Source organism: Chionomys nivalis, chromosome 6 (assembly GCF_950005125.1).
Source record: "Chionomys nivalis chromosome 6, mChiNiv1.1, whole genome shotgun sequence".
NCBI classification, from domain to species: domain Eukaryota; kingdom Metazoa; phylum Chordata; class Mammalia; order Rodentia; family Cricetidae; genus Chionomys; species Chionomys nivalis.
In genome coordinates this window covers 80322033-80466211 of record NC_080091.1, presented here as the reverse complement: position 1 = coordinate 80466211, position 144179 = coordinate 80322033, and positions in this window count along the sequence as shown.

Genomic DNA, 144179 nt, shown 5'->3' with positions numbered 1-144179 from the left:
GAAAAAAAAAGAGACTAGGAAGAAGAAATTGAAGAGGAATAAAAACAATATCACACATGTTTTATATAATAAAATTATTATGATTAATTCTCTGTTTCATAGAAAGTATGGCTAGTATATATACTTCAGAATGCCCCCTTTTTATAATGAATTAATATTTTTCTGTTTATTGAAATATATACATTTTATTTTAAATTATTTAATTATGTATGATTATATAGTTAAATAAAATTTTAGTGAATTTACCTATGTTTTATATTTTAGTTATTTCAGATAATTAGTAATTATTAAGAAGTTTGATTCTAAATCTGATGGTGGTGGCACAGACCTTTTATCCCAGAACTTGTGAGTCAGAGGCAGATATAACTGTGAGATTGAGGCCAGTCAGGTCTACTGAGCAAGTTCAGGACAGCCAGAGCTACACAGGAAAAACTTGTCTTGAAAAGCAAAAAAAAAAAAAAGAAAGGAAAAGAAAAGAAAAAAGATTCTAGTATAGTCTTTTCATTTTTTATCTATAGAATTTGTTCTAAATCATAAGAATGAGTATTCACTGATCATATAGAAGGAGAGTAAAAGGTGAATATATAATTTTACTTACATGAAAGTTTCAATATAGACCGATAATCTGAGTCAGTTTATATAATGTTTGTTTAACCATCAGGTTTACAATATAAAAGACTACAGAATTTAAATCAACTACTTAAACTGAAACATTTATAACTGAGAATAGAAAAAATAGTTTTTGAAGCTTTCTTTCTTCTTTTAAAAGATGGAAATATCTCTTTTTTCTTTTTCCTCTTTTTTATTACTTTATAAATAATACCAATCAAAATTCCCACTTCTTCCCCTCCTCCCACTTCCCTCTCACTCCCTCCCATACCATTCTCTCCACCCCCTCCAGTCCTAAGAGAGGAAAAGAAGCATACCTGTAGTAGGGTTGTGTGTATGTGCACATGTGTATGCATGTGTGTCTGTGTATGAAGAAACATATGAGAGATATATTTGCATGTAAGAATGATAGTGAAAAGATCATATATGGAGATCACAGAGACATAGTTAGAAGGAGAAGGAGAAGAAGTAGGAAGGAGAGGATGACAGGTATTGATTTGTGGTGTGTGTGGAAGCTGACAAGCCAAAAACATAAAAGATAGAGACCCAGGGAAAATAACAATCCAAATCCAATAACAGTCTGTTGGCAGAATTCCATTTCTATAGGACCCTATTCTTCTTCTTTTTTTCTAAATTCTTCAACTAATTGTGTGAGGCTCACCCATATTTTGAAGGGCACTATATTAGAGTTTTACAGTTTACTTAAATGTGTACCTTGTGCAAAAACTTTACTGAGAGAATACCCAAGGCATAATGTCTTTTTCCCATGGCCTAATCAAGTTGGCACATTAAAGTCACCACCACACAGACTAATTACGATTATAAACAGCCATCAGTTATGAAGATGGCTGTTTGAGGTTTGTATGTGTCCTGGTATATAAGAAGAAATTTTCTTTTTAAGAGACATGTTCACACAAGAGGAAAAAATGATATTGTCACCACATAGCCAGCAATGAAGAACAGGACTCATGGCAGACCTGAAAGAAAAAAAAAATCCAACTATTAACTTTCGAATAGAAATATAAAGCATTATTTCAAGTTTAGATGGAAGTTTTTCTCATGAGGTACCATTATATTGAAGACTATAATTAATTTGCTAATTAATAATTTGAAAATTAAGTTTTAGATAGTATTTTAAGGAAATGGTGTGTTTATTTTAAATACACACAATTATTCAAATGCTACTAATTAAATAATTGCTTGATGGGTATAAATTACTAGAGCTTTCTTTGCTAGCTCTATAAAGAAGCATTATATGCTTATATATTATAAGCATTTTATATATTTGTATATAAACCTGCATCAATATCTGTACACCATGTGCATGATTATGCCTTATTAGAGGCCAGAAGAGGTCATGGGATCCTCTGGATCTGGAGTCACAGAGGGTTGTGAGCAGTCATGTTGGTGCTAGGAATCAATTCCGGTCCTCTGGAGATTAGCCAGTGCTCTTCATTGCTGAGCAATCTATCTTGCCCATTGACTAAATGTTTGACTTGCTTTTTGAGAATGAATTTTTTAAAAATTTTCTTAATACCATACAATTACAGAATCTCCAAGATAAACAAGGGCAAACTTCCACTTTTATCTCTTTTAAATCCTTGCAAATGTCAAGGAATTTGAATTAATAAAATTTATCCTGCTTATCTCTGGAATGTTTTTCTCATGGTGGCATTCTGTCATTAGTTTTTGCCAGTTGTTTATATTTAAAACTAGTGGCAGGAATACCGCAAGTATTACTGTATATAGGAAATAGTAAGTGCAAGCAATATATGAATATTTGCTTAAAATTTTAGTCGTGTACATGAAAATGTTTAAATTTAGAGAGAAATATACTCACTAAGAGGTCAAACCTTTTAAACTATTGTCATTTAATCATCAGAAATATTGATTTTAATAGATCCTCAATAAATTTTCCCCAAGTGAAATGAGATGCAGACTTTAACTCTTATAGAAGATAACACACTAATCCCATCAGGGACACATTTCATCAGCAATGGGCTTCTTGGTCTCCAGATCATGTTGATCTCTTGATCTAACCAAGACTGACTAGGTCATCAAAGATGGCAGGACTTTGAGACTATTATCTGAATATGGTCTTAAATGTCAACATGCACATTATAAATTGTTCTGTGCAATGACTACAAATATTGACGAAGGAAAATCATTGGTAAAAGTAAAGATTATAGACTACCATTGTGAGTTAGTATGGGCCTGCCTTGTCAAATCTGAGCTTATTCAAACTACAAAGGAAATATGGGGTATGCACTAATCCTGAATATTGTTATTTCCTCCTAATAGTTTTAGAATTACAATGCAGATCAGCTTTAAGACAAGAGGAAATGAGCATTTATGTATTATTCTTTATTTCCAAATTATAAATGTTTTTCTGACCTTTAAATACTAATGAGGGGAAATCAGATGAGCATAAAATATTTGCTTTAATTGTTTTGTGTTTTGTTGCTTCATTATGAATCTTCTCTTAACAGCTTAATTATTCCCAGTGACATTGTAGGGGAAAAATATCAAGTGGGCCACTGAAGAGATGTTGAGAGTTTTAAGACAATTTCGGAAATCCAAGGAAGAACACACAGGTGGCAGCCTTCATTACTGCATTAAGACTTCAGACTGTGTTATTCTCTACAGTCACTTCTTATATCACTCCATGGGGCAAGAGAGTGTCTTCCTTATTGTGGGTAAGTTTAGTCGTTCTGAAGCACTGGTTCATCTGGAAAAACATGATTTGGTAAAGCATATTTAAAATTATTTTACTTACTTTGAAGAATCAATAACATCCTTAATAGAGGAAAATCAGAGAAGTGGGTTCTTTATTTGGGGAGTTTTTCTAAAGAAAAACTTATCTCTAATAAAATCCCTGAAGATGTCCACTCCTAATGAAAACTGTTTTTTAGGTAGTAGAAAGATAGGTAAGCTATAGTACAGCTTGTTTCTTTTCTCCTTACTAACAGAGGACTACAGAACATTCTATTTTTAAATACTTTATGGTAGAAAGTGCATGCATCTAATAGAACACAGAAGTGGTTATCCACTCACTACCCACTGCTTTCTTTTTCATTTGACTGAGGACTCAAGAATCAACAAAAGGAAAGAGCCATAATACAGCAGAATTGATGAATCATTTTAGTCTGAATTTCAGCTTTGCTCTTTAGTTGTGTTGGGTGATAGGTGTGGTGACACTTTCTAAGCAGAAGGATTCTGTCTAAAGCTCAATGAAGTTATATTTCTTTATTTTTTAATTTTAATTAAATGTAGTTATATTATTTACCTGCTGTCTTTTCTTCATGTAATCCCCCATGTCCCTTCCTCCAACCTCTCCCATGTCACCTGCCTTTATGCCCTCTCAAACTGATGACCTCTTCTTCTTTATTATTTTTACACATGAATGCATACATATGTAAATACAACTCGCTCAGTAATTTTAGTGTTACTTGTGTGTCACTGATGAGGGAATGTAGGATCTACATGTTTCAATATTTGTGTTTATGTGTATATGGCCTATGTGGTCGAGTGTGCATGTACATGTGAGTGCGTATGCATGATGTTCACGTGAGTGTGGAAGCCAGAGGCCAACATCAAATGCCTTCCTCAAAGGTTCTCTACCTTATTCTTTGAGAAAGGGTCTCTCACATAACCTGGGGCCACATTGTTCCGGCTAATGAACACTAGAGATCCACCTGTCCCTGCACCCACCTCCTACAGCACTATAAACTCACCCCGGTGCACTTGACTTTTGTGTGGGTGCTAAGTATCTAGATTCCAGTCTGCAGGCTTGAAAGGCAATCACTTTACTGATGGAACCATCTCCCCATTCGTACATATTGCAATTCAGTAACAGTAATGATAGTAATAATGTGAAATGGATACAAATTGAAATACATCTTACTAATGCTAATGGTGAAATTAAATTTTAATAATCCAGAAAATGTTTTAAGGTTTTACATATATATGTATACATGTGTGAATATATATATATATATATATATATATATATATATATATAGGAACATAGTCCTAAGAATATATATAGACACATATATGCCTATATGTACACATATATGAATACACACATGTATCAATGTATTGTAAAAATAGGGGCTAGATACTATAGTTAATTTTATGCTGGCTAGCTTTCTGACAACAGGACACAAGCTGTAGTTATCTGCGAAGAGGAAATCATAATTAAGGAAATATGTCCATTTGATTGGATTGTAGGGTGAGTTTTCTTGATTAATTATTGATACAGATAGGTCCAGCACACTGTGAGTGGTGCCAATGAGAACAAGCTTGCAAGCAGCATTCCTCAATTGCCTCTGCATAAGTTCTTGCCAGGTTCCTGTGTTTGGTTCTTGCCTTGACATCCCTGCATAATGGACTATAACTGTGAGCTGAAAGAAACACTTTCCTCCCTAAAATTCTTTGGTCATGGTCTTTATCACAACACACTAGAGCAAATGAAGAAATCCTCACACATAAGAAATAGACACTGACAGTTTAAATAACTTGTTCAGAGAAACTTCATTTAATAATGATTAGAAATATTGGACTTTTCAAATTGTGAATTTAATTTAATGTTCCCTGATTATTATTCAGATTCTATCTCAAGGAGAGACAGCATTTAAAAAGTTCTCCTTCAACAGTGCCACTTCCAATCTTTACAACCTTCTCCTCTACCATAGCTGCCTCCTCATCTCAAACCCCAAGGAAGTACACATTATTTTCAAAGAATATGCATTATGTTCAAACAAAGTTGGAATCTTTATTATGATGGTTAATATTATTTATCAAATTGATGAGGCTGTGGTACCCTGAATGCCTAGATATTCTTATGAAAGTAGTTTATAGACTGCATTGCCATTAAAGACAATATATTAGAGAAAACAGATTGCCCTCCACAATGCCACAATGTGTGTGAAACTCATCCAGTCAGCCAAAGTTCTGAAAAAAAAAAAAAAAAAACAGAGGGAGACAAATTGGAAAGAAAAAGAGGGGACTTAAGGGGAGGTGATTTTGTCAAATGCATGTTATGAAATCCAATGCTATGTAAACCAACAAACTAAAAAAGAAAGAAAAACTCTGAAATTCAATAAAAAAAAATATGATGAATTCTATCAGTAGTTTGCCTGTGAACTTGAACTATACTTTTCCTGGATCTGCATCCTAAAGCTTTTGAGTTCACAGTCTCTCTCTCTCTCTCTCTCTCTCTCTCTCTCTCTCTCTCTCTCTCTCTCTCTGTCTCTCTTCTCTCTCTCTGTCTATCTCTGTCACTCTCTCTCTCACACACACACACATACACACACATGCACACAGAATCTTTGTTCTGTTGTTTTATTCATCTGAAGAACATTATTATGTGTGTATAAACCACAAAGCTTATTATATAAGAAAATGATACCAAAGATACCCCCTTCCATTGTCTTCCCATTTGTTTCCTCTGGCAAGTGATCAATATTTTGATTTCTGTATTTTGTATTCTATTTCTGTCAGTTATAACTTTTATACCATACATATTTATGTGGAAACAATATATTGTTTAATTTTATAATTTTGACTTTATAAGAAAGAATCATGCCGGGCAGTGGTGGTGCACGCCTTTAATCCCAGCACTCAGGAGGCAGAGTCAGGCGGATCTCTGGGAGTTCGAGGCCAGCCTGATCTACAAGAGCTAGTTCCAGGACAGGCTCCAAAGCTACGGAGAAACCCTGTCTTGAAAAACCAAAAAAAAAAAAAAAAAAAAAAAAAAAAAAAAAAAAAGAAAGAATCATAATTGTATTTAGGTTTAGTTTTTTCAGAATTGATTTTTTCTTTTTAAAATTGTTTTTAATTTTACTGTTTTTTATTATTAAAATATTGTAAATAAATAAAAACTTCACACACCAAAATTAACCAGACTCAATTCCTATTCGACTCAATTTAACTCCTGTAATATTAGGGTTGGAATTCCTTTTATTCTGGTTTCAGCATATTCTTTTTTAGATTATAATTGCATTTTTCCTTTGTCTTTTTTCCTCCAATCCCTTCTTTATGCCCCTCTACACTGCTCTTAAAATTTATGGCCTCTTTTTTCATTGTTATTGCCTGAATATGTATATATACTTAGTATAACTTAAATATATTTAGTTATTATCTATTCCTAAATACAACCTGCTCTGCTCATACAATGTTACTTGTATGTCTCTTTTCAGAACTGATCTTTTACGAAAGGTGGAAAGTAATCCTCTACTGGTGAATATGGCAAGCACTTCGGGCACAGAGCCCAGAGGTTCCTGGACCTGGAACTGATCAGAAGAATGCCCCATCCCTAAGGACTAATTTCATGATTCTAGAAGACACCATGTAAGCTTCAAAAGTATGAAGCAACCAACAGTTCTACCCATCCATGAAGTCTATAACCATATCAATGATCAGCATGCCAGGATAACCCCAAGAATGAAGTAGTGGCATGCATACCCTAGCAGTATCCAATATCTCTCTAATTTGACATAAGACTTGATCAATAACAGGGAAATCCTAGCATGGGGAAAACTAGCTAACTATTCACTGTTAGCAAAGTCATGGCTATTTGAGAAGAATCTAGTCTTTTTTGTTGGGGACCAGCCTTGACAAAAATACCTCTTTCCAGGGTAGAGGAGTGGGGATTTAGAAATATAGTAAAGAATATGAAGATGCAAATGAAAATAACAGAACAAAGAAACAGACTAGTATTGGGAGGAAATTCCAGTGAGTACTGAAATTCACCTGCATTTAAATTTCCAACTGCTTAAAATACTCCTGACCCTCAAAGGTAGGAGTAAGATTTAAAAAACTACATTATTATGCTACAAGGAGGTGAACAAACGAATTGAAAGTCGAGGGCTACATCCATAATTAAACATTCTGTTGCTAGAACAAAGCAAGTCAGGCTCACACCCTAGACCAAAACATTCTATAGGTAAACCACTCCCTGGACTTGGAATCCACCAAGTCATCTCCATAAAAGAACTGGACCCTTAGTTGGATCCTTAGACTTTTGTTTGAGGTAGGAACAGATCTACTTCTCTATTCCTGGAGTACAAGGTCTGGCTATTAGCCACACCTTTTGACAATAACCTTGAGAGCAAAACTCTTTGCTTAACAACTAGGTGGGACCTTTGTTTGAGGTAGAAACACAATAACCTTGAAGGAACTAGAGGAAAGTTACAACTCTTTGACCTTTGGTCAATGTGGAAATAGGCTCACATTTTCAGGCCCCCACATTTTTTAAATTACGAGTTGCTACTATTATTTTGCTAAGTGGAAGCCCTATCCAATGGCTCTTTAACTAGCTGTCACTGATACCCAAAGCTTTGTGCAGATCCTGGTTCTCATAAGAAACAATTCTTTGTGCAATGGACAGTTGATAACCATCTAGTTGTAATAACTTCTAAGTAACTGGTCAAAGTGCAAAGAATATGTCTGTTGAGTGCTCATCCACAAATGGTTCACACCAATAAGTATATGGGCAGCAAACTGAATGAAGAGGTTATTAAAAACAGTAGATTGTGAGGTTAAGAGGAAGGTGGGAGGGTACAGGATGGTTCTGAAGGGAGCTGATGGAAGAACTGCAGATGAATATGATCAAAATACCTTGTATATATGTATGCAAATCTCAAAGAATAGAAGCATTACATTAAAGTTACATTTGCTGATGAGTTCATGCTATTGAATGTTGCTACCATTTAATATTATTCACTATAATATACCATATATAACTGTAGTATAATTTAAAATAATTCTACGGTTCATGGACATTTATGTGAACTTTGTAGTTAGAAACTTATATGAATTTATTGTACATTTCTCTTATAATGTCAATGTGTTTCTTATAATATCTTCTGCACCTGAATAATAAGTAGTAGAGTCTAAGAATGCTTGAATTTTTTTTATGGAAATTGCTGCATTTGTTTTATGAAAAGTGTTACAAATGTTTCCATTGATCCAAATACTTCCTTACCGTGGGTTTCTAACCATTTGTCAAGCACACAAAGCTAAAGTTACCTGTCTTTTTCTTAGGATAAGTTAGCATTGTGTATTTATACCGAATAGTAAATCATTACTATACATTTTAGAAATGTATTCTCCTTTTGTGTTAGTTTCTTTGGTCTTTAATATTTTAAAATAATTTTAAGTAGTCTAATGTATGTATTATTTGTGAAATTGAAAAGAGAGATTTTAAAAGAGTACTACAAATGGCTAAAATATTTATTAGTTTAATCTATGGTTTTCTAACAGATTCTGATATCTAAAAACAAAATGTTCTTAATTTTTCTTCTAAATTTGCCATAATTATTCTTACTCTTGTATCCCTATATTGCAATCTGAAGTGTCAACAGTTCAAATCTTTGCTGAACCTTTGGTCAGATTCAAATTTACTTTTTAAATTAAATTGGCATAATCTTTGCTAAATGTATGCCATTGTCTATGAACTCCAAATGTCTCCTCATTCATTTATGTCTTTGATAAACTTTATGGTGGCTTTACAACATGGTAAACATATCATACATATCTTTTATTGAATCTCTTTCTCAGCATTATTCTTGGGTACTGGCTCTTGGATATTTCCCTACCAATTACTTGCTAATATATGGGTATATTTTAAAATATGTATTCATTCAAAATATATTTGATCTCTACAATACAAGCTATTTTAGCAAAATTAATTCCAGCTTTCAATGTTGTCAAATGCCAGCATTGGCATCTAATAATTTGACTGCTAAGAATCTGGAGTACTTCAATATACACAATTAGGTTATCAACAGTAGATAATGACTTTGTTTAACTGCTAGTCCTTATTTTAGCTGGCTAGTCAACTTGATACACAAACTAGAGTTATCTAAAAGGAAGGAGCCTGGTTTGAGTCAATGCCTCCATAAGATCCAGCTGTAAGGCATTTTCTTAATTGGTGATTGATGGGGAGGGCCCAGTCCATTGTGGGTGGTTCCATCACTGGCATGGTGGTCCTGGGTTCTATAGAAAGACAGGTTGAACAAGACAGGAAACAGCACCCTTTCATGGCCATGGTATCAGCTACTGCATCCTGGTTTCTGCTCTGTTTGGATTTTTGTTCTGATTTCCTTTCACAGTAAACAAAGATTTTAATGTGTAAGTCAAATGGACACTTTCCTTCCCAACTTGCTTTTGGGTCATGATATTTTCATACAATAAGAGAAACCCTCAGACATTATTTGTTAGGGTTTTCCTCTAAGACAGAAAAATTGAAAGGAGGTCGACCTTAAGTAAAATGTCTAGTGTCCAATCATTCACCACTAATTGTTTACCACTGTTCTGATCTAAGCTATGTTTTTTTTCTCTTCTGAATTACTTTAATAGTTTCCTAGCAGTTCTTCCTGTCTCTGCTGTTGCTCTTACTCCATCACCTACAGTCTATTCTCAATACCACGGCCAGATGGTTCCATAGGCCTCTAATGGTTTGTCATTTAGGTTAGACTAAAATCTTTCCAAGGTATAAAATGCTCTGTAAGATCATATTCCCCCAAGCCTTCCCTTCCCTTTCTTTGTCTCTCTTTTCACTGCACACAGAGACACACTTGGTGATTCATCCCATCTTACATTGCCTTGCCTCGGAGTTCATATTCAGCTATTGTAGAGGATGTTTCCTGTGCCTATTGGCACTGAACTCTTAATTACTTTAGCCTTGTAGCCTTGCCCATAGGTGACAGAAGCTTGTCAAACTCACTACAGCTCTAAATGGCCAGGATAACTGTCAATCTGTGTGAAATGGTAGCTGAAGGATAAATACTGTTCCACACTCTGTCTCTTTCTCTCTTGCTGGGGAATTCTCAGATGCTCTGTTCATTCAACTTCTTCAAGCCTTTTATAGGCTTGTTCCATAGTTTAAATATATAATTCAGGTTTAGAGGGACTAACTTGTTGTGTCCTTGCGTAAGTCCAGGGACCTGGACCTGACGAGGGTTGTGAGGGAATGAAACAAGGATATAGACATACATAATACCTGGAATGGAGTAAACTAGGCTATCTGATAGAGAATTTACAGCCTAGTCACTATATGTAGTTGAACTGAGATAGGGCTATTGCATTCAGCTGAACAAGCAGATGGAGTTATTACATACAGCTAAACAAGGAAGCAGAGTGCATGGTATATAGTGTAGGAGGAGGGCCCTCTTGTTCATCCCGGCTGCCCAGAACCAAAATAACCACACAGAAACTGTATTAATTAAAACACTGTTTTCCCATTAGCTCTAACTTCTTATTGGCTAACTCTTACATCTTACTTTAACCCTTTTCTTTTAATCTGTATATGACCATGAGGTCGTGGCCTACCAGCAAAGTTTTAGCACTTCTATCTCTGGTGGAGACTCCATGGCATCTCTGACTCCACCCTTCTTTCTCCCAGCATTCAGTCCAGTCCTCCCCACCTACCTAAGTTCTGCCCTATCAACAGGCCAAGGCAGTTTCTTTATTCATTAATGGCAATCACAGCACACAGAGAACGATCAAGATTACATATTGAGCTAACATCAGTAGGGAAAGTCACTGTAGGGTCATGATTCTTTGGCCAAAAATATTCCAGGGCAAGGGGCGAGTCCTATAGTGAGCATTTTCTTTCTTTTTTTCTTTTTTTTTTTTTTTACAGGTTTCTGTAAATATTTTTATTTATTTATTTATTTTTTTATTAATTAATTAATTTAATTATTAAAGATTTCTGCCTCTTCCCCGCCATCACCTCCCATTCCCTCCCCCTCCCCCAATCAAGTCTTCCTTCCTCCTCAGCCCAAAGAGTAAGCAGGTTTCTCTCAACCTTTGCAGTCAGGATTCCTAGGATGGCTTTGATGTCTCTCTGAGTTTCAGGAGGACTCTGCTGTTTTCCCACAGCTATGGCCCAACACAGAGCAGGGCCCATGTCAGAAGCACACACTCACTTAGAACTTCATTCTTCAAGGCTTTTTCAATTCCCTACTCCAACTATTGAATACTGCCACTTGTATACCTTCTCTGAACCACTACCTTCCTGTATCCTGATTACACACACACTCACACACACACACACACACTTTGATTTCACCTTTCTATTCTCTTTAACAGAAGAGCCTTGAAAGCCAAGAGCTTGTTTCCTTCATTCACTAATGTGTCACCCATGACTAGAAGTCTGCCAAGGTTGAATTTGTTCAATATGTACTCAGGGAATGGAGAGCAATCAAATGAATCCTGATCTTTAAGATCTCAGAGTAAAGAACTCCGATGTTTCTCCACTAAAATAATGTTTGCTGTAAGATTTTGGAAACAAATGCTTTCAAGTATTTTTTTTGTTTTATTTTTAAATTTATTCTCCGAGCTTATTATTTCCTACATGAATATATAAATTGTACCCCTCCTGTTCCTCTTCCAAATTCTTCCCATGTCCACACCACCTTCCTCTCCAATTTGTGACCTACTTGAAAATTATTCTTGCTATGTACACATTCCCCTAGCCTAGCCACACACATACGACAGCCTGCCGAGTCCAGTTTGTTGCTCATGTGCATGTGCTTATGGCTGACCACTTGGGATTGGATAACCTGTCAGAAGCTCATCCTGGAGAAGATTTGTTTTCCTTCTCTTAGCTATCTCACGAAGCTCCACCCCTTGGTACAGGCAATGAGTATTTACTAGTTTAAAGCTCAGTCTTATTCAGCTATGCTATAAGTTAGCATAGTCTGCAGTTTTTCTTTTGCTGTCCATGTGTAACTTTGCTTTCAAAATATAAGCTACTTGAATGGTTGAATTTTATATTCTATACTGCTTTTTTTTTAAATAAGGATAAATGTCTTCAAAACTTCATCAAATATTTTTAAAGTCATGTGATTCTAGGGAGTGAGTGAGTGTGTGTGTTTGTGCATGAATATATTTCATTATAGAGTCAGTTCCCTTAATTGGCAGGTACCATTCAACATTAATCTATATTTGATAAATTATAATTTTCCAGGATTCTGTTAATTTTATTAACTTTTCCTGTGAATTGGCATCCAGACATTCCTATTGTGTCGTATGATCTTAGTATTCTCTGCTTCATTATCTGTGTCCTGCCTTTTATTTCCTTAACATTATCAATTATTTATTTCTCTCCCATTTTCTTCAATAGAGTTTTTCTGGCTTCAAATGTCCAACTTTTATTATCATCCCTTTAATTCCTATGTTCTGTCTCCTATCTTTGACTTCATTCAATTGTTCTGTTATCAGCACCTGGAATTGGATATGTATTGAATTAATTTGTGATCATTTTCTTTTGAAAACTAACCTTTCAAGCATGTCAAATGGTACTGATTTCATTATCTCTCATGTAGTGAAAATTTTTAATTGATGTATTGTGTTTAGAATTTCAAAAGTTATACACAATTTAATGAGGTTTTAAAAGATCCTACCATGTCTTATGATAATGAAGTTGAATAATCTGTAACCCTAATTCTCAAATCCTTCTAACTTCTATTCTAATGAGAAGTCAAAACATAAAGTAGACTGTGTGCACTATGTTGTCACAGGTGTAGCAACAAAGTGTGTAGGAAGGTAGTGTGAAAGTATTTAATGACCATTCCAATGACAAATTGTAACAATTAGAAGCAATCATTTAGTAGCTGCATTGAGTGTTTAAAAGGTTGTCATTAAAGTTGAAACCAACATTGCTCTTGTAGCATGATTTTGTTGGCCAGGGAGGGGGACAAATTTTCATCTTACCTTTTAAACCTTTGATGTAGATTATTATCAGTGTCATTCAGTCCTATTTGAGCTCCTTTCAAATGTATTGAATTTGTTTGCATATGTATCATACTATTATATCAAGATATTATAGAGATCAAAAGGGTCCATGATCTGCAGATGTATGAGTGAACAGGAAATCAGAAGCAAGTACTATTTCCATTTAGTCATGTGGCCAGCAAGCCTGACAACCAGGAAGTCCAAGTATAAAGCAGTGCAAAAGCTACCAGGCAGGGAGAATTAATTCTTACTTTTGGGCACATGGACCTTCCACTCTCAAGTCTTATACTGATTGTGAGAGTGTATCTATCCCAGGGAAATTGACTGACTTTCCTTGGTCTACAAACTCAAAGTAATCTTATCAAAAAACAATCCTTTTTTAACTTTTTGAGAAAGAGTTTCTCTGTAGCGTGGGAGCCTTTCCTGAGAATAGCTCTTGTAGACCAGGCTGGCCTTGAACTCACAGAGATTTGCCTGCTTCTGCCTCCCGAATCGTGCTACAAGAGCAATGTTGGTTTCAACATTAATGACAACCTTTTAAACACTCAATGCAGCTACTAAATGATTGCTTCTAATTGTTACAATTTGTCATTGGAATGGTCATTAAATACTTTCACACTACCTTCCTACACACTTTGTTGCTTCACCTGTGACAACATAGTAGATACAATCTACTTTATGTTTTGGGATTAAAGGCATGTGCTACTGTCAGGATCAAGAAACATTTCTACATGCTGCAAATGCAGCTCAGTTTATACAGTGCTTGCCTGAGAAGCCCAGAGTTCTGCCCAAATCACAGGATAAACAGGGTGTATTGAGTGGTCACTTAAATGTAATTTTAGTTCTGGAAGGCTGTGAGCAGGAACAGCAGAAGTTCAAGGTTATCTTCCACTACATTGGGAATTCAAGGCTAGCCAGGATATATGAGACTCTCTGACACTAACTAACTAACTAACTAACTAACTAACTAACTAACTAACTAACAATACTATTTAAATAATATAAATTATACAAAATAAAACAACAAAATAATACAAAGTAAATCAAGAGACACTCTTAGACACATAAGAAGGTCATTTGACTAAATATGTGGGGTCCCTATGGTCCATTCAGTGGGACCTGTAAAATTGCTTCATGACATCTGGGAAGCGAAGGGAATATACAGGGATAGGGGAAAGAACCAGTTTTAGATAACATATCCCTAATGACTGTTTTCTTTTAAGTAGTCTCCAGATGCTAATAGTCCATTTGGCTTGCAATTTACCTCTGGGTCACTCAATCGATGATAGTGCTGCCCTTATGATCCACTGACCTCTTAACAGCTATAAAGTGATCCTTCTGAAAAAAAGAAAACTTTGGGGGGACAGTCCACATCCAATTATAATAGTCCAGAATGTGATATTTTTTGATGAGTATTTGGAAATTGATTTAAAATATCTATATGGCTTATTTTTGATTCTTTCCCCATGTGCCTGAGAAATGTATGCTCCTTAATTCTTGTGTACAAAGTTAAACTATGCACGTGCATTTGTGGTCTGTGTGTGTGTGTGTGTGTGTGTGGCTTTCAAAATGGTAGTTCACTTTTAGGATTAAAAAGTTCAAGAACTCAGACAAGTCAAAAATGGTAATGCATTTGAGGGCTTCTTTTCAACCAGATTCCTTATTTCATTAACTAAATTTGTAGATAAAAACAATCAGTATATGCCTTCAGCACATTTTTTTCAGTATTTTATCCATGTTTTTTTCCTACATGACCATTTTTCTTTTCTTCAGACAAGTGCCATTTTATGTTTCTTGATGTGTAACTTCAGGAACTTAAAAGAGGGAAAAATACTTCCTCTCTGATATATGAAATTATACCTGTTCTCTGAAGCAAAGAGTACAGAAAGGGCTGTAAGCCTAGGTGAACAGTTTGTATAAGTGACAATGAAGATGCAGTAGGAAGGGGAAAATACACTCCTAAATATTACTATGGTAGATAGAATGAGTTCTTCAAATAAAGTAAAAGAGTTGTTCTTAGATACTATGTATACCTTCCGACAACAGAGCAGACCCTCCAAATGCATATTTTTTTTTCATAATTTCTCTGGGTGATAAATGGACAGGAGTTTACCTGCATTCCTACTGTCTGTATGGGCTGAGAGTACAACACAATTTATTAGGAAGCCATTGGGATCCATTGCTGTGAACCTTCTGCTGTTCCCAACTATGTGCTCCACACTAATAGTGAAATGTAAACACGAGCAGTCTTCTTCTTCTTTCATATGATTCTCTCAGGCTATCCTAGTTTGTAAATGTGGAAATGGAAGCTTCAAGCTGAAAATTATCAGTGAAATACCTTAATCCTAGTGAAAAATTCTGTCATTAGGGATTCCTGTTTCTCAGACTGCTCTGTGTTACTCCATCATGCCTTTACTTTTGGAGCCCTTGATAAAATTTGAGAGGAGAGGAGAGGATCAGAGGGGGTAAGGGAGAGGAGGGAAAAGGAGCAGAGATGAGTGGACAGGACATAAGAGGAGGGGAGGGGAGGGGAAGGGTTAGGAGAAGAGGGGAGAAGAGGGAAAAGGAGGGGAGTAGAGAGAGAGTATGTTGGAGTTTGTATGTACAAAGATATTTCAAACAGCAAGAGCTATGGGGAAACTATTTGTTCTTTATCAAGATTTTCGCATTTTATTAACCTAAATTTAATTATATAGAATTTGTTCATTTGGCTTAGTTTACAGTTCATTAGAGGTAAGTATAGTATGTTGATTCTTCATCTAGGTCTTCTCGCATTCATTTTACCCATGCTTGCATTTGTGTGTTTGTGTGTGTGTGTGTGTGTGTGTGTGTGTGTGTACTTGTGCAGAACACTTTGTTTGGTTTTGCTTTCAAAAGCCTGAGGCTGCTTTGCCATAGCCTTCACAAACTAGCTGATGTTTGACTAATGAAGTTAGTTCCCTCATTATGCAATAATAATCCTCTTTCTGTAGTCAGCTCATCTCCCAAGTATAGTTTGCATTCCACAGTCTTTTCTATGGCCTCCAGTCGCAGTTGCAGCTCTGGCCAGTGGCCCCAGATGGTGTTCCTATTTGCTCTCCAGGTCTTCCTTCTTCTCCACCTCTTTCCTGTTTTCCCCAAAGACACTTCCTTATCAATCACTTACACATAGTTCGTCAAACCAAGGTATGCTTCAGATTACTAAGCAAAATGGCATTTTACCTAAAGATTATAAATGAAAATTTTGAGCATTCTCATTGGTATTTCCTAGTGTTTAGTCTTTAGACTTTGTGATGTACAGTTTGCATGTTTCAGTTTTCCAGTATGAAGACTGGCAAAATTTTATGGTTTACATTTCACCTCTATCCATTACTAAAAAATAATTCTGATCTGCGGATAATTCAGAGTCTGACCACAACAAGGATCTGTTCTTATCTACACAGATATAATAATCTGGGCCTGAAACCATAAAAATCTGACATTCTTTAATGCATGCAACAGAGACCCCAGTTACTGCTTTCCATTGCATTCTGTATTATAGAATTAAATAAGTTTAAACCTCCTGCATTTTCAGTAATCTTCAACTATCGATATAAATAGTTCTGATAGCATTCATACCATTGAAAATGTCATTGATGAGCTGCAAAATTATTCTTCTTTCCTTTAATGAATTTTAAATTAGTATATATCTGGGTAGACTGCTCTTTTGTAACAAGTAATCAATTTATCTTTGGATATTTACTAAGAATAGATATTTGTAACTGGTCAACGTTAGTAGTTATTACTTAGGAGTAGACTGTATTCATAAAAAAGAATCAAAAAGAATAAAAGGTTTTAAGTTTTGTTTTATGCAAATGATCAAATAATAAAGATATATAATTATAAAGCATGTTTTACATTTTATATCAATAAAAATTCAAAACGTTATTGGTTAGTTTTAATTCCATTTCTTCTACATGCAAAACTTTAATATTTATGAAAGTTATTTCTAGCAAGGCCCAAAATATATTTCAGTAAATTTTAAACATTTTGGATTTGTTCAGATATTTTATATAATGTATATTTAAATTTTCCCATAATAAAAATACTTTAATTTAAAATATTTTAAAAATCTAGTGTGTAAAAATTGAAATATAACTTACAGCATTCATTCCAGACCATTGGTTTTATATATTTAAATGTGTTCTTTATTTTCAAAGACTGATATGATCTCAAATCAAAAAGCTAGTGAATATGTGTGATTTTTTTAAGATAAAATATGAAATATATTTGAATAAATGAGCTACTCTAATTTGTGTTGGCCAAACTCTCAGGCCTATCTTAGGTAACCTTGTCCTGTATTTTCTCTCTTCTTCATGAATGTGTATGAAGCCTGTGAATACCAAGATACATCACTCTGCTGGTTATGTCATATTGAACAGAAAACCAAAGAGCTCTCTGATTAGGCAACGCATACTCCATGCCTGGCAGGTAGCAAATACAGAAGCCAGAAATACAATTTCTCTCAGCCAGGAAGTCAAAGACAGGAGCCACCAGGCTCTGAGATACATATAGGGAATAAATGTATAGGAACAATGAATAGCTTGTGGGATAACAGACCAACACTCTTCTGAGAGCTACCAAGGGAGCATGGATGTGGGTCCTGTAGCTATGAGGAGCAATTTTTTTTTCTTTTTTTTTCTTTTTTTTTAATTCTTTTTTAATTAAAATTTCCAACTGCTCCCCGTTTCCCATTTTCCTCCCCCTCCTCCCACATATTGCCCCCTCCCCCCGCTCCCCTCCCCCTATCCCCACTCCTCTTCTCCTCCCCCAAGTCCATTCCTATGAGGAGCAATTTTACCTGAACCCTAGTGAGGCTGAAAGTAGTTTCTGTTTCAGTCAGGTTTCTCGGAGAGAAGCAGTTTTGGGGAGGTGTAGATTCTAAACTTGTAATTCTTCCAACAGTTTGAATCAGGAGGGCTCTCCCTCATCAATAAACTGTTGCAGGATTCATAGCTGAAGGGACTAAAGGGAGAAAAAGGAGCTGTCAAGAGGTGGAAGAACCTAGTTGGAGGCAGCAGGCTACTGGACATGTGCCTCTGAAGAATGTGTCTGGTTTCAGTTCTGTCTTCCTGCTTCCCAGTCACTGTGAAGTGAATAGCTCCCTCTAGCCCATGCTCCTGCCTCAGTGCTGTTCCTTACTCCCCCATCAAAGCACGAAGATACAGGGTCAAGTGGCCATGGACAGAAACCTCGAGACCTTGAAGTTTACATTGATTTCTCCCACATATTTTGTTACCCTGATGGACAACAGACTAAACACAGGAGGTCTCATACAGAGTAAGTAGGTCCTGCATTTGTTTTCCACACAAATCAAACTTTAATTATTCCTCAAATGATGTGAAATATGGCAAATACGTTGTTAAGTCATAATTGCATTTAGTCTATTGTTTGATTGGTGCACGTTAATTTTATTATGAGCATAGTGCACACACATACTACGTATAGAGGATACTTTGTAAGGTGAGCATCCAGATGTTAAGGGAACTGTTAGGTGGTCAGGCGGGGCTCAGATAGTTATGTTTTCTATAGTGCATAATTTATCGTGTATGATTCTGCACAGGGGAAAAAAGCCAACTGGGTCCTGCCAGAATTTTTATTACCTTTAATGTGAAATCCTGGACATTTACATGTATTTTTCACCAGATTTTTATTATTGTTATTATTCTCTTCATTGAGCCACTACCACTGTTTATAAGACGGCATGAATATCAGCATAATACAAGCAACATTTACCCTGAAACCACACATTGAATGGAAAGGCCACAACATGAGCCCCATGGTAGATCTGTCATAGACAAATCAATAGCAAGAATGTATTAGCACATCAACAGCATGGTTACCACTGGGGACAAGAATGAGGCAATGTGTCCTTGTCTAGTTGACATTAGAGTACTGTTTATGCACTGTACACATTTCTTGGGCTGTATTTACATAGCTTAATGGGGTTTTGAAAAAGGTCAGAATCAGCACTGTAGACATTTGGAACTGTGAATTACATACAGAGGCATTGCTGAATTTTTAATTATATTATTAAAGAGTTTACACAAGCCAAGTTTCTACCAAAAAATATGTGCACATTAATTTAAAGCCTATATAGTCACTTTTACTTCAGACCTCTAAAACAGAGAAGGCATTTCTTTGTTTCAGGCTCCTATCAAATAAAAGCTTGAGCCTCCTGAGTAATTTTGAGTTTTCCTGCCATGCATGTGATTCATTCCTTCTCTAATCAGTGATTAACAAGAGTTATCCAGGTACGAGATGAATGTGATCCTTGAAAAGATCCCAGGCAAAGTTCAGAAACAGATTGATGACCGAATAAAAGCATTGGATAAAAACTTTAGGTTGTTTCAAGACTACTGAATTTTGTGTCTCATTAACATCTAAAAATAAAAAAAAAAATCTCAGAAGAGAGCCAAAGAAACAACAGCTGCAATCAATACAATAAGAATTTAACAATGTATTTGTTATATTTCACACCATTCGATGAATAATTAATATTTGATCTCGTATGTAATTCCACTGAAGATCAAACAAGTGACTTGAGAAAACTGACTTTCGGAGTGAGAAGCAGCTCGTCAGTCTACAAACAGCAAAAGTCAAACTGCTCTGTTGTGGCTGCTCCATTCTTTTACACCTTGGTTTCTACTAGGTTACATGTAAGTTTTGCATTTTTAGGTCATACTATTTTATTTCCCGGAAAAAAAAAAAAGCTTTCTGTCCTTGGTCTAAACATATCTAATACTTGGAAGTGAAGAGGCACACAAGTCAGAAGAATGCAGCGTCTTAACAAGTGAGCAATTCCCTTCAAACATTAATGGGAATTAAACGTTGAACACCAAATATATTTTCAAAACTGCTTTAAATTTTATAAGGTTTTGCTAGACCACTTTTTTAAAGATAAAATATAAATGTTAGGTTAACCTTAGGATGACCATTGAACTTTTATGAATAAAATATTAACAAATAGGAATTATTTGGTAATGATAAAAGGTAAAGGTACAAAAGAACAAAGATACAGGTGTTTAACAGGCCACACTGTATAGAATAAGATTTACTGAACTAAATATATAGAATTGTGTACAATTTCACCCAAATCATTGTAATGAGAACTTTGGTTAAGCAGCCTACACAGTGTTGCCTGGAGGCTGGGGGTCATTGTTCTCAGAGAGCAAATTTTGATTATCGGGTTATTTTCCCATGGTTTGAGAAATCACATTTCTGATTATAAGAATCTTTGTATTAACTATTTTCTGTTCATACATACGAGAGAGAGAGAGAGAGAGAGAGAGAGAGAGAGAGAAAGTTTTACAGACCGATTTCATATCTAGATACTTTCTGACAGTTCTTATTAGTGGTAAAATGATCTACTCTTATGCTTAACTCACTAACTTTCTTGATAGAGTAATCCATGATAAAGATATTGAAATGGATATATATGTAAATAAAATTTATCATAGGTTAGAATGGAGGGAAGAGCAATCTTGTATAATAAGGTGGTTTTCAGATTTCAACTGTTAATAGGAGAATAAAATAATAAGTGTATGCTATATATAGCCTATAATTTGTATGCAGTCACTAGGATCTGTGCATCCGTACACAGTATTGCCCACATGTAGCTGCAGAGTCTCACTGAATATTAGTAAACTCTAATCTATAGTGTTTTACATATTAACACATATGTAATAAACTAACCTAGGATTGATATTTTGGTACCATCATAATAACTACAAGTATAATTATGAAAATGAACCTATTTTAACACATAGGCCATCTAAAGTATAATGCCAGCCAAACTCAACTTCCCATATTGCATACACTTTGAACTAATGCATTTTTGCTTCAGTGTTCAAGTAAGTATTTACCATTTATGGTAAATGTTGTCAGATATATAAAAAAGTTTCAAATATTAATTTCACATTCAATTCACTTTGTATTGCTTTTGTCCTCACATGCCTGGACCATTTCATTAGGGTGTATTGTATAAGAGAAGATGTTTAGTATGTGATTATTTCCAGATTTTATTTTTTAAAGCTCATTATTAACATTTTCTTCATTTCATAAAATATACTAGCAGAAATGAAAATGTGATTTGTGTAAAAAGAAAGACCTGCAAATAATATTTAGTTTAAAATAAAAAGAAAAATGATTGTTAAATATATGAAATCTTGCTAAAGGTTAGATTTTTAAATGTTAAGAGTTCTAACATTTGGTATCAATTAATCTTATTTGTGCATATAGGCAGCTTAAAAATTCCCCACAAAATTTTAAGTCGAAGTTTAATTGCAGGAAACAAATCAAAAAACTCAGTTATTAAAAAAATTGAAAAAGTATATTTAGCAAAAATTAATTATTTTAATAATTTATGAAATAAAAACTAGAAACTAGAGTGTAAGCAAAAATATGAGAAAACAGATATTTATGTAGTTGAACAATTTTTTGTGTCTGAACAAAATGACCAAAGAAGGACATCTGTGACATGCCACCCCCTCCTTATGATGCAACTGGTGCAAGAGAACAGTTGGATTCCTTCTGTTCTTGCTGTGGATTTATTCACTGGTTATAGATTATTCACTTATCCGTTAAATTAAAGAAGTCTTTGTGAGTGGTTAACATATATAGTCAACCTTAGCATTTCATATACATACTTTACACACCCCATGCAATGTGAAATTCCAGCTTTCTCTAGTCATGTAAATGAGTCTAATTTTCTTCCTCTTTGCAGGTGACATGACATCACAACTTGCTTTGGACAAGATAGTGTGGAGGAAGCAATGTTGTGAAGTTCACCCAATAAGCCTTGAAAGCTCCTTGTTGAACTACTTGAAGGAAAAGTACCTAGTGTTGACAAGACTGAGCTAACTGGCAGGCAGGTAAGACACACATGACTCAGTCTACCCCATCTCTCCAGCTAATGACTGACTCACCCTCATAAGTGCAAGGGACTCATTGTGTGAAGACATCTTAGTAAAGACAAAAGAGGTCAAATGGGCCAGCAGATTCTAAGCTGAGAGTTATTATTATCAGTCACACAGTAGAGTGGTTTTTTGAGCCACAAAATCTTATATAGAGTTGATTTACTTATGCAGAAGATGAGGAATGCATAGGGCATTAGATAATGTTACCTTGGTTTTCTATGTTGTCCTTATTGAAATGTATTCTCTTTGGGTAGAATTTAGAGATTAGCAAGTGGGTATTTGAGTTCATTTCCTTCTTTCTAGTAACTTGATACAGGCAAGTATTACTTTTCAACCACATTTATTAATAGTTTCTCACCTCAGGAAGGTGATTTCCTCATATCAGAAGATAAAATACATCAACCTAACTGTGACTAAGCACACATCATGTGGTATCAAAGCATTCTGAAAGAAAACACACAGACTGACACACACACACACACACATTTCTGGTCTGTGAGATAAAATAATGTTTATTTTTATTGATTAATTAGGACAATAGAATATGAAGTTGCATGCCCATGTTTCTGCTTTTAGCATTACAACATATGCTTAGTTCGTACTGCGGATTATTTATTTTAGTCAAGAGCACACTGAAAATTCTCAACTGCATTCCTCTTTAAAAGCTAGTAAAGTCTAGCTCAAACTCTGTATAATAAGGAAAATCTTTATGCCTCTAAGGAAATGAAATTTGAATTAATAAGATAAAATATTAAAAGATGATATGATGCATTATAAACCAAAATAAGTCCACCTAATGTGTTTCACAACCTGTAAGTAATCTTAATTGAAGCTATTTAAAATTAATCAATATCACCACCACAATAACTTATAGCAAAATACATAAAATTTGCAGAAGAATTTTTGAAATTCCTAAATGTTTCAAGGGTCTTGCTACAACAATGCTTGTCCTGAATAAGCAATCAAATGGCAAATAACAATTTAATTTTATGATAACCAACTGCTTATAAATCATTTATTCACTTGATAATAGCAATATTACAATAAATAACCAATTAATGAAATAAAGATGCTTTTCTTGTGAGCATATTTTTTCTATTAACATAGCCAACAACAGTTTTTGTTTGCAGTGTCTAATGGTGACAGGTGATACAGATGTACTTGGCTTATGGCATTCTGCATCTATAGTCTATTGAGGTGATTCATAGTCTACATGCATCTTGGACTTGATGGTGGAAGAGAGGAAGGTGGAAGTTGTTGGAAGGGAAGAAGACATGAAGAGGAGGTGGCAGTTTTGTGTGCATGCAAGTGTGAACAGGGAGTGATGAGCATTGGTTTATAGACTATATTGGTAACATTGATTTTGTTTATTGATAGATAAACTAGTTAAAGCTTAATAAATTGATTTATTTCTAAATTAAAAAGGTATCTGATTTATATTCCTCAGACTGTGTGTTGGCCATTAGGTTCATTTAGGATTAAAGGGTATAGATATATTCCACTCATCTGATTAAAGCACAATTGGATGTCAACCTGTAGAAGAATGAAAATAGACCCATATCTATCACCATGCACAAAACTCAAGTCCAAATGGATCAAAGACCTCAATATCAATCTGAACACACTGAACCTGATAGAAGAGAAAATGGGAAGTACCCTACAACATATGGGCACTGGAGATCGCTTCCTATGTATAACCCCAGCAGCACAGACATTAAGGACAACATTGAATAAATGGGACCTCCTGAAACTGAGAAGCTTCTGTAAAGCAAAGGACACTGTCATTAAGACAAAAAGGCAGCCTACTGACTGGGAGAAGATCTTCACCAACCCCGCAACAGACAAAGGTCTGATCTCCAAAATATATAAAGAACTCAAGAAACTAGACATTAAAAGGATAATTAACCCAATTAAAAAATGGGGCACTGAACTGAACAGAGAATTCTCAACAGAAGAAGTTAAAATGGCCAAAAGATACTTAAGGTCATGCTCAACCTCCTTAGCGATCAGAGAAATGCAAATCAAAACAACTTTGAGATATCATCTTACACCTGTCAGAATGGCTAAAATCAAAAACACCAAGGATAGCCTTTGCTGGAGAGGTTGTGGAGAAAGGGGTACCCTCATCCATTGCTGGTGGGACTGCAAACTTGTGCAACCACTTTGGAAATCAGTGTGGCGGTTTCTCAGAAAAATTGGGATCAACCTACCCCTGGACCCAGCAATACCACTCTTGGGAATATACCCAAGAGATGCCCTATCATATGATTAAAGTCTCATCATAGAAAACAGACAGTATTTTTCTTATTATTGAGTTTAGTAAAACATATGTTGTGAGTCATATATTTCATTGTTATATTTCAAAATTATAAAAAACAACCCATATAAATGCTATCATTGTTCTTTATGTTATGCATAAAAGGTTCTAAAATTTGGATGTTTTGAGTTTTCCAATCTTAGTTTTATGCTCTTGGGAAGGTCTTAAAATATTCATTTCATCCTGAGGTGCACTGTGGAACATGTCAAATATGGCCATTGTGTCTACTTCTAGCTGAAGGATTTGGAAATTTATGTGGAATGAGCATAGGAAAAAAAACTTAAGCAATTCCTTTTATTTTATGTATTATATATCGTAAACAGCAGGCCAATGATCTCAATTTTATTGTTTTTAGCAAAATGCCATTTTTAAATAATTACTTTAGTTTCTCTTCCCTCCCTTCTTTCTGTCCTTCTTTCCTTTTCTCTTCCTTTCTTCTTTAGTTCTCTAAATTAAGATATCTTAAAAAGTCATATTATATACTTCTGCCTGCCACAGGTGGTGAGGGACTAGGGGAGGTGGGTATTGTTCTCTCTCATGACACCACATAGCAGACAAGGAAGGTGGGGCCAGCTCTCCCACCCTCAAGCCCTGAGGACTGTCTCACCTTGGCCCTTGCCAACAGGGTCAGCTCCACTCTGTTTTCCAGGCTAGGTGCACAGCCAACTCTACCCAGCATTTCAGTCAGTGAAGGTGGGGGCAACTCTGTGCAGCCCTATCCTCATAGCCTCCTCTGGTAACAGGAGCCGTGGATATCAAGACAGAGTGGAGCTCTTGCAGGGCCATAGACCCAGACTTGGCCCTTGGTGACAGCAGCCAAGGACCATATGTCCCGGTGGCAAACATGACATCTACATCAGTGTGCTCGCCATTGCCTTCTCTTTAGATCTGCCTCTCTCCACAGGACAGGAGCTATTCTGTTTTCTTTCCCTTCCCCGCCTCCTCCCTTCCCTCCCTCCCTCCTCCCCTCTCTCTTTCCCTCCTCCCCTTCCTCTATTCTTCCCTCCCTCCCCTCCCTCCCTCCATCCCCCTTCTCTCCCATACCTCATCATACTTTTTCTAAACATAATGGTGCCATACCACCAGGTGTTAGGCAGGCTGCTGTTTCTTCTAGCAACAGGCCAAGCAGCCCCAGGCAAGCGTGTGGGTGTCCTTTACCCACCTGGCCCTTTATCAGCCAATAAGCATGACAGTCTTATATGATCTATGTTTTTAGAGATTTAAATATAAAATATACTAGATTATAATACAAAATATACAATTTAATTAATGAAGAAATTTTTATTTAATCTGAAACTGTTCGTCTTAGTAATTAAAAATATTTATTTATTTATCCCTTAGTTTTATGTGTATGTATTTGTGGGTTTATGAGCCCCATAGCCATGACGGATCCTCTGAAGCAGATGAGGCATCTAATCCCCTGGATTTTGAGTTATGGATAGTTGTGAGCTACCACATAGGTACTAGGAATGGAAATCAGGTCCTCTGTAAGAGCAACTTGTATTCTTAACTGCTGTGTCATCTCCCTAGTCCCTTCTTGGTAATTTGAACTGTCAAAAACTTACCATTAAATAAGATACATAAAGGACATTTGAGGGAGTATATAGGTTAAAATTGCCCAACTAGTTATATTTAACAAGGAATAATCTTCAGTAAATGTTGTAAAACCCCAATAGTTATTTTCTTCTCTTTAAATCACTTAATAAATTCTTTACAGGACCATTTTATAGGAAGTTTTGAAAAATTGAATTTGGTTGTTTGCAAATAGCAATTCTTTCAAGCAAAGTAAATTGAATTCAAGGAAATTAATATCTGTGGTATATATAAAAATACCTACCAGGACATTACTGGTCAATTCACATTATAAGTGACATTAGAAGTTAGTTGTGTTGTATGTGATGTTTTTGGGTAGTTGACAGAGAGACTGAGAAGTAAGTCATGGGGAATTCAGATCATTGGTTCCCATTTCACATTATTTTCTTGTAGTTCTTGTTTTACATTGCTATCCCCTGATGGAGGTGGGTCTTGTATTAATCTGTTGCTTTTATTGGTTAATTAATAAAGAAACTGCCTAGGCCCATTTGATAGGCCAACCCTTAGGTGGGTGGAGTAAACAGAACAGAATGCTGGGAGAAAGAAGCAGATTCAGGGAATCGCCATGATTCTCCCACTCCAGACAGACGCAGGTTAAGATCTTTCCTGGTAAGCCAGCTCGTGGTACTACACAGAATATTAGAAATGGGTTAGATCAATATGTAAGAGCTAGCCAATAAGAGGCTGGAACTAATGGGCCAGGCAGTGATTAAAAGAATACAGTTTCTGTGTAATTATTTCGGGGCATAAGCTAGCCATGCGGGCGGCTGGGTGCGCCTGCCGCTCTTATTACAACAATCCCCAAGACATTTCTACAAAAATAGTTTATTCACAATTAATAACCTTAAAAGGGGGCTAATCATTGGTGCTTGCATGAGTTTCATATGTGATTTCATTGCAGACCTATTTGATTTGTGTGAATGTGATGTAAATAATTGATTGTATCTTTGGCAAGGACTTTTGTAATCATAATATGAATAACAAAAAATGTAACAATAATTTTGACAATAGTGAGAATGGTTTCGGCCAGCAGGTTTGGTTTCTGAGTGATGAAATATTGCAATTATAAGCAAAAGACATTTGGAGGAGATCTCTTTGCGACACTCCTGTTTCTCTTCTTTCTAATTTCTGTTCCAGAGCTTATTTTGTAGTGCCACCTGTACTCAATTGGTAAATACTCCAGCTAAGATCACGTGTTTTGTTGTTATGAACAGAGTAATAGCTTACACCTGGAATAAAAACTAGTCACTAAGAGATAAGAGGACTTTTCTGGAAAAAAGGTGCTGCCTATGAAGGTGGATTTTCTACTTTCTTTAGATAAGCCTATGGTTATTTATGTCTATTTGGGACAGGGAAGAGAAAATTTTCATTCATAGCAATCCAGCTAATACTTAAAGGGTAAAAAAGTTTCATTTTTCTCCCTTCAGCTTCTCTACTGAAATTCATCAAACTAAATACCTTTGGCAACACACACCACCACCACCACCACCACCACCACCACCACCACCACCACCACCACCACCACCACCATCACCACCACCAGTGACTGTCAATAAATTGTTTTCTTGCTTAGACTCACGCAAGATGTATGGCTCCAGTCTGTTGTTGAATATGGATCCAAATCAGAAACATTTATTTTAATGAGTCAGTGAATGTTATTTTGGGGTTCCCTTCCTGTGCATTTCATAGTGGCAACGCAATTATCCAGGTGATGGGTCTGTGGGGGGAATATGCTAGGCAGGAATGGGTATCTGACCCCAAATCCCCATGGGACACAAATGGAAGGGAACCAAAGCCGTCTCTATAATATTTCCACTTTCTAAGTTGTTGGGGGAATGTACTTTCATTATTGCGACTTCTGAAGTCCAATAAGCTGACTAATAATGTAGTCAGTTCTGAATAGCTCAACTGGGAGCACTTGTTTCTCACAAATTCCACAGCAAAGTTCTGTGGTTGTGAGCTATTTCTCTCTGGTACATACGAGGAGTCTTAAGTGCTGACTCTTAGCGGGGAACCGAGTTTGTTCCATGGGAAATAAAGTATAGATGACAAAGTTCCTTTTTAAAGGTCTTGTAGTTCCCGAAATTCTGTGATTATAACTAAAACGAGTAAAATTAAATGAATAAACACACTCTTCCCAGATAGTATTTCTCTCTTGTTTAATAATAGCAGTTTCAAACATAGATACATAAAAGGGACAAATTTGAGCACCACTGACTGATATCCAAGTTGGATAATGATTTTTTTTTTCTGCTTCCCCAGGATGATGGGTTTTTATATGGAAAATATGAGTGGAGAAGAAAACAAAAGGAAATGTTATTTAAAATAAAGCACAAAACCAGCACACCAGAAAAGTATGCAAACAGATTAGAGGTTAGATGTTAATGTGCTTGAAATTGCATGGATGCTGTGAAGTGTCTCTGTATAATTTGGGCTTCATATTTTATTTGAGAAGGTAATTTTAATATGTTTGCCTTCATAGTATTTGTAATTATGTTAAATGATTATGGAACACAGTACTGCATTGGTTAATCCGTGCTTTTTTTTTTTATGCTCTGGGATCACGCAGAGCCAACAGATGGTAGAGAAAGGAGCGAACTTCACTACTGTTTAGTATAATCAACAGAGAGCGTTTTCAACTCATCGCAATTTCCAGGTCTGAACTCAGGTAAGTTTTGATATGATGGAGCACCTTTCCCTTTTAGCCCTTAAAGATGATCTCTATCTGCCCCAGTCAGTGTCATAAGGTAATTATTGACAGTGAATTCCTTCAGAACTAAAAAAAAAAGTATCTAATTTTTTCATGCAATACATTTTTATCATATTTCACCTTCCCCAACTCCTCCCAGACCCCCCATCTCTTTTTTCAACAAACTTGAATATTTTTTTTAAAAAAACTACTGTGTTGTCAACATCTTTCTGTAAGCAAATCAAACAAATTGATGCTAATTTGTTTTTAATCCTCATCATGACATCGCAGTTGATGATAAATTCAATGCTTAAATGATCATAAAGCATATTAGAGACCTTATAATATTTAAGGCACAATTGAAACTTCGGATAGGTACAATAGTAAAAAAAACAGTGTTTTCAATACCAGATGGTAATTAATGAAGCTTCCAAATCCTAATCAAATATGTGGTGATTCACAGAATGAATAATAATATTTTCAGGTGTGTTTTCAGACTGGGTGGCATTCAGTGTTTAAGGCTTCAATAAAACAGATATGCAATGAGGTTAGTGATTATAAGATGTGTAATATAGATGCTATACATACACACATAATATAATTGGAATTCGTGTTTCTAATAGTAACAATTTTATATATATATATATATATAATTATATTGTTTAGTCTGGATGTAACATTCAACTTTTTATTAAAAGCATGTTAATTACAGCCCTTTAAAATAGTTTCAGATATCAAAACTTAGAAAAACAAAGCCATATTAGTCACCAAAATGTTACAGTATTATCAAGAACCATTTTTATTCAAATAGTGCTCTGCTGTGGAAGCTCCTTCTGCTCCTTCAACCAATAGCCTTTAAGTTATCAGCCCACTTTGCCGTGGTCTCTTATACTATAAATGCAACTGTAAAGCCTATGCTTGCACTCTTGCTTCCTGGTCTCACTTCCAGCTGCTAGACTCTGTTCTTGTTCCCCATTCGTGCAGAAGATTGTGATCTAGGACAGAGAACTCTAAGTCTCCCCTAAATAAATAACCCTTTATTATATGAACTAGTGTAGGATTGTTTTGTATCTTCCACCATCAGTGATCCTCTAGTTCAAATTCTTAGACATATTTATGGTTTCTACTATAACTGGTCACACCTTAAACAGTAGCCTAGACACATTTCAGGGACTCTAACCTTGTCACATTGTGCCAAGCATCATCTGTTCTCCATGACCCCATCATTCCATCAAGTCCAGTACCGTTGAAGATCCTCATATATTACCACTTTCAACTTTTAGCACAATGTACAGTTGTGGCCCTCAGCAATAGCTTCTAAGTGCTGACCTTGGGAAAACACTTTCTAGAAGACTTATCAATGAACCTGGTCTCTTCTTAATCAGCATTAGTTTCTCAGCTCCAGATACCCAGCAGCAATTGTCTCAGGAAAACAAATTTTCACTTTAATGGTTTTTATCTCTTCTTAATGATGGATGACCCTTCAACCTTTGCTGACAAAAAGCACATATTCTTGAATCTCAGAATATCAAGGAGCCCATTAAAGACTTTATTTCCCTCTTAAACAAGACGGGCCTCCATTATCTTCATTGATTCTAAGACTTCCATCTTCTAAGTTCTCAGAGACTATCCCACTGAGCATTGAACATTCAACAGTTTTTCCAACCAAAACTGCAAATGCCTCTGCAATCCTCCCCAAAACACATGGTCATGTCATTCTGGAGGAATGATGCTTACAGGCTTTGTTTTTCATGGCTTGCCTCTCCTATTCTCCTCTAGCACTCACGAACACCAACCCCCAGTCTGATGTCTCCTCCCACATCAATTGTCAACCAAGATCATGCTCCACAGACTTGCCCACAAACCAATACAGCAGAGTAACTTTTTAAATTTTCATTCTCTTTTCCCAGATGACTATAACTTGTGCTATAGTAACATACAATTTGCCAACATTGTAGTGAAAATATGAAAGGAAAAATAAATCTTTTCTCAGATTTAGGTAAGGCTTTAGTATGACCTGCTTCATTTCATGTGTTAGATATTTGGTTTGATGTGTGTCAGTGATGTGAAATCATTGAGTAGGGTCATGGTGAGACATGATTGAATGCCTGAGAGTGCTGTTCTAGGGAGCTAATCTAGTTACCATGAAACCTTGATTTGTTTTTAGTTACTGTAAAAGAGGAAGTCTAGACTGAACTTAGTAAACCTCCTCTCCCTGCTTTATCTGGTTTCTTGTCCACCATACAATGTTTTCCATCACCCTTGACTTCTGCCATAATTCCCACCATTATGATATGAGAAATTCACCTATCACATGATATTAAAACTTTCAGCTCCCTAAACAGTGAACTAAATAAACTTTTCCTTGTAAAGTATCCAAACAAAGTTGTAGGTGGACCTTGGGACCGTGATCAGTTCTTTTCTACTAGCTGCTTTCAAACTAACCATTCAGAGGCTTATTATTAATTATAAATGCTGGGTCCATAGCTTAGGTTCATGTTCTGCTAATTCTTTTAACTTAAATTAACACATTTCTATTAATCTTTGCACTGCCACAAGACTTGTTTACCTCATGTACATACTTCCCATCCTGCTCACTCTGCGTTTCATGGAGTCTCTCACAACTCCCCAGATCCTGCCCTTCTTCCTCCCAGCACCCTTTGTCTGACTGTCCAGCCTATACCTCCTGCTTAGCTACCTGTCTGTCAGCTATTTTATTAAACCAATCAGAAGGCACTTTGTCAAAGACACATCTTCACAGTGTTCAAAAAAGCTTATTTCATAATACAGAGGTCTTTTGCTACAGCAAAAGAAAACAGACTACTCCAGTCTTTAGTTGCAGCTAGAATAACTCTGAGCAATACAGGGACATGGAAAAGAGGGTAATGGTATATTGAGACATAGGATTCTTTGTTTACTTCAAGAATAATTTTTTTAATTTCCACTTCTGTTTATACATTGTGTATATAGCTACTAAACACATCCCTGCATCAGAGCTTGAGTAGACAATCTCTTTGACCCATTTATCTATGCTCCTCCCTCCGTACTACCCTGTCCTTGTGTTCTTGTTTTGTCCTTGAGGACTTTCTTCCTAGGCATGATCACGTGCCTGCAGTTTTCCCGCGATCCTCTAAGAGACCAGGCATTTGGGTCATGGTTTGAACCCAAGAAAGGAGCTAAAGAATATCTGGTTCCCAACCTTGAATAAAACTTCTATAATCTATCTTTGACTGACATACAATTTCATAAACTTTCTTTTTCTACTGTTGGTTACATTTAAAAAATAGTACTCTAAGAATTAAAATACTTGGATCATACATTTGTTAGAACATCATTTCATATTCTATCTATCTATCTATCTATCTATCTATCTATCTATCTATCTATCTATCTATCATCTATCTACCTACCTATGTATCTATCTATCTATACCATCATCTGATTTCTGCAATACTGTGTATTGAACCAAGAGCCTTTTACAAGGTATGCCAACATTTTCCTACCAGGCAATACGCTAAGCTTCTGCACGCACATAATTTTCCCAATAAAGGTTTATGATCTATTTGGGGGCATGGGTACCTACTTGCAGTTTCAGAACTTGGGAAGGGGTATTATGAGTTCAAGACCAGTCTGGGGTATACAGCATTAACTTGTTCCCAAAAAACTAAAAGATTATCCTTCCCCACTTAACCTATGCAGAGCACTGCCATAAAAAAACCCCAAATGCATGATCTGTTATAAAGTAAAGATCAACTTTTTAGTATTTTATTGAATTTTGAAAGGGTTTGTACAATATGCTATGTTTGGCAGAATAGTCCTAAACTTTCTTACGACAAATAGAGATGTGTATTGTCTCCTTTTCCCTCCAGCTTACAAGCAATGTGTGAAAAGTAATTGTTTCACATTATCTTGCCATCTGGTCCATGGCATTAAGATCAACTGCCCTTTTTTCTGCTCCTGATGGATTTGGGGGTTTTTTGTTGGCATTCAGGTCATGCCATCTGACTCTGCGCCTGTGCCTGTGAGAGACATCTGGAAGAGTTGGCGGAGACAAGTTGGTGCTTACTGCTAGTTGGGTAGAGACATACTGTAGTGCCTTAGTTCATCTGTGGTAGTAAACTGGCTTCATTCCTACACAATATCTTCCAGTGCACTTGTCTTCAAAGCTATTCCCTAACTTGCTGAAGATTTGGTTCTTTTCCAGTTCTTGCAGCTGTAGGTTAGTAATAAGGTTGCATATAGAACTGAATATCTGTTGTTTTAAAATTTGTAATTTTAGTTTTGTAAACTCATTATAAAGTACTATGGAAGTATCTCTTTAATGTGTTAGAAATACATTCAGTAATTGTAGTGGAGTCTTGATATAATGTATGTGGTTCTATCTTATAAAACAGTTTATAATCATGACAGATCACAGTTTGAGGAGAGAGCCTGAATTGGCATAGGCCTGGGACTCAGTAGCTGTATTTAGAAAGAATCTTTGCCAACATGAGCATCTTTGGAATTTCTCTGCACTTTATCAAATGGCAATACTGGATGGTACATTATTTATTTGAACCTCCAAAATAACGAAAATACGGTACTTGTGGATTTGAAAATAGGTGAACTACGAGTGAATGAAAAAGAAAAAAAAATCAGAGTAAAAATCCTGCAAGTCTACATCTAGTAAAAGGCAGTTTCAAAAACAAAATGGTCAACTTCAAGAAAACAATTAAGATTAACATTTGAAATTATCATTTTCAGGTTTATATATTTTGCTTTTCAAAATAGAAAAAAGTTATCAATTTAGTTTTTGCTAAATGACTACACAGCAATTTCCTATGAAGTACCCATTACTAAAACGTTTTTTTAATGGTATTTGATGATATCCAACATAAAAATGTGAATAGTTGAGTCAAACTAGCTCCTGAATTCAAGCTGATTTATCATTTACATGGCTCCTAAGCAGAAGAAATATAAGCATACAAAAAAAGTGTCCTCTTGCTAAACTAGTAAGTTAGTATTCTTGCACAAGTACTATGATTTGAGGTCATCGTCTGCTGTGGAGGTGAGCTTACACTAAGCTATTGAATGTGACTTGTACTGTGCCACTTATTCTCCTTATGATTATCATAAACAGGTAAGCAATCATTATTGAGTATTGATTGAATAGTCTGTGCATATGCTAATATTTAGCTAATTAAATGAGTAACTTTGATTTTTAAGGTAAATATTTCTTCTCTTCATTATATACGTCCAAGTAATTAACAACTTATGCTCTCTTATGCCACCAGGAAATGTCAATAAATTTAGTAGTGATGAATTTCTATCCATCAAATTTTTTCATGCAATCTTAATTTACAGTATTTATAAAGATTTCAAGAATTGTGAGTTATTTTAGTCCACTCAAGATAAATAACCACTATTTACATATTTTATTGCTGTCATTTCGTACTTCAGTAAAGAGACAATGAAAATACTCTATTAAACTAACTTTTATGTTTCTGTTATTCTTAAAATCCAATTTATGAAATGAATTTATAGAAAACAAACAAAAAAGAAACCATATTGAATTCTCAAGGAAAAGGCATTCATCTTTAGCCAAATTGAACCATTTCTTCTTCTCCAGATGTTTCCTCTTAAATACATGGAAAAAAATCTCAGAATGTATTAGATAAACTGATGATAATGTCAGCAACCACTTTAGACAGGAAGAGACAGAAACTAATTAAAATTTTATTAGAATTCCATGTATAATTCTATGAATGTTTAATTGATTGCTGTTGATATACCCTTAAGGTATTTGCAAATATTTCAAGATTGAATAAAATTCCCAACCTCATAGGAAAAAATGATTCTCAATTTAATTTAAAACATATACCATTAAGTCACTTGAAATTAGTTCTGTAAATATCAGTTTTGGGAAAATAAATAAACCCAGAAAATCCCATGATTCCCCACGTGCTTCTAGGTACCACACTCTAAGGGAAGACACAATTTAGGTAGTTTTATTCCACCGGCTGAATAAACAAATGGTAAAAGCTCTATCAGGAATTTTCCCTCATGTTGAGTCTCATGTTCTGGCAATTTTAAATAAAATTTTACTGTTTTGGATTCATAGAATTAAGTTAAAAAGTGAACAAACTATGTTTTGAACCATTTCTCCTTATCTAGACGCTAGGAAATCCATATGCTTTGTTTTGGTGAGGGCACTCTAAAGCTTCAACTCATGGGAATATGCAGGAAGACAAGTGGACACAGGTGGAAGAGACAAATCAGGTGGCCAACCTTACCTTATAGCTGTTTTTGCAGTAAGAGTTCAGTTCAGGAAAATTAACCCATTCTTCTGAAAACAACATTAATCCTTTTTAATGACTTGACCCCTGTGAAGTTTTACCTTCTTGTACCTCCACAAATGACAATCAGATTTCATCATGAGTCCCAAATGATGCTTAAATCACAGCAGGGCGGATTAGGATTAAGTGAAAACATAGTAATGATGTGGCTCTGAGAAAAGTCCTCAAAACCAAAACACTTGGTCTTGTTAAGTTTTACCGGTACTTTGCATGTGGGAATTGTTAGGAATTTGTATTGAATAGCAGATAGACTCTTGGCCCTATTTATTTATAGGAATAACAGGTTAGACTCCAACCATTAGAAAAAATTAAAAGGTTTACTTTGAGGCCAGCAAGGTGGTGCACACAATTAAAGCCAACCCTCAAGGAAGGAGAATCTGTGTGAGATCATTGACAGCCTTGTCTATACAGAAACAACAACCACAAATACTCCCAAACAGGTTTTAGCAGTTTTTGAAAATGATGATCTACATAGATAATAACACTTTCAACTTTTTTTGTTGTTATCGTCGTTGGTTGTTGCTGTTGTTGTTAGTTCTGGTCATAAGTGCTCTTCTAGAATCTGCCCACCTTTATATCAAGAATCAAGTGTTATTTATCTTTCCTTCCCCTGAGAATTATGAGGACAATTTAGTGGGCATGATGAACTTATTATTCCAAAAGGTACACTGTGGATTAGGTAAAAATAAGATGTGGTTCTGTCTAATTTTCCTTTCCCCGTGTTTGGTGATACAGAGTATTCGAGAAACCCAGAAAGGACTTGAATAGTGTCCCAATCAACAGCAGTCACCTGATATTTGAACATCACGTGTTGCTAAGAACACCAATGAATGAGACTCCAGAAAATTCCAGTCTTTAAAGCTCAAGCCACCCCAGAGGATGGTTCATCCAATAGAGATCACCCATTTTTACTACTGAACAAAAATGAATTCAGTCTTTCAAGTCACGCAATGGGTTGTTTCAAGCTACTACAATAACTTAGTAATGTTTTATAACATTAGAATTATTATTATTTATCTCTACCAATGCCAATTACGTAGACAACTGTCATTGAAATAAGAGTTTGTTTTTTTTTTTTCCCCTGAGGTCCACATGAAGCCTCAAGTAGATGTCCTAGGAGTATGTGAGTGTAAATGTGTGTGTGTGTGTGTGTGTGTGTGTGTGTGTTGGAAGATTGATATAAGAAAATAAATGTAGTCAACATATTTGTCTTGTGAGAACAAGACAAAAACTGGAAAGACCAAAGAGAGGGTACTTCATGGACTTTGAGTGTTGAGATTGTAAAAGAATGTAGAGAAGGCATTATTGAAAGTCTAAGAATAGCTAAGATATGCAGTGTTATAATGATTCCTAGGAAGTGTATTTGCCATAGTAATGTGGGAAATAGAAAATATAATAAATGAGATGATAATTCATATAAGAAAACTTTGAGGCAAAACTTTGAGGCAGTTAGAATGGGAACCACAGAGAGAAGAGGAGAACCAAAGAAGTAATAGGGGCATAAAAATGCAGAATGCATCAAAGGACTGAAACTATAAAATCATTAGAAGAAAACAGTAGGTAGATATTTAAAGCAATTCTGAAATGATAACAGTTCCTTTACATGTCTCATAGATCCAAAATTATTCTTTGAAGATGGGCTATTGCCCTAATTTTAGCATTAAAAATCCCAAGAACTCTTATTTGAGGGAGATCATTGAATGTGAGTTTTTATGTAATGAAGTAAAGTCAAGGAAATTGATAAGAAATTCACAGATTCTTGGAGAGAATAATATTGTTTGAAATATTAAAAGGCTGTACTAAAAAATAAAGAGGTTTCATTCAAATGAAAGCAGTCTTTAAATTACCAAACCTTTGCCAGGCACTGGTGTCACACACCTTCAATCCCAGCACTTGGGAAAGCAGAGGCAGGTGGATCTCTGTGAGGCTGAGATGTACAGGCTAAGTTCCAGGACAGTCAGAGACAAACAGAGAAAGCCTGTCTTGAAAACAAAAACAAAAATCAAACTGTTTCTATAAAATCCAACACCTTTTTAAGACCAAAGAACAATGACTTGCTGGAAACTACTAAAACTCAGAGGTCAAAACCAAGAGCTTTGATGAACTGTCCCGGAACCATAAGAGTTTCAAGTTTCTGTGCAGTGAGTTTCCTCATGGCCTAAGTTATATTTTTTCCTTCAATTTTTTTACATTTATTTATCTACTTGTATATGAGTTGAGTGTATGTGCATGGACATGGGTGCCTTGTATGTAAGTCGAGTGTATGTGTGTTGGCATGAATGCCATGTACACGAGTTCAGCGTAGGTGTGAGGGCATGAGTGTCATGTCCAAAAGTTGAGTGTATGTGTGTGGTATGATTGCCATGGCGCATGTCCAGAGACCAGAGAACAACCCCTAGGAGTTGATTTTCTCCTTCCATCATTGGCCTTTACCTGGTGAGCTTTCTTGCCAGTCCTTGCCTTTTAAACCTTTTAAATTGGAAGTTGGATTCAAGAGGAAAGATAGCTGTGTTTAGAGTATAGCTTTTGAGATGGATATGAATGGTTTTCTAAGAGGCTGGAATTGAGATGTAGCAGGAAGTCAATGTCCACTACCCTTTGAACTAACTGGAAATGTGTACTCCTGTACTTTAATTCTGAAGATACTGCTGAGATGATACAAGACTTCAGGAGATTTGGGGGAAAGATGATTGATTCTGCACAGGAGCCATGATGGACTCTATTGTCTCTGCAGCATTTCAGACACCGTAACATTCTAGAAGCATGCATGTTATTGCTGTAATTTAAATTATAGTATATAGGATAAACCTTAATTATTAATGATCTATTCAATGCTAAAGAAAAATTAAATACAAATCCTCACCAGATCCTTATAGCAATATATATATAATTAAAATATGTAAATTAATGATTAAAGTACTCTTTAAATTAATAATTAATGAGGTATTAAAGAAATATTGGCAAAATTACAAATTCAATAATTGTTGAGTTCAGCAGTCATATTCAAGCAGTCTGGTTCCAGAACATGTGTTTTTAGTTATTAAACTTTCTTGCTTTTATCATTTATTGAACACCTGTGTTGTATCTGACACTGAATTAAACATTTTACAACCAACATAATTATATTATTTTTATTACTTACTAGCTCACGCAGAGCAACAGAAAGTTCTTTGTTAGAAGTACTACCTTAAGAGTTGTACAACAGAATGTGAACTTGAGAGTCAACTGACACCTGCATTCAAACAATGGTATCTATGGCCAGTGTTTTCTTTCTAAATCTTTTTTTTTCAAAGAAGATTGTAAATTTCCAAGAATACATAAAAGAAAGCTGAAATCAAGCCATTTAGCTATCTCCATGTGGTGCTTTATGTGAGAAATATCCCCGTAGGCTATTTGAACACGTGGTTCCCAGTTGGTGGCACTGTCTGGAAATGTTTAGGAGTTGTGGTCTTGATGAATAACTGCATTGCCGGAGGTGGCTTTCAGTGGGTATAATGTCTCTCTCTCTATTGTTCTCTGTGTGCTGCGATCTCTCTGTTTTCAGCTCCTGCTGCTATCATGCTGCCATTTGCTGCCATACCTTCTTTCCAAGAGAGTCTTATCTCTCTGGAACATAGACAAAATAGTCTTTCTTCTATTAATTGCTTTTGGTCACGGTGTCTTATCATTGGAGGGATAAGCCCTGCCCATTAGGGGGCGTGTTCGCCTCGGGCTAATGTTTACTGATAAATCTGCTGGGCGGGCGTGCTCCCAGCAGCCCCTTCTGCTTTCCTGTTCTCTGCGGGAACCTGTGGTCCTGTAAGTCTATTTCCCCATTAAAGCTGTATATATTTTTACAATCTGTCTGCATTCATTTACGCCGTTACATATCATAGTATAGAAAAGGAGGTAACATATTCTAGATTAAGACAGGGATTCTCTGTAATTTTGGAGTCCGTATTGGAACTCACTCTGTCTACCAGGTTGGGCTCAAACTCACTGCTGCCTCAGTCCTGATTCAGAGATGGCTTGGAGAGACAGGCTTTCCCATAAAGTGCATCTGTTCTTTAGTTTCTTTATTTTTTCATAACCCTTAGATTCTATTGAATATAATCAGGAAGATATTCTCGTAATTATATACAAATTGTGGTTTATACATCTTCATTTAGAATTTAGAGTAATTTTTCCAGAGCTTTTTTATGTTCTTCATAAAATAATTGCATATTTTAAAAAACATGTATCTTAAATCTGTTAAAAATCTCTTGAAAACCAAGAAATTTGAATATAAACCTTCAGTATGAACTTGATAAATCAGTGGGTTATATCAGAGTCAAGTTACCAGTTAGGCAATATACAAATATATTAATATTTTGGGAAATAAAATAAACACTATATAAGATAATTTCAAATCACTTGTTTAATACACATTGACATATAATAACATATAATTCTACACTACATACTCATAGATGTGTACGTGCTAAAGAGTTTTGTTCAGGCACTGTGCTAAGCCTTACACAATTGTCAGTTTCTCTGGTACCTAAAACAATGATATTGTGTAAGGACCATTTTTTTTTTCATTTTAAATCCAAGAAACTGATCCACAAAAATTATGTTAGGCATATTCCTAAAATCACACACTAGATTAGTAAGAAACCTAGAATTTGAACAAAATTTAGCTTCCGAATCCACAGTTTTAAGGATTATGGTATAACTACATATAAATATATCTTCTCTTTTCATTGGTAGTCACTAGGTAAAATTATTTCATTGAACCTTTCTTTGAACCTTTAAGTAGCCATTTTTGTGTGTGTGTTAACTAGTTAGGTTAAGGTATATGTGATTTTAAAAAATAAATATTTTATTGGAATAAAAAGTTACAATGATAATTGGAAGAAAGCAAATTGTGAGACAGTATATTTCCTTAATGCATCATGGGCAGGTAGAGTGACTAGATAGCCTCAGAAATATCTAATCAGTTTAACAACCCTAGTAAAGATTCTGAGAGCAAGCACACAAGCCATGATAGATATGCACATGGCCTATCAGAATCCTGTCTACTGCTTTGAGGTCTGCTTCTGGAGCTTCACACTTAATTAATTTTCTTATGTTGTTCTGATTTACTGGAAAGATCTTGCGGTACTAGTACTTTGTCTAGGTCCCTTTTATTCAGCTCAGCATAGCAAATCATCTTACAAGGCTTTGGACTCTTTATGTTGACAACACATTCTTACTCTGCTTAGGTTTTGACACAATAGATAAGTTCTCCTCCAGATGCCAGACAATGATCTACTCTCATGTCAGTAGATGAATTATTTCCAATAGGAATCACCTCATTTACTTAGGTTTTAGTTTTGTTTCTTTGTTTGATTTTCGCATATATGTACCTGATCAAGTAGTTAGGTAATGATTGGCGTATACCTTTTATGATATAAGCTGTGTGCTAAAAGAGACATAATAATGGACCAGAAAACTGGAGAAAACAATATATGAAATAATACACAGGGAATTTTCATCACTATATTATAAAACCTAAGAATGCATTAGTACAAATAAAAGTATTTTCAGTACGCATCTACGCTGAGTGAATCTCTAGTTCTTGTCACAACTACCCAGTGACAGTGGCACATAGATTGCACCATCTAATATTCCATTTTGAACCAATATTATTGTGCCTAACTTTCCAGCAGTTATGCTATTCTAGAAACATAGCTATACCTAGGGTTTAGAATTATAAAAATAGCAAAAGAAAGGTAAAGGTAACTTTGATGAAAATAAAGTGAGAGCATTGTTTTTTTATGGAAGAAGGTTGAGGACAACTTTGCCTTTCAATGAACAAAACAAAGAAGAATTTAGCAAAATGTCCATATATATATATATATATATATATATATATATCCCCTAATTATGTGTCCCATTACTGTAATTATAGACTTAAAATACATTCCTGTCCCTGAAAGTCAAACTATTACCAGTGAAGACATTTAAGACAGTTTTACATATGTTAATATCTTATGTAGTATACTAACATATAAATAATGGAAAATTAAGTTTTTAAGAAAAAAGGGCTGATGAAAAACAAAGAAAAAAATAAACTTCAAGAAAACCAAGGAAATTCAGCTTGTAAACAGCATGGGGGACAAGCTCTGCCAAAGGCGCATAAGAGAGTAAAAATGATTACTAGAAAATGATCGTAGTGTTTAAGGAGCATGAAATGAAAACAATATACATTTTGTTGTTATGTTTCAAGGCACTATAGATTTCAGTTTAGTGTTCCTGGCCACATGTAATTTGTCTGGCAAATGTATTTTGGTATTGTTTTGGGCTTACTCATGGTGCATGTCAGAGAAGTTCAGAATTGGCCTCAGAAATAGACACTTTATCTACTTTCTTACTTAGCATTCTGAAAATTCATTTATCAAATATAAACAATGAAAAATTGATTTTAAAAAGTTGGATAGTGTATATTAGGAGTCAGATAATTACGAATCAAAATATAAACTTGCTTGTATGGAATACAGTCAATGATGTATGCTCATTTGGAAAATTTCAGTTGACTTTATGGTAATAAAAAATATAGTGACAGTGAATCGCTGATAATTTATAATTTCCTAGTAACTGAACAATACCTCTGTAATTCTTTGTTAAGTGTAAAGTATTTTATTAATTATCATTTTTTTGTGTGTGTCTTGAACAACAGACAAGTACATCTTACCCCTTTGCAGTTTCATTTTAAGAGAAAGATAATCAAGGAGTCTCTGGTCTGGTGTGAGGACTCCATGCTTAACAAAGAGTACTTGTTGCTCTTGTAGACAACCTGGGTTTGGTTAACAGTGTCCACATGGCGACCAGCAGCTACCTGTAACTCTAGTTTCAGGGGATCTTTTGGCCTCTGTGGATACTGTTCACATGTGGTACACAGACATACGTACTGAAAAAATACTCTTATAAATAAAATAATAAACAAATAAATCTAACGATTTTTGAAAGAACTTTGCTGTGGAATATTCCTCTTGTACACTGTAAAGATTTGTCACTCAGATTGGTTTAATAAAATACTGATTGGCCAGGAGTCAGGCAGATGTATAGATGGGGTGACCAAACTAAGGATGATGGGAAGGAGAAGGATGGAGTCAGGGTCACCAACCAGATGCAGAGGGGGCAAGAGATGAATGTGCCATGCGAATAAAGGTACAGCCACATGGCAGAACGTAAATAAAGAATATGGGTTAACTAAACGTTTAAGAGCTAGTTAGTAACAAGCCTGAGCTATTGCTCTATCATTTATTATTCATATTTAGTCTCTGAGTCAGTTATTTGGGACTGGCAGGTCTGGACAGGAAACATCCAATTATATATGGCATCCCAATGTGGGGCTGGAATTCCTGTGTAAAAACTGAAAAAAGTTTACAAAGGGATTTTAGACACACAAGAACAGAGTCAAGCACAGCTACCTAATTTGTAGCTGTATTTTCTGTGGTGAGTACTGTTTGCTGTTGGCCAGCATAGGAGTAGCTCCTTTAAGAGACAACTTCCTGGCCTATCATTAGCAGCATTATCAGGCAGGGTTTTTTTTTTTTTGTTTTTGTTTTTGTTTTTGTTAAATGAACTTAATAGCATTGGGCAAAACACTACTTGGTGGTGGCATGGACCTGAAATTTCCCAGAGTTGGGTGGTAAACATGGCTCCCAAAGCTGGCTATAAACCTACCTTCACCACAAGATTAGCCTCTCTGGAAACTGGAAACCGAGGAATGGGGTGGAGTCAGCAGACCAACCCTTTGTTTTGGTCCTACTGCATTCTTTAGCAGTTTAAGGAGGCACAGTCAGAAAAGGATAGAGGGTTCTGGTGCATTCAGATGCAGGCAAGAGAGAGACCTGCTTCCAGACTGCATCCCAGCCCCCACCTGAACATTCTTTCTGTGGCCAGCCCTCCCTGGTAACCCCAGCAGACTACACAGGCACAGGCACAAACCACACCAGTTGGAAAATCAGGTGAGTGACTGGCCTCTCAGCTGGACTGCCCCAAAGTCCAGACACCAATGGAAAGCTAGGGCACAGTCTGTGCCCCTGCAGCTTTCATCCTAGCACCAGCAAGGCAGCTGGACACTGCCCCAGCCCCTCATGGAACTCCAATGCTCTGGTGCACTCCCCATCAGATGAGAAATCTGTCTCTTGGGTAATTCCCAATTCCTGCCACTCTGAGGATGCTGTCCTCCCAAGATGCACTTCACTATCCCAACCCATGCACCTAAACATACTCCTCATGTCTGGCCCTCCCATAGCAACTTCAGCAGACCACATAGGCACAGGTGCAAACCATAACAGTTGAAAGAAGAGGCATAGGCAGAAGCCACACCAGTGGGGAAAAAAGATGATTAAATGACAGTGTAAGAATACATTTGACAACTCAAAGACCAATGTGGCACCACCAGAACACAGGGATTCTACAACAGCAAGACCTGAACATTCCAACGCAGCAGAAACCCAAGAAAATTAACTTAAAAATAACTTTATCACGAAGATACAGGCTCTTAAAAAGGAAATGAAAAATTCCCTTGAAGAAATTGAGGAGAAGACACAGAAGAAACTGGAAGAAATCAGTAATTCTTTAAAGAAAGCCAAAAAAAAAAAAAAAAAGAATCAAACAGGTGAAGGAAATTATACAAGATCTGAAACTTGAAATAGAAACAATAAAAAAAATACAAACTGGGGGAATTCTGCAAATGGAAAATCTGAGGAAATGAACAGGAACTAGAGATGTAAGCATCACCAACAGAATATAAGAGATGGAACAAAGAATCTCAGTAGTTAAAGATATGACAGAGGAAACAGACACATCAAAGAAAATATTAAATCAAATAAATTCCTAGCACAAAACATCCAGGAAATCTGGGACACCATGAAAAGACCAAATGTAAATGTAAAAATAATAGGGATAGAAAAAGGAAAATCCCAGCTCAAAGGCACTGAAAAAATCTTCAGCAAAAACATAGAAGAATGGATTACACAGATGCTTATCGCTAATAAAGTTAAATCTAATGCTACATAGCTGCACATTGTCCTATGATAAAATAGCATAAATATGTCGTGTTAGTTCACCCTACTGTCATACACGATACACTGTTCTGTGTTCTGATGTACAGGAGAGACCATTGTCAGAGACAACCTTTATGGAGGAACATAGAATAATTAAGCACTTGTCAGAATGGCTAAATGTCACTGTAAAATAAACTAGTAATCTGAAAAAAAAAAGAAGAAAACTTTTCTAACCTAAAGAAGGACATGCATATAAAGGTAGAAGTTTACAGAACATCAAATAGGATGGACAAAAATAAAAGGTTCACTTGCCACATAATAATCAAAACACTAAATGTACAGAATGAATAAAGAATTTTGAGGTCTGCAAAGGAAAAAGGCCAAGTAATGTATAAAGGCAGACCTATCAGAATTACACCAGACTTCTCCATGAAAACTCTAAAAGTCAGAAGATCCTGGACAGATTTTATTTTACAGACAATAAGGGACCATGAATTTCAGCCCAGTTTACTATTACCAGCAAAATTTTCAATTAATATAGACAGAGAAAGTGAGATATTTCATGATAAAAACAGATTTAAACCATACTTATCCCAAAATCCATCAATACAGAAAATACTAGAAGGAAAACTCCAACCCAAGGTACTCAGTAACGTCCATAAAAATACAAAACTAATACCAATGAGTTCAAGTCTATTTCCCATTTTCTCTTCTATAAAGTTCAGTGTGGCTCGCTTTATGTTGAGGTCCTTGATCCATTTGGACTTGAGTTTTGTGCATGGTGATAGATATGGGTCTATTTTCATTCTTGAACATGTTGATATCCAGTTATGCCAGCACCACTTGTTAAATACGCTTTCTTGTTTCCATTTGATATATATATATATATCAAATTTGATATATATATCAAATATATATATTGCTTCTTTATCAAAAAGCATTGGTACTTGAGACCACTTCCTAAATATAACCCCAGGTGCACAAACACTGAGAGAAACAATTAATAAATGGGACTTCCTGAAACTTTTTGAAAAGCTTCTGTAAAGCAAAGGATATGGTCAACAAGACAAAACAACAGCCTACAGAATGGGAAAAGATCTTCATTAACCCCACATTAGACAGAAGTCTGATCGCCAAAATATACAAAGAACTCAAGAAATTTGTCACCAAAAAAACAAGACATAATCCAATAAAAAAAAAGGGAGTACAAACCTAAACAGAGAACTCTCAACAGAAGAATCTAAAATGTCTGAAAGACACTTAAGGAAATGTTCGACATCCTTAGTCATCAGAAAAATGCAAATCAAAACAACTCTGAGTTCCCTATAGAACATCCCCATTGTCTCAGTGTGTGGGTTCACCCCTCGCGGTCCTGAGTTCCTTGCTCGTGCTCTCTCTCCTTCTGCTCCTCATTTGGACCTTGGAATTTCAGTCTGGTGCTCCAATGTGGGTCTCTGTCTCTGTCTCCTTTCGTCACCTGATGAAGGTTAATATCCAGGAGGATAACTATATGTTTTTCTTTGGGTTCACCTTCTTATTTAGCTTCTCTAGGATCACGAATTATAGGCTCAATGTCCTTTATTTATGTCTAGAAACCCATTATGAGCTGGACTGAGTCTGAAAAAGCATGGGACAAAACTGGACTCTCTGAAAATAGCAGACAATGAGGGCTGCTGAGAAGTCAAGAACAAGGGCACTGGGTTTTGATCCTACTGCACATACTGGCTTTGTGGGAGCCTAGGCTGTTTGAATGCTCACCTTATTAGACCTGGAAGGAGGTGGGAGATCCTTGGACTTCCCACAGGGCAGGGAACCCTGACTGCTCTTCGGGCTGCTGAGGGAGGGGGATTTGGTTGGGGGAGGGGGAGGGAAATGGGAGGCGGTGGCGGGGAGGAGGCAGAAATCTTTAATAAATAAATAAATAATAAATTAATAAAAAAAAAATAAAAACAACTCTGAGATTCCATCTTACACCTGTAAGAATGGGCAAGATAAAATATATCGATGACAACTTATGCTGGAGAGGTTGTGGGAAAAAGGGAACACTTCTGCATTGCTGGTGGGAATGCAAGCTGGCACAACCCCTCTGAATATCAGTGTGGCAATTTCTCAGAAAATTAGGAAACAACCTCCTCAAGACCCAGCAATACCACTTTTGGGTATATATTCAAAGGATGCTCAATCGTCGCACAAGGACATGTGCTCAACTATGTTCCCAGAATCTGGAAACAACCTAAATGCCCCACGACAGAAGAATGGATAAGGAAAATGTAGTACATTTATACAATGGAGTACTGCACAGCAGAAAAAATTAATGACATCTTGAATTTTGTAGGAAAATAGATGGAGCTAAAAAACATTATTTTGAGTGAGGTAACCCAGGCACAGAAGGATAAGTATCACATGTACTCACTCATAGATGGTTTTTAAACATAAAGCAAAGAAAACCAGTCTACAAACCACAATCCTAGAGAACTTAGACAACAATGAGGACACTAAGAGAGACTTACCTAGATCTAATCTACATGGGAAGTAGAAAGTAGAAAAAGGCAAGATCTCCTGAGTAAATTGAGAGCATGGGGACCTTGGGGGAGGGTTGAACTGGGAGGAGAGCAGAGAAAAATGTAGAGCTCAATAAAAATAATGAAAAATATAAAACCAAAACAAATCAGGCAAAAAAATCTCAAAACAGCAAAGACCAAATAAGGGAAAAATACACTGCCATCACAACCACTAACCCCCCTCCCCCCAAAAAAATAGGAATTAACAATCACTGGTCAATAGCGTCTCTTAATATCAATGAACTCAACTTACCAATAAAAGACACATGCTAACAGAATGGATATGAAAAGTGACTCCATCTTTCTGATGCATACAAGAAACACACGTCAACCTCAACGATGGACATTGCCTCAGAGTAAAGGGTTGGGAAAAGATTTTCTAATCAAATGATTCTAAGAATCAAATTAGTGTAGCTATGTTAATATCTAACAAAATATATTTCAAACTAAGATTAATCAAAAGGGATGGAGAAGGACATTTCATATTCATCAAAGGAAAAACCATGAAGATGAAGTCTCAATTCTAAACATCTATGCCCAAAATACAAGGACACCCACATTTGTAATACAAACATTAATAAAGCTTAAATCACACATCACATCTCATACATTAGCAGTAGGAGACTTCAGCACCAACCCTCACCAATGAACAGGTCTGCCAGAGAGAAACTTAAAAGAGAAACAAGGGAACTAATAGATGTTACAAATCAAATAGACTTAATAGACATCTACAGAAAATTTCACCTGAATACAAAATAATATACCTTCTTCTCAACACCTCATGGAACCTTCTTTAAAATTGTCCATGTAATCAACCATAAAGCAAATCTTAATAGATACAAAAAAGTTGGAAGAGCAAAATTACATTTATGTATTAGCAATGAAAACATTTTTTATGATTGGGTGTCACCACAATATGATAAACTAAAGTGTTGCAGCATTAAGAAGGTTGAGAACCACTGCACAAAGTGATACCTTTTATAAGATACATTTTATATGAAGCCTTAGTGGTTTACATATCTCCTAAAGTTACTTCAGAACTTCATATTAAGTAGACATTTTAAATACATACAAACATTTTTTTCTAATTTGTTGTTTATCAGGATGGGCATTGTTCTGATGCCTCAATTTTCTTCCTGTCTTTCTCCTGAAAAGAGCATCATATTTTTAATATGGGTTATATATGTATAGATAGTGGTAAATATATGTATGTATACATACATATGAAATAGTAGTTTACTACCTAGTAACTATTAGGTATTTTATTAACTATTAAAAAATAGTTTACTACCTAGTAAAAATTCAAAACTTTAGAAATGATCAATTTTTATACATTCAGAAATCATTCAGTGATTCACTGATCAATTTTATACATATGATCTAATGAAGGATTGTGCAACAATTTCCTCTAAATATAAAATTTTGAAACAGTCCCTTCTGGAAGGTGGAGTGAGCATCATGAGACTTAGAAATTAAACAGACTTCACAAGTCTGAGTAGGCTGCAACAAGACTCCCAAAGCCTAATCCCTTGTTTACACAATCAGCTAGTAATTGTGGCAGAGAGGAAATGCTTAGACCAGCCAAGCTGTCATAAAATACTCTTGAACCTGTTGAGGTACCTGAAAGTCATGCAGAAAGCTCTCAGGGATGTAACTTTTATGAGTTCTCACCAGTGCTGGCATGGCTTTTATGGTGATATGTTTGCCTTACAGTCATTCCTACTCCTCTGTGTAACTTTTACCTATACTCTTGTGAGTAACCCCAGTAAACTCATTATATCACCAAGTTGGATTTTGATATCACATCAATCTGGTATGTGGGTAGCTTCTTATATGGGGAAAGTATGAAGTTGTTCAGTTTTTTTTTTTTTTTGGAAACAACACGCAAGGAGACAACAACAATCACAAAGCTGTGTGAGCCTCAGCACAGCTGAGTCTCATTTTGACTAGCTGGTGCTCAGAAGAACCGAATCTAAGTAGTGTGTACACAGACTGAGATGCCTTATCATTCCTGATTTCTCACGTGTCGACTGTGAACTCTCAGGCTAGTTATGACTCCCTTCTTATTCATATGGCCCGGCCATGCCAAAGACACATTAGCAATACATAAAGAAAGCTTTTAATTGGACAAATATGAAAGGATCTGCAAGAATACAATGGATGATGACTAACTATCCATCAACAGAGGTCACCATTTTGCTGACGATAACTGACTCATTGAACAGAAGCCCAGGTAGCACAATAGCTCATTGTGAAGTTCTGAGAACGTGGGAGGCCATCTTTTCCTTTAGGACCTCTCCATTGTCTTGCCTTGGCATTGTACCTTGTGTTCCCATTCTTCCATTGTCATCATCCCAGGTTTCACAAGGATGAAAATGACCTTCATGCTGAGAACGCTGCCATGACTTCAAGCCACATGTCTTGTCTCCTCATCTCTGCCCCATAAGACAGTCCTTTTGTTTTCTTCATAGAACTCACAAAAATGCAGTTATAATATGTAGGTAGTGGCATTTCAACTGTGTTTTAATAAATAAAGCTTGTCTGAAGATCTGCGAGAAAAACAGCCACACTGGTGAGCCTTAAAAGCAGGCAGAGGCTTGCTTAGTAGGAAGACATCAGGCAAGTGACAGTGTACTCATGAAAAAGACTGCAGGATGCAGTCCTTTCCTACCTCTTTCCCTCCTGGCTTTCCTGAAGTGAGCACTTTCCTCAGTCACACTTACCTGCCATGATGCTTTGTCACCACAACAAGGAACCAATCCATCACGGAATAATGACTCTTAAATTGGGAGTCGAAAATAAACATTTCCATTTGAAAAGTGGATTGCTGAAAAAGAAAAAAAAAAAAAAAAGCAGGCTGTGGTAACACACACCTTTAATCCCAGTAGTCACATTAGGTGCCATAGAAACCGGGCAGTGTTTTCCTTTAATCCAGGGAGGGCCATGCCTTTAATCCCAGAACTAGAGAGGAATACAAAATGGGAGCAAACAGCTCTCACACATAATCTCATTCTAAGATTCCTGGAGGCAGGATCACCATTTCGGACTGAGGTTGAGGTAGGAGCCAGTGGCTGGCTGCTTTGCTTTTCAGATCTTTAGGTTGAACCCCAATTTCTCTCTCTGAGTTTTTATTAATCATACATCAATCATATTTTTGCATACTTCTTTGTTTTTGGTTTACCTTCTTATTTTAAAATAAGAATTGAGATCAGAGACCATTTTAGACTAGTTCATTTGATTCTTCATAAGCAGCAAAACCACACTCACACTTCAGGGTAAGATTTTCTACAACTATTTCTTCTCTCCCTGTTCTGCTGCTTTCTTTCTGTTCCCTACTAGGAATATGATAATAAATCATATTTATTTTGTTCATTTTACCAAAACCAGTGCTATATATAGCTTATAGTTATGCTGTTTTATTTTTGTTGCAGGGTCTCACCTAGCCTCCATTTCCCTCAAACTCACCATGGAGCTCAGATAGGTCTTGACGTGATCTTATGCCCCCACCTCCAGAGTTCTGAGATTACAGATGTGTGGCACTACACTCAGCACGCTTTCAGATAAGGCTCCACTACATGAATAATTTCTTAACAATTTTGACATAACACTCTAATAGAAAATTTTGTCTCATTCACATTTCACCCCATAAGACTCAAGCCATAATATACAAACAAGAAATGATCATTGACAAGTAACAGGACGCAGCAATTCTGGTTTGTATTCTATGTAGACAACTATCAAAGTATTCAAATATTGATTATTCATTAAAGCAATGCATTATGATTGCTCCATATAAAAATAAAGAATGTCTTGGCATTTGAGGATATCAAGAAAAATAATGGTTGGAGTGAAAGGGTCAGCACTGTAAATTTCAGTGGTATCCTTGCTTTGACAAACTTGATTGCTTAAAGTTTTTTGATCTTAGTATTAATAAAAATTAAAAGTTCTTAGTAATTCAGAGAACAATAAAACAAAAAATTGTCATGATTGCTTCTGTCATGGTAAACTAATTTTAAAGAGCATCAAAGTAAGAATTGATAGTTTTAAAGGGTTGGTAAAAATATAGTTCCATTATTTTAGTTTTCTCTCTGGGAATGTTTTAAAAAGAACATATACAAGGACCATGAGCACAGCAATACATTTGAGACGTTTGTAAGGGTTATCTGTTATTTAAAAGAAAATTGTTTGAATTTTTTCTAAGCAGATACTACGTAATTCATAGGACACAATGAATCCAACTACTAACTCCTGTCCAACAATACAGATCTCCTCGGCTGCCATGTTAGGAAATCAGCCACCTAAATAACCTGGAGACTCTGACAATGGAGCAGGCTCCAGGCTTAGAAATTTAGTCATTGCCTCATTGTGAACTTGATCTCCTGACATTTTAATGGATTGAGGTTCTGTTTCTGATGGCTTAGTTTATGCATGGACATAAACTATTTTGAGCACTTCAGAGCTGAGAGCTCAAAGCTGATGTTTAGGTTTGGAGTCAAGCTGTCTGTCCTTTGTAGTGAGCAGGATGGTAAAATGGACATCTAAGAAGATTCCATTATGGATGCAATTGCTGTACTCAATAATAGTTATGGCAAAGCAAAACACAGAAACATTAAAACAATGAGTATTCTGGAGGAAATGACATATTTACATGAACTTCTCTCATCTCTTCAAATCAGCTAAATGTGTGTGTGTGTGTTTCAAGTGTGTTATTACCTGAAGGCATAAAAGCAGTTTCTAAAGAAAATAGAATTTGATGTTAGAAACATTTTAATTCTACTTTCTTGCTAGTGTCTGGAACTGTTTGGCAATAACTTGTATTCCATGCTGCTTTGCTTTAGTAGTCTTTTTATATCTGACTGCATTTAATTACCCAAGACATAATCTGCTAAAAGTTACATCTGGAAACCATGCCACTCAGAGTTTGGCCTTTTAAACTTGGGCTTAGGTTGAAGACATACACCACTAGGTGTAGCTGAAAAATCTCTACCCCCTTAATGCTGTGACCCTTAAATCAGTTCCTCGTGCTGTGCTGACTCCAATTATAATATTATTTCATTGCGAAGTCATAATTGTAAATTTGCATAAATGTTCACAATTTTGCTACTGTTACAAATTGTATGGTAAATATCTGATATGTGACCTCAAAGGACTTGCTTCCTACAGCTTGAGAAACACTGCTATAGAGGTAAACCACACACCATACTATGTCATCTTGGTTTAAGATTTTGTTTTGAACTGCCTAGGTGGGGTTCTTTACCTTTGTCTTGGCATCTAAGCAGATTTATGTGGGTAACTGTGCCCTCATAAGGCCAGATATTGTCTTGTCTGTACCAATTTTGCATGTTCACTATTATACTGAGTGGCATAAAGAACTCAGCATTTGGAGTGTCAAAGTCTGTATGGAATGCACTGAAGGAAGAACAGTTTTATTTCAGTTTCAGAAATATAACAGAGATTCCCTAGAAATCCTTTCTCTGAGGCTACAGTTGTTTGACTTCTTTGTATTGCAGTTGGCAAACACAGTTCATAAAACAAATAGGGCAGATTCTTTTATCCTCTGACCCCTAGTCTTGATTCATAATGCAAAAATACTTGGGACTGACAGGATGTTAGTGGTAATGGTTTAGCTTTGTGTACTCGCAATTACATTAGTCCATAGCTTTGTTACAGAAGTCATAGTATATTTGGTTCAAAGACATTCACAAACTAAAAAGGAAATTCTGAATATTTAAAAAGAGGGAAAATTTAATGTGAAATAAGATAATTTTATACTCCCCCACAAAATTATTTCTGATAGCTTAAATTTCAATTAATGACGTAAATGTTACCTTTTATTTTGACATTTTAAAAACATTTTCCCCTAAAGAAATATCTCATTTTAGCAGAAACGTCTGCTTTTTCAGTTATTTTTCTTAAATTCAAAGTATATTGATATGACCAATCTTATATCCTATCTTATTAAATTTAATGAGCTTAGAAACATGAACAAGGAAAAAAAACTTAACACTTAGTTCCCTTCTGTTATTTGTTTTACAAATTAGTTAAGTTTGATGACTTTTTTCTTTTTTTTTTGTTTTTTGACTTTACAGATTTTTTCTTTTTTTAAAAATTTGTTTATTTATTAAAGATTTCTGCCTCCTCCTCTCCACCGCCTCCCATTTCCCTCTCCCTCCCCCAATCAAGTCCCCCTTCCTCAGCAGCCCTAAGAGCAATCAGGGTTCCCTGCCCTGTGGGAAGTCCAAGGACCACCCACCTCCATCCAGGTCTAGTAAGGTGAGCATCCAAACTGCCTAGGCTCCCACAAAGCCAGTACATGCAGTAGGATCAAAAATCCATTACCATTGTTCTTGACTTCTCAGTAGTCCTCATTGTCCGCTATGTTCAGCGAGTCCGGTTTTATCCCATGTTTTTTCAGACACAGGCAGCTGGCCTTGGTGAGTTCCTGATAGAACATCCCCATTGTCTCAGTGTGTGGGTGCACCCCTCGCGGTCCTGAGTTCCTTACTTGTGCTCTCTCCCCTTCTGCTCCTGATTTGGACCTTGAGATTTCAGTCTGGTGCTCCAATGTGGGTCTCTGTCTCTGTCTCCTTTCATCGCCTGATGAAGTTTAATATTCAGGAGGATGCCTATATGTTTTTCTTTGGGTTCACCTTCTTAATTAGCTTCTCTAGATTAAAAGACAAAATAATAGGTTTTCTTTGAAAGTCTGGAAAAATTCTGCACTAAAACCATCTGGCCCTTTTTTTCATTATTTATCTGATCTTGATTAATTTGGGTAGGTGGTATCTGTCTAGAAAATTTTTCATTTCCTTTAGATTTGCCAATTTTGTTGAGTACAGGTTTTTGAAGTATTACCTAATGACTCTTTGGATTTTTTTGGTATCTTTGTTATGTCCCACATTTGTGTCTGATTTTGTTAACTTGGATATTCTCCCTCTATCTTTTTGTTAGTTTGGATGGGGGTTTGTCTATCTTATTGATTCTTCTCAAAGAAACACTCCATTTCATTGACTCTTTATATTATTCTCTTTGTTTCTATTTTATTGATTTCAGCTCTAAGTTTTATTATTTCCTGGCATCTACTCCACTTGTGTGTGTCTACTTCTTTTTGGTCTAGAGCTTTCAGGTGTATTGTTAAGTCACTGGTATGAGGATTCTTTAACTTCCTTATTGCAGTCATGTAGTGCTAGCTATGATTCTTTCTCTTAGCATTGCCTTCATTATGTTCCATCTGTTTCTGTATTTCTGCTTTCATTTTCATTGAATTATAGTAAATTTTTAACTACTTTATTTCATTGCAACTTGATATACCATAGCTAGCAGATATCCGTGGGAAGCCAGCCTATATCTGAAGAGCAACAGAGGAGGAGACATGGATGGGGATGGAGAAGAGAGGGTGGATTAAGAGAACAGAAAAGTGGAATTTGGGTGAGATGTAAAAATATAGAAAAAAAAGAGCAGCAATGAAAACAAAAGGTAAGAAATCAGACACATACAAGCAACACTAAACTGACTGAGCAGGTTGTTTTTATATATTGAGGTGGCACTCCAACAACTAAAGTTAAAAAAAAAAAACACAGTTTCAAAATGCATGAAAGGAAACCAGGGAAGGGAAAAAACCATGTAATTATATTTTAATTGAAAATGAAAGGAAGTGAATTGTGTGACAGCCTTCATTACAACTGCTTCCTAAGAATAATATTACTACTAATAATAAGCTAGTGAGAAATAAGAATTATCTGAGAATGCTCATTAAGGTACAGTTTGTCCTTGTACTTAATACTTTATTTGGCAGACGTCAGAGGTTCACACATTGTCTGACACAACAGTTCACAAAGACAATCTGCTGTATAACAAGTTAATACAGAGTGTATTGCTTATGCTGTTAAACATATCTTTTGAGTACTGCATTGTATAGGCTTATCATTTCTGGAGTATAAATACTTTGATGGAAATGTGTAAAATATACCATAGTGTAGAGTGTATAGAGCATATTAATTTAATAAATCACTTACTGGTGGAATGTAACTTAAAACTAATGATCAACAGAAATGACTTTGAATACAACATTTTAGAGAATTCATAAATTTAGTCAGGGACAAGAGACAAGATATTCTAATAGTTGTATTTCTATGAAAATTGTACCACAGTTGAGATAATTTTCAGAATAGTTTATAAAATTCATCGTTAAAGAAAAGCACCCCTTTAAGATAATGTCTTGCAGATACTTAGGGTGGCTTTCTAGAAACTTTATTGAAATTCTTTATCCAAGTCTCATTTTAATCGGGAATACATGACCACAGTGTTAACATTAAAAATACTAGGCTATAATACTAGGATATTTTTCATTTAAAAATGCCACAATACTAGCACAAAAGTCCTTCTTGGACATATGTAATAAGCTAATGAATTTGCACATTACTCTTAAATGGAAGCAGTGGTGAATCTAAACTTCTGAATCCATACTCTTTTCTTATTTCTAACAGGTGACTTGTTGTGAGATAAGTTCACCCACATTATCTCATTGAGTTAGATGAAATAAGGGACTATGTCCATATTGGATTCAAGCAGTCAATTGACTAAAAGTTGAGAAAAATATGATACCATTAGATGCAGAAAGTTGTGGGATATGGAGATAAAAAATAAGAGTTTACACATAAATGGTATATTTTAACTTTCAAAATTGTTAATCTGTGTTAATTATTCAAACGCTTTTCTGTTCACCTGTAGGCAAATGCCGGAAATGAGACATAATGGATAAAAGCAAATATACACTTGCCATATTGACATAAAATATTGACCAGCTTCACCTTTATTTGCAGTGAGTTTAAATGGGAACATTAAGGAGCAGAAAGCGTTCAGATAATTTCTAAAAATATTCTAAATAATTTAGTTGTTGCAGAAATAATGTTAGCTAGCAGTTGTCAAAGGCTTTTAGAAAGAGTGTCTCCATGATAACTCTGAAAATGTTAGGATGTTTGTTTTTCCATAATAACTAAGTATGATACCACTGCTATGGAGCTAAGAAGTTTTAGCTATGCTAAGTGTGAAATACCATAATATGGTTAGGGCAGTTCAAAAAAGAATGGTTTGTCTATAATATATTCTTACTAATCTTTTTTTTCTCTTGGACTTTTAAAAAAGAAGAAAAGTATTATTTGTTTGACATTAACTCATATACTACCTAAAATATTACGGTTTGGTAGTAATCAAAATCCAATGGACCACATAAAATATATTTTCCGCATGCATTTATTTTCTTTTGCATGTTTATGCATGTAAACAATATTTCTTCTTTTATCACTAGTAGTGTGTTTCAACCTCTAGTTTCAGTTGGCTTAAGTGTAGTATTTCCCCCCTCAGGAGTATCTTTGATTTCCCTTTAATGTTCTATTTTCCCTCTAGTGTTCCATTATCTTTGGAGAAATTAGTGTGGTTTAGCATGTGTTGTTCCTCTTTACACTGGATCAAACCTGTACAACACATCCCATTTCATCTCTCAGTTCTAGCACGTTACCTTCGATTTCTGAAGAGACAACAATGTCTCTCATAACCCTATTGCAGCTTTATTTATCTATAAAATCTTTTATCCTCTAACTTAATGCCTTTTGTATTTCCCATTCCATTTTCTACCCTTACTTTCTGGATCATTTTCATATGTTCTTTAAATCAAGCAGCCTGTTTCTGCAAGGTTAATATCTTATGGACTTCTTTTGTCTTTGATCATTTTCTCCATTTCCACAGACTTTCATATATACCATTTATAACTTCACATAAAAATTATTTCTTTGCCTTCCCTGAAATCAACAAATGAATACTTTATTATGTTTTCTTCTGGGTCTGGGTCCCATTCATAACCCTGGTTTTCAATGCATTTCTTTTACCAGAGTACACATTTTTCCTGCTGTTTCTGTTTCCTCCTGGGGTACATTTGGCAACTCTAAGGACCCTGTATAGGATTTTTGTTTTGGGAGCAACAGATCCAGCTTGCAATCAGAATGAGAGCCTTTCAGCTGTTTCATTTTATTTCAAAACCATTTCTTCAGTGACCACAGCAAACATTTCAAAATCACTTATAGCTCTTACCCACCACAGAATAAACAGATCTCAAGAAGGGATAGGATCTCAGGTTCTGGAGTCTCTTCTCTGTTTCCATCCCTATAAAAGATGCTGGGGCAGCTGCAGAAGCAGAGCTTTCCACACGTTGAACACAGAACATGCAAATAAATAGTGATGATTCTATAAGCCAGTGCCGAGAAATTTACATGGGCATGGTAAAGTGAAAACAGCATTTATCCAGACTACAGACTGATACGTGTTAATATTCTTCATGGATAAAATGAATTGTGAGGTGGTCCTCAGTTCTTTCTCATTAGCAGCAGAGGATGAACCAAATGAATTATATCTGAAATAAATTGTAGTTAGATTTCTACAAAACAAGTCTGTTTCCACCCATAAAAGCATCAAGCTATATATATATGGAAGTTTCTACATCCCTTCAAATGCTTCTAAATTTTACCTGTCTCTCTCCCTGTAGTACCTCCTTTCTTCCCCTCTATCATGTATAATCTAAATAATAAGAACTCAGAAATGTAATCAAAATGTGTATTTGTAATTCAGTTTTCAAGTGGTTACCATATTTGACAAACCTTGGCCTTGTTATATAGAAGCCTCTGAACCTTTATGTTCCTAAATGCTATTAGTAAGAACTAAGTTGTAAGTACTACAGTAAACTGCTAACATTTACCTTCAAGTTGTATGGTGAAAAATAGGGTAAATGCAACCAAAAAGGAAGAAAACATTTGTTTTTAAATATTTTAAATAGGAAAATATTGATATTAGATTATAAACTTATTTTTATCACTATACACTAAACCAATTTTTGTTGCCATCCTGCCACCAGTTTAGATACTGTAGAAGTTTGTAAGTGTTCTATTAGCATTAACTAGAGAAGATGGAAAAACAGGAAAACCTGTTTCTTTGCTTGCTCCGTATTACCAACAGAATCAAGTCTGAGACACAGCCTAGGATCCTTAATAGTTAAAATATTTTAACAAGTTCATGCTTTATTTGCATCCTTTCTTCATTTTTAGCATTTTCCTTAAAAACTAAAAATAATACTAAGTCTACTGACTGAAAAACACACAAGTGATGTTTCTTTATTGAAATTTTTCACAGGTATGAAGTCAGAAGACAACTATACCATTCTGGAAAACAGGCTGAATAGTAACTGACAGATTATCACCTTTTCTTTAGATCTGCCAGAAATGTTGATCTTGGAAGCTCTGCAGGTCTCTTCTCCAAGTTTGGCAACACTCTAGGTGGGAATACAAGAAAAAAAAATGTAGTTTTTGAGTGTCAGCCAGGCAAAATAAAATGATGATGGATCTCAATACAGGCTACATATGCTTAAATTGTGTTTAGTTTTAGGTGCTGGGAATTGATTATTGTAGACCTGGGAGGAAGAAATGGAAATCTTGTAATATAAATTACTACTACTGTTCCTTGCAACTAGCCTTTACCTAGATCCTGATTGTAGTAGCCTTTTAACAAATGCAGCCATATTTTATTCCTTCATTTTAGCTTAATGCCTATTCTCAAATACAGCTCTCAGATCCCATCTTCTAGTAACATGAATGGCACACTGCTTTAATCATCACTAGAGATGACTGTGGGGGTCTTGGTTTTCACTTTTTCACGGTCTTGATTCCTTTCTCTCAGTAAATGATGTAAGAAAATTTGAATGGAATTTTAATGCCACATTCTAGCTTTAAGTAGATTAATCAATCTACTTTAAGACAATAATATAAGGAAAAATCTAACATAAGTTTCAAGTTAAACAGGTAATATTTGTATATAAGCAACCACTTTTCTTTGCTTTCAACACTGGAGGTTGATGATATTGCATTTTTGAAAGCCTGCTGAAATTATCATGCTAAATCAATGCCACTGTCTTCAGTGAGAATGTATTCTTGTTTATAAAACATCACGGAATGGTAACTATGTTAAGTTAACAAGCAGTCAACATTCTGACAGCTTGTGTGTAAAATATACAATATGAAGACAAAATAAGCCAAGACTAGATGAAGCCAAGACTTTAAGCAAGTTCTGAAATGCATACAGGTGTGTCAGTTCCAAACAGACAGCTGTGATGAGTAGGGTACTTTGTGTGAACCGCACATTGCTTAGGGCTTGCTGGCTATTTAAGAGATTCCAGATGACAATGCAGAGGGAAAATACTCACCCAGAGGATGGGAGAATATCAAAGTTTTAAAATACAACCAATATAACACTCATACTTCATTCCCTCTTACGTGGAAAAACAACAATTGGCACAGAAAACAACCAGACAGTTTATTTGTCATTTGGAAGTCGGTGGTGTGTTAATAAATGAAATTCTTCCAGAACCAAGACTGATAGAGCACAGGTCTGAGGATTTAAATATATTAGAATAGTATTGCAAATAGATTTTCTAGTCTTCTTGTTTTTCAACTGCTATGTAACGGAGTTCTTCAATGGCTATAAGAAGAGATATTACTATAATAACAGGACATTCCTATATAAGTCTTTCTATCATATCTTTCACTCTCTAGGGAGGATCTTTAAAAACATTAGTCAAATCATATGGCTTCTCTGTATTATCAGCTTCACATTACAAGTAGGACAAAGTCCCACACTTTTTCTATGAGTTTTGTAGGAAGGGATGCCTGCCTAGCCTCCCAAGTCTTATTGTTACTTTATTCTTTTTGGTCTCCTTCTGCTGTAGACTAAAATTGTTTGGTTGCTGTTTTAAAAGCACTGTGACATCTTCCTTAGATTCATTATATTGGTTTGGTCTAGTATCTGGGTTTTCATCTGAAATAATTTCTATGTTCTGGACTTTATTGTGCAGTTTTCTCCTTCAACGTCAATTCTTCAGGGACCCTTCTTTTATCCTTACACTAATAAAGTCCTCTATTTCTACGTATTTTCCATCTTAACATCCTGTTTCTTATCCTTTGAACAGAGATTGCTGCCTGAATACCACATCATGATGCTATGTAATTCGTTGCTTACTGCCTGCCTTCACTAGAACATGGGCTTCAGCAAAGCTTACCTTCAGCCACATATACAGTCCCACCCACATAACTGGCCTTTAACAGTCCTGGATTCATATAGTAAGGGCTCAGTTTATGTTAAATAAACTGAATTCCATGTATAAGTCATTCTTAATATGTGAAATGTCATGAACACTCAGTATTTCTCTCAGACAATTCTTTTTCCATATTCATTTTACAGTTCCTAAAGTACCTTGTTAAAGCACAGAACTCTGGAATCAATGTATGGCCATGCTCTTAAGTTACTTGTAATTTTAAATGGATAAAAAGAAACCCAACCAATATGAAAAACTTCAAGTAAGAGGTAGAGTTTTTTTTTTTTTTTTTTTTTTTTTTTTGGTTTTTCGAGACAGGGTTTCTCTGTGGTTTTGGAGCCTGTCCTGGAACTAGCTCTTGTAGACCAGGCTGGTCTCGAACTCACAGAGATCCGCCTGCCTCTGCCTCCCGAGTGCTGGGATTAAAGGCGTGCGCCACCACCGCCCGGCAAGAGGTAGAGTTTTATATTATAGTCTAACAATGATTTAACAAAAAAAGTGTCAATTGGCATGCAATAAAATAGTGAAAACCCTCAGTAGAGTACAAGAAAACACGCCGAAATAAAAAAATGAAATATTGGAATTCAGGCATTAATCATGAAATTAATAAATTATCCAATGAAGACACTTTTTTCTATTAGAGCATGAAAAATTTGAAAGAACTGAAATGTAGAGCAATCAATCAAATACAGTTGGATTAAACAGAACAGTAGCATTAGGCCAGAGAAGTCCTAGAGTTTAAGTTAACAACAATGAAATTAGATGGAGGTTATGATAAAAAAAAAATTCACATTCAGAAATTTTGCCATGGTTTTTGTATTCTATATATAAATAGTCACTGCTTACAGTTTCTTGTCAGAGTAAGACATATCACTTTCTTGCGAACCATCTGGTTTAACTACCAACCCATAATACTAAATAAAACTTTCCACCATTGAATTAATAGTTCTTCATAGTTAGTGAATTAATAAGCAATGAAAAAGAGAAGGACCCAAGTGAAGGAGTACTGAAGGAAGAGGGGACTGAGAGTCCATTGGAACTCATAAGGTCAGACAGAAGCCTTGTGTGAATGCAGCAAGAGGCTCATCTTGAATTATGTTCATAGAGAAAACGGGGACTACTACATCACTCTCATTGTCTGCACACAGTGTTAGAACAAAGTGGAATGAAGCTAATGTCTTCAAGGGAGAGGAATCTGTCATTTTTTGACTGCAAAACTGCATCCATATCTCTAACAGGACATCTTACAATGTGGAGCATATGGCAACAGGCGCTGGCATATTGCTGAGAGTAATCTGACTGAGCCGGCAACTTTCACCTCTCCGATGAAAGTAACCATAACTCGTGGAGCTGAAATAATTTTGTGATTTAAGAACCAATCTTCATCATACTTGGGCATCCGGTTGCTTATGCAAGAGCACTATGCAAATTGTGCAGTGCTGTTTGTTTGGAATCTTTTCAACTTAGCCTTAAATTGAATACAGGTTAATGTTGATTTTCTGCTGCCTGTAAGAAATATATTCATATAGGCATACATATAATGAAAAGTTTTGGAGAGTTTATTGCCATGAAACCTGTTTGCTTTGAGAGGAAATAAACAGAGTATTGATGATGTATTTAATCTATGCACAAAGCATTCTTCCATGATATGAAAACATTAAGGACTTCCAGTTTATATCTAGTAGTAATAGTTGATTTTAGATAGAAATATAAAATAATGAATTTTTAAAAATAACATTATGCCTGTGATTCTCACACTTCACTGCCGGGTAGGACTGGTGACAACTTTTCTCCTTTGGCAGCTCACAGAGCATAGCACCTTCAGATGCTACAAGAGCCGGCCCTCAGGGAGAGGGCTTTCAGACCAGTTCCAGCGTGGCCTCTCTAAGTTCTGCAACTGAAGTGTGTCTTGTCTTTAGCAATAGGGGCATGTCTTCATACTCTCACAGGCATCCAAGGACCTGAGTAATTAGCTCTACAGTTTTGAGGGTCACTTGAAATCTCTGACTAATAATTCAAAGGGAGGTATCCCATGTCTGGTGGTTGGGGACTGCTTGTTAGATATGGTTCCTTGGATAGGAACACTGTCTCACTGTATGGGGTAATAATTAAAACTATATTTATTCATTCTCTCTCTCTCTCTCTCTCTCTCTCTCTCTCTCTCTCTCTCTCTCTCTCTCTCATCTTTTTCCTCCCTTTCTTTTTCTTTTGTGTTACCCTTCCTTAGTGTTTCCTCTACTTCTACCTTCCTACATTCATAAATCCTCTCTGGAGTTTCTTCCATCCATCCTCTAATGGTCCCTTTACACATTTCTGACTGCTCCAGTTACTCTAGGTTATACACACAACCCTAAAGGCTCAGATGTATGATCCAAAAATAAAAGAAAAGTGTGCAGTTTTTGTCTTGTTGGCAAAATATCCCCAAAGGTGGAATTTGATACTTCTATATTTGGGTGACTGACACTGAATTAATTGGACCCACCGACCACAAATTAAAGGGAACTCAATGCATGAGTAAACCTAGCCAAGAATCCTAGTTGGACAACTCGTAAGACTTGAAGGCAAACCTACTACTTACATATAATAAAAATAATATAGTTTTTAACTATCTCCTAAATGTTCATCAATATAAGTGCAATTCCTTAAGAAAGAGAAGTTTCTTTCTTTAGCAGAGACAGTAGAATAATCCACAAATATGGTGAATAAACAAAATGGAGGAATCAGCTCAAAGTGGCACATCTATAATACAAATGCTATACATAAGGCTCTAGGAACATTATGAAAGAGGAAGAGCCTGAGGACCAGGAAACATACTGGGTGAAAGTGCTTACTGAACAGGACAGGGGTATTGCTCTCATGAACTCTCAATAATAAAGGTACCTACACAGGCACTGCAAAGATCACACAAACCAACCTGCTAACATGGATGGAGGAAATTTTACAAGGCCCAGTTCAAAGCTCATAAGCTATGCATAGTCAATGGCTGCTGACAGGGAAAGAACCAGTGCTAATGATTGTTGCTGCTTTTTGTCATTCTGGGATGAAACTCTGATATTCAGTTGTCATGTCTAAATAGATGCAAAGAAAGGTAACATTAATTTAACTCAATAGATTGTATAATTAAAAATAACTGTAGAAGAATAGGTCATGAATTTGAGATGGGGTGTTTGAGGATGTATGGGAAGATTTGGAGTGGATAGGGGATAAAAATCATGCTTCAACCTTAGACAAAGAACTACAGGCTTCAAAGAGAGAGGAATTAGTCTTTCTCAGAGATGATCCTCTAGTTGATTATACAATACAGAATGAACAACCCTGAGATCATATCCAAGCAAGAAACACTAAGCAAACTGTATGAGTGTAATAATAATCCAAGAGGAAAATGTTATTAGCTTGATCAAGATTAGGGGGATGAAGAATTAGGAAAAAATATAGAAGGGGTTTGAGGAAGGGAAGGGATATAATTATATTTTAATTAAAATAAAATAACCCGAATAAAGAAAAATGGAAAATTAATGCCAAAATACTTAAAAGTGAAAGTAAATATGATTAAAATGAACAGATAAAGGCACATGTGAAAAATAAATATGTTCTCTATTAACCTCCTACTCCCAGTTACACATCTGAGTATGATCTACACAATTATTTTAGATAGATAGAGAGAAACTTTTCCATGAAAACATATATAATTCAATACATAGTATATACTTTAAAATGCATACTAAGACAAGCATGCATAGAGACACGCATACACACATGAATATACTATATACACATGCACATATAAATATACACAATATATGCAAACAATATATGAATATACACAATATACGCAAACATACAATATATGAATATATATAATATATGCATGAGCATATGTGTTTATAAATGACATATTTGGTATACCCATCTGTAACTTTCACCATTCATGTGTATGTGCTCATGAGAACATGAAAATGTGTATAGTGGACACACACTTTTGTGATTCAGAAATTTATTTCTTCAGGCTAGAGAAATGGCACAGCAGGCTCTTGTTATGAACGCTAATAACCTGAGTTAAATTTCAAGAACTCACATAGTGGAAGGAGAGAACAGGCTCCTGCCAGTTGTCCTTTAGTTCCACATTTAAGCCATGTATGTGTGTGTGTGCGCATGTGACTATGTGTGTGTTCCCACATAAATGAACACATAAAACTAACAAATAAAATAAATAGTGATTATGAAATGTTTCTAGTTGTTGGGATGAGTCTCTGATTCTATCATGTTACTCATAGTTATGGCTACAAATTGAATCTACAGAGTAGTGTAATCACTAGTGCAAACCTATGTTAGTTGCTCAAGGCTGCACTTCATAAATATACCACAATGTTGGAGTGTCCTGAGCATGTCACTTACAACACTTCACAATTCACAGTTGGAAGTTAGCCAGTCACACAAACTTTGTTGGACTGTCAGTGAAAATTATTCAGTTAGATGAATGTAGGGTGAAATGAGTTCTTCCTATATGATGGAAGCAGAACAAAACATTGCACTGATCTTAGTGGGGTCCCATTTCTCATGAAGTAATTAATGTCACTCTAGATTTAAGTAAAATTAAATGTTTTTTATTATGGAAAAACATAATTATTATGGTCATAAGAAGTTGTAAATTGCCCCATTCTAAAGATATATATGTATTAATGTGATATATTTTTATGTTGTATATTATATATGTGATATTATATAATTGTTGTTATTATATATGTATAAATAACTAAATATAATTTGTTTATAATTAATTTGCCAGATACATCGCTGGAAGAGTGGTTTTTTACTCTTTAAAATTCCAAGGAGAGACTATGTAAGTGAAACTAGTTATGCTGTTATTACTATATTTATGTTTGTTATATTATCACACATAATATAGACTAGGCTATATTATAGGAAACTTAAAAATTTCCAAATTTAGTTCTCCAATTTTTAAACAATAAATTCTTGACATGGTCTAAGAATGATTTTGTGTAGTTATTCATGGTCTAGTAACATTAATCAAATTCTATTTTAACTATTTACTGTGCAGCCAGTGACTTCTGTAGACTTCCTGTGAAACAGTTTTATTTATTTGCACACCTAGTGCTAGAAGACATGCCTGTGACACAATGCATGCTAATATACTCATTTAGTCATTATAACTAGAACTCAATGGCTATGATTTAATAGAAATGGAAGACGGTTCTTTAAAAAGACAAAGTGTAGAATGTGGATGCTGAGGAACATGAAAGGATAATGTGTACTTGCATATGTGTGGTGTGATTCAGTGTTGCTCTGAGGTTCTATCGTGGAGCATTTGGAGGTAGGATAACAAGAAAAAGGAATATAAATGAGTTAGGGAAAGAAGCTAGTGCTTGAGAGAGCGACTTTTTTGCCTTTGTGTGAAGTTCTCTTCCTAATTTGAATTTTTGTCTTCTTTACATAATCATTTTGTATTTGAAACTGTTTCAATGTGGGGTCCTTAGTCAAGGAAGATGATGTGAGAGACAGGTGACTTGAGACAACAAACTTTGTGGGAACAGTGGTTAAATTTGTTTTGAAATTAACATTAGAGTGGTTAGTTATTTCTTGGACTCACACAGTGTTAGTAAGTGTTCATTAGGTTAAGGTTAAAATTCAGCATAGAAAGTTACACTTAAGATTTGTCAGTCTAATGAGTATTCAATGTGTTGTTGATTCTTGAGTAAATTGTATTGACCCATGCTTTAAATATAGAAAAAAGAAAGACTGCTGTATTTTAGGGGGATCTTTTCAGCTTACAGTATGTGGTATTTAGACCAGAAATTAAGTTCTGTATCTCTAATATATGCAAAATTTGATTGTTTCAATTGGCGAACGGTGTTCTTATTTTGACTTTTAATATTGTGTAGAAACATTTAATGCTTTTTATTATAGACATAATTTTCTAAAACAACAACAAACTGGAAAGATTATTCCATGATGAGAAGGTTGAGTCCCTTTTGATTTAAAGAAGAAAGTAACAGATGAATGCATTGCATATTTATTCTTTATTGCTTTCTGTATGCAAGGAAGGTAGACATTCCTTTTGCTAGTGGTCATGCAGTTTTGTATAGGATTGTTAATAAAGTTTACAGAATTTTTAATTTTATGAATATTGAAATATGTATGTCATCAGAAATTGTGATTGTTAAAGGGTGAGGTTTTCATGGTGTATTTGTGCTCAGAGCAGATCAGAAATATCCCAAGCAGAAATTCTGTCAAACATGTCTACTTCCAATTCACATGGAATTTTTATCATTTAGTTAATTAATTTATTTACTTTGGAATGAGAGGTCTCGTAGCTTCGCAATTTTCTAATCATCTCATGTGATTGGGGGAAAGCATAATGTCAGAGCTTGGCACAGTGTGGATAATGTGGGACCTCCAATTCATACCCAGGCACTGAAACCTCAAAGAGGCACAAGCTAGTCATCTTGAGCATTCAGACCATGGTAAGCACACAATATGTCTTATGGGTAAAGGAGGAACATTGTTCTATAAGATGAAACGATGAAATCAGTTACACGGAATGTCAGATACTCATCAGTCAGTGATACTGATAAAAGTAAGTGTGCTCCCTCACGCATGCTAACACAGGCATAGTTTGCTTACACCTTCCTGCAGCCCTTCATTCACACCTATGAATTCATTTAATACTCTGGCAAGCCTTGCAAGAGAAGCACATCAAGGGTATCTTTCTGTATATAGCATTATGAATAGGAATTTACACCTATGCATTGTCTCTAGGCTCCTTTCCATTTTGGTATATTTTGTCTTTTTCTCCTTTTCAGCCTCCCCTCTCTATTTTCATTCCCTCTTATTCCTCCACATCCCCCTCCTCCTTCTCCCCGTCTCCCTCTTCATCCTTTGTGATCTAAAGAAAGATGTGAGCCATAAAAACATAATATCTGGTATTGGTCAAGAAAGTGATATTACACCTGACATGGGATAATAAAGTCCCTTTGCCCCAAGAGGGGTTAAGCTCTCATTACATATTTATTTCTAGTAGTTTAGTTTCCCCCTGTTAGACATCCCCTGGTGATTTGTTAAATAGAAGGTCAATAAAGATGTAAGCAGAGGGAAAGTAACTCCAAGTTACTAATCTCTGAAATCAGAAATGATAATCATGCTTTATCTATTGTGCTAGATTGCTCTCTGATGTATGGATGGGATTCATATTTGGTATTCCCTGGTGTTCTTTGATTTTCAACTTTTTTGCATTATTTAGAGGAACTCTAGTCAACCAGAACTTACTTTGGAGAGAAAGTGATCAAAAGTCTTTAAATCCTTATATGGCCTGCCTCCATACCTGCACTGAGCTTTCCTACTAATCTGAACCTGAACCTCTGCCTGTTAGTACCTGACCTTTTGCGTTCTGTTCCTATACCAATAGCTCTGTACCTATACCTGTATTCTTAAGATCACCTTAATAGGTTGTTTTGTTGTTCTCAGGAGTTTATGTATGTTAGGTTTAAAATTTCTGCTTGGTATTTTGTTGTTTGTTTTTTGGAGCAGTGTCTCTCTGTGTATCTCTTTTATAAGGAGCCCAAACTAAAATTGTGCATCACTATTAACCCCTTTCAGTGGGTTATCAAAGCACAAAATTAAATTCCCTTCCTAGTTGAAGGAAACGAACTTTAGAGATGTTAAACCCCAGAATCGTCCATACTGATAACTATGTTGGTGACATAGGCCAGCCTCAAGGTCAGTACACACAGCTGTGGGTAGCCCTAGTCTACTCCCACTTCTGACGGCAGCTTAATGCCACACCTGCCAAGCCTTTCAGGACTCCAGCTATGACAGGCAAGTGAGAAAGAAGGCTCGTGCGTCTGCTCTGCACTCCACGCTGGTTTTCTTCCTTGTCAGTTTTCTCATGTCTTACTTCTGCATATGACCAATCTCACACTCTACAGACAGCTTTTATTTTTTTAAAGAACAGATGGGATTTCCCTAGTTTTTGCCCCATGCTCTAGGTCCTCCTCTTCCATTACTTTCTGAGAATATTTTTCCCAGTACTCTCACTGAACTTATAAGAGGACCATTCTCAAGAGATTCTGAGGTTTCAAGTGCTGTTGCTCACATTTTAAGCTTGTGCTTTCAGAGCCTCAAGGAATGAAAGCTGTACTTCACAGGGCAGTGCGTTCCCTTAGAGTTTTAACTTCCCTTTCAGAAGAGCGGGAAAGACACCTTCTACCACTTTTGCTTCCAAAGCAAGGTTTCCATTTCTCCCTGCCTCACCCCAATTTCCTCCAACAAGTCGTGGGTAAGTTAATAAGGAAAAATCTACTACTCAGTTTCACATTTTTTTTTTTTGGTACTTCATGCTTTAGGAAAAATGCAATATTGTACACTTGAGAATTTCATAATTTTCCTTGTGTGTGAGGTGTTGAAATTTGTTTTGCAAGCATGCATTTGTTCACTCTTCCTTTTGGGTTCATTCACCAAAAGTGAGTGATAAGTCTTGCCCAAACTATCCAGGATGAGAAAAGTAAAATAAAGTGAAATGAAATGAGAAAATTTTTCATCATCGTCCTTCTTTTTATTTTGCTGTTTAGAACGGGAGATAACACACAATACAAGGTTGGCCAAATTGGTCGCAATGGGCTAGTAAAAAATTTACTCTGCTCTGTGCCTTGTCTTTGGTGTCACATTTATACAAAGCCACCTTGCTTCTCCATTTACCACTCCATCATCTGTAAACTACTAACTGCTCTAGGGACTATTCCTCCTCCCTTAACTAGTTAACTTTTCCCTTTATTAAAATAGATTTCTATCTAATGAAATTGATCCATTCTTGAGGTGGCCTTCCCCAGGTGAGACTATACCAATTTGGTTGTCTATTGACTAAGGAAAACAAACTAATTAATTAGCAACTAACTAGCTAACTAACTAACTAACTAACTAACTAACTAAAAATAGTTCCCCAGAGTTGATTATTAAATCTATCTTTCCTTCCAGAGAGCTACAGAATGTTTATATCTTGTTCTCTCTTCCTTCTCTCTCTTGCTCTCTCATGGTATGGAATTTCCCCATTCCTATAAATCAACGTGATACTCAGAAAAAATTAGGATATAATTTTTTCCTAGACTTTAAAAAATTATATTTGCTACTGCCTCTTGTTTTTTTAGATTCATTTCCAAAATATTTATCATTTTCTAAAGATGTTTCTATATTTCCACAAGTCGTTGAGACTCTCTGCTGACATTTTTCTTTCTTTTTCCACTACTCTTGAGAATGCAAAGCAAAACTTACGAAACATATTTTCTATTAATTGTTTTCTTGTTAGTAAGTGTGAGAATAGAGGAAATCCAGAGGCCAGAACACAGATCATTTCTTACTCTCTGTTATGGCTCTCTGCAATGCGTGTCTAGATCTCATGAATCTGGGGAGTGACATAATTAAACTTTGCACTTATAGTTTCCCATTAGAATGCTATTGGGTTGCCTTTTGATACCCGAGGGCACAAAAGTCTGAATCTTTTCATCTTCCTTTCTTGGAGCAGAATTTGAATTATTGGAAGTAGAGGTACATTCCACTTTCTGAATTTCCCATTAACATGGTGCTGACTCCTTGTTTTTCGTGGCGACCAGGAGAAGTGAACTTTCTATTTTCTTATCTGCATTTTTCTCATACTTGCTGTATTTTGTGTTTATTACTACAGCTATGACATAAACCTGCCATACTGTGAGTATTTATGATAAACCCAGATGATGTGTTTACACATTTTACATTTGTTAAAACAATAAAAAAGTCTTGCTATCCAGCATGAAAGTAGTTCTCCTTCAGTTTGTGGTAATTGTATTTATTAGTACTTCTTTTTACTTATAAATAGATTCTTCTAGTCCTTATTGGAGATACGTTTAGGATTGCTGAATTAATATTGATCCTGAATTTATTTTACAGCTTGCTACACTCCTATTCTTTGTCAAATGGAAGACAGTGAAGCATGCCCTCTATGTCCTTTAATCATGCTGAAATTAATTGCCCTGGTTTTAAAGTTCTAGTGTTCTGTAGCAAAATTTTTATTTTAGCAAAGGCTTTACATACAAGAATTACTCAAAAATCACATGTTAAGTTAACTTAAAAATAATAGACCCATGAAAGTTTTGTCCTAAATTGAAATGCAACTAGCCTATTTAATGATTATTCACAATATTTGAAAAGTGATATCAAAATTATAATTTTATGGTTGATTTTATATTTATCTCTTTGCATGTTACTTTTCTTATTACTGACTGGGATAAATATTCCACTATCATTAACAATTCCCAATGTTTCTTTAACTTTTTTTTGAAATATTCATACTTCAAGAGAGAATGGACTCCATATGCTAAATCACTTGAAAGCTCTGACAAAACCTGCAAAATTTCATTCTGGTTCAAGAAAAAAGACAGCATTAGTGGTTAAGTATGTAAGAATGGTCTTTTAGATGCGGGAAATGGTGCTTTTTATTTTCCACTTAGTAACACAATGACACTTTTTTCTAGTGGGGAAAAAGGAACAGATAGATATATATGCTAAAGTCAATTTTCTACCAACAATTTCAGATCAAATTATTAGAGAGAAACTTATATTCCAAAAATTTGTGCTGGAAAATGACTTCAGATGACAACGATTTGAAGTGAATGGTTATTCTGCGCCTTCTTTGAGATAACCATCATTTAGTTTTTCAAACCTGTTGAAGTGAGCAGACAGCCTTTATTTAAAAAGCTGCTTTATGGGGCTCAACCCTGTAAACTTGTCCTAATCCTTGGTGTTCACTCTTTGCTCACCATTTGACTCAAAGACTCCTTTTTTTAAAAAACTTTTGTTTTGCAAGTATTCAATACGTTTAAGTTATCTTTCTTAAAGTTAACTATTTTTATTTTTGGATTTTGACACATACAACGTGAGAAGAAAAATATTAGGAAGAAAAAGAATATCATTTTTTGTAGTCTTACATTTTTATATGTCAATGGGATAGAAAAGAAAATAGCAGTCATCAGTTGAGAATCTTCATGGATAAATATAAGCTATTAAGCGGCGGCTGTGCCTATTTAATATGCAATAATTTCTGTGGGTGGGAATGAAAGTAATGGTTGATCTTCAACATGAAAAGATAGCAGTGAAACACACAAGCAAAAGATTAACACACAAGCAACCAAATGTGAAGCAGTTAATTTCCAGCAGCAGCAGCAGAAAAAAAAAATTATCTGTGGTAGACATAATAATCAGACAGCACCTGACGAATTATACAAAATCATGGAGGAGATAAACAGTAAAATGATTGCCTTATTTTCAGCTAGCCAATTACTTTGGTGCAGCAAAAACTGGCTTTAGTTCAATGGTTCTTCAATAAGGAAATATAAACAAATTATCCAAGCCAGAACAATAGTGGGGTGACCGGGTAGACGGAGGATGCTGGAGAGCATAAGAGTAGTGGAATTTGCACCATATGCTCTGATTTGGACTTGGGCAGCATTTTGTGTGTCTTTGATAATAAACAGGATTTCTGCTTTTTGTCTTCATGATGTGAGGTTTACATTTGAAGAAAAAAAAATACCAGTTTAAAGAAACAAATGAAGACCTTCTGCTTTTGAATATTTATTTTAATGAGAAAAAAGTCCATTTGGATGAGCAAGGTGAAGAAAAAAGCGAGTTAACACTCCCCTGATGTGCTCTATGATCACGTCTGTCTTATCCGGCTCTAATTTTCTTTGATTTTAACTCATCTGTATGACCAGACATCTGTGAGTATTTATGCCTTTTTTGGTTATGTGCTGTCCCATTCTGGCTATCCATCAAATCCAGAACAGACTTCCCAGCACTGTTTAGTACCAAATGTGGAGCAGAATGATAACTGATTAGCATTACGTGATAAATGGACATTCTTCAGCTGAAATTGTAAAGCGCAAAACAGCTGAGACAACATATGAGCAGGAAACACAGAGCAAGCCTGTCTCCTGGTTCCTGTGCGCACAGCTTACTTTTCATTGCTACAGTTCAAACTCTCTATGGTTCAGGCCCTGGGTATTGGATGTGATTATATTGGAAATGTGCTAGTGCCCTTTTCTATGCAAATATTCGGGAGAAGACATCTTGACGCTACATTCCTAAGGTGTATATTACTTTGAGGTTATAAGAAAAAAAAAGGGGGGGGGGAGTCAAGGTTTCTGACTTGAGTCTTCTAAAATCCCAGACTGGGTTAGGAATACTATGGTAAATATCATATATTTCAAATGACTTTTAAATATTTGTTCTCTTTTATGCGTATGTTTGCTTTGTTTGCATCTACATAAGTGTACCACATGCACCATATACATTGCCTGTTGCCTATTAAGGTCAGATAAGGGTATAGGATCCCCCGGTACTGACGTTATAGATGCTTGTGAGCACCATATGGGTGCTGAGAACTGAACGTAGGTCCTCTTGCAAGCACAAGTGTTCTTAGTCACTGAGTCATATCTCTAGTCTGACCTCACATGTTGTAGTTTTCGAACTCTGGTTAATACCCCCATGAATCACTGAAATATATTAGTATTCAAAACCCAAAAATCTGTAGAGTAAATAAGAAAATGAGTGTGACTGGCATCTCAAGTAATAACTCCTGGTCCAAATGAAAGGCTCTGCTTCTCTGTGATAGAAATTAGAAAAGTCCTTTGGAATTTTTACTTCTGTTTTAGAGAAAGGAGAAATCCTTTAAAATCGTGTTTTTAAATTTGTTATGTATATGTGTATGTACATGTGCATATATATGTATGTATTTATACATGCATAACCACGTATCTTTTGAGCAGATAAACATCTAATGTTGGTGATATTTAATCTGCGTGCTTTTAGAAAACTTCCTTGCATCACTCTAAAGCTTACATTTACATGGCCCTGGAGGTGCTAGCAAGATCTGACACTTAAAATACGCAGTTAAAAATACAACAGCCACCAAAGTTTGAGCATAGCGTTGAATTGCATCTGTTACAAATGTCTCTATATGTTTACTAAGAAGTATAAGTATATGACAGTTTTAAATCAAGTAGTGATATGTTGCAGTAACTATTTCATTAATTGATACATATTAGTTCAGGTGGAAACATTCTAATAGATTTTTTTGTTTTATTTTATTTTTTTTACTTTCACTTTACATTCTTTCTGCATTTCACCCCCCTACTCCTCCTACCCGTCCTCAACCTACCTCATATGCACTCCTCCCAAAGGGTAAGGGTTCCCGTGGGAAGTCAACAAATTCTGGCACATTAAGCTGGTGCAGGACCAAGCCCCTCCCCTTTCGATTAAGGCTGAGCCTGGCATCGGCTATAGGGAATGGTATAGATTTCTTTTCCTACTCACCAACTACCCAGATTCAAACAGAGTCACAAGTTAGGTGATGAGTCCAAAATGAAGCTTCAGAGGACAGTGGGAATGAACTATCTCCTGGACCTATGATTGCCCTGTCTCCTTTTGGCACCCCCTTTTCATCACAATCATAGGAACAAAGATGAGACACTAATTAATTTAAGAACTCCTTCATCACGTCTTTTTGCTTGAAATAGAGAGGCATTTTATGTAACTTGCATTGTAAAAGGAAGGGTTTATGCAAACACTAAAACAATTCCCTGGAGATTGTTTACTATAACAACAAACAAAGAAATAAAATAAACAAAAAACCAAATACCTTACTTTTAGCCACGTGAGGTCATTTCGATACATTCAGATTTAAAAAATAGTAGTGCGTTTGTTTGATATGATAGAAGTATGTCAAAATACCTCACAATTGACAATTTAGTTTATGTTTAAAATTTTGTCTTAATAAAAAACAGTAATTTTTAAAATATTATAGGCCTGAAAAATTAAAAGCTCAGGTACACATATGAGCCGTTTTTGATGATAAAAATAAGAAACTTTCTAGTATTTTAAAGTTGGATTTATACTTCATGCTTATTTTCACTCAGAAATTAGACAAACTGTAGTTTTCTTTATAACGGTCCATCTTTAATGTCTAAAATCTGACAACTATGTCAAATACTTAGCATTTCTAATTGTTTTAATTATTTTTGGCCTCTGGGTATGTGTCTCCCTGCCATAAACAGGAAGTGTATCTATGTGCTTAAGAAAAAATCCTTAATTTCTTTCCTCTTCGTAAAGCACAACGCTTGCACATTTGAGAGTGAGAGTTGTGACTACATGCCGTCCTGTTAAATGCATGGTTTTATAATCATGAACTTGATTTCTTATACAATTTACTTTGCCATCTTGTTAAATGCATGGTCTTATAATCATGAACTTGATTTCTTACACAATTTACTTTGTTTTGAGTATGATTTACATTGACTGCTAAAAATATTGCAACATTTAATTGATGATTTAAACATATGCATGTTTGAAATGACTATTCTAGAGAGTTGTGTTATAATTTTTGTTTGTGTTTTTTAAACTTTCTTACCTCTGAATGATTATTTAAATTTGATGAATATTTTAATCAGGTAAATATGTTACTAAGTTATTGAAGAAAGTGTATCTGTTAATACATATAAATTAAGTAAAACATATAATGCTTATTTTTGTTCATTATTATTATTATTATTATTACTTTGGTTTTTCAAGACAGGATTCCTCTGTCCAGCTTTGGAGCCTGTCCTGGAACTCACTCTGTAGACCAGGCAGGCCTCAAACTCACAGAGATCCACCTACCTCGATCTTTTGAGTGCTGGGATAAAAGATGTGTGCCATCACTGCCTGGCTTATTTTTTCTCTTTTAAGATATCAATTACCAAAGGATTTTGGGTACTCTTTTTTAACTCACTCTGCTGACCAGGTACTGAGATTAAAGGCATGAATCATCACTGCGTGGCTTCTGTCTTATTTTCTAGCCCCAGTCTTTACCACTACACTACATTTCATACAAGCTGACATACAAATCCATTTCAATATTCTAATGATTATATAATGTAAAGTCAATTGGCTTCATGAGATGACTTATAAAAATTGGAAAATCAAACATAGGCTTGTGATCTCTGGAGGGCTGTTAGGTGTCATCCAATAACACGAACCTTTAAATCCTTTTCAATGTATTTAGTCACTAACGTTACATCTCTCTATACTTTGCCTTTTGATGGACATTACTGCTTGATTCTAGAATTTCTATTAATAAGAGAACTCCAGTGTCTTGGATTTACTTCAACTTTCAAACCTGGGATTTAGTGTTATCACATTTTGTGTTTGTCTTTCTTCTGCCCATGATGTGGATTTTTTTTTATATAGAAATAAAAGAGGTTTGAGATATGAAAGAAAAGGGAAAAGTGAATGTGTGCTCAACCATCCAACAATGCTTTTAAGGAAATGTTTTAAAATGGAATCGTAACATGCCAATGTTAAAATACTGCTTTGATCTTTAGAATGTAAACACATATTACCGAAGTGAATATGCTTGCCTAGAACGTCAAAAGTTTATACCAATTTTCTAGTTGCAGAATAAATTGTTGATTATTTCATGGAATGATTTCAGTGCCTTCTCATGGGAATTGTGAGTAAAAATACTCCCAGCGGAATGCATGAAATGTTACTCATCTCTCTGCTAATATTATCTATCTTGCAATTCTCTAAACTATGTTCCCATGACATTTGGTAAGATTTCATTCAAACAGCCTCCATTTCTATTTGCAACATCACAGTGTTTTTTTTTCCTGGCATTTTAGAACTTTTATTTTGCTACAAAAACCCTATTAATGTTCAGCATATGGTGTAGTGACAATTTATAATTTTTCTGTGCTCAGTGGGTTTTGCTTCAGCTTCTCTATATAGTTCAAAGCGCTGTGGTTTAACAAGCAGAAATGAACTTCAAAGACAGTCAAAAACACCATTGGAAAACCGCTTTGTTTTGTTCTCACCCACTCTACCTGGGGCAGATGGGCTGAGAGGAGTTTCCAAAACATTGTTGTTATGTTGCCTCATTCCTCCTCATTCTTTTCTTTTCTTTTATTATTGTCTTTATTGTCGAGTACAGTGCATATTATTTTCCATCTAGTTTATCCTCCTATAAAAAGGCAGGACATAAACAACAAAGACTTGTCTCATTCTGAACAAGGGCTGTTCTTTAAGAACGTGCAAGGACTAGAGTACATTGCAGATGGATGAAAGAGTAACTCAATGTGTATTTATTTATAGGTGCGTATATGACTAAGTTTATGCCAACATCTTCCTGTGCAATGAAACCTTCCACATCACTTCTCCTTTGTGAAAATGGATTGCTCAAATTCTCTTCATGCATGAAACAAGACAGGAATTCAGAGGTGCTTGGGGTTCCTGAATGTTTCTTTTGCTTTTCTCCTACTCCAATTACCTATGACCCTCTTCTACCAACTAACCAATTCTGTGATTCTGCTCCTAGAATTTAATTTCCAATTTAAAGTTTTGATACCAATTAAAAATAAAAAAATGTGGGTAGAGGGGAGATAGTATCTAATTGATTAGTCATTCATTTACATGCAGTCAAAAATTATCTTCTTTATTGGAAGACTTTTAAATGAATTAGAAATTTTATAAACTCCTTTGGAATAAACTTGAGAATTATTAACATAATACAGAAAATCATAAGTGAATTTTAGAATTTTTTACAGTAAATATACATTGCTTGGCAATGTGGATGTAAATGTAAAATGGGGGGAGATGAGACAAGTGATGGGCATAAAGAAAAAGGGAATCTTTTATGGTGAAAGCCAATATCTAAAGTCTTCAGAATTTTACAAAGAGCTATGGTGTGAAGGACACAATGTAGCTATCAAATGGACTTTATGTGACCTGTTGATGTTGACATTTTGAATGCAACACATAGGGCTAAAAGTTCAGTTGGGAAGAATTGCTCTAAAAAGATGGTCCTAAATCATTCTGAGGCACTGCCCATTTAAATTGCAGTTGTATATTTTCATCTGTTACTGGATAAGCTACCCTGTTTAGACAGCAATGAAAGAAACGGTGGGGCATCGACCTGTGAACAACGTAAAACTTATAACTACCACTCCCCCACCATGAAAATGATTGGCATGATGAGCAAACTTGTTGTAATAAGAGCGGCAGGTCTGCGTCCCCGGCACCCAGCCGCCCGCATGGCTAGCTTATGTCCTGAAATAATTACACGGAAACTGTATTCTTTTGAACACTGCCTAGCCCATTAGTTCCAGCCTCTTATTGGCTAGCTCTTACATATTGATCTAACCCATTTCTAATATTCTGTGTAGTACCACGAGCTGGCTTACCAGGGAAGATCTTAACCTGCGTCTGTTGGGAGTGGGAGAATCATGGCGACACCTGACTCAGCTTCTTTCTCCCAACATTCTCTTCTGTTTACTCCACCCACCTAAGGTTTGGCCTATCAAATGGGCTAAGGCAGTTTTCTTTATTAGTTAACCAATGAAAGCAACAGATAAAATACAAGAACCACCTCCATCATTTCCCCTTTTTCTGTTTAAACAAAAAAGAAAGGCTTTCACTTTAACATAGTAAGATTACATATAGCAAAACAGTTATCAAGCAAGAATTACAGTTATAATATTTATATCTATTTTATCATAACTAAGGAAAACTATAACTATCTATCCATTCTTCAACTCCATCAAAGACTCCAGAAGGATACAATATTACCTAAGTAAACAAGAAATAAGAAACTTCGAACTTTAGAAATGACAGAGACATCTCGCTGCCTGGACAGTCACCCAAAGTTCTTTTGTACTGTTAGGGCATCCATCTTCAGCCTTCAGGCCCATAGTATCCAGCAGACATTTTCATCAAGCAGGAAATTCCAAAGACAGTTCAGTCACTTTTTGCTGTGTCCTGCAGAATGTCTCACAGACTCTTTCATGAATCAGGAACCCCGAAAGACCATCTCACCTTTAGGCAAGTTCAGCAGTCCTCTCTCTGCGGGTTCTCTGTGTCCAGTTTATGCAACAGTCCAGGCAAGAGCAGTTTCTTGCCCCAATGGCTATCAAACTCCTTAAGGAGCCTCTTCGATGCCCATCTTCCTCTTGAAGTAGATTGGTGCTGCCAGGAGCAGACGTGTCTCATTGTCACGAAAAGTCCTAAGTTATTAAAACATTAAATGCCATGCTCTGTAGTCTTTGAAAGATATGAAGAATGCCTAATTGAAATATATCTCTATATAGCTAGAAAATCTAACTAACATGACTACAAGCTTGACTATTATTTATGATTATCCATTAGCAACCTATATTTCCTAATTATACATTACATTTTTAAATGAACTACACAATCACAATACCTTAATCAAGATCAGAAATATATATACATATAACAAAATTGATCATAAAATCCATACCAATGCAAATTATTTATATCTATATCATATCCCCCTTTAAATGTAAAAGAACATTTATAAACCATATTTGGGAATATGGGCGCAGTTTTTTCTCTCCAAACTGCTTCCTGCTGAATGGGGGCGGTGTATTCAGATCTTTCATGGTATAACCTGTGTGTCAGGGTCATCTCAGTCGGCAGTTGAGTGAAGTAATTTTCTGAAGGTGTTCACAGCAACCTTTCAGGAGGGCGTGGTCTATCATACCATATTGAGATAGACGCAATCCACAGAGTCTCATCCTCTGTGAAAACAAAAGAAGACCCTCTCCAAAGCATCATATCCTTGGACCCATATTCTGAAATCATAATACCCTTATATCCATTCTGGTTTAGCTTGGCAGCCCATATAATGAAATGTCTCTCTGCAGTTAGCTCCTTTACAGTAAAAAATTTTAAAGAAAACACAATGTACATAATCCAGACTCTCTGTGAATTTTCCATTTTTACGTGGCTTATTTTTCTTTATTTCTTTTAATCTATAATTATCTGTACTCTGTCTCTTTAAAGACTTTATCCCCCTTTTTTAAGGGTATTAATTTTATTCTCTCTATATATATATTTTTTCCTCTCTCTCAAGCCTACGTACATTCATCCAACACTGTGACCCATAGAGGTCTTTTATGTCTGAATCTGTTTTATTGTGAATCTGTAATTTTTTTTTCCAGGAGCATTTTTTAAAATATTAAGCAGTTCTTAAAAACCTAAGTTGCACCATTTAGAGGTATTATGGTACTGCCTGTGTCCTGCCCAGACTAAACCTTAACTGCGCTGTTATTATGGTAATTACGGTAGTTCCTGCCTGAGACCAGCAGAGTTCCACATGGCAGAGCTGAGCTGCTCCTGCATCAGAACCATTTGGTGCCCGAGTCACACACAGTTCCAGGCACACAGCAGTCCACATTGCCATCAAGCAAGCCGTAGCACTTTACTCCAAATGCTCCATTCAAAGACTCTGTATCCTGCAGGAGCCAGACAGAGATCGCGATGGCGGCACAGCCCAGAAAGCCGGCATTTTAAAACAGCCAGTTTTTTCCTGTTGCTGAGTCAGGACAATTTCTTTGCCGCACACAACCCACAAACAGCATAAAGCTGTCTTAAATTCTCTCTCTGTCCTTTTTAAGCCCTCTCAGGTTTTACGTGGAGTTCATTAGCACGTTGGGTGCCACTCTGTTGTAATATTAGCGGCGGGCAGAAAGACATTGGATAATGGAAAAGTCTACTGAACTAAATCAACCAGTTTATTTCAAGGACGTGCTGACCTCACAATGGAAGCCAGGAGATGTGCTGCGTTGGGGAAGGGGATTTGCTCTTGTCTCCACAGGTGAGGAAAAATTGTGGATTCCAACAAAATTGATAAAGGTTCGTTTTGATGAAGAGAAGCCAGTTGGGAAAGATAAATAACAATTCAATCACATGGATGGCAATCATACTGATGGTAAGTAATACAGATAGGTTGGGGGTAGGGTTCTCTTATTATCTCCACAGGAAAATATCCATCTTCAAAGAATTTAAGGTACCCCTAATATTTAATTACTGATGGAGGGACTTGTTCTGTAAGTATTAATATATATATATATATATATGTCTTAAACTTTCTTTGCTTTTCCTCATATCTGTGTCTTTCTTTATATGTCAGTATATGTCCTTGTTGTTAATGTTTAAATTTCCCATAACAAGCAACAAATTTTCCTACAGTAATCTTTGAAGTTTCCAGGATGAAGATGGGGCCCCACAACATCAACTTCATCTGGTTTTTATGACGTCATGAATTTTTTTTTTTTTAAAGCGCTAATATTAGACCTGTTTTTTGGTACCAACTACAAGAGACAATTTCGAATGGTGCACATTTTTGACAACACTCTGGTCGGACCTTCTCAAAACGCTCTGAGACTAGTTACAATTTTCTTAGGTCAAAGGTTAATTTGGAAATTTTACCATCATTTGCTTTCACAGGACCCCCTAAGAAGAACGTCGCCCCCATGTCAGCTAGAAGCAATCTTAGAGGACGGCAACCCCTCTCCCAACAGAGTTTGCCCTCAGGGTTGGGGACATCTTTTAATGGTTGGTTTAGGGTTGAGGGGATGGGGTGATATTTTTTTTTTGAAAAAAAAAAAAAAAAAAAAAGAAGAAGAGGAAAAGAAGGGGGTAACTGGTTTTTTGGGATGATTGGTATTTGTGAATTACTGTTTATAGAAAATTGTACTGGTACTGTTTCTTGTATACTGATATGTTGAATATTGAATGTGAGTGTTCCTACCTCTATTTTTGTATGAGTATGCTTATAACTTTGTCTATATTGTATTGATACATCTACCATATTACATTGTACATTTCTACCTCTGATACTATGACATTGTTTACAGTTGAAGGTCATTGTCTTCATATATTGCACAGTTGTTTATTCTTTTAGTCTTCAAAGTTAGATAGGTATTGAGAATTATATGTTTGTCATATTTATTTTTAAGTTTATCAGGTCTTTTAGTTACATAGAGATTATATTTAGTATAGATAGTATGATCTTCAGCCTCTTCGAAGAGCTGTAGAAAATGGCCTTTAATCTAACCTAAAATTTCTATGCCAAAGAGACACAATTACTCCTGGCAACACCACTCTACTCCCGAGAGAACGTTGAGCACCAAAGACACTCCACTGGGAGCTTGTCTTCTTGGCAGAACTGGCCTTTGGGTTAAGAAAAGCCCATACCTCAACTTCTGACAAAGATACAGAATATCCCTAAGTGGATGAAACAGGATTGTCTTATCTTGCCAAGACAGGGTAGGATAGTCCTAAGAAAGTTCCTTGCCTTTAATAATGGTATGCCAGTTATGTTAGGCCTTAGCCAAAGTTGGTTGACTCAACATTGCAAACGAGACTTTGGGTGATTGCCCAGGTAGTCAGTTGTCTCTGTCAATTGTTGCACATTTTTGGATATCTCTCGATTGTTAAGTAATATTTATTCCCTTCTCAGATCTTTGACGGAGTTGAAGATTATATAATTGTAGTTACTCTCTATGTTATTTAGACTCCTTGAGATAGAATGTTTAGCAAAAGTTTTGTTCTCAATATTGTTTGTTATATTTATTATTTGTTATTATTGTATATAGTTGTATTTGGTTTGGTTCTATCTTATTTAGACAAAAGGGGGAGATGTAGGGACATAGCCCCACCCATTGGGGGCGTGTTCGCCTCGGGCTAATGTTTACGGATAAATCTGCCGGGCGTGAGCCCAGCAGCCCTTTTTTCTTTTGCTCCGCTTTTCCGGTACACCGCGGGAACCTTTGGTCCTGTAAGTTTATTTCCTTATTAAAGCTGTATATATCTATATAATCTGTCTACATTCATTTGCGCCACCACACAAACTTGCAACAGGTGACCAAACAGTTAAACACCAGTGTCTTATGTGTTAATGATGCTTTTGCTGTAAAAATCATTCCTGTAGTTTGTACAGCATATAGCTCTACTTTTGGGAGGAACAGTGATCTTAACATGTACAAAATCTGTGTGTTGAGATTTCAATTTTACTATTATCTGTCTTAGTAAAATAATAAACTGACTAAATATATAATGGAGAGCTCTTGGTGTATTACTGAATCACAGAATTGTAATAATATATGTAGATTTGTATGTGTTATGATAGCACTTATGCAGAAAAAATAAATATTTAAGTGGGTATTAAAATGAAAATGATGGTGCAATGATAGTGTAATAGTGAATGATTGAATGTTGTTACACATTTATAACCATTCTCTTGACGTGGAAACTAATCTTGTTATAAGATTTCTCTACAGTCAGGTTGCTTACAAAAGCATGTATCTTTGTGAGAAATACACTACTTGTCCTCTAGGATTTCAATTTCAGGAGGTGTTTGAAAATTAACAGTTACTTGATTTTTAATAACTATGATTTTGAATGTAGAGTAGTGCTCAGTGTCTTAAGTAGAGTGTTGTTGTTGGCACTGTTTTGTTTCGATTTTTGTTCTTTGAGACAGGGTTTCACTATACAGCTCAAGCTGGTTTCAAAATTACATACTTGTCTTAGCTGCCTCGGTACTGGGATTAGAGGCAGCGCTACCACAGCATCTCAGTTCAATTGGTTTTTAAATGTTAATCCAGATTTTTTTTGAATAAATGGAGTTGTATAGCCATAATCACTGATTAATTTCAGTGTATTTTTCATAGTTTAAAATGAAAACCATGTGCAAGATAACAGCCATTTTCAGTTCTGAGCTTCTAACTAATATAATTTCTAATATAGTTCTTATCCCCAAACTTGTGTATAGATAATATAGCATATAAATGAAATCAAATAATATGTAACCTCATCAGTTCAGGTTTCATATGAGTTCCTGGAAGACTCATATCTTCATTTCTTTTTACTGTTTAATGATTCCACTACATAGTTATAGCACATTTAATTGGCCTGTTCATTAATTGGTGTACATTGGCATTATTTCTGCTTTTGAATACTATGAATGATACTATTAGGAAATTTATGTCTGCATTTTAGGCTTACATTTTTAATTACCTTAGTTATGTAGTTGGTATGCCATGTCTGGCATGCTTGGGATTTCTTAATGTTCTGGATTTTCAAAAATCCATTTCTACTTTGTTAGTTGATCATTGTCTGAAATGCTTAGACTCAGAAGCTTCATAAGCATTGTGCCAGTACTTAAACTCTCCGAAATTGGAATATTTGGGGTTGAAAATATTCAGTCTATTAACCAATAAGAGGAGCATTTGGATTAGAAATATTCAGTTCCTACACTTGGCACTGGAGTTGCTTGATCACATGACAACCCCATATTTACTTTTTTGACACACTGCTAAACATCCAAACACCTACAGCATGTTTCTTTCCCAGCATTCCCATTGGCAACAAAGGACGATACCAGCGTCTTTGCCTGCACTAGTTATCAGTTTGTCCCTTGGAATGTAGGCATCCTAGGTGTGTGAATTGTTATTTTGTTGTGGATTTTCTTTTAATTTCCTTAGTGATCACTGCTGTGAGTAATTTCCATGTGTTTGTTGGGAATTTGAATATTTTCTTTGATGATATATAAAAATTCAATGATTATTTTTAAGTTGTTCTTTCTTTTTATTTACAGAAGGTCCTTATCAACTACAAGGGCAAGTGCCTCGTCAGATCTATTATTGCAGAGTATTTCATTTCATTTGGTTTTCATTTTAACCACTTGCTTCCCATTATTGTTTTAATTATAAGAATAAAATGTAAAATTATTTTGGTTTGTAATTTTACTTCTATGGATAAGCATATTGGAAGGGGATGTCAAAATGAATATAATTGTGTTATGGTGGTGGATAAAAAGGAGATGAGCATGTCTATTCATTTGGAAATTAGAGTTGGATAATTAGAATCGGAGAGGTATGAGCTTATGAGAGAAGACTGGATTCAGTATGGATTCCTACGTTCCCACTTTTCCTTTTGTGATTTTGTACTTAAATCCAAAGACAATGAGCAAATTCAGTGTCACGAAGTATTGCATGTAGGCTTAGATTATCTAATAGTTTTGTAGTAGTGCTGTTTGTATTTATTTCCACAACCAAGCTGAGGTCATTTTATTTATATTAGCTACAAAGAAAAGGTTAAGTTTTTTTTTCTTTTTTGCATAGTACTCAGTCTTTAGAGCTCTGTTTTTTTTTATTTTAATTTTTATTTTTGGTTGTTTGTTTGCTTATTTTGGAGACAGGGTTTCTCTTAACAGTCCTGGCTCTCCTGGAACTCACTCTACAGGCTCTGTAGATCAGGCTGGCCTCGAACTCACAGCAATCTTTCGGACTCAGTCTCCCAAGTACTTTGATTAAAGGTTTGCGCCACCACTGTCCAGCTAAAACATTATTTTTTTTTAAAAAAAGTTAGTCTTTCCCATTTTGATTATTATCAAACATTTGCTTAAATTTGAAGATTCACCTATATTCGCAATCTATTCCACTGATGTCACTCTGTGTTACTTTACCGTAACACACTATCTTAATTGCTATGGCTCTGTAACATGTTTTAAAATAAGAAAATATGAACCTTCCAACTTCTTTCCCCAATCTCTTGTGATTGTTTTCAATATATTGAGTCCTTTAAATAGCCATACAAGTGTTGGGAAGTTAGCTTTTCAATGTCAGCAAAAATTCCGCTGAGATGATGGCATTTCACTGAATTAAGTAGGTAAAAATGGGGAACACTAATGACTATATTAGTTTCATGGGATGCCTACAAAGTAGCAAATTGAGGTGGTCTAAACAATAGACATTTATTTTATTTTATTTTTATTTTTTACCATTTTGGGTCTAGAAGCATAAGATCAGGTGTTGACAAGACTGGCTCCTTCTCTGGGAGATGAGGAGAAATATGCTTACCCTCTCCCTCACTTATGTTTATTTTGTTTTGATTTAAAATCAACTTTGAAATTTGTTACAGCTGGAGTTGGCCCTGGGTCTTCACTGCATTCCTTCTGCACCTGATTCTTTATCTTCACCCATTATTCCTTATTTAAAGGCACTAGGAACTGGAGTAGGTACTCACCATCTTAACTGATGCTACAATATCATCTTAACTTATTGCTACAATATTTTTATTTCTGTATAAAAGGTATAAGGATTATTACTTTAGCTACATAATTTTGAGATACAATATTCAAGCCCTTTGTTAGGTTTATTTTTCTATTATTTATATGTAGATGCTTTTCAATTATTTAGTTAGGATTTCTGTTGCTGTGAAGAAACACCATGGCCATGGCAACTCTGATAAAGGAAAACATTTAATTGGGGTTGGTTTATAGTTCCAAGGTTTGTTCCATTACTATCATGGTGGAAAACATGGTTGTCCACAAGCAGATATGGTGTTGGAGAAATTGCTGAGAGTTCTACATCTTGATCTGTAAAAAACAGAAGGTGATTGTATACCACACTGAGGGTAACTTGAGTATGAGACACCTCAAAGTCTGCCATTTCAGTGACACACTTCCTCCAACAAGATGACACCTACTCTAATAAGGTCATACCTCCTGATAGTGCCACTCCCTATGGACCGACGCATGAGACTATGAGTGACATACTGTAATGACGTAAATGAATGCAAACAGATTGTAAAAATATATACAGCTTTAATGGGGAAATAGACTTACAGGACCACAGGTTCCCGCGGAGAACAGGAAAGCAGAAGGAGCTGCTGGGATCATGCCCGGCAGATTGGCAGATTTATCAGTAAGCATTAGCCCGAGGCGAACATGCCCCCTAATGGGTGGGGCTTATCCCTACAACATACCTACTCACATCACTGAAAGTACATAAGTGTTATACTTCTTTCATTATTTTTACTTTTATTTTCTAACTATTTCTGATGCTATTATAATGTTCTACAAATTTAATTTTAAGGATTCTCATTGCTAACATTGAAATGTAACTGATTTTTATACAGGTCTGTTGTTAAAATATGTTGTTTTAATATTTTTAATTAAATTTTAAAGAAATTTAAAGAATTCTTACTTAAGTACTGTATTTACATCATCACCACCCCTCTCTCTTCCCTCTACAACTTCCCCAGTGTCCTTCTCCATTTGTTACAAAATGCATGAAATTAGCTTCACTAATTACTGTACACACACACACACATACACACACACTAATAGGCACAACCCACTAGCGTATTTATTGTTATTTGTGTGTTTGTGTGTTTAGAAGTGATCGCGAGATATTTTCTTTTATTACTGATTATGTATGGTTTTTTCTGTGGACAAAGATGCTGATACTTTATGGTTCCAATATTAAAAATCTTCTACCCCTCAAAAGTTTCCCTGGCAAGAATTCACAATGCAATGTTAAATAGAAGTATTAAAGTCAGGCCTCATAGTCATGTCCCTGACTGGACAGAGAAAATGTCACGTGTCTTTCCACAAAATATGATGCTCACTGTGAGTTTTCTGTAAATTCTTTTTAATCAGTCAGGTGAAAAAAAATGTTCCTACATGTGACTATTTGTTGTTTTTACTTGGAAAAGGTAGTTGGCTTTCTTCAAATTTTTTTTTCATTTTACTTGAATGATCATACCTCTTTTTTATTATTATTACTTAAAAAACCAACCCAAATTCCCACTCCTTCCCCTCCTCCTACTCCCCTTCCACTCCCTACACAGACCCTCCTACCCCACCCTCCTCCAATCCTAAGAGAGGCAATGCACCCTGCCCTGTGGAAAGACCAAGGCCCTCCCTACTACACCTAGGTTGAGTAAGGTATAGGTCCAAAGAGAATAGGATCCCAAGAAGCTAGTACATGCAGTAGAGACAAATTCCAGTGTTACTATCAGTGGCCCCTCAGTCTGCTCCAACTGTCAAACCCATTCAGAGGGACTTGTTCGTTCCCATGCTTGTTCACTCCCAGTCCATTTGGAGTTGGTGAACTAACATTAGCTCAGGTAAACTGTCTCAGTGGATGGACTCCTCATGGTGATCTTGAATTCATTGCTCATACTCTCATTCATTCCACTCTTCAACTCGATCTTGAGAGCTCAGTCCAGTGCTCCAATGTGAGTCATTGCCTCTGTTTCCATCTGTTATTGGATGAAGGTTCTATGACGATATTTAAGATAATCATCAGGTTGACTATAGAGTAAGGCCAGCTCAGTCACCCTCTCCTCTATTGCTTAGGGTCGCTGCTAGGGTCATCCTTGTGGATTCCTGGGCATTTTTCTAGAGCCAGGTTTCTTGCTAACCCCATAATAGCTCCCTCAATCAAGATATCTCTTTCCTTGCTCTCATATCTCTCCTTCCTCCATCTGAACTATCCCATTCCCCAAGTTCTCCTCAGCCTCCCCTTATCCCCTTCCTTCTACCCCTGCCCCCATGCTCCCAAATTTTTGTCTGTTTCCAATTTCCAGGTGGGTTGATATATGTCTTTCTTTGGGTTCATCTTATTACTTAGCTTCTTTAGGATCATGAACTATAAGCTCAATGTCCTTTGTTTGTGACTAGTATCCACTTGTGAGTGAGTACAAGATTGATCATACCTCTTTAAAAAAAAAACTAGTCCAGTCATAGGGTACAATATGAAGACTGACAAACCTTTCTTAGCTGGAGTTTACCCCCATTTGATCATGATATAGTATCCTTTTTGATGTTTCATGGATTTTTAAAAGATATCTTTGCAACCATATTCACAAGAGGCCTTTGATGGACGCCCTGAGGCAACTCATCAACACTTGCATTTAAAAAATGCACTCCCTTTGGAAAAAAAAAACATTGTAGTGTAGTTGGCAAATGAGATCCATGTCCTCAGACCACAAATTTAAACAGAGCTCCCTTGTCCTTTGCTAAGCAAGGATAGTTTTCTTTCAGAAGCAGATAGACTTGAAGCATTTCAGTGTGATTCATAGCTATTAGGATTCTAGTTGTCACATCTGAGCTGCTTAAACCTTTTTATCATATTTGCTACTTACTTTTCTCTGCTTCTGTTGCCTGTACTTTGAACTGTCTCATTTTCTTCCACTTATAATATTTTCCTACGAAAGGAACAGTGTTGTTTTATATTTTTGGAATAATATTGTCAAATAATTCCAAACTTCTGAATGTCTAAAAAACAGCTTTTGCTTCTCTGGTGTGTTTTAAGAGGAAATCTAGAAAGAAAATTTAAAATTCTCTTCTGATTTGTGAAATTCACACCAACTTCTTGAAAGAAATCCAAATGTTTTCAATAAAAAGGTAAAATGATGTCCAATTTTAATGAAATAATAACTTTTATGTCATAAAGACATAAAGAACCTTATAATCATAAAGATATTATCTAATAAAACATAAAAATGATATTATCTAATCATTCTGCACCATGTAGATATAGAAGTCCCTTTGTTTTGAAAAGGAAAACTCAACAAAGAGTAATCATATTACAAACACATCAACCTCTTCTTATTGTTTTATTTTCTTGTAACTTGTGTACTCAGTCAAAAGATGCTACAGGACTATTTACGTTAGGACCAAGAAAAAAAAAACATAGGATTATAAAAGCAGACAGGAGAAGAGGAACATTATGTTGATTTCATTAACTTTTCATCAACTTTTGTTGTTGTTGTTCTAAGGATGGTGGATAGTAGATGAGGGAAGTAATGACAGAAATATGTTCTTTACAATTGTTGCCTATATTCTGAGATATGTTCTTCTTGATGCTATGAGATATGACTCTGCCATTCTTTACAAAGTTCTCCTCTATGGACCAAACATTTCCCAGTGTTTCCTGAATGTATTTCCCATGGACAAATGGATAAATAAAGGTTACAGGTAAATATCTTAATGAATAATAGTTTATTCTCACAAAGCACGATGACAGACAATCTTCTCAATCTTACAGTCTCAGAAAGGGGATTTACAAAAATCCTATAGGAGTAACATGTTTGGAGAGCAAGAATAGCTATCTAAAAGTCAATACCCAAAACTGGCTTTAGTGGGTATTTGGCAACAAATCCTGTTTTATTTTCTGTGTCTACAAATCACAGATGGAATGTGTAATAGGGGGATATAAAGAGGAGAAAGAGGCAGCAGAGTAAATGTTGCATATATAGGAACTTTCACATTTTTATAGTTCTCCTGTCTCATTTTATATTCCCAAATACTGTTTTTAGTCTATAGACGTCTTTCCTCTACTCCTTTGCACTTCAGCAAATACTCTCATTAAGTCAGAAATGATAGCATTGTTCAGCTGAAGGCGAAGGCATAAGTCACAAACAATCCCATGCTAGTTTGGAATTATGATTAATATAATGGTTATTTATTTAAAGGGGAAAAAACTTACAGATCACCGTCCCAGACAACAGCTCTCTACGCAATCAGGAAGGGAGTCTAGTCACCGGAAGCGGAGCAGGAAGTAAGAGAGCACAAGGAGGGAAGTGGCTGCTTTTTTAAAGGGAGAGAGACCACGCCCCAATGGCTGGTATCTCAGCGGCTATTGGCTGGAGGAGCGGAAGAACCTCCCGCAACATTCAGCATCACATTTCTACCTCCAGTAACTATATTTCATCTTTGTTATGTTTAGCCTCTATTTCTGAAATTCATTGCTACCATGGCTTCCTACCCTATTCTGTTCTGTCTTCATAGGGGAACCTCACTTCATCCCTTTTGGCTTCATTTCTTCCATGATTTCACAGCCATTTCAGTAATAATGTTCTTGATGACCTTCTTCCTAGGAGTTCACCTAGCACAAGTGAAACTGGTGGTTCCAACACTGCATTCCAGGTCCTGGACTAAACTACTCTTTGTTGCTCCATCTATTTCCATCAGCTTCTTTGATAGTCTCTACTTGGTTACGGGTCTCTCACATCAGAAATGTAACCCAATATTTAGGAAAAAAATATCGCATCTATAATAATAATGTATAGGAAACATTGCCTCATCATTTTGCCTGAAAAATGTATTACAACAAATATTTATGTAACAGTTACATTTTATTAGATCCTATGATAACAAAAATGTAATGAATAGAAATTAACATACATAGGATATTAAATACAATGTCATTCATGTACCATATTTAAGAATACAGATTTTGATATGTGTTATGGTGTGTGTGTGTGTGTGTGTGTGTGTGTGTGGTGTTCTGGAACAAACCCATATATTAACATTCCAAAATAAATTTCTTTGTCTCTCTTTGTTACTTTATTAAATGACACCACTGTCTAGCTACCCACACAAACTCCTCTCTCAAAAGTTCTGTTAGGCTACTGTCTACAGTCAGTCCCAAGTTCATGTTCAGTCAGTAGTTCTGCTAGCTCTCAGACCCGCTCTCTAGTTTTCTACATTGCTATGGTAGAAGTCAAGTTTTCCAATGACTGCTTTTATAAAGGACAAACAGTAGGACCAGAAGAAGAATTAAAGCAGAGAAGAGACAACAGCATCTATCTGACAACAACTATAACCAACTATGCTAAAAACCCTTCCTCAGGGAGCCTCATTGTCTATATCTAAGGACTGATGCAAGGAAAGTTAATGAAAATTTTGTTCACTTATTATTATCTTTTATTAGTCAAAGATTTGTCTGGGCCTTTTGCATCCTATGCTTATTGGTTATGTATTTGTAGTAGTGAAATGAGGCCAAAATAACCAACAGAACCTCAAAATTCGAGGCCCAAGACATTGAACCATTAGATGACACATTAATAAGAACTGGGAAGTTATCAGTTGTTTTATTGTGACATCTAAGTTTAAATCATTTTCATAATGGCTTTATATAAATTATAGGTGACTTGTTATGCAAGTAGGCATCCACTGATATATAGTTAAAGAAAAGACATTAATATATATAATTGCAAAATTAAATGTGTTTCAATTAGAATTATGCCAAATTGTTTAATAGTTTCCTTTTGAGTGTGAACATTAAAGTAAAAAAAAAAATGAATCTTTTTTTTTTTTTTTTTTTCAAGTAACTTTGGGACCTGTCCTGGTACTAGGTCTTGTTGACCAGGCTGGCTTTGAACTCAGAGATCTGCCTGCCTCTGCCTCTGCCTCCGAGTGCTGTCATTAAAGGCGTGTGCTACCACCACCCAGGGAATTATGTTGCTTGTAAGAACTCCATAATCTTATGCTACAGTAAACACTTACATGTTAGCATAATCTTATGCTATCATGAGTTGACCAAGGTTAATAATAAATTGGTATACATTAGTTATATAACCTAGATATATAGCTCATCTAAGAACTGTTGCTTAATTCAAAATAAAGACACAAAAGTAACAGATGAGTTTATAATTGAAAAACTAGACACAAATGTGAACAAGTAAAAGGACATTATTATTATTATTTATGTTACTTGTTCTTTGGTCATAACCTTGGTTAAGATATGACAGGAAGAGTGAAAATGCCCTCATCCTTGTTGCATCACTGCACGGGATGCAGTTTTGTATTTACTGAAGCCATCTATGAACCATGGTTTCCTCTAATTTTCATATTTACACATACTTTACTTGAGAATTGTTGAACCATTTCTAACCAGAATCATAAAGAAAATGTTTAATTTTTAATAGTTTTAGAAATAATGTTTAAGTCACACTCAGGAAAGACACTGCAGTAGTTATTATCAGCACACTGTGGCATTATATAAGTTGAGGAAATGATTTTATGGCTATAACAAGAAATCAATTCAATTCATCCTGCATTGCATTCCTTTACTAATCCTTATTATATTAATTTCATAGCATTTCATTACAAAAATGCTGATGCAATGAATGTGCTTATAATACACCTGTCAAACTCTCTTATTAACATTTTCTGACAAGAACCCTCAAATATGTAATTTTCCCTCCCCTCTCTCTCTATTGACAGACTTTTGAATGCAGCAATCATATTGTCATATGCTTTAAAACATAAAGACTGCAGTAAACATTTTGTGATTCTTTTTTCAAAGTTTTATATGTATTAATATCTCAGTAAACAGTAATTGTCTCTATATAATCTCAACAAACCACAGGTATTATTTCCTTTAAATCACTTATTATTTAAACCTATGCGTGTTTTGTATTAACCACTTACTTTTACATTGATAACCAAATAACTCTAATGTCATGTGCCACTGGGCCATCTAAGTTCATGCTTCTTGTTGCTTCATTCCATCCCATCATTCCAGGTCATACTTTGCTGTGAAACTAGACTATAGTTTACAGACAGAACTCATTATCATAAGTTTTCAGGCATTACATTAATTGACCTAGGAAATCTGACTTTGTGTTTTCCCCTATGCATATCTAATCAGGTTTTAGCCAGATGAGTCTCCCCAGAATTCTACCGTATTTTTCAGTTCCCATGGTTTCAATTACCTGCCAATCATGGCGTGAAAACACCAAAATCTGTAGAAGTAATAAACTAAATTTTTTAAACAATTTTTAATATTATTATTTGTTTGTTTTAAGACAGGATCTTAAACAGTTCATATTGAGTTTCCTACACTCCTACTTCCCCCACCTCCACTGCTTAAATGATATAGAAGTAGAAGGTGCTACTGAACTGTCTTTGAAAACGACTGTACCTTTCTTGTCTTCGGAATATAGGGTCTCTGAAAATTCAAGGACCACAGATTTGCTCTGAGTCAGTAGTTTTTGGGTTCTCGTCTAGTAGATGAGAAGAATGAAATTCACAGACCACAGAAGGTGAGGTTTAGAGTGACATTTATTATAGATTCATGATGTGTGGAAGCATGAGAAGGAGAGAGGGCATTATGAAAGGAGGAGGAGATGGAGAGAAAGAAAAGGAGGAGACGGTAGAGGGGAGAAAAGGAGAAAGAGAGAGTAGCTCCTATGTAGTAGGAGGGGTCCCAGGAAAAAGAATGTCATCACTTTTTGTCTGGAGATTTTTAAATGACTCATGGCAGAAACTGGGGTGACATGATGGGAAGGGAAATCTGATCTTCTTTGCTATCTCAACCAAATATCCTGGTGTCCCTACTCAGTTTGAGACATGTAGTGCCCTAAAGTCTTTAGTCAGAGGTGTTAATTCAGGGAATGACAGGCATATAGGAACCGGAATCTCTTGTGGCATTCATAGCTTTTGAGCAAAGACATTCTTAGAATTGCTGTTTTGTATTCCCTGTCTAACCAGTTTCTATCTTTGGTTGTTAAATCAAGTGCCAGAATTACATTATGTACTACAATGTCTAAGTGTTAATTTAAGCATGTGTATGCACATACATGCACACACACACACAACACACAAACATGCACACACATGTTATTAATCTCTTACTGAGCATAACTAATTCATGGAGCATATCTTATTGCTACCCATGTAAAAAAGAAGAGTAGACCGTGTTGGGTTTAGTACTAACCAGTTTCAGGCATCCTTAGGCGTACGGGATGTGTCCTCTGCAGATAAAAGGGCTGTATGTTTTACAAACTCGCCTACACACGGCACTTACGAAACTGTTCTCACACTCACTCTTTCATATTCTACTTGTAATCCTGGGGTGAGAAAGACAAGGGTGGTTTCTCTTTTGACAGTTCATTTCTGTTTGCACTGGTCCTGGCAGCAAGAATGTAGAAGGAAGAGCAGAGGGTAGGAGGCTGGCTTGGAATTTCCATTGCTCTCCAGGTCTCTTGGGAATCTGCCGTTGTAGAAAAAGAATTTTGGTTAAGAATGCTCCACTTATCCCAAAATCAGACTCACTAGAGTCACTGTTGAATCTCATAATTTAAATCTGAGTTCTGCAGACTCTCTGCTCAGTGACATCCTCATTATGCCTATCAGAAATCAGAATCCTGGTTCTATTAGACTCTTTCTCCAAGAATCTAGATGATAATTCTAATCTTGGGCTTGTACTTGTCTAGCCTTGGGTTATCATCTGCTTCCTGCAGTTTAATAACTCATGAGACCTCAGCATTGCTGTTTTCCCTTTTAGCTTTCTAATAAGATATTAACCATTAGTTACATTAAAGTCTCCGTTGAGCATAACTTAAGTGGCTTCTATTTTCTTACTGGATTCCAACTTACAAGAGTAAAACTGAATCACTGGTCAATTAAAGACAAGGCTATATTTCAACTTCTAAAGGGGTCTTGAGAGTGATGGGAGGAATAAGTTAAGTGTTTCTGATGTCAGTCCCAAAGGCACATATTTTAACTCTTTGGTAAAATCCTTTTTCTCTGTAGTGATCTCATCCTTGCCTCACATTCTCATGGTCTTGAATTGCCTTGCTCTTCCTCTCAGAGACATGTACAGTATACTTTATAATGAAGGAGAGAAACAGTGGTGAAATTACATGATTTCCAAAAAATTGGTGTGAATCTTGAATTACTTCTTGATCATTTCCTCTTCTAAAACACTGGTTATTCTTGCCCTAGTTATGTGTTATAATAATTGACACAGAGAGTTATCAAGCTAAAATATTTCTTAAAGTATGAATTTCTTCATTGACAAAAGTTTTTGTAAGTACAAATGTGTTAAAAAGAAAAGTTTGTATAAGGGGGGATAAAGGCACAGTATTAAACCTTTGTTGATTGTATGTATTCTCCTTTTCACAATTGCAAGATGTATGCTCTCATTGAACAGTTACTGCTATTCAGACAAGCAGTGACATGTATACTTTCACAGAAATATTCTTCTGTAACAATGATTTCTATTGAAATCTAGTCTCTGAAAGTCAGGGTCTTTGCTTTCGTTTCTTCTAGTTATACTTGCTCAATAACCTCTGTATTATCAAATAAATATTACATCGTATGACATTATTAATACCAAAACTCAGTGGTGTTAACAAATTTGCAAATAATTTTCAGTAAATGACTGAATAAATAAATGCATAAATATTTGGATCAGAATTTTAACCAAAATAGTAAACTTTAAATTTTTTGTAGAGTAAATATATACAGTAAATGTTTAAGAAACATTAATTAAATCACTAAAATATTATTTTGTAGGTGGGCAGTAATGGTACACACTTTTAATCCCAGTACTCGTGAGACAAAAGTTAGGTGGATCTCTGTGAGTTTGAAGCCAGCCAAGTCTATAGAGTGAGTTCTCAGAGAGAGAAACCCCGTGTTGAAAAACAAATATACATATACATCATATACATATAATATGTATGCAATCGGACTATATATATTCTCTTTCCTTTATCTAAATGTAATAGTCCCTATTCTCCTATCATGTTTGGAGAAACTTGAGAAGAAATTACTGATTTTAAAGGCCTCACAACTCTTGCTTTTCATAATGTTGTTACTTTGCATCTTAATTTTGAGTAAAGCATCTTATTTCCCCCCTTAGAAAAATAGGACAAGAATTAGAGAAAGTCAAGTACTTTTCAAAAATTAATTGGATGTTTTGCTGTCATGTATATATGTGTACCAACTGAATACCTTACGCTGGAAGAGGCTAGAAGAAGCCATTTGATCCTCTGGACCTGGAGTTACAGACAGTTATGGTCCTCCACGTGCATCCGGAGAACTGAACATGTGTCCTCTGCATCAGGAGCCAGTGCTCTTAACTACAGGGACATCTCTCTAGATCCTCAGATTCTTTTGAAGTGACTTTTGAACATTAATTTTACCTCATTCATGCTTCTAAGAATCTGGGGTTGTGTCTGCAGTGGAAGTCAGTGTTTATGAAAGAAGTGCAAAAGCCTCCTGGGGAAATATCTAGAAGTATTTCATTTTGGAATTATATTTTACTATTTTTTCCAGAAAAAAGTTATGAATAAAATCCTTATTTACAACACATAAAAATAGGAAAAATTCTCACAGGACACTTGATTTATTGAATATTGACAACTCTTAGCCTGCCTTCAAATCTCCTCTTATAGCATCAGGCATATTGTTGGGTGTAAGACAGGTCATCTCAAACAAGAGTAACTGATCATAGTATCCATCCCTGCCAGAAGATCAGAAACCCCACAGCAGCAGTTGCTGCTGCTGCTGCTGTTGCTGCTGCTGCAACTACTGTCTTTGTCATCTGAATTCCTTTCTCCACTTTCAGGAGCTACAGATAGCAGCAAGCCTCAGTCACTGCAGCTGCCTTGGCTCCAACACACAGCTATGCCTTTCTCTGGCTGCTTACTCTGACCATTGGCAGACAGAAGATGAACAGGCTGCAGAATCAACCCATTAGTGTCAACCTAATCCCCTGTAATGGGATCTACCAGGGCCAAGACTAGGCACCAGTCCCTATTCCCCTTCCTCATGTGCAGTGCCTCTTACCCAGGACAGTACTGAATAGTTAATGGAAGGGATGATAACATTGTGTTCGCCGCCACCTTTTGAAGAAAACCAGAACGATGCCATTGGGAGTTTGATGATACACATTAGGGGACTCGGAAAAATAAGTACTTTATAGTAAAAAGGATAATACTGAAGTCTAGGTTTATATATCTTGAATTTAGAAGCATGCATTTTGAATTATTGCTATCATTGTACAGTACAAAAATTTTTAGATGCTATGAACAGTTTGTCACTATTGTGTATTATTATGCACAAGAGGGAGGGGAGGTGGCAAAAGAGGAGAAACGGTCATGAATTTTCACGTTCCTCCTGACTCTACCTCCAACTACTTTGATTACCGGCATGAGGCACAACAGCCCGGGTTTTATTTGGGGTTTGGTATCAAACACAGGGCTTTGCGAGGGTTATACAGGCACTCTACAACCTGAACTACATCTCCAGGCCAGAAATTTATTAATAATAGCAGGAGGAGGAAGTTTTGAGGCAGTTTGAGGCTAGCAAGAGAATGTACATGTTTCTGAATACTGAAAATACACGGAAAGCTGTTGGTAGCCGAGAAATGAGGCTTTGGGAATATTATGTTGTATTTGAAGTTAATTGTGATGAACTCATGTACAATCTTCAAGGGCCTCTGCAAATGATTTCCTTACACAAGCCAGACATCATGTGAGCTTGGAAAAGTAACAGCACAAACTATGTGGAAATCTAAAGTAAATCTCCCATCGGTGGATTTTGTTTCCATATAGCTCCTTGCAAAGTAACCCCTCACACACTTTCTTAGATTTTACAAGCAGCTGCAATATATGGTTTTTATTTCTTTCCATGTGAGACGTTTTCCCTAAAGAATTTTAATTTTTTGAGAACTTAATCATATTTGCTTAAAATTTCGGGGTCACATCTGGAGGCTCCGTATAGAAAAGTATTTTAATTGGAGAAAGGAGAGAAAAGTGGGTATGCCAACGTTGTTTTAGACCCTGATTTTCGACCTCAGAGCTTGGAACATGAATCTGAAGAAAAGCTGTAACTGTTCTCCAGCTTTCTTCCACCTCCTACCTGCAGTGAATCCAAGAAGGTATGGGGGAAATATTCATTTTATTGTGGAACACTCTCAATCTGAATGACTTGGGAGTGTTTAAGAATTCCGTTAGATAGAATCTACCTGGAGATCGGTTACATGAACTGAGGTTTCACTCATATCAGGCATGCGGAAGGCAATGGGAAGAAAGCTTTTCTTTTTGACCACCCTGCCTCTCAAGATGTAGATAGGAGAAGTTGAGAACTGTGTAAAAGATTTTGGTAGAGACTCATTCCCAACGTCACCAGTCATTTCTTCTTGTAAAAATGTCATACTGTCCATCTGGAATTCAGTTTTGTGGTAAGAATTATGCCAAAGGATCTTGGGATTCTGAGCCAAAACAGATTTCATCTCCCTCTGCCTTCGAAGAAACGCCAAACCAAACATGGAGAGTAGTAAAATAATTGGGCAGGAGCTTGTATCCTGGCAAGAAACATAAGATTTCCAAACTCTGCACTTAAGCTTATAATTTCTCCAAGGACCCTCTTTCTTTTCTTGCCCGTGGTTTCCTCCAAGGCTTGTTTTACGTTGAGACAGGGAATAGTACAGCTGTCCTTTGGGTCACCCTCTCAGAGAGGAGGAAGGATTCATTTTTGTCAAGGCTAAATTTTTCACTGAGAGAATACAACTGAACTACATATGGCCTTTGCAGTTCTCTTTGGCATTTTCAGGATGCCCTATGACAGGACAGGCACACAGGTGAAAACCAGTTTGCTAAGAACTATCTAAAGTGTCTTTATGAAGCTCTCCAACCCATGAAGCTCTCATACTAGGATTTAAGACACACGTAATTGTGACTTAGTAATTACAGAGATTGTTCATTCCTTACTTTATTTAAGATTATTTTAGAGACTTTTCTATGTTGACTGAATCACGACTTCATTGTATATATTGCTTTGTAAAACTACAATCTGTAATATAATAGAATATATTTCCCATTCACTTGGACTTATGGACTGTTTCTAATTTGTAGCTCTAAAGAAAAGACCAGCAATAAGCACTTCACTCCTTGCTTTTTGTATATAACTTCATTTATTTTTGGATAAATAGCTAAGCAGGTGAATTATTGGGATATGTGGTGAATTTTGACCAATTTTCCAAAGTAATCCATATTTAATCAGTGTATACTTCAATGGGCTATTTAGTATTTGAGTGGCCAAATTTGATATGCCATTTTCTTTTGTCTCATTGCCAACATGTTTTGAAGGAAATATTAGCCTTATTCAAGGTGATGAAGTTATTTTTAATGTATTCTCAAATGATTGCATGTTTTATCAGTTGTGGTTGTGTCTAAGGAGTGCAGATTAATTGTGTGCTGCACTGGGTGAGTCATACCATTCTCCCGTTTTCATGTCCTTTGCTCACCTTTCCTGCCTTCTCGGGTGGTCTTACACATTGCATGAATACCAAGTTTCATTCTAAATTCTGAGTTTGGTTCTTTTAAGTACATTTTCTCCTTGTGCAAATACCACATGATTGTTATGCCTTAGTAGGAAGTCTTAAATTCTGGAGTTGAGAACTATGATATGCATATATAAAATAGCTTTGTTTGACGTCATTTTTCCACTGCAATTTAAGCTTCAAATAAGCAACCCAATCACTGCGAATTGAGAATGAGTTTGAACTATTACATCTGTATGGAGACTTAAGCATGATAACAATTGTCTTACAGTCCATGAAAATGGTATGTTCTTTCATGGACTTCTTTTTTCTTTTCAGTTTCTTTTCTGCTTTCTTTTTATGATACTCCTCTACATAATTTTTTCTTTCTTCTCTTTCTTTTCTATTCCCCCCTCTCTCTCTGAGGGCAAGGTTGGGTGTCAGTTCAATATCCAGAAACAATTATTTCTTATATTTTCTCAAAAGTTTTACTTCTTTTAATTTCATGAAAGTGAACATCAACCTATTACTTCCTCTTGTTGAGAAATAAAAGTGCAACAGTCATCTCTTTAAAGACAGAAAAATCATTTTACGTTATTACCCATTATAAACTCTCCTGGGTCCCTGTTTTGATAACATAAAAGGAGTTATGAGTCCTTCAAGGACCACCATGCCTCTTAAAAGTCTTCCTCCCTCAGGCAACTAAACACCACTCCTCTTACCTTTGCTATTTATCCAGTCTTAATAACTGCATTGCTTTTCCTCTTCCTCAAAATTCCAAGAAGTCCCAGAAGGCACTTTGCTCATGTTTTCTGCCTGTAGAAAACTTACACAGTTGTCTGCTTTGCCGAGTCAACCTTTTTCTTTAATTTTACACATTTCTTCTCTTTTTTATGAAGTTTTTCTAACACTGTAATATAGCATTTTATCACACAATATCAATTTCTAATACCTTATTCTAGTTATTTTTATGACAATAACCTTCCCTCAGCTTCTGACAGTTGTTATTTACGTTCTTTGAGTACTTTGACTCTTACTAGCATGACATGTATGTAAGGGCACTATCTACGCCCTGGAATTGGTAAGACTTCTGCTCATACCCATTTTAGCATCTCTAGAGTTTGGAAGTGTATTGGTTTTCTGTGGCAAGTTGAATGACTGCATATAAGAGTCTGTAAGTACAGTCCTCAATCAACAACTTTTATGAATTAGTCTATAAACACTGTTCTCTCCTTCTGGCAGATAATCCTTTTCTGTACTTTACATTTTTTCCCAACAAACCAACACTCAAAATTAGCAAAAATTGCCAATCATAATAAATAATTTATTGATTCTTCAAAAATTGATGATTTTTCTAATCCTTATTTCAGTTGATCATCACCATAACTTTCAAGTAATATTCTAAAATAAGTTGCTTCCATTCAGATTTAAGATATGTCTCTGGGGCAATCCGAACCAATACATCAAATATAATATAAGGTTCATGAAGTGGGGGATGTTTTTACTTTTCAAAATTATTGTTACTATTCTTAGGATTGTTTCATTGACTTAGTTGGAGTCATCTCTGTGAGTTTTTGGGAATTCCCCAGTGCTTTTGTATTAATTAGTTTCATGGACTCAACCACTGAAAGCTTTGCTTGGAAGACCATATTTTCAAAAATAATCTTTGCAATGTGTCCTCTTGTCTTTCAATTTATATTATGGCATTATATTTTCAATTATATAGTTAGTTATTCTTCTTTTTGTGGTCTCCTGTGTTGACCATGCTCAAGTATTAGCTTGGGTATTGTTCTTTTAAATAAACATTTATTTTTCCAAAAATTTATTTTTTGAATATATGTAAGTAACTATTTCCCTAACTCTATTTTTATCAAAATATCAATCATAGATTTTTTTAAAGAATGGCAACGAACTATGTTGACAAAAAATTAAAGAATATATCTGTACTTGGAATCATACAATGGAAAACAAAAATATGAGTTAAAAATAATAGGACCCAATAAACAGTTTGATGCATTATGATAAAATGAGCTTGCAAGTCTATACTTTTTGGAGTTTTATTACAATGACATGTCCTGTAAAGGAAAGTGTAATACTTGTGATTGAGATCTCCTCCAAGTCCTTTGTGTTCCAAGCCTTTCACTCTGCTAAGAATGCATTATTAGTACTCTTCAAAGGATTGTGAATGGAGATGTTGTGACTCTGAACTGGGCTTCGGCAGTCAAAACTATTAATTCAGTTTATCCTTCTATGGAATTCTAGAGCTCCAGATTTTTAAATGCCACAAAAAGGAGCAAGACCTTCATCATCCTGGAGCTGTGTGTGTAGAAGCAGCAGAAATTCTGACTGAAAGATGACCTTTCAGTGGGTTTGATCCTCAGATATAAATAATAACATTTTTCAAGCAGAGCTTATTATTTCCAGTGTGATACAGTGGTAGAGCTGTTGCCAATCATGCTAGAAATCCTAGGCTTAATATAAAGGGGTCAAACACAAATACAAACACACACATGAGTGTGCACTTGCACACACAAGCAAACACACAGTAGCACATCCATTATCAAATTTATTCTTGTATAAATTTTAGTTAACATTCTAAGATGTTAACTTGATTATAATTAAAGTAGTCATTAAAAAGTCTAAAACATCAAATTTCAAAGATAATTTATTATTCTTTCTAACTTTATTCTGCCATAATTTTTCTTTTATTAATGACAAGTTAGTTTTAAGTTACAGAAGAATAGTCTCAGAATTTAATGAATAAATACTTCTGATCCTTAAAATTTACATGTTTTCAGTTAGTGTTCTAGATTGTGTTTTCTGTTACCAAGTACTAGTCGTCAAAATTGTCAACATTTTAGCATCATTATTTTTAATTTATTAGTTATGAGTATATTAATTGAATCTCATAAGTTCAGCATTCAATTATACTCATTTACATTTCCTTTCCTAAAACTGAGTTCAAGCTCCATTTAGCCCATTGTCATTATTTTATAACTAGAATATGTTCCATTATAAGAATCCTATCTCTTATACATGCAGTCACATTCCTCTACAAGGTAAAATGATGCATGCTTTCTATAGCTTTCAAGATGAAATTTTCATTTCACATTGAATGTAATTAAAATGAAGCTAATACTTAAACCCTTTGCTATGCCCTTATCTTATGAAATTTATTCTATTCCTCTTATATTATTGTTCAGAACATATATCATGTTATTCAATTTCTGGGGTTTGTTAGAGGTGGTTTTTTAGACTCTTATTCAATAACTGGTTAAAGTCCTTGCTGAAATATCAACTCTCTCTAAAACAATTCTCATTTTTGCTAATGAAAGTCTCAAGGCACATTTTATCTTCTTTTTTTTATATATGCACTGTATATACATCTTCCTATGTATGCTTAACTAGAGTAGTAAATATGTATTTACAGGGACTTATTGGGGGATTCATCATCATGTAGAAAAGTAACATTAGTATGATGAATGGATTATATATTTTTGATCACAGTTATGAGTGATTTTCAAAAATGGTAAGTGAGAACTTTCATACATGCAATTGAACAAAATTCTGTGCATCTGTGCTTTCCATGCAGTACTTAATTGTTGTTTATTTACTTACTCAGGGGCCCTATTAAGATTCAACTCATTGAATTGTGTCCACTGCATTTTATTAGTTATTAGATAAAATATTCAAGCTACCTGCTTTTACTTTCCAACAAGGTGACATTCATACCATTACTGTCTAAACTGAAAATCAATGACAAACTTTAATTTCCTCCCCAGAAAGGCATGGATTAAGGAAACACACTTAGAAAAGCAACATAGAATGGGATCAATTAAAAAAAAAAGATTGGAGACATTGATGATAAATGTTGCTACACTTTGAGAAGAAAAGGAAAGTATAGAAGATTCTCTAAAGAAGGTGCAATTAAAAATGTTATTAAGAACTCCTAAAAGAACAAGAACAGTAAATGAGTCTTTTAAGAAGCAAAGAAATATGATAAATTGTGGTACTCTAGATAATCACAATTAGCAAAATGGAGAATAATTAACAAAACCAAATGAGAACACACAAAGTGATAAATGAGGTTAGACTTCTTATAAAACTATTTCATTATCAGCAGTTTCATTTTTTCCCCTGGTAGTTACAGACTTAAGGAGAGGAAGAGAATTTTACGAGAAAATTAAAAATTAATATATGACCTACTACATTTATTGTATTGGTGGTCTACTATTGAGGCATCCACAGGAATGGAAATTCATAAGTAAATAAATCTAGAGTTCTCACTGAGCCATGCTGTCTACATCCTGCCACTCAGATAAGTACTTGGAAGTTCAAAGTCACTAAAAAATCTTGTATTGCTCCCGTTTTCCTTTACCAAGAGTAGCTATGTATGGCACAGCAGGGGTGATGTGTCTGTGTTTTTTAATGTCATGCAGATTTCATCTTATATAGTTTGTGGTATGTAAGATTTACTGTCATTATTCACTCAAGAAAAAGTGGTTACCATAGCAATAATCTCTAGCAATGTTTAGTGGTATAAACAGTTCTTTCTAGAAATCTCAAAAACAGAGTATTTGATGATTGGTTTTTGAAACATACTCTAGTTGTGATCATCCTTGTGAGATTCCAGCTAAGACTTCTAGCAATACTGGAGATGATGTCTGAACTGGCCATCTCCTGTGATCAGATTGGTGACTAACTTAGTCGTCATCAGAGAGCCTTCATCCAGTAACTGAATGAAACAAATGCACAATTCCCGTCATGTACTGTGCAGAGCTCCGTTTGGGAGTCCTGCTAAGAGAGGGAGCCAGAAGGGTCAAGGTCATGACTGGGGAACCCACAGAGACAGCTGACCTGAGCACAGGTGCTCAGGGACTCTGGACCAATATCTTAATTTCATTGTCTGAGATTTGTGTTGAGTTTAGTTCTTGAAATAATGCAAACGTTAGACCAGTATGCACAAATTTCTGAAATAAGCTTAGTGTTATTAGTGTAGAATTAGGTGTACTAAGTTATCATACTCATTTTTTTTTCTGTCCAGTTGAAGATAGCACAATATACTCCACGGACTCAATCCTACATTTTCCTCTAATTGTCTTATTGCTTTAAATAGTTCTCCATTTGCTGAAAATTGTTGATATACAAAAGATAATACACTTTCCAGAAAATATGTACACATTTCAAAAGTATAAAATTTATTACTTTACTTCTGATTATAACTTTTTAAAATTCTTTTCTGTTTGATACTGTGTCATATCATTCCCCTTTCACACAACCCACCATTGTATTAATTTCCTGAAGGGACCATTTAATACTGTAGGAATATCTGATCCTGTTGTCATCTCTAGTAAGAACATATCTCTGCATTTTGGTTCTTTAGGATGCACAGAGACTCTCCATGAGGCTAATATCTTTTTCAATACTAGAAATCGAAAATTGAATTAGACAGGTGAATTTTTATCATAGGATTATACTTTGCAGGGAAAGATGGATAACGATCAAACAGATGAATGGAAAATGTTTACTACAATGTATTTAATATAAAAGCAAAATGATGTACTAGGAGTAAGCAGTGAGTAAAAGACCTTTTTAGAAAATAATATATGAAGAAGTTTCCTGAATTTTGAGAATCTAGGCATTTAAATATCCTAGGGTAGGTTCATAAAATTTGAGCAACATTATTATTTGTTGCTGGACTGAATTAAGCAAGAGGCAGAACTGTGTTAAATACCATCCAATATGAGCTGAGGACGATAAGGGCATCTTATTATGTATACGTATTCTATGTGTAATGATGATGCCTTTTGTTAGTTTTATTAAGGGAATACTACAAATTTGACTTTTATTATTACAGATTCAGTGATTCTTCTGTTTAAAATGGATGGCAAGGGCAAAAATAGAAGGAAAGAGATCAATTAGAATATACTTGCAGCAATCTGGATCAAAGACGTCTTTGAAAGGAAGAACATGGATGGCATGACCTTAACCTCAAGTGAACTCGGTTTGCTAGAATTTAGTTTTGGATGAGGGCGAAGGCATATTTTTCTCTAGAAACATTAAATTATAATACTCCTTTTAGAAAATTAAATATATGTATCAAAGTGATCAATCCGGTTTGAGTCTGTAAATGAAAGAATGTTGTGGGACAATGGTCTTGTACCTTGTCACTTGTATTGTTTTAATAAAATGCTGATTGGCCATTACCCAGGTAGGAAGAATAGGTGGGGCAACCAAGCTGGAACTAGAGGTGGGGGGAAGAGAACAGGAGAATTCTCGGAAGAGCAAAGACTCTGTCTGTAGTCATCACAGAGGAAGTCAGACACAGAAGAAGCAAGATGAGAACACCTCACTGATAAAAGGCACTGAGCCACATGGCTAACACAGACAAAAATTATGGGCTAATTTAAGATGCAAAATTTAATAAGAAGTCTGAGCTAATAGGACAATCAGTTTATAATTAATGTAAGCCTCTGTGTATTTCTTTGGGACAAACGGCTGCGGGACCGGGCTGGAGAGAAATCTCTGTCAACAAGAGAAGACTCTAGGACTGAATGTGTGCATTTGAAAACCAAGGGTAAGGCAACGAATTTAAAGTCATAACTACTCTTATTTGTAGAGATAAGGATAGGATTTAGAATACATAGTTGAACAAATGTCCTGTGGTATAATTGTGCATCTTTTGGTATATGCTGAAGAGTGGTAATGGTGGGTCTTGAGATAGATTGATTCCAATTTTCTGAGAAACCACCAAACAGATTTCTAAAGTGATGGTACAGGTTTGCACTGCAACCAGCAATGGAGTAGTGTTCCCCATTCATTCCAGCATGTGTTATCATCAGTGTTTTTAATCTTATTCATCTTTATAGGTGTAGATGGTGTCTCAGAATTGTTTTGATTTGCATTTATGTGTTTCTTTAGTAGCATAACAAGTGTGGCATTTTAGTGAAATTGTTTTGACTCTCTGAGCCTGACTTCCTCATCAAAATTTGTTACAACTATTTCAGATTTTGTTGAGTTATTCCATTTGCCTATTTTAAAAATTTCATTTGTTTACTTTAATTTGTCCACAACTAAAATGAAAATAATTTAGCCATATGCTTTTAAGACGGGTCATAAGATATCAACTAGGGCTGGTGAAGAGCATCTTGTTGGTATGGGATATTCAACTCATCTTGTTGATTCATTTTATCCTTAATCAAATAAATTTAACCTTCCTAGGTTCCTAATTCTAATTTTCTCAAGAAAATGAATGATTCTTAAGAGTGTGAAGCTCTTATCTTCTGCTGCCCAGTGTTAGGCCTATGGAAGACAATAATGTGTTTTTGGTCTCAAAACGTCAGAGTAAAGGGTTTTGATATTCTTTTAAGCAAAAAAGAAATTATAAATATTTGAGGTTTAACCTTGTGTCATTATTACACTACATGTATTCATATCAAATATTACATGATACTGTTTAAATATGAACTTTATATATTTTATGTTACAATTAAGTATATTCAAACTTTAAAAATGTGAATTTAAATAATTTCATTCTATAAAGGTAAACAATGCCATTTACAATTTTTTATAAGTACCTTTATTGAGACATAATTATCATACTAAATTTTTAAAGTTTAAAATATGAAAATTCTAATGTGTGAATGTACTCATAAAATAATCCATACAGTTGCATCAGTTCCAAAGTTTTTTGATGCTTATTGATTATATCTCTCATATGTACAGTCCTACCCCCATCTCCCAATGCCTAAACACACATATACTTTATTTTCCCTTTTACTCTGATTGCATACACTATAATTTTAGACAAATGGAATCTGATATGCATTTTATGTGTTTCTAAAAAACTAACAATTGTTTTGATATTCATTTTATGTTTGTGCTGTTTTCCCATTATAAAGCATTTATCCACTTGTCTACTGGTTGGTATTTGTGCTACTTCCACATTTTAGATTTTACATGAAAAGTCACTATGAAGATTTATGTAAAGTCTTTGCATATTAATGTATATGAATGTTTCTTTTTAAACTTCTAGAAGTAGAAAGGCTTTGCCAGAAGCTCAGTATATATATTTAGAATTTCAATGTTTTTCGGATATGTTTTCTAAAATGATTACAATATTTTTATATTTCATCAACAAATCTAGCACAATTATCATTGCTGAGATGAAGTTAGTGAATAGACTCTGTAGTATAGGCTAATCTCTTCATCAGTTTCTGAGCAATTCTTCATTTAGACATATAGTTAACTCAATTTTGTTGTCTCTTTGTACAAATTATTCTTGATTCTTCATGTACCTTCATAAAACCTAAAAAGGATATGCTTTTATATGTTTTTATATTATGAAAAAATTTGACAGCTTGCTTTTTAGTCACAAAATTTGAGAACACAAAGAAGTTAGCACCTGGTATGATGAACTATCATGTATTTTAATCCTCTTCCACGTTATCGAATATTGACAAATCTTGATTTTATCTGTTCTTGTCTATTTCTGCATGTTCCAAGTTATCATAAAAGTGCAAACATTGTATTGATCTCTCTCTCTCTCCCTCTGTCTGTCTCACATACACATACACACACACACATACACACACATGTCTATAGCAACTAGGTATTGTCACTTAATACATTTTCAAAAAGTGACATATTTGTATATTCAGCATTACTTTCAAGATTTTCACTATATCAACATGATCAACATGTCAGAAACTTCAGTTTCATGCAAGTGGAATACCTCCCCTCATGCTCAATATCATACTTATATTGGGAAGTGGTTACATTTATATAATGGACTCTCATATGTATCCATATTTTATACATATTTTATATGTATACATATTTTATACAGCAATGTACATATCCACTCATCCACAGTTTTTGACATAGTAAATAGTTTTTCATCTCCTTGGCACTTAATATTGTACTATAGAAACATACCACAATTAATTTATTAAATTACACATTTTGTTGTCTTGGAATATCTTTGGAATATCTTTCATTGCTGCTCACAATAGTCATGTGTTGACATATATATATATATATATATATATATATATATATATATATATATATATATGATCATTTTGAATTTATAAATAAAGATAGAGTTTCCTGGAGATTGAGTCCATGTAGAATCGTTTGGTAGTAACTGACAGTTGATATAAGTAGTTACATCAGGGCTGGAGAGATGGCTCAGCCGTTAAAGGCTAGGCTCACAACCAAAAATATAAAGTAGTTACATCAATAATATGAAGGGATAGTACTCATACACATATCATATATATATATACACATATCATATATATATGTATATATATCACACACATATATATATATATATATATATATATATAACAAGTAACCTTATTGTTATTATAAAGTATCTCTGTTTTTGTAGCCCCTGGAAAGTTGATATTACTCCATCATCAATTGAAGTGCTATTTGCATTTGTTTTACAGAAGTAATTTCTGTGAACTTACTCAATTCTATACTCAATTAGAATTCTCTGAAAAGAAGTTCTGAGACTAGATTCGTAAATGATCAAACAATTCAAAGCTTTTTTTCTATTTCCTGATATTTCAGCAATGTTTTTAGTCTCCCTAGAAAATGCTTTTGGTTTATTTTACTACTATTGCAACCATTTGTAGGGGAAAAAAAGGAACTAGCAACAACAAAATAAAACACTCTTCTAAAGGCAGGTACATAGATGTACAAAAACTGTGGTTCTCTTTCCTTCTATTACAGTAATCTTTTTACAATTTCCTTTAGCCTTTTCATTGCTGTTAACATTTATTCTTTCACAAAAAAGTGCCTCCATGGTCACAGCTAAACAAAAGTAGAAATCCATTGCCATGTAAGTCTTCAAGCTTCAATGACAAATCAATACCACATCTCTATGAAACAAGTATGCCTTAACAGTATTTCACAAAGGTCCTGACCTGCCCTATCTTTATGTAAGTTTAAGACCAATCCAATAGCTGTATAGATCTGAACAAAATCTTCCAAGGTCCAGGAATACCAGTGAAACTTTTGAGATAAGTTCATAAGTACAAAAAATAGGTCCTGGGAATTTTACCACCTCATTTTTGACTATTGCAAGAAGCACATGACTTATTAACACTTAAATTTTAGGGGCTAAACCAATACACTTAAACTTATCTTGTGTGTATCTATTATCTGAAAGTGGTTATCATGTGTGTTTATGCCTCACTCTATGTTTTATGGTTTTTCTGCTGTCAAAAGTTTGGAAACACCAAATAGGCAATTGCACTCTTGTGTGTGATTTTTACTAATTACTGCTTTTTGTGAATAAATATTTCTTGTGAATGTTGAGTAATGAATGGGTAAATTGATTTCAGGTAATAAACCAATTAAAGTTCCCTCAAGTGACTGAAGAGTATAGGAGAAAGTTAGGGTAGTGGGTGGGGTATGCCAGCTATAACCTGTAACAGGTAGGGACTAAAGGATATTGAGAGAGCCTGGTGATAGGTTTGCTTTGATATGTTAATAGGCACCTCAGTTAGCCATTTGTTTGGGGTTTCAGACCTCACATTATACAACTCTCAGCAATCATTCAAGTTGATTTATTTTATTCTTTCCAAGTAGCATTTATTCCTATTCCCTTATCCTGTAAGAAAATAACTAGTAGTTTTTCCTAATTATTTCCCATATTTGCTGATTGCCACTCATGTAAGTTAACTATTAGAGCTAATAAAACGTGAACTGGATAGATTTTAACCTTCATGTTCCATTATCAAGTTCACAGAGACATCACTATAAAAAATAAAGCAACCTGAACCAGTGAAGAAAGGAATCAAATATAAATCTACTCCTCACCGATTAATGAAAACTCTTACGAAAACAAAAAAGGATATCACTCCATAGAACAAGTATTATAGAAGAAACAATTGTTTTAATTTGCAAGAAAATCAGCAAAAGTTTCTGTCATTTAAATTATTAAAGCTTACTTTTTTTTTGTTTTACTCTGTTATTAGACTCCATGGCTTCGTGAACTGAACAAGAAAGCTCCAGGGTTTTCTCCTCAACAAAGAAACCAGTATGAAAGATGTCCTTAAATGCTCACTTTTGTGTTTGAATTTGATCTAAGAGAGTTCTTAGATTCACAAAATGATGTGAAATTACTAATATTCTTTCCTTCACTATTGGCTCCTTTCTTTAAAAATTATCGATGACGGCGAGATAGATGATAGAAATGCAAACAGAACAACTTTTGTCTTCAAGGTAATCATACAGAAATGTTGAATGCATGCAAAGAGGCAAGAAAAGAACAATGAATATGAATATAACACAGGCAGTGACATATGGCACTGTAAAAGAAAGGGAGTGATGAGAGAGATCCAGAAATCGCAGGTTCTGCCTAACAGCTTCTACTGTATTGTTAATGGACACACCATTAAAAAAAATCCTATAACTAATAATAGCAAGCCAAAAAACAGGTCACTAAATAATTTAAAAAAATTGAAAAAATAGCTACTCGCTTTACAGTTTCCGTTTGCTGTGGATCAAACATGCTACACGAAACAAGCAAATATGACAGATTTTCAAGGAGGTGAGCTATAAATTTCTTGACACATTATTTGATGAAGGTAAATAGTGCTATTTTCTACTTTATTAACTTCATGTGATATGCACTCTGATCTTAAAAATGTATTATATTTGGAAGAAAAAAGAGATAGCTTGCAAAATCTCCCTTTCCTATAATTTATTGGGTCTCACATGACTGTTGTTCATCCTAAATCCAGATCTATTAATATTATCTAGTATTTGGGTAATTGGATATGTCCTTTTTTTCCTTTATCTAAAAAATGTGACAAAATAAGATGAAAATATCTCTTGAAGGGCAATGGAATTCATGAATTGTCAGACAGATAAATCAGGATTTGTTCTGTCTTATTTTATTTTGGCAACAATCTGTATCTATACAAAAGGCTGTCATTCTCCTTTATCTGTCACAGTCTTTCTTCTTAATTTAACTTCCAACAGTTCCTATTAGTATATGGGAATTTGACCTTGACATTGCTAATCTGGACTCTGTTTGCCAGGGCTCTCTCTTCATTTCCTTCTTAGCAGGCTAAGTAGACTGTGATTAACTAGACAAAATAACCATTTGAGCTTGATTCTTGAGCCTAGGTAGTTGATTTACCTCTTGTGTCTCTGGGAATTAATGCACAGGATGCACGCTACACTTCTGAATATGTGCAGCCCCATTCCTTAGTTACTTAGTAAGGATACATAATGTGTTTTATACAGGAGAGATCATTTCTCTAGATCAGTGGTTGTCACTATTTACTGTGTTCTGCAGACACACACTTTGACAAATGGTGCTTCTATAAACAGCATGCTCCCTGACATCCTTAGGTAGGAGGATGTGCAAATTCCTCTGTGAGCTTCCTATTTCACAGTCATTCACAAATGCCCAGCTAAATGGCTGCTCACCAAATGCTACTACAAGAATGAACAAAATATTTGGTACTTTCTTTCTATTTATCAACTTGTAGCACTGAAGGTTTTGAGTGGCCCTTTCCACACAACTGAAACATTGCCACCTAAGGGGAACGGGAAAGCTCGTATGACTTGAGGCCAAAAAACCTCATATGTCTGTGGAAGCTGAAACTAGCAAGATTCGTACTCACTACCAAAAGTTACAGAAGAAATAAACCATTTTCTCTGGAACAGAGAAGAGGCCAAAGTGCCTGGAAGTACATCTGCCACTTAGAGAGCCTCCCCCAAATCCTACATAGTGTTCTAGGGTTACAGCTTCCACTGGGGGGTAGCTTCCTTGTGATATTTTTTATGATCCTGTAAGTTACCTGCTACCTATACTCTTTAACTAATCTCAATAACTCATTATTTTGCCAATTTGGACTTTGGTAAAATCATTAGTTTAGCCTGTCATTGGTGACTTCTCTGAGGTGAGTTTTGACTTCCTAGGAACTCTCGCATAACATTTGAATATTAGCAAAATGGCTACATTAATAACTCTAAAACAGAGCATAGTTATAAAGTTGGCATTACCTTAAGGCTAAGATGATGTAGAGAAAAGTATGTGAATTCTATACTTAGTGATGACAACCATATAGATACAGTAAAGTTACGCTTTTGTTCTGATTATATTAAGAATTTCAATGACTAAAATGAAAGAATACAGACCTCATCAACCTTGAAGAATCTGAGGCTGTCACGAAATCGATCACTAAAAGCAAAAGAAAGCAACAGAAATTATTTTCTCTGTATAATAAAATTTAAAATGCTATGAAAACGATGCTCCTGAAATTAGTGCTCAAAACATGCTTTTAAATGTTCACTGCAATTACCATGTACTGTATTTTCTTCTAGTTCTCTAGAAGGGTAACAATAAGTTAAATGGAAAGACCATTTAGAGCAAATATTTTCACTCTAATAGATACACAAATGTAAGTAAGAGAGACAGCCATCCGAAGAAAAGAATATTCCTAAGAGGTTTCAGCAATTTCCCGAGCCCTCAAAATTTGTGTGCAAAATCAGTTATATGAACATTTTTGGGACATAAAAGTCAATAACCCTTTATTTGGTTTCTTAAATGGAGTTCATGATCTATTACCAAAACTAAAAATGAAGCATTATTTTGTATTAAAGTTTTATGAGAGCTAGAGAATAACAGTTTCTCTAGACTTGTGATGAAAGGGATGTGGTTTTCCAAAGTGACTGAGCTGACCACCAAAGCTTGTTTCCTCTTTCATAGGAGGAAGATTAACACAAGGGGAGTACAGCAGCGTCAAATATAAGCAAATCTAGGCCTAGTTATCTTTTGGATGTGCTATTGCTGTGTATCTCCATTAGACTTAACCAAGAGTTGGCAAACTGTAGCCTGTGGGCTAAAGCTGGCCCATAGTTTGTTTTTGTATTATCTGCCAGCTAAGAAAGCTGTTACAGCTTTGTAAAGAATTTGTGACAGAGAACGTATGCTTTCTGTAAGGCATGAAATACATACTCTGGTTTTCTACAGGAAACATGTTAGTACTTTAAGTCTGTGATTTAAATAACCATTAAGTCATTTTGGACTGTATCTGATGTTTACTGAGGATTACTAACAGCCTGGATCAACATCAGTTGGTGTTGTATCAGTGAGAAAAAAAATAACCCAATGAATTTAATATAGAGAGATAGCAAACGAATAAGTTGAATAAGTTATATGGGATGGTAGATTTTAATAAACGGTATATGGTAAATAGAGGAGATATGGGGACTGGATGGTGATGGAGGGTAAGTGGGGTGTTTATTGAATAGAGTGGCTTGTACTGATTTCACTAAACATTTTCATTGGCGTAGCTTTGAAGAAGGTGAGGTAGTCAGGACTGGAGGTCTTTGGAGGCACAGTATAGCAAGGAGGTAGTCTGAGTAAAGAGCATGAGGTGAGATCTTCCAGTCAAGGAAGATTGAGAAGGATAATTAAGAATTGACTCTGAGCCGGGCGGTAGTGGCACACGCCTTTAATCCCAGCACTCGGGAGGCAGAGGCAGGCAGATCTCTGGGAGTTCGAGGCCAGCCTGGTCTAAAAGAGCTAATTCCAGGACAGGAACCAAAAAACTACGGAGAAACCCTGTCTCGAAAAAAAAAAAAAAAAAAAAAAAGAATTGACTCTGTATGTAGATCATCTATGTTTAAACACTCTGAGGCATAATTCATCTATAAAATGTTTATTTTAAATCTTGGCACAGGGCAATCTATCTTTATGCTATTAAAATCTGCCCAAGCTTAATGAAGTATCTTGATTTCTGATTTAAAATGTTATTCACAAGTGTGCTGACCTAGTAATTTCACTAAAATGCTCAGTTCCTAAGGGGGTATCAGTATGACAAGGCATAGATGAGAATTTTAAACTGTCATAACGCCTTATCATTGCAGATAGCAAAATATAAAAGAGATAAGTAAATGCAATATTGAACAGTAGATACTCAAACATATTAAACATGAAGAAATCTTATCATTAAAAATAAAAGTTATATAAATGATTTAAAATAATCTGTGTGATTAACGTACCTTGGATTGTAGGGGGAATTTTTAACTCTTCAATGCCTAATGTAACAGTTTCTATGGATATGTGACTAATTTTACTTAGGATAATTAAGTTTCAGAAAAAATAAACACCCTGGACTTTGGGTGGACTAGCTATATTTCAAGTGTGCATTAGCCACAATGTCTATTAATTACTGGATTGAAGGATGTGACTCTTTAAATATTTCTATCCAGATAACAGGATTCAGTAATTCATTGATGTTCTCTTCAATAAAGTTACCCATAAAATGATGCTTAAGAGAATGTCACTAAAGACCTGCGATTGTGAATACAGCAGAATTAAGATGCTTTCAGTTATGTATTTCGCTCTAGGGAATAATATATAAAACAAACTGATTGATTAAACATTTAGTACACATGCTGTATTTACCTGGTCTAAATGAAAATGAATGGATGAATGTAATATAGATTATAAGTAAAATAGATTAAAGGTAGTTAGATGAGCAATTATACAGTATCAAACTTACTGTAGCCAAGTTAATATAGTGTTATCTTCTTCCTCCTGAAAAAAACAGCAATTCAATTTGATATGCCAAGTATTGTTACTAAAATTGTTTGTTTTCTCTTTATCTATTTTCTACTCTGTTTTATAATAAAGCATTATTTGAGTAGTGTTTAAAAATAATTGGCTAGAATAAAGACCAAAACACTGTACTTCCTTTAATTTTAGTGTTTTCTTTCTTTCTTTTTTGTTCTTCTTCAAGATAACAGTGTGATTTCCTTAATTATGAGAAAATAGTTTCCTAGCACCATAAGTGAGGCCAGCAAAAGAGCAGGAAGTAATTTTGGCTTAGAATTAAAGAAATATAGGTTTAAATGCTTTATCCCTGGGGATTCAAAAGGCAACTAAGCAAAGGATAAACTTCAAAGCAGCAACCCACAGATTGTGGTATTCTTTGAAGAAACCTAGACATTGAACAATGGCATCACTCAGATATTCCAACGTCCTTCTTCTCTTACAAAATTTGAGGTGGATCAGAAAAAGAGGGCAAGGCAAGTTTTTCACACATGAGAAAACTGAATTTAGAGGCCATGATTTTTGTATATGAGATTACGTGATTGTAAGAGAGACCACAACATGGCTTTGAAGAATTCAAGCAAGAGAAAATTTTATTTTAAAATGAATCCTCATCAAGATGAACTCAATTCATAGATTAATGTTCTTAATTTTCTTTCTCAGTCATGACATAAACTTCAAAATACATAGTTTAGATGTGTAATGTTAGAGAATGAATAAGAATTGTTTATTAAAGGATTTTGATTGACATACTACAGAATTCAGGACTTGGAAACCCTGGTTGCCTCTTGATGCATTAAGAAGCACGTTTGCATGCTAATATTCCAAATACTGTTAATGTGTGTGAGAAAGATATTTCATGTAAAATGTATAGTTAGTGAATTGAATGTCAAAACTAGGATGATGAGTAACCTGTCCCTATGCTTGAATTTTTCAAATTTTAGACAGTAAACATTTAATGATTTCACAAACAGAAGTGTGTGTAGAACTGAAAATACTGTAAATAACAACTTTACCTTTTCATGACGTGTTTGTTTTTGTCTTTGGCTCAGTAAAAACATCAGAGAAAGCTCACAAGATTCACAAACATTGAACACTTCTCTGATATGCTGTTGTCGTTCTGAAATAGATACAGCCATACCCTTAGACACATTTGTAAGAAGGCCTAAAATGTCAAGTTAATAAGTTCAAAGGTTCCTGATGGGTTACCTTTAAAACATATGCTACAACATTTTCCTCAAAAATCTTATTGAGCAGAAAATAAATTCTAAAAACTGTCATTTGGTGTTTTCTCCCCAAACTTCATACCTTACCCTTTCTTTGTTCAGTAAAATGTAACTAGACCATAAGAAATTCATGAAAAGTTCACTGATGTTTGCTGTCCTCATGCCTCAGGTCTCAAATATTGGGGAAAGAAGACAGTTAATCAAGAAAAATAACTGTGAAGAAAATGACAAAAGAAAAAAGACAACAGAAATCCTTATAGTAGGCAGTCTTCTGCGCACAGGTTACGTTAAAACTTTTATAAAATGTGCTGTAAAAATAAGAAGATGGCAGGAGAAAATGCTTCCTTACTTCAGGTCAAATAATCATTTTTGTTTGGAAGTTGTCCCTTTTATCCTACAGACCAATAATTACAGCAGAGCATAATTATTTTATAGCCAATTGAGTACACCAAATAGGCATATTTATGAAAGCTGATTTATATTGCACACTTGTAAAACTGTATGAAGCAAGCCTTTGCCTGCACTCTACCTCTGCCAACCCTAAAGACAGCACAGCTGTCAAGGACTCCGTCGGCCCTCAGGTAAACTAATGGAAGTTTGAGCAATGCTTTTTTTTTTGTTTGTTTGTTTGGTTGGTTTTTCATGTTGGTATCGCACTTAGCTTTTCTTATCAAGTTTACTGCAAAAACAAATGCGGTGTCTGTGGAGAAGATCCATAAAACTTTTATGGCTTCAGTTCAAGCCTCGATTCTTTCTGTGGTGAGTAAGTACATTTTTCATTAGCCTCTCCAACAAAGAGATGAGACTGTCTACATTTGAGTAAAGACCTTCTCTCTAAAATCTGAAACTGGTTTTCTTTTTACTTCAATAACCAATAATTATTTATGAAGGTTTGCATAATTATCCAAGGTCACACAAAAGTTTGGTCATGTTGCGACCTTCATAAGAGCATGTAGCTCCTTGTTCTTGAAGATATTACGCTGTCCTGTCTTGAGAACACGTCCTTTACTCACACATTTGTGGGATTTACTGTTTTCTGAGATGGTTTTTAGTCCCATCCTTGAATTTGACATGGCCTTCGTGAAACAGAGAAGTCAAGTATCTCTTTAGATGCAAGAATCACTGCAGAGGGATGTGATGAGACAATTTCAGAAGGGTTACAATTACATAATAGGTGATTTTGTGGAACTTGCTGATTAGCTGTGTGCAGTGTATATGTTTTTCTTATTAATTGCTTCATTTCAGGCAATTTCATAAGAGTGTGAAATCTTCTGATTTCACTCAAGAATAGAGGAAATACTTATTCAGAATTAATGAAGCATTGTCAGTCCTTGGCCTGCCTGCAATTCTTCTTCAAATGTTGAGGATGATTTAGTATGGGAATCATAAAGCAGAGTCTCTACATAACTGGAACTTCGACATCAGAAAGGTTATTTACCCCTTTTGCAATAATTCTTCACTGCAGCTCACTGAATGGTCTCAAAGCACAGTAAACTAACACATTAAGGTAACCAGATGTTTTCTCTATTAACCATATCAAGCCTCTGGCTACAGGCCAATTCAAGTCTGTAGAGTCATTCCAGTGGCCAGCAGGTTAATGTGAAAACTGACTAAACCCTCTCTCCTCCTCATCTCCCCATATTGTCGATGATGCTTCTCCCCTGTATGATTCAAGGAAGAACAGAAGGGAGCGAGAGAAGATTGGAGATTTAATTAATTCTTAGTTGCAGTTTATTCAATTACCTATTTAAATTGTAAAATGTTCAGCATCTGAGATGCTAGCTTCTAAACTGAATATGATTTGGAGAATTAGAAAAACATAGAAATAAATTTTCTTAAACACTAGAATCAGCTGTGGTATCTAATTTAATCTTTATTTAAAGAACCTCAATTCCTGGGAGACCATGAAACTAGGTTGCAGGCTGCCTCCTAAACAGTAAAGGAGTGAAACTAACTTCAGCTTACAATTAGTGGAATTGCAATCTTTAATTTGATATCTCCTTTAATGAGAACTCCAGAATAATATGAATTTAATATTTATGCTGGATTTTTGCTTTCCATCTATTCTAAATTAAATTGAATGGTAAAAAATTTAAAATATCTTACAATATTATTTTTAAAGACGTAAAATCTTTAAAAATGATTTAGAAAAAAGGATTTATTCATGAGCATTTATAATAAATATCTGCCTCATATAATTTCTTTTTGTTTTTACTCATTATTAAATCCTTTGCCTGTCAATCATTTTATTTTTGTTATCAAGTTAGCTTTAAATAGTGCAAACAATACCAAAGTCATCTTCATACATGTGTGATTGTTCCTTTTGGTCTACAATTAGTTACATGTCGTTGACCTGTGGAATCTTTATGTGGCTAAACTTAAAGAAAACATATATTCTCTGAGTTGAGGAGACCATAAACTTCAATTTTGATTGTAAATTATATTTCAAACAGTCCCCTTTTGGACTTTCTAAAAAATATTGTCAACTCTGAAATTTTATATATATATATATATATAATTTCTTCAAATATATAATTTTATATATATATAATTTCAGAGTTGACAATATTATATATTATATATATACACACATATATATTTATACAAAGAACAGTATATCTTTATATATTTGAGTATATATACGTATATATTTATACATATATATACTTATGTAAGAGCAAGAGAGAGGTAACAATAATAATCAATGAAGAAAATGGAACTTGAGATGTGAGAGATGATGAGCATGAAAGGGGCTGGAGGAAGGGTACCTGGGAAGGACTGGAGGGAGAAAAGTGAAGGGGGAGAGTGGAGGAATTATATTGGCATAAAAACAGAGACGTCGATCAATGGAACCGAGTAGAAGACCCTGATTTTAACCCACAAACATATGAACACCTAATTTTTGATAAAGGAGCTAAAAGTATTCAATGGAAAAAAGAGAGCATCTTCAACAAATGGTGCTGGCAGAACTGGTTGTCAACGTGTAGAAGAATGAAAATAGATCCATATCTATCACCATGCACAAAACTCAAGTCCAAATGGATTAAAGACCTCAATATTAGTCTGAACACACTGAACCTGATAGAAGAAAAAGTGGGAAGTACTCTACAACATATGGGTACAGGAGATCACTTCCTACGTTTATCCCCAACAGCACAGACATTAAGGACAACATTGAATAAATGGGACCTCCTGAAACTGAGTAGCTTCTGTAAAGCAAAGGACACCGTCACAAAGACAAAAAGGCAACCCACTGACTGGGAGAAGATCTTCACCAACCCTGCAACAGACAAAGGTCTGATCTCCAAAATATATAAAGAACTCAAGAAACTAGACTTTAAAATGCTAATGAACCCAATAAAAAAAATGGGGCACTGAACTGAACAGAGAATTCTCAACAGAAGAAATTCAAATGGCCAAAAGACACTTAAGGTCATGCTCAACCTCCTTAGCGATAAGGGAAATGCAAATTAAAACAACTTTGAGATACCATCTTACACCTATCAGAATGGCTAAAATCAAAAACACCAATGATAGCCTTTGCTGGAGAGGCTGTGGAGAAAGGGGTACACTCATTCATTGCTGGTGGGAATGCAAACTTGTGCAACCACTTTGGAAATCAGTGTGGCGATTTCTCAGGAAATTCGGGATCAACCTACCCCAAGATCCAGTAATACCACTATTGGGAATATACCCAAGAGATGCCCCATCAAATGACAAAAGTATCTGTTCAACTATGTTCATAGCAGCATTGTTTGTAATAGCCAAAACCTGGAAACAACCTAGATGCCCTTCAATGGAGGAATGGATGAAGAAAGTGTGGAATATATACCTATTAGAGTACTACTCAGCGGTCAAAAACAATTTCTCGAATTTTGCGTGCAAATGGATGGAAATAGAAAACACTATCCTGAGTGAGGTATCCCAGACCCAAAAAGAGGAACATGGGATGTACTCACTCATAATCGGTTTCTAGCCATAAATAAAGGACATTGAGCATATAATTTGTGATCCTAGAGAAGCTAAATAAGAAAGTGAACCCAAAGAAAATCGTATAGTCATCCGCCTGGAGAGGGGAAGTAGACAAGATTGCAGGGCAAAAACTGGGAACTTGCGGGTGAGGTGGCATGGGGCAAAGGGGAAATGGGATGAGAAACATCAGAAGGGGAGGATGGGAGGAGCTCGGGGATTGGGATGGTTGGGATATAGGAAGGGTGGATACGGGAGCAGCGAAGTATATATCCTAACTAAGGGAGCCATCTTAGGGTTGGCAAGAGACTTGACTCTAGAGGGGTTTGCAGGTGTCCAGGGAGATGTCCCCAGCTGGTACCTTGGGCAACTGAGGAGAGGGAACCTGAAATGACCCTATCCTATACTGATGAATGTCTTACATATCACCTTAGAACCTTCATCTGGCTATGGATCGAGGTAGAGACAGAGACTCAATTTGGAGCAATGGTCTCAGCTCTTAAGGTCCAAATGAGGAGCAGAAGGAGGGAGAACATGAGCAAGGAAATCAGGACCACGAGGGATGCACCCACCCACTGTGACAGTGGATCTGATTTATTGGGAGCCCACCACGGCCAGCTGGTCTGGGACTGAATAAGCATGGGTTGAAACTGGACTCTCTGAGCATGGCGGACAATGAAGGCTGATGAGAAGCCAAGGACAATGGCACTAGGTTTCGATCCTACTACATGAACTGGCTTTGTGGGAGCTTAGCCTGTTTAGATGCTCACCTTCCTGGACGTAGATAGAAGACCTTCGTCTTCCCTCAGGGCAGAGAATTTGGACTTCTCTTCAGTATCGAAAGGGAGGGGGAATGGTGTGGGGGGTGGAGAAGAGGAGTGGGGATAGGGGGAGGGGACTGGGGGGAGGGGGCAATATTTGGGAGGAGGGGAGGGAAATGGGAAACGGGGAGGGGAGCAGGTGGAAATATTAATTAAAAAAGAATAATAAAAAAAAAAGTTTAAGTGAATTTGATGTACTTTAAAAGTGCATGGTTCCAAATAGCTCCATAGACTTTTTCCAAAGGATCAAATGATCTGTAGGTACAGACTAAAGACTAAAGCCTGCCCTACCAAGGTATGATACCTCACGAAGAAAGAACTGCAAGTGAGTAGGCTATAAATGCTGAACCAGACACTCATCATTTTATCATTTGCTCTACATGTGCATTTCCAAGCTCCTTTCAATCCCCAGAGTTCTTACTGTGTGCCTGGTACTGTATTTGTTCTTCACATACTGTAATGAAGAAGATTGGCATGACTCTCAAAGTCATTGAGATCTGCTCTTGTGGGAGAGCAAATAGAATTGGTAAAAAAGCAAATTAACAGAATTAAATTGGAATAACATAATCAAAGACATCAGGCTGGGCTTTTGTAGCTTATTTGGTATTGGTGAAATAAACACAGATTTCTAAAGTAGGAGCACATAAACTAGAACCTGAGAAGGAATAATGTACCCATGCTGGACTTGGGAAGATGCATGAGTAAGGTATTAGGAACTGGATCCCTAGCTCCATGAAGAGAAAGAGATATGCACAGTGGAAACTGAGAGAAAGAAGATAACAGATTCTGTAAGATTGTTGTACCTACTTGAATATCAGATGCGGGTCTGTAAGATAAATTCACATGCTTTCCTTCTTTGTATACTTGTTTTGTGAATAATGATAGCAAATATTTCTTATGCTATTAAAGTTCTAAGTAACAATTTGAATCCTTTGCTCTGAATTCTCTCATTTAGATTTCATAAGCCTTTACTGAAATGGTCATTAAACCTCTACCCCTGCTTTTTCTCTAAATTTTATTCATTCTTTAAGAATTCCATGCAATGCATTTTGATCATATTCACCCCTCCTCCTGATCTTCCGAAATCCACTCCCTTTATTGACTACCCAACTTGTATCTTCCTATTTTTTATTGAATTCCTTTAGTTTAAATTATTTCTCTTATTTTTGTGATTATAATATAATTACATCAGTTTCCCTTCCTCTCTCTTCCCTCTTATTTACTCCTCATTTCTTTCTTTCAAATTCATGGACTTTTAAAAAATCAATTGTTGATATATATATATATATATATATATATACACATATACATACATACATACATATATGCATGCATATGTAGTACATTATATATTGTTGTATTGCATATATATCTATGTACAAAAGAAAACAAAACATCAAGTACGTTTTGTGTTTCCCATCTACAACATTCAGTGGAGTGTTGTTATCCGCCAGGAGTTAGCTACATACTTAAAGAAAACTCACTCATCTCTCCCAGCAACTATCAGTCGCAATAGTTCTTTAGCTAAGGGTGGAATTTTCTGCAAGCTGGAATTTTATTTGTCTTAGCTTTTCAAGGTCTTGTGTATACTGTCTTTTCTGCTGTGAACTCATCCTTGCAATCGCCCCACTGTGTTCAGAACGTCTGTTTCTTTGTAGTGGTTTATTTCTGACTTGTACAATCTTTCTACTCCTTTCACAATGACCCAGGAGCGTTTGGAAGAGAAGTTGTGATAATGTCCTACTTAGGGCTCAGAAACTTGAAGTCTTTTCTCTGTACCTTGACGAATTGTGGAACTCACATTTCCATCTACTCGGGGGATATATTCTACTGCAAAAAGAGGTTTCTCAGAAGAGAATATGCAAGGAAACTGAGATTAGTTAAAACTTAGAAAGTAAGCAGAGGATGAGTTCAAAATACTTCCTCAGCTTTCATGCTCTTAGCACCAACATAACACTCCTGGAACTCCCTATTATGGAAACAGTGTCTTCTCTTTCAGCTGCAGAATCTGCCTTTTTCAGTGTTCTACATGATAGAGAAATATATTATCCTTCTTCAGTGTTGGCCAGTTATTTATTTCACAGACAGGAATAATTTTGAAAGTGGGAGTCCAAGAGGGAGGTTCAGTATAGTCAGGTGCTCGTCAGGATCTGTCTCAGGATATAAACTGCTGACACCTTTTCATACCTTCACATGACAGGAAAAGCTTCGGAAGGTTCTCACTAGGAACGACTTAATGTAGGCAGTGTTTCTATTCATGAGAGATCTCCCTCATGACACGGTTACTTCCCAAAGGACCCACCTCCTGACATTTCACATGAAGATTAGGAATTCAGTCCCCAGATAGAAAGGGTTCAAGTAACTACCATTTAGTTCTTTGGTCAGAGATATGTTGTAGAAGTATTTAGAAAAAGACCGTATAAAATCATGGGGGTGTAGAGTTGACACAGCCAAACTAAAGCTGTTAGTTAGGGCTTTGTCATTAATTAATTTAACAGTTGTAGATCCTCTATATAAATTATAATTTATATAGAGACCCTCTGCATAAATCTTAATTTCCATACAAGGAAACAGATGACATAAAATAAAAAAATACCTTTAGGACCCTTCTGGTTTGAAAAATTTTAAGGACAGCAGTTTTAGCTTAGAAAGGGTCAGAAAAGGGTGGTTTGGAAACAAAGATAACAAAGTCACAATTCAGCTTGGCTTAGGGGAAAAGCAGTTGTCCTGAATCTACTGTTCAGGAAGTCACCGAGTTTGCAGACTGGATTAGTGAGCAGTGAGCAGATAGATAGAGGTATTGATTAGGACACTAGTGATTATCCAGTAAATTATGCATGACTGAATTGAAGTAGTCCAATAGGTACTTTTGGACTGTTTCATACAAGACAGACTAACACTGACAGCTCATTCTCTGAAATTTTGTGGGATGACTCTGAACTGTACATATGGACAATAACAGCTATTTACATTGTGATCTGAAAATAGAATACAAGTAAGAGATGCCACAATGAGTTCTAGCGTTTTATGATTTTTTGGAAAAGAATGACTAAAGTCCTGAGACTTGGGCTTTCCCTTCATTTCTTTTGTGATAAGGAAGTGGTTGGTAAATACTTGGCAGTTAGTACTTGGCAATGTTAGTAAGAAAAAATAGATAATATTTAGTCATGAAAGTCTGGAATTAACTAAGAGGGTTTAGGTCTAATGCTTCAAACATAATACTCTTGTAATATTTGCAGGTTTTATTTCCACATTAGCAAAAGTAGCAATTACAGATACAGAGAACCAAAAAAGCTGGCACATGTACCAGTAATACCATGATGAAAATCAGCAATGATGGAAGCATGCCGGGTGTTCCCAGCCTCATGGTCTCCTGCACCCCAGCTACACTGACTTTCTTTCCATTGTCTGACCACAGAATGCATGTTCTCCAGTCACTGCATTGGTGAGAAATGATGTAGACTATCACAGCCAGCTCCCTTGCCTCACTCTATAGCATACCTTCCTTTAAACCAGTTATTTAAACTTTAAATAGTAGTGTACAGTTCTGGATTTAAATAATCCAAAACACGTGAAACTCCGATCTTCCTCATCACACGTATGATCAACTTTTGTTGATTTAATTAAAATACTTTCTTATGTTCTGGAAGAGATAGTGGAATTTTGATGTCTACAAGAGTGTCTCCGAATTTCTGAATGATTATTCATTTAAAGTCACTAGTCACTTAGTAAAACTCTGGAATTTTGTTCACGGCTGAAGTTTGAAAAGTCAACCAAACAGACAGTCTTTCCTGTCATATCTGTTTAATCACAGCTTCCTTAAATTCTTGGAAACATACTTTCTTCATTCATAAATAAATCCTATAAAACAAGAATAATTGAGAATAGCTGTTTGGTTTAATGTAATAATTGTAGAAATAGTTATTAAAACTTATAAAACACACAGCGATAATTAAGGGTAATCAGATTATGCTGTTGTGGGTGTTGTTCAATGGCATTGTCCCCTTGACTTCAAGTAATCAGATTAAAGACAGAAGCAAAGATAAATTTCATTATGTTCTGATAAAATAACTGATGAAAGGAAAAAACAAAAGGAAAATGAAAATGCTGAATATTATGCTTATGCCCATAGGGGTAAAGACAATCTTTTACTGTTTGATTATATATGTAACATCAGATTTAACTTATTATTAATTGTTTGCTGCTTTGAATCAGAGGTCCACAATGCAAATTTATTTTTACTTATATAAAATACCATTTTTATAAATATTAACAGAATTTACATATTTTTATAGCTTATATGTTAAAGTAAGCTTTTAATAAAACATTGATTTTACTCTCTCAAAGTTAGGGAATAGTACATTAAGTATAATATTCCTTCAAAACAAAAAGCAGCTTGTTCTGAAAAATAGGTAGGTAAAGGGCATACTATTCAAGCATGAGGACCTGAGTTCAGATTTTCAGTGGTCGCACAAAAAACTAAACATGTAGCTGTAGTTACAGCACTAGGGAAGTAGACAGGAGTTTCTACGGGTCTTGTTGACCAACTAATCAAACAGATTGGGTGAGTACCAGAGGCAGTGAGAGACTAGGTCACAAGCAGTGATAAAGGAAGACACTCAACATCAACCTCTACCTCCCACACATGTATACATATGGACACACACTCCCATAGGAACACCACTTATTCATTTGCACATACACATACATGCATACTATTTGAACTAATTGAACCTGTAAGGATATATAGAAAGGACATTATGACATCCCCAGAAGAAGAAGGATAGATGAATGAATTCATGTATTTTTTAAAAAAGCAATAAGTCAGATTTTGATTCTTTCTTTTCTATTTTGTTTCTCTTGGTATAACATGAAAACAGTTTCTTGATTCCTGTATTTTCTTAGATTTCTAAATGCTTTACTTTATTTTATGCTTTAATACTGTAAATGTAGTTTTCATGAAGTCTATAGACACACAGAGAGATGTCAAGATGTATATCAACTCTTTAAAGTCTAAGGATCAGTCAATTAAAAAACTACAGTAGACCTTTCTATCTTTGAACTTATGAGAATTTTTTTGTCATGATAATCATCACAGAATATTCAGTCTGCTATGATTGTAAAATAACATAATTGCAGGATACATTTATTTATGTGATTTAACTGGCAAACATTTTCTCAATTAAACCATCAAAATTAAAATATTTTGTGCCTTTATCATCTTATGCCATTTGTCTGGCATTTTGATGTTGAAACTAATTTAAAATTAAAATTCACATTCTCTTTCATGGCTCACAGTCATGATATAGTTTTACACTGGTTAAAACTGACTATATCTACTATAATCTCCTGCTCTTCCTGGAAGAGTAATCATCATGCTTTCCTGCTGGAGTACAATAATCTCTTGTTTTTCTCTTTGTAGAGCTGGAAGCTTCATCTCTAGATGCTCACAGTGTGTGCTACACCATGGGCTGCAAATCTCTCATGTGTATCCTGACTTACTTTGGTCTTCCTCTATCTTCTTCTGTCTTGTTGTAAAGTTACTTTCTATTTCTTTAGTTTCCTGACCTGGACCTTGTTATGTAGCACAGGTTGACTTGAAACAACAATCCTACAGCATCAGCCTCTCAAGTGCTGGGACTACAGGAGTAAGTTACTACACACTTCCTCATAACTTGTTTCTCATTTCTTAATATACTTTGATGAATACGCACTATTTTTGCACATAGTATAAAATAGCCCTATGTAGATACATAGGAAGACAATCTAAACATTATAAAAATCATTGTTTCATAGTGTTTGAATTCCAGTACTGAAATAGAATCCATAAAAATGATAAAATATATAATATTTACATAAAATAAATTAGCATGGAAAAGTAAATGAGGATAATTGCTAATAAATATTGGGTAGTAAAAAAAACCTCTAATTTAAAAACTGGAGTTGAGCTAAGACTTGAAGACTGTGAGAGAATATGCCATCCAGTGTATGACAAGAGTGGTGTGGCAGAAGGAAGAGTATATCGGAAGGTCTCTGAATTGGGGATTCAGTAAATGTGAGCCAGAATGACAGCTACACTCAGCTATTATAGATGGAATAATATAGATAAAGTAAGAAAAATTAGTGTGCATCACATAAGGTTTTAGAGAACACCTTAGGCATGACTGTTATTATTCCAAAGAGAAAGAATTTTGAACAGAGTTCACTTGACTGAACCTAGGTTTTAATTGGATGTCACATTATTCTGTTACTTAGAGACTAGAGTTAAGCCTGATCACAACTAATGAAAAATTAGGATGTATAAAAGTTTTGCAAGATAAGTCTTATTTTAAAACTTCTAGATATATGTGAGAGGTAGAGATAAGAGATTAATGATAGACTAGAGCTTAAGGAAAATATGAGACTAATAGATGGCTTCAGGCAATTGAAAGTTAACTGCTACTTATTGAGACTATAATAAGAAAAGGTTGTGGAAGGTGGTATGGTTATAGCATATTGGGCTATACCCAATACTTCATATGTCCTTATAAGAAAGAAATAGGATTGAACTTATCTACCTACTTAAAACATAGGATTCTTTTAGCTAAAACTGTGTAAGTGAAAGTCATATTGTTATTATTATAATAAAAATGTCTCCCTTATAGGTTCTTGTATGTAAATACTTGATCCCTTCACGCGTTGGAAGTTTATGGAACCTCTAAAGAGGTGGAGTCTTGCCAGACAAACATTGAATTTGTGTAGTACTGTCCTACTTCCCTTTGTCCCTCTGCTTCCTCTTTTGTCAGGATGTAAGGTGTGAGTCCCAGGAACACATTCCTGCTCCTGTGGAATTTTCACACAGATTTATCTGCTGTGATACTGTTCCTGCCATGACTAACCACTTCCCTTTAAACTGTAACCCTAATAAATCCTCTCATCTCTCTCTGTAAGTTCCATCTTATCAGGATTTGATCATAGAAACAAGAAACTTTGCTAAAATGATGCCATTTAAAATGGAAGTTTTTAATAGTAGTCTTCCCCAGGGAAGAGCACATCAATTGACTGTCCAATGCTAAATGGTCAGTCTTGAAAAGATACATGGGATTAACAATATACAGACAGAACAGGTTATGTTTAAGAATATATGTGTATATGCATGTAAGCAGGCAATAACAATTAGTGAAAAAAGGCCATCTATTTGAACAACAGTGGGGAGGAATAAACGGGAGGCTCTGAAGGGAGAAAAAGGAAGAAGGAAATGTTATAATTATAATCTCAAAACAATTACTTAGAAACATGTGACATCTTTCAGACTTTATCATTAGGACCACAATATCATCTCTGTCTAAGTTTCTCTTGAGCTTTATTTCATGTTTGTGAGTAACTGCGATTGCTAGAGTTCCTAACAATCTATGTGGAAAAGCAAGAAATGACCTTTCCTTCTGCTGGACCACAATGATTTAGTGACTATTTACTATTGCCGCATCACATAGCTTATTTTGATGGATATTGGTAGAGAATGGCAGAAGCTAAAGTTTGAAATTGTTATGTTTGCAATGCTATTAGATATATGACTGTAGATATCAAGACGGATATATCTGAATTTTGAGAGACAAGACTGTGGATATGGATTTGGAAATCATCAGGAAATAAATCACTTTTATAACACAGTAGCAGATGAGATCACTAAGAATGATGTTGGGAGAAGAAAAATGTCTGAAACCTGGGCCTGAGCATGGCTATCTTCAAAGTTTGACAAAGAAAGAGTGAATTTGTAAAGGAAACATGGAAGGTTAAAGTAATAAGGTAGAAGATTGGGGGCACGTTAAAGACCAGATAAAACATGTCACAGAGAGAACACAGTAAAAACGTCTCTAAAAGTCTGTGATGTGTTCAATATGATGGGCAGTAAGAACTTATTATTGAACTATTAAAAGGGAAGTTACTGTTGAGGCATTATAACATAAATTTAGGTGGCATAGTAGGACCTTAATCTTACCTAGACAGTACTTAAATATTTCTACCTGGTATTCATTTATTGATTCATTCACTCATTCAATTATTAGAGTACTCCCAAATCTTCCATTGTTTGGTTACCTTTGCATTTCCATTAGGCATAATAGTTCCTCAAACATCATTTACTGAAAGAATGACTGAATAATAAAAGGCCAAAGAAAATTAAATGAACAAATGGACAAAGCATTTCAAGAATCACCAGCAAGATTACATAACTGCTCCATCATATCCTTTTAGGCATTCAGTACCTATTCATCAGTGTTCTTCATAGAACAGAGATCTTGAATACTTATCCAGGGCTATAGCACACGCTTCTTTTCACAGTTAGAAGAGAATGCGTGTTTCTAGTACAGAAAATTTAATGTTCATTTCAAAGTATATTCACAATCCTTTTAAACCTACTCCTATAGGAAACCACAATCAATTGACCAACTGATTGGAATATATTACTTAGAACACAGTTATTTGAAACTTCCAATTACTGACTGACTACTTGATGAAGAAATCTGGGGCAGATAAAATCACAATTCTCCAGAGAAGGAGTGTGGCTGTTTTTGTTTGTTTCAATAGTAAAGAATTGTCCAAAAAGAAGTAAGAGAAAATGAAAAACTTGCAGACAGGTACATCAGAGGTGACCTGGGATAATCCTCAGACACAATTAACAATGGTCAGAATTTTGGATTTTATCTAAGTGGAACCAGAAATCGGGGGAAAGCTTCGAAGTGTGGAAATAGGGTGATGGAGTTTGAAGATGACTGTATTAATATTATGGATTGACTATAGAGGCACATGAGCAGAACCAGAGTCCAGAGCAAAGTTCTGTGAAGTGTTTCCAACAACTCAGGCCAAAGAACAAAGAGATAAGAAGCTTTATTATAAGCGGGTAGGCTTGATTGCAGACCTTAGGAAGTGACTAGATTCTGAGAAATAATGCAACTGTTTTAGAATTGGCATTTTCCCCCAAACTTGTACTATTTTAAACCTACCAAGTCCCTAAATACTAGGAAATAACCATATTCATCCTCTTTACTTAGATTTGACAACTATTGCTGTGTGCACATGTATATAAATCTCACTCTGAGTATACATATGAATATAAACACACATTTAACATTTTTCTCAATGCATTTAAACATAGTTTGTAAAAACAAAATTATGAATTGTTATTGTTTCATGCTTTATAATACAGTTCTTAAGGATAGGAAAAATAATCTATGTAAAAATAATAGGGAAAATATTTTGATGTCAGATGAATGTTTATGAATTCTAAGAAAATGTCAGAATCAAAGATGTTTTCAAAAACTTTGACAGGCACCCCTTGGATGTATGGAAATGCCATCTACATGGACAGGAGAAATTGCAAGAGAAGCTCGTTTTGATCTTAAGACATTGACTTCCTGCTATTCCTGTCTAGACATGGCTGGGACAGGCCATACTCTAAAGCTTCAGGGTATGAAGAATTCCTTGAACTCAAGGAAATCCTGTGAAGGCCAGCATGAAACTTCCAAACAAAATTGTCGAAACTCTTTTATGAAAAATTGGAAGAGGAATCTCAAAAGCAGAACAGAGGCACATCATTGGTTGCCAGCAGGATCCCTGCTCTGACTGCACAGAGAAGAGAAACTTCTAGAGTGAACCTGAGGTCAAGAAGAGATGTACAATAATTTTAATTCTCTGTTCTTTCACACTAACTATGGATTGGAATTTACAGTTGCTTTCCACTATATGTTTAAAATGGTTACTAGAAATAATTTGCTAAATTTTCCATGAACAGTGGAATAGCAAGAGAGAAAACAGGTGCTTTGAGTTCTACTCTGAGTGTGTTTGGTCCTATAAGATTGTTAATCCAGCATCTTCCTCTGGTATTGTGGGTGATGGGGATGACTGAAAATCAATCAATTGGGTTTTGTTATGAACAGAGAATGAAGGCAAATAACCAAATTTTTTGACAAAATATTCTCTTATCTCACCCCACAAAGCACCTTTTCGATTTTTCCACCTTGCCTTACCATTGTATGACCAAGAATTTCATATGAATTAAATCGTACTGTATCATTGGTTGCATGTAATGTCTATGATTTCATTTTTGTTGGGTAAACATGATATAAATATATCATGTTAAGCTAACATACACACACATATTTGAAAAAAAAGCTCTGCTTATTGTGATTTATTTTTTGTCTGGACAACCAGTAACCAGCTGTTTTAATTTAAATGTCCTATGTATTGTATCTTTATAGTTCCTACTTATGTAGAAAAGAAAAAATAAGTAAAATAGAAAGAAAAGCTAAGATGAACACCTTGAATAATTCCTGGGGTAAATATACATATTTCAATTTTTTTTGAGTAAATCCTAAGTGTGGAAATGCTGTGGTATAAAGTAAGTGTGTGTTTAACTTTCTTTCTTTCTTTTTTTTTTTTTTTTTTTCGAGACAGGGTTTCTCTGTGGTTTTGGAACCTGTCCGGGAACTGCTCTTGTAGACCAGGCTGGTCTCGAACTCACAGAGATCCGCCTGCCTCTGCCTCCCGAGTGCTGGGATTAAAGGCGTGCGCCACCACCATGTGTTTAACTTTCTAACATGTTACCAGAACTTTTTTTTTTTTCAAAATGTCATTTTGAGATTAACAGCAACAAATAAAGTATGCAGCATTCTTACTGGTAGTTACAAATTTTTGACATCAAAACCAAAACTTAATTCGTTATTTCTAAAATGCTGTATGTCCATAGAGGAGAAGAATTTTTTTGTTTTGAATACTGAGAGTATGTGCTCTTTTCTATAAAGATATGCATGTTTATTCCTGATGAAAAGTGTCCAATAGCTTCTGTGAAAGTCAGAAATCTAGTTTTCATAACAGAAAACAAAATTTCATTAAATAACACAAAATTTCAAGTAATTCATCATCTTCTGATGTGTCCAAGTCAATTGTCCTATTGCTTGAATAACATTTATTTGCTCTGACTTAAAAAACAGAAGTCCCATGTCTGTTTAGAGTGTTCTTGCTCTTCTGTGGCCGTTGGGGGTGGAATGCTGATATATGAATCACCTGCATGCTCATTCTTTCCCTGGCCAGTCATTCTTGTTTGTCTGCTTATGGAGTATTAGCAGTCTAGGAGGTAGGGGTTAGGAAAGTCATGTGATTCCCTCACAAATGTAGAATTCATGTCCTTGTTTTTTTCTCTATCAGATACCCTTTGCAGCTTCCACCAGTCTGCCATACTGCTGCAAACCTCCACATTACCATAGCATTATTATATACAGAAATTACATCTTTGTCTCCTTTCCCTTATGCTCATGTATAACAAGAGGCCCTTTCCCATTTCTAGTGTTCTGTGTTCAGTAGGATTGCTAATATTCTATGTTCAACAGGATATTACTAATATTCTCTGTTCTGCCAACAGATTACGACATGTGACTTTGTGAATATCTTTTTCTTAAAATAAATATTTGCTCCACCCATGCTATACATAGATTTCTTTTACATATTCATTTTCTTGCTTCAGTTATATTTGAATCACAGTTCTGAAACCAATTATTCAAGCAAGCTTTGAACAGTTTGAGTAGAAAAATGCAGTAAGCATGAACTATACTTTACTGAGATTAAAGTTCCAGGTGATTCAAAGTGCTTCCTCCTTGCACTGAACTATTATACTGGGTATTCTACAAGAAATCACCAAATAGGGTGAGTGTAACCTAGATGGCATAAAGGATTACAGCATCAAAAGACTTGCTGACATGGAAGGGGGAAATCCCAGAGACACCTATTACTTGTCAGAGAACCTACTACTTGTCAAAGATGCTGCAGTGGTGGTGAATATTCCTCAATGATGAGCCCAAGTAGTTATTTAATACCAAGTGGTCAGCCCTGAAAATTACATACAAGCAACAAAAGATGGACTGATTAGGTGGCATTACTATATTTATATATGTCCCCAATTTTCAACAAAATTATCAAAAACATGGCTTGAGAGAAGGCTCAGTGTTGTTCTCGTAGAGGACCAGGGGTTGGATTGCTAGCCCTCATATGCTGACTCACAACCATTTATTTCTATTTCTAGGGAATCTTATACCTTCTTCTGGCTTCTGTGAGCACCAGGAATGCTTGTGGTGCACAGATGTACATTCAGACAAAATACCTATACACGTAAATAAATAATGGAACAAGAAAAATGTATTTATAACACCGAGACCTTAATCAAAATACTTAATGCATATAAATATCTTAGAAATACGTTGGTGTGCCGGGCGGTGGTGGCGCACGCCTTTAATCCCAGCACTTGGGAGGCAGAGGCAGACAGATCTCTGTGAGTTCAAGACCAGCCTGGTCTACAAGAGCTAGTTCCAGGACAGGAACCAAAACCACAGAGAAACCCTGTCTCGAAAAACCAAAAAAAAAAAAAATAAATAAATAAAAAAATAAATAAATAAATAAATACGCTGGTGCTGGGGGATAACTAAGTATAGTAAAAGTTGACACTTAAATATGAAGACATGAATTCAATCTCCAGCATCCAATTCAAAAAGGCAGATGTGATGGCATCTACTTCTAAGTTCAGAATTGATGGCTAACCAGACTAGCCTACTCAGTGACTAACAAGCCAAGGAAAGGCTTTCCCTTCAAAAAGTAAGATAGACAGGTTGACGTCTGACCACCGCATGCACTGCCTACACAAATACTACAGTAAACACACCCCCACATCTATATCCACCCCAAGCACACCCCACACACATGAAATGAGCTTATGTCTTATAAGTGCTTAGTAAGGACTCTTTCTTTGTTCTTGATTTTGCAAGAGGTCACCTGCATTCACTTCCAGTGGCTTAGAATCACTTCATCTGTGTTTCAAGTCTTTGATCTTTCTGATGTTGGCAAGAAACGCAGAACTGTGGTGAGTAATGGATCTGAATAATGGAAGCTGAAAAGAGCTGGTGTTAACAGCAGCGCTGCTGTTACAGAACAAGTGCGGCTCTGTCTAGAAAACTTTCCAAAGGCATCTGGTTGGGTGCATGTGATGTTCAACCCTAGGGTTGCGGATGTATATTCAAAGTTCAGATTGAAAATGTGCAATACTAAATGAAATAAACCATCTTTCCTCTTTAGATTTAAGGGTATTCATAACTTTTTAAAGAAGTGAATATGTAGAAATCTTGCCATGCAGTCCTTGCTTCTATTTTGTCTTCAGTGTTCATACTTGGAAACTATTTTAGTCTAGCAATAGAAAACGCCTCGCATTCATTCATCAGGCTCTTGTTTTGACAAATGGAAGCCATGAGGATTTTGTTAGGGGTTTCTATGCATGTCGTGGGAGGCTCTCTCATTCTCTTTCTGTGGGTGTTTTGTTCAGCTTCTGGCACTTGTTAGTGAGGTCGGTACCTGGATTGAATCAGGTGAACCTTGGAAGGGGTTAGATCTGTTCACTGGGAATCATACCTTGATGTAATTCAATTGCATGAGTCTCTCTTCAATTTCGGGAATTTGGTTCTGGGATTTGCTGGCTCTGTTTTGCAGTATACAGGTTCTGATTTGAATTTAGGTTTGGGAAAACGTTCATACATCTGCTGAAAGGCAGGCATGGAGCCAGGGGAACTGCTGGAAAGCAATTGACTTTTTGACAAAGACTGCTTGTCTCTGCTTCCACATAGACAACTGCATGGACAGAAGCAGAGAGGGGAGTATGAGTGGTATGTGGTTTATTGTTTATCAGAAAGGGACTGGGTAATTTACCGACATTTCCAAAAATCTAGCTGTGTGACTCTATGTCTGTAAGCATGGAAGTGCTTAGAAAGCTGAGAAAATGGGTTACAATGAGCAAAAAAAAAAAAAAAAAAAAAAAAAAAAATCCAACCATCTCTCAGCATTGGCTGAATTACAGTAATGGGCCTCTCTATGAAGCAGAACAAAAATGGATTCATGAAAGGAATAAAGCCAGAACTACATAATTTTAGAAGACAAAAGCCGAACGCAGAACCTACCATGTCGCTGTCATATTTTTAAAGCAACACATGTCAGAGAAGCATTATTGACAGTGTTATCCTAAGCAAACTTTTCCCTTTTGTGCCTGTTTTAACTGAAGTCAGACTTTCCTGCTATGCATTTTTATTGTGTTAAATAAGATACTACGTAAGTTTCTTGTTAGGTCACTAACTGATGGCAAAGAATCAATTTACTTTAATTTAAAAATATGATGTTAATATTTGGAATGTAGTATTAAATGTGTTAAAAAGGAAGGGGGTTTGTGTATTTTTTTAATGTGAATTGGGATAAAATTCAAGCAATACTCTACTTAGAGACTCCTGAAGACAAGGCATTTCACTGGCCATAGAGTTAAAGGAGCTTATGAATTGCTTCCTGTCCTAATGATTACCACAAACTAATGCAAAAAATGCTAAACATGGAATCATGATAAAACAGGGTTATACATACTCTGTCCAGAGACATCACAGATAAATGTTCAAGTTATCACACCTAGAATGCCACGCTAGCTTCAAGGGTTCAGCTCACAGTGTTTTGATTGGCTTTGTTTATTTTTCTCTCCAAGCTTCCATTTCCTGCCCATCAAATGGAGATGAAATTGTGACAAACCTTGCGATGGTGCTAAGAACAAACTAGTCAGTTTTTTCAGTGATGCTCAACAGAACTCAATAGATGGTAGGCATTTAAAATGTGTTTTATAGTTATTATCTTTAAGACTATAAATGTATAACAGGGCTATAAACTATAACAGATCCATGGAACATAGTACAATCATTTTTAATACCATAACTTATGCACCCATGAATTTATGACATAGTTATCTAAGAAATGGGATGTTGAAAACATGCGTACTTCTATTTGTCCCTTCCAGTGTTCAAGAAGTGTCAATATGCATTTCAATCTCCAAGTTCTACATTTAACTCAAATCTAAAAATGAGCAGAATTAATTCTTTACTACTACATTTAACTAAACAGTCAACCTTTCTACTGGAACACTTTTCATTTAGAGTTAGTTTGACCATTTGGCATCAGTTCTACAAATGATACAAGTAACAACAACAACAACAACAACAACAAAATCTTGAACATTGAAAGTCTGGAGGTAAGACACCCAGAGCTAATACAGAGACTCAGGCTCCACCATCACACACATCTCAGTAGTTCTGCTCAAACATCTACTTTCATTTTTCTTGTGAAATTGAAAGAGTGTGAAATGAGAAAGGAGATGTCCTCTAAATCATGCAAGAAATTTCTCCTTCAGCTTCCCAAGTACAATTCTTCTTATTTGTATTTGCTGTCTGTAAATTAGATGCATGGCTAGAGCCAGCCCCACAGTTGTGCATCCAAGCTTCAGGTTAAAGATGTGAGTCTAAGAAGGCAGAAAGAAACAGACCTTGGAAGAGCAAAGATACATCCCTCAGTGTTTGAATACTGTGGAAGCAGAAAGACTCCAAAGTTGACTGCCACCTACTGGATACATGGTTGGAACACTTTTTTTAATTTCCATTTTTAAAATGTGCTTATATTTAATGTCTTTACTAATGCTTCAAGAAGCAGAGAGTTAGTTTTGGTGAACATAGCATACAGTTATTTGAATGCATTGAAAGCTGAAGAAGAGGACAGAGACTGAAATTGCTGTCATTTGACTGGAGTCTTAACATGATGATTCTCACTGATATTGCAAAGATACAAGGAAGGGACAAAGAGAAAAATAATGGTGGAAAGGGGTAAGCAGTTTGTAACTGGGAAGAGGATGATGCCAAAGGAGGCATGAGGAGAGACTGTATTTGGGCATATATTCACTGGTGAATAAATAAAACAATAAGGTCCAAAAAATGAAAAAAAAGTCTTAAGAAGTTTATTCTGAATAGATCTTACTTTTTAAAGTTGCTATTCTATAAATACCATTAAGTTCCCATCATTCAGGCCATGTATGTTACATACATACAAAGACTTAGTAAGGGTTTTAAAATATTATAGAGCTTCTGTTTCAGTTCTACATAAATTCAAAATCCATCAAAACATGTATTTATGCTAATTTTAGGCAAAATATTTTGATGTGCAAAGAGTATGACTTCATAAAATGCAAATTAAGATTCAATTATGAATTCCTTTATTCTCTTAGTCTTCCTAAAAGTATTTCTGTGTGTATGTACATGTGCATAAGTGCATACATGTGTGTGTGTGTGTGTGTGTGTGTGTACCTGAAGGTCAGGGGTCAACATTAGGTGTCATTATCTATGATGTTTGAGTTTAATTTTCAGAGAGAGGGTCTTTGAGTCTGGAACCGTCCAAATTAGCTACACTAGCTAAACAGAGAGCCACTGGGTTCTTCCGGTCTCTACCACCCGCACTCTGAGATTAAAGATACAAGAAGCTGCTGGATTTCCATGAGGACAATGGAAATCTAAATTCAGGTCCTTGTGCTTATGCAATAGCAGGCACCATTCAGACTGAGCCTTAGCCTCACTTTCTGTCTAAAAATATTTCTAAGTCAGTATCCGAATTGCATTTTCTTTGATACCTGGAATTTTTGCTGTTATTATTATGTTATTTAATTGAATTGTTGTTAAGATAGATATTTAAATTTAGAGTTGACATTGTTTTATTCATTTTTTATGACGTGTGCATTTCTACATGTAGTGACATCTGCTTTTATGTGATATTTAAGCTTTTGAAGGTGGACCTGTTGATTTTCAAGGCATATAAATTTTTCTTTTGTCTTTTGTTGTTTTATATTTCATCTTATTCCTTTTCTCTGCCATTTATTGAAGTCAAGAGTCTTCATCTTTCATATTTTTTATTCTTTTTGCTTCTTTGGATCTTCTTGCATGTTCTGGGATATTTTTCTCTGTGTCCCTTCTATCACCTTCTGCTACCTTAGGGGCAATGTGTGCCTCTGATCTGACTCACTAATTTGTTCAGCAGCAGATTTCCACATTACCACAAAAGCAAGGGCTGAGCATGTATCATCTCATTTCTGTGATTTAATTTGCGCTGATCACCTTATCTTGTAGTATAAAATGAATTATTTATTCTTGTCTAGCAAACTTAACTCAGAACCATGTACATGTTAAACAAAGTCTACCACTGAACTACAAGCCAGAACTTAGGTGTGTGTGTTGGAGGGGTGGGTAAGGTCTCACTATGTAGGTTCAGTCTAAACTTGAACTAACTAAGAGCTTCTTGCACTACTTTTCAAGGGCTTGAATTGCAGATTTGGTCCACTATTCTTGTATCTCTGTCTTAAAATGTTTGTGATGTGTCTAGAATTCTGCTTTGAGCTAAGAATTTACATGATGTTTAAGTCAAGTGCCTCATATGCATAATTCTACATGTGATGTCATGCTCGTCTACAGAAAACAATTGCTTATACTGTCTGGACTGTGTGAAGGAAAGCACTCATACAAGGCTATATTGGCCTCCAGGAGTTTAGAGAGAAGACAACCATTGTGAATGCCAGGCTGGTGGCTTTCACATCCACAGAATACCAAGGAATGCCTCAGGTAAAATTACCATTATAAACCATTGGAAAGACACAGCTTTAGATAGCCAGTGTTTGTATTTGTCTGGGAGTGTGACCAGGGAGCCATGGAGGAAAGGATTATGCTGTGTTTTTTCTCAATTCTTTTCTATTCTCTCCATGAATTTTATTGATATGTAGACTATTGCAGCTGCTTATTGCCCTGGTGAAATGATCCTGCATGATATGCTGTGGGCTGTTTTGTAGAAAGGCAACAATAACTAGTAACCATGTTTTCTAGCTCTACCTTGAACTGCTTACTCTCCTTATCTGAGTAGACTTCACTGACCTTCTTTCTTTGTGCATTCAATGCAAGGATGGAGTTCTAATACACATTTGTTTCTTTAATTTCCCCCAAGTTAGTTCATAAAAGAAAGGAAGCAGTACATCCCATAATTATTTTGTAACATCTCCTATTCTTTCCTAATGAAGGCTATGCCAGTTTTTAAAAATCTTCAAGAAACACATTCAAAATTGAAGACAGCTTTAAAAATGTAATTCTATATTTGCATATATTTAGGCTATGAGTTTTATTTTTAAACCTGCGCTTAATTTCTGTGTTCTGCAAAACTTTGTCTCTTACAGTTTTTCTTGTCAGTGTTCAGCGAGAAGGATACAATAGTTGCTTATAAAATTGTCTGTGCTTCACACCCCAGCTATCTAGCTTCCTGAACTGTGAGCTCTGTTTCCGCTGTTACACTTGTGAGATGATGAAGCAGAGTGCCTGCCATATGATGCATTGTAGTTACATTTTATTTGGCTTTTATTGCTGTGGCCTTGCAAAAACAAATACTTCACCAGCAAATAAAGTAGAGCAAATAGGCTGGGTTATAGAAAATACAGCAATAAAGTTAGAAAAGGAACAGCTCACTGCTCTTCCAAATATTATGGAAACAATGGCTCTGAAGATGTGGTTGATGTTTGACTATCTATCCATTTAGTTTTCCTGTTTAAACTTGTTCAAATGGGGTTTTGTTTGATTATGAAACTGTATTGTATTTTACCGAACAGAATACAACACAGAACACCCAATACTTAAAGATCCATTTCATCAGTTTATCATTTTTGCTTCAGGAGTTCGAAGTCAATTAAAATAATGATGTCTTCATTAATGTGCTTATGTGGATGAGGCTAATGGACATAATTCATTGGAACATAAAGAAATAAATTAAACAATCTTAGGAATGTCTTAATGGTTAAAAACAGTGCAGACGGTATTAGAGAAAGACTGAAGGAAGAAAAACAAATATGAGTTAACTGTCTGCATGAGCTCTTTCCTGCAAAATTTGGAAGTTACCCTGGCCTATTCTGCAGTTGTTCGAGCACATTTATTGAATGTTTTACAATTACATGGTTTTTTCATTACTTGCTTTGGTTGGTGACCTTTGGTTCAGCTTCTGTGAATGTACACAATTTAATTGAAGCTTTTTGAGAGTTCCAAGGAAATAGATCTTCTCCCCAGACGTTGTTCCTAAAACGAAACCTAGTCAAGAGGGATGAGGTTCTGGGGGTAAACAGCTGCCTACACACTGTTGGGCTACATCATTTGTTCCTTCTATTCCATTTACTTTTCTCTATTTCCAAAGAGTAAATTTTGCTCTTGTTGTTAAATATTTACTATAATTTAACTAGAAACCATTAACTAGGACTGAAAGAATTAATTAGATGTGTTTACACAGCTTATATATAGAGTAGTTTCAGAGTCTATATATGTGGATGTAATAGATTAATTTTGAACATTATAAATATTACAAACATTAAATAAGGACTAATCAAATGAAATTGGTTTTTATAAAGTTATACAGGGTTGATGAGATGGTTCAGCAGTTAAGCACCTTTTAAGATGGATGATCTGAGTTTAATCTTCAGAACTGACAGAAGGTAGAAGAAAATCAGCACCTCAAAAGGTGCCCTCTGAGCTATCTCACACACTTGACACTTCTTCATAAGTACAATTCCCATATATTATATTAATGCAATAAACAAATACTTTTATGAAAAAAGTTATGCTGCAAAACATGTGCTTGGGAGTTTTTTTTCCAATTTTTGTTAAATGGTTTAGACTTCTTTCAACCTATACTTATATTCTAAACTAAATCTGAAAGTAATGCTATTATTATTATTATTGGTATTTCATTAAAAACACACAAATGTATTTTAGAGGAAAGATGTCTTTTGGGGGTAGTATAAACTGATGAAAACAGTGATTCCTGAATGATGAATCCCAGATATGATCAAACTCAAATGACATCATTAAAGTAAGGTAAGGATTTAAAAGACACTGTTGAGAGCACACTTATTTGTGCACTGGGAGCAGAGATAAATGGAGAAAAAAATAATGTTGTTAAGATCCATTTATGTCCAACTTTTGGCTTGACTAAGAATTTTGTAATAAAGAGACAAGACTAGGCAAGAGTAATATATAACCTGAATCATTGATTATAGCTGAATCATTGTTCACTGGCTGTCACACATTACCAAAAGTCCTCTATTTGACTCACAATGTCCACCAACTGTTCTGATTAGACCCTAAAAGTGATTTAATTAATACAGTTTCTGTGTGGTTATTTCAGTAATTTTCCACAAATTAGTCAACTGCTAAGTAGTAAAAGTTGGGGTTCAGTCCAGGTAGCACGGTTGTGATAGTAGCATATGAAGCCAATTTGTTCTCTCTAGTGGCATATCACATGTATTTTAATAAATAAAACTTGCCTGCCGAACAAAAAAGTAAAACAGTCACACTGGCCAGCATTTGAGACCAGGTAGCAATAACACAAACCTTTAATTCCAGTAGCCACGCTAGCTTGCCATCGAAACCAGACAGTAGTGGTGCATGCCTTTAATCCCAGAACTAGAGAAGATTATAAAATGGGGGTAGACAGCTCTCAGACACAGTCTCTTTCTGACTTTCCTGGAAACAAGATCACAATTTTAGACTGAGGTCTAGGTAAGAGCCAACGGCTGGCTACTTTGCTTTTAGGGTCTTCAGGTTGAACCCCAATTGTTCTTTCTAAGTTTTTATTAATTGTGCTTCAGTTCTCTGGTTTGTACCAATGTTCACATTCCATGTCTGTTCCTTCAATCCTCTAATGACTCTCAATTTCCCAATAGTTTTAAAGTACACTCTTTCTAATTCCAATAAAATGCAGCAGTCAATTTTAAATATTTACTGTAAAATATTTGCCTAATACTGTAATTGTTTTGTAAATAAATTAGCTATATGACCTTAATAAAATCAACTAATACCTTGAGGTCTTCACAGACACACATAAATATTTTTATGGATATTCTTATTTCTCCAGGCATCTACCACTGAACATATCAGAATTCTGTTTGCAGAAGCACTTTGTAAACAAATATTACTGAACTAATTTGATTGTGTGGTAGCATCACTCTTCAAACCCTCATAGATGCAACTCCCCATAGGGATAGACTACATCACAATGTACTTAACCTTAGATTACTGCAGAAACACTATAGATATACACACAGAGATTTAATATGACATTGTTTATAGAATTGTGAGGAAGACTTGGAAAGCAAAGTTGAACTTAAATTTGATGAGCAAATGCAGAAATTTCATAATAAACATGTTAGAGAGTTAGAAATGGAAGAAATGTAAATAAGTTAGTGCTGGTAGTTGTAGAAAATTCATTTTTTCAGGAACTGGAGTACCGCGCACCGCGCCTCCTGTGTCTGCACTCTGTGCGCTGGCACCCAGTTCCCGAGCTTCGTGCAAGGGGCTGGAGGTTAAAATACACAGACACACACAGACAGAGAGACAGCGACACCGGTCATCCTTGAATTCCCCAAGAATGCCTCTTTATTGTGTTCAGGGGCAGATTATATAGAGATAGCCACGCCCCAGCCAAACCCACCAGAAACCACTCTCCCGCCATCAGGAACTCCTGAAGGTCTTGTGCTCAGAGCAGCTGTAGGCACTCAGATCAGGGGAAAACAAGTTGTTTACAAGAAATTCAGGATCTGGGATCTCACTGCTCCCAACACTGGAGAGTGAATATATTGAGATTTTTTGGACATATTACATTAAGTTTCTGAGATGTATTCATTAAATATCATATTTTCATGGGAATTACTTTATCTGCAATTTTTATCAGATTATAATTGTTATACAAATTTTAGATAGAATTTACCACACTTTCTTTCATTCAGTAAAAACCTGGGAAGATTATTAAAAATATTATACACTATTTCATCTGAGATTCTCTTCAAGAAACTTTGTATTTTGCTCTGATTATAAATGTCCTTTAAATACATGTCCAGGACACTGTCAAACTTTAATTTAGTTTAGTGCAGTCACTAGGAACTCCCCACAGAAACCTTGTGGCACAAGCCTGGTGTAAGGAGGATGGTTGGCCTACTAAGGTAATTGTTTATAGTCAGACTTCAAACTCCTACACAGGATTCTGACAATTAGTTAAATGTTTCAGAGGCAAAGGGGTGTGTATTCATCCATGTCATAGACAGATGAGGACTATTCTAAAATCAGGCAGAAAATGAGCAGAAATTAGTACAAAGGGGGAGAGAGAGAGGAAGGGAGAGAGGAAGGTAGAGGGAGGAAGGGAGGGAAGGAAGAGGTGAGGAAAGGAGAAAGACAGTGAAAAGGGGTGGATGAAGGAATTAAGTATTAACATTGGATATTATCAAGTGTTTTATCACTTTCAATTTATTTGAAATCTGGGCCTTAGGAAGAGGAACATCCAGTAACTTCTATGATATTTTTAGTTTTAAGAAGTCCCCATAAAGAGGACTAAAACTAATCAGAAAGTGCCATACAAGATTCTAAAGGAGATAACAAGCAACAGTCCTACCCATATACGATGCCTACAAACCACAGGGACCTGAGTAGTATGATAACCCTACGGATCTAGTAGTGACACCCACACCTTGCTGGTAACCAATAGTTCTCTATTGGATAAAACCCACTCAACAAGAGCTAAATTTACACTGGTACCAGAAACCTAATCAACTGGGGCTAGTAAAATCATAGATTTTAGAGGAAAACCTATCACTATTTAACTAAACCAGCATAATTCCTAACTACAGTCTAAACATTAGTCCTCATATCCATAGATTAGTTTAGTTCTCACCCTTCATTATGGAAACTTCTCTCTGCAATAGGGAGAGTATATTACAGAAAATGACATCCAATAAAAATGCCGAGTTGTGTAGGTCAGTATTTGGGATTCATCTACCAAACATCTGTAGCAGCTAAGGTTCAGGAAACATTGTGGAACAGAGGATAGAATGAGTCTAGAAACCAGTGGATCAGGAATTTTTTCTATGAGACTGTCTCCCCTGGTAGTGTTAGAAGCTACACCCATCAAATCTCAGCCACATGACTGTTCATATGAGAAATGAAAAAGCACTGCAACAAAAGACATGACAAAGTGGATGAGAGAGATCCCATGAAGCCTCAACCCAGCCCAAATCACTACATACTGATACGGAGTGAGAGAGTGGGAGAAATGGGAGAAATTGTCCTCTTTCGAAGAGAGCATACCAACTGGTTATCCACAGTCAAATAATCAGCCCTGAAAACATACACGTAAGTAACATTATTCAGAGTAGGTTATATCTAGGAATATATATATATATATATATATATATATATATATATATGTTATATGCATTTAACATCAATAGTGGGAAAAAGGCCATGGATTTGACAAAAAATAAGGAAGGATTATGGGAAGGCTTGGGAGGAGGAAAGGGAAAGGAGCAATAATATAATTATATTAAAATCTTGAAAAAATAGTAATATAATGGGGATTATATTTCTTGCTATAGAATAGATTCTGCAGGATAGTGGAAAAGCATATGAGTATGTCTATGACACATATTATTACTAGAATAGAGACAGAGGCCCTTGCAAATGACAATGGCAGAGTCATTTCAAATGGGAGACCCTGTGACAGAGATGGCCGTGATTCCTAACTGTAGTGTATAGAAGACAAAGCTGATTGTTGACAGAGAATCTTTGTCCATAGCCTCCTATCTTGCAAAGAAATTGGTTCCAGGACATTAACATTATCTGACATCAAAGTAAGAGATAAGATTAAATGTTTAACCATTGGGGTAGAAATGATTTGGGGTAGATAGTTATGTGAAGTGGAGAAAATTAAGTTACAATGTATTGTAAGAAGAATAGTTATTGCTATGGCAATGGCTGTGTCTCTTTAATGATAAGAGTTAATTTTAATGAATGTTTATTGTGCACCTCATAGTTTGCTTTAAATTTATGTTTAGTGTGGTACTGACAAAATATTCTAAGAAAGGTAATATTAATAATGGTTGTATATAATTGAAGCAACTGAATTATGAGTGAAGAAAGAAACATCCTCATGATTTGAATAGTTGGGTGTTGGTCAAAGCAGACTTCCAAATAAAAGTCTGGATTATACCCCAATGATGTGAAGAGTTTAGATGGGAAACAAGCTGTTGTTTGTCAATTAAAAATACATTTTCCATACTGTGGGTAAAAAAAGGAAAACAAACTTTTAGTAAATGTTACTTGGTGCTTTTCCTCATCTCTATATAAGGGATTTCGATTGCCCTAGAGCTGAGGATTTTACTGAACCTAAAGAGTAGATGCTACATCTTCTGGATTGGAAAA